This window comes from Lonchura striata, chromosome 10 (assembly GCF_046129695.1).
Source record: "Lonchura striata isolate bLonStr1 chromosome 10, bLonStr1.mat, whole genome shotgun sequence".
NCBI classification, from domain to species: Eukaryota; Metazoa; Chordata; class Aves; order Passeriformes; family Estrildidae; genus Lonchura; species Lonchura striata.
In genome coordinates, this window is record NC_134612.1 from 27,044,551 (window position 1) to 27,184,120 (window position 139,570).

Below are 139,570 nucleotides of genomic sequence, written 5' to 3' on the forward strand. Positions count from 1 at the left end.
TCTGGGCTGAACAAATATTTTTTCAACATTGTATATGTTACTTCCCTTCTTTAGAGATTAACCTTTTGCAAAGTCGCCAGTTGATTCATCATTCCTCAAAAGGTGACACTGTTCTGTGTCATTTGTATCATCAATCTGCAGTCTATTCATTGAAGACAATCAAAAAAGAGAACTAACTGTATATACTTCTGCTGTGCAGGGACTTAACCAACTTTGCCTTGCTGAAGTGCATGGGCTCCAAATCATATGCTCATACTGCACATGTTGTAATCTGAGTTGTTAGATAACCAATATGTATCCTTTTATGATAGCTCTCAGCTAAAACAGTGTCATGCAATGTTGAAGTTGCCATGCTCTCAGCACCCTGCTCAGCCAGCGGACAATTTTAATGGGTGAATAATGAAGCTTCAGCCAGCATGGGTATTCCTGAGATTTTACAAAGAACACTAATGTTCTTTCTTTTGGCTACTATTATTTCTACTTCTGTATTATTGTATGTTCATATTTGTACACAGTATAGCACGGTGTGGTCTTTAAGTTGGTCAGGGTTCCTGAGATCTGTTAACACTTTCAGTTATCTCTTTGTGGCTTCTTTCTTACCATCGTCATTCTGTCACTTCCTAGCACTGCTCTCTTTATCTGTGCCTTCTTTTCAAGAATTAACACTGGCTTTTTACATCATTCTCTATTATGAGGTTCTAGGATTAATCCCTCTCCTTCATTTTATTGTATGCTTTGCTGAGTAAAAACACAGAACAATCTCCAGTTACTACAGAATTGATACTACAGATGTGTGATTCACTTGAAATTAAGTGCTAGGCGAGAGCCTCAGGTGTTAGCTTTAACTGAATAGATTTTGTAACATCATTGTTGGCACTCCAAAGTGTGAGTTCAGCTGGGCAGCTGGTTCTGGCTCATTTACCCTTTTTCAATACACCTGAAGGCCAAGGTGTGAATGCACAATGGATCACAAGACGAAATGTGCATGCCTTGTGTCAGTATCAGTTATATATTAGCTGATATATTATAATATAACTATATAACTAATAATTATAATATATTTAACTAATATTATAGATTAGTTATATATATTATATTAGCCATCAGTTAGCTGGGTGTCTCTTAGAAGCAGTAGCTCATTGAATGTGGTTTTAGGTGTCATAGCTTGCTGCCTGTTTTTTCTTATCGCATCTGCCACAAAGATTTATGTACTCTGTTTTTTGATATATCAAAGCTGTATGCTATGCAGCTACCCATCGCTTTATTGAGCACTGATGAGAAACATTCCTTGTTCCCAAAGGTTTCATAAAAATCAAACAGGGCAAATGTGAGATGAGGTGCAGGACAGCTGCTCACCATAGATGAAAGAATAGATGGGAGATGATTGCACAGTGTGTGTTGAAACAAAGGGTGCTCTCAAGTTCCTGGGCAATGCAGCAGAACAGGTGGGACAGACAGCTGCTTCTGAAGAGGGTTTCTTCTTGCAATTTATCAATTTGTACAACATAATTCTCAGTGCCTATATCAAACTGTTTAACATTTCTGCATATTGCTCAAGAGCTTCCAGTGCTTTCAAGTACTTCTAGATTCTTCAGATATCTCCTAGTGTAAATACACAGTACATTAAATACATTTTCTGAAAGCACAGGCCATGGAATCATTATTTCAGGAGGAAAATTTTAGGGAACAGATATAGCTAACATTGAGAAGTGTTGAGACATCCAGCCTGGCAAACTGGTTTGTGAAAATTTGATTCAGAATTTTTTTTAAAGAAGCATATTAGTTTATTTGAATCCCTCAAATGTCTCCAATCCCTCCTATATTCTCCTTGATTCCTTTAGGAAGTAGCTTTTTCTTTTAAAGTTTAAAAAGTTCTTTCTAAAAGGTATTTTTGCCTTTGAGCTAGCTCTCTGTTGTTGTTCATCTTTCTTTCATAGCACTGTGCCAAATACAGCTAAATTGAACTTCTACAAAAAAATCAATAAACAGCATTTGTGCTCATATATAGATAGGAAGCTTTGAGGATTTACAAGCTACCTAACTGACCTGAATAAAAATTGTAACCTAAATTTGTATTTTGCCTGAGAATACCCTCTTTCTAAATGGAAGCTGTTTTACAAAAATAAATATGAATGTGGGAGTTGTATTTCACTTATTTTATTCCATGATGAGGGATTTAAAGAAGGCTGGAAAGGGAGTCAGGGCTTCATAACACTTGTGGGAGGAGGAGCCCTCCATTCTCATCTTCTTAGCTGGATCCAGTGCATCTGAGGGCTGCTTTGTGGAGCAGCTGCAGAAGGGATTCTCCCAGGATGAGGAGAGTTGTCTGCAATATTCCTGTTTGTTAGACAGTTCCATCTCCCTGAAAGAATAAAAACATGGAGGTAATTTCCTGGCTGCTATTGCTGTGCTTTTCAAAGACTTGTATTATTTCCTAATGGCAATGGTGTATGGTTTTGGCAGTATGTTAGAAAGCATGATCATGAAGCTGGAGGAAGGCCAGTTTAGTTTTTCTGACTGCCAGCTAGAGGTGTGTACGTAAGCCATCAGTACACAAAATGACAAAGGAGAGCCGTCAGCTGCTCACCCCACAACAGCCGCAGCATCTGCAGTCCCCGCAGATGGTTCCAAAGAGGCCGTTCACCGCCTGAATGCCGCAGAGCACTGCCTGGATCCCACTCATGACCAGCAGCAAGGAGAAGAGCGTCAGGTGCCACGGGACAATATTATCAGGTGATGTACACCTTTCCCACAATGTGTGGTCAGCAAGGTAATCCCTACATGAGAATAAAATAGTTAGGAAGAAGACTGTATCAACTCACAAAGGAGCCTCTCACCGCTGAGAGGCTGTCACTGCTGTGACATGGAGGAGGTTCTGTTCACTTCGGTGAATTTCCATTGTCACACTGGTGCTACTTATCTAGAAATGGACTTCAATTTAGTTTCTAGATAAGCTGAAGGAAGCGATTTGGAAAAAACAAGACATCAGAAGGGAGCAATTGGAGACAAGTATGTGTTTGATACAATTGAACCATTTTTAGTGTTTTGGGAAGAAAACATCTTAGCCAAGCATGTGCCAAGTGGGTTTTTTCTGTTCCAGTGTTTCGTCAGGGCATTTTTGCTGCTTTTATTTGATTGCAGCATTTTTTGTATGGGGGGGTAAGTGGGGGACTATGATCAGGACATGTAATCCAGTATCTCAAAGTACAGTTGAGAACAAGGGAGTACATTGTAATCAAAACAACTGAATTATCAAAACGAATAATGAAATTGTGCAAGTCACCTCTTACCTACTGAGCTGAAAATAACAGTTTTTGCTCTTCTAGATCCCTCATCTAAAGTAAAGGTAATAACTTCCATAATTTTTACCTTCGTATCTTAATTGTAAACTGCTTGACCACTGGCTATATTTCATCTGCATATTCTTAGTGCTGACTTGTTTGTGTTCTTGTCAAGTGATTTCTGGACTGAAACCAAAACTATGTTTGCAACAGAGCATATTTCCAAAGACTCAGAATGAGACCAAGGGAGTTGGTTTCTGGCCCTCACTGGCCCATGAACAAATAATCCTCTGCCTGTACACATCTTGTTTTCTTTCTTTTTTTTTTTTTTTCTTTTCAACCTGAAGTAATTTTTTTTGTATATTATGTAAGAAATGCCACCAGGTCACTCCTGACTGAGGCAGACTACATTAAAAGTTCTGAGGTAATGAGGAGTTTACTGCAGCCCTTGTTATTCTGCTCTGATCACACCTGCTCTCAGTAGCTCATTGTGCCCTGTTGTTTGTTGAACTTGTCTTGACTTCAGTCTGAGCAGTGGGATAGCTGGGGTTAAGTGATAAATATACATGACAGTGAATATGTTTGAGTTGCAGAGCATAAGGAGCAAGCAGTTTCCAAATGCCACAGCAAAAATAAATATATATATAGATTATATTTATTAATATTATATATATTACATTATAAGTAGGAATTATTTGAATACCATTAAATCTCAATGTAATCATAGAATGGTTTGGGTTGGAAGGGGCCTAAAAGATCATCTCATTCCAGTCCCCCTGCCATGGTCAGGGACCCCTTCCATCGTCCTAGGTTGTTCCACGTTCTGTCCAACCTGGCCTCAAACGCTTCCAGGGATGGGTCATCCACAACTTCTCTGGGCAGCCTGTGCCACTGCCTCACCACCCTCATAGGGAAGAATTTTTTCCTAATAATTTATCTAAACCTACTCTTAGTTTAAAGCCATTATCTTGTCCTGTCATTCCATGCTCTTATAAAAAATCCCTCTTCATCTTTCTTGTAGGCTCCCATCAGGTACTAGAAAACCACAATCAGGTCACCCTGAAGCTTCTCTTCTCTAGGCTGAAGAATCCCAATTCTCACAGCCTTTCCTCATAGAAGAGGTGTTCCATCCCTCTGGTCATCTTGGTTGCCTCCTCCATCTGTGTCATTAACGAAAATATGAAATAACACAGCAGGAATTCCCCAGCAGGGATTCCTAGGGATGCCTCTTGTCACTGATGTCCAAAGATCCTGAGCCACTGACCACCACCCTCTGGATGCAACCATCCAAACACTTTCTTCTCCATCTAAGAGTTCACCCATCAAATCCATCTCTCTCCAATATAGAGAGCAGGATATTGTGGGGGATTGTGTCCATTTAAATGGCTTCTGCAGTCCTTCCATTACCACTGATGGATTTGCCCCATCATAGGAGGCCCCTGGGCTGGTCAGGCAGGGCTTGCCCTTGGTAAAGCATTTTGGTTGACCCAAATCACTTCCCTGTCCTCCATGTGCATCATCAGACCTTCCAGGAGGAAATGCTCTGTGATCTTCCCAGGCACAGAGGTGAGACTGACAGGTCAATGGTTTTTAAAGATGTATGTATTGTTTCCTATTTTCCAGATGCCTAGGGCTCCACCTGACTGCCAGGACTTTTCAAATATGGAGAGTGGCTTAGCAATTACATCAGCCAATTCCTTCAGGAGTCTGAGAGGTGTCCTGAGCTGAATGTGTCATTGCTATTCATTGAAGTGGAATTTATCCCTGTATGTTGCTTATTATCCCAGGAAGAGGCTGTGCATTTCTCTTTATTGGCCCCTTTGAAAGTCAGTAGTTTTTGTTGTACTCACTATTCCTTACATCCGTGCTCTTGAACCTTATGAAGTCTTGCTGTGTGCTGCAAGCACTTCTAAGACCTTGTATAATTTAGACCAACAGTATCATTCCCATTTTTATACAATGGGTTTGGAATTTGAATCATCTCACAAACTTAAAACATGTATATCTTTTTTTTCTGATTGCCTTGTCTTACCCAGCCTTGAAAGGGTAGCTCCAGTTTTCTCCAGTTTTACATTTAGGGCCTTTGTTTAGAGCTACTGCTGACAAAATAAAGCAGTATCCAGCTCCCAGTACTCCAATGGCAGCAAATATTATAGAAGAAAACATCTGATGAAGAGAAAAATAATGTTATTTTGGTTCCCTAAATTCAGCTGTTCCCTGAAACTTTCCCTACATTCAGCTGTTAATAGTCAAATAGTCAACACCTGAACAGCTGAAGTCTATTAGTCTTCATTGCATAGTAAATGTGTAATGCATACTTGTATTGGGATTTTAAAGCTTTAGCAGTATTGGCCCTGTCTGCCTGAAGAGGAGAAGGCAGTGGTTGGCAGCAGATGGCACTGCTCCCCTTTGGGGCCTCCTGCTCCCCTAAGGCCAGACATCCTTCTCAGGAGACTTCAAGCAAGACCAGTCTTGGATCACTTAAGGTATTAAAAAAATCTTCAGTATCCTTTACAAGTTAGCTTTGGTATCTTGGTTACATTTGGACCAAATAATTATAGTCTTCCTTCCCAAGTCTCCCTTTAGATTTCATATTCGTATATTTTATCTCCTCACAGGTAAGCTCCCCTCACTTATCAGTGTTAAGCTCTAGTAGTACAATTGAAATGGATGGGAAAGTATGTCTTTATTTTTCTGGTTTTCTATTACAGAGTTTTCCATATATACTAATATGTAAGTACATAATGCAAGAACTAACGCCTGCTTGAAATCTGAAATGCTTGTAGCCACAACAGTTTGTAGGTTAAGGTTGTGCCCTTTATTTTAATAAAGTGATAAGGTGAAGAAAAAAACACAATACTTTCATGCCACAGAATCATTTGGATGGGAAATTACTTCTAATATCGTCAAGTACAATGTGATTTTTTGTTCAGACCTCATCACAAGACTCTTGTCTTGCGTCCTAGCATGCATTTTTATGTTGACATATCTGTCAGGGCTAACTTAAAAATTATGCTTTCGTAGTAGACATTTTAAGAATGGATTTCAGCTAAAATACCGAACTTGGTTCTCAGACATGCTGATGGGTGATAAGGCCCATAGGACTTGTAGTACAGTGTACTTGGTACTCTTGGCTGTGTTGCTATTCCCAGCCAGCTGCACTCTGACATGCTGACAGCAGAGAAGGCAGGCTGGTTTGCAGGCAGCACCCCACGCCTGCAGGCTGGTTCCCACACAGCAGCACTGCAGGGCTTGGTGCTCATGGAGTGGTATGTGCTCTGCAAAACTCAACTAGCTTCTCTTCACTGCTTGCAGAAAATGGATCACGCAGTATTGTAGGGACAAATAGATGGCTCCGTTTCCTCCTTCTCAAAGTTCAACCTGTTTTGTTGGTATTGCATGAAGACAGCATCAGAGAGAATTTAGGGAAAGCTCTTTGTCAGCCTCATAGGTATGAATCTTTTCTTATTTGTATTTCTCTCTCTTTTTTTTTCCCAGTAGAAAATCTGTTCCTTTATTTTAAAACTGTAATGATCTACTTGATCCAGAGACTTAATTTCAAAAAAGATAGAAATAATTTTTCTGATTTAATTTTTAAATTAAAATGCTTGAGATATTTACTACTGTCTGAAACTATTCTTTGGAAACTTTTCTGGTATGAAAGTGAGGTATAAGTTCAGTGGAGCCTCACTCACACTGCTTAAAGTAGGAGGTTGGATTAGGTGATCTCCCAAGGTCTATTTCTTTCTGAAATTTCCTCTGTATCTAATGAGATACAGTTCATTTTGTGGGCCCACAGTGAGTTGGGAACGTAGTGTCTTAACTGCCCAGTGTGATTTTAAAAGCTGCCAAAAAAAATGGCTAACAAGAGGACTGTTGTACTCTGCAAAACAAAGAGTAGATGTTTCAGCAATAAATTTTAATTGTGATAGTAACTATGAGTATCTTGTGACAGCAAAAACCAATAAGGCTATACTGTTGTGGTACCTGTGGTAAAACATCAGAGACATAATACAATTTTTACAGCCTGCTATTGCTACTTCCCAGCACTCAAACAAATGGCAGGGCTATTTGTCCTACACTCAAGACAGCCTCTATCTAGACTTACAATGACTGTGAGAGGAAAATACATATATTGGTAACAATTTAGTTTTTACTTTTTTTGCCATGTTTCCTTTCACTTACCGCAAACCTCTTTCCACAGCTCCGATTACCACAGCATCCACAGCAATCATTATTCTGAAGGCCCAAAAATACCAAAGCAGGGAAGATCATCTATGAATGATCGAAATATAGTTTGAATTGGGATTAATTCAAGTTACATCTTCTTTTAAATATAAAAATTCTATGGGTTTTTTTTTCCCTTATCGTTAAGTTACTTATTGCCAAACCTTTGGATGGCTCATAACTTATTTGTTTATCAAAGAGGAATTTGCAGTCCTGAGAAAATTCAACAATGCAAGTCATGTGGGTGGGGGGAAGGTAGAAATGTTTGAATTTAGACACTTACCAATACACCTGATCCCAAGATCCCTCCAAAGCACCAAACTTCATCTGTAATGTATGTTCTGTCTTCCACCACTTTTCCTCCAGGGAAAAACAACAAAATGTTAGCAAGGGTGCAGAGCACAGCCAGGGGGATGAGAGTACTTCCCAGGCACTTGGCACAGCCTCCTGTGCACATGCTTCTTTAAAGGTATTGCAAACGCAATTGAAGATAAAATAAAATCTCTCAGATGTTCTCAGAACTGATTTATAAAAAAGAAGCTTCTCCGTGTACTTTGCAAAATCCAGTTTCTGTTGTGCTGTTATAGGAATTGAGCCTGTAGAATGCTCCTCTCAGTGTTCCTGCAGTCAGTCAAAAATGCACTATGCTGGTTTTTTATATGTCCTTATAGCTGTGATGTCAATTTTCTGAACATCTGTAAGTGAAGTTACGTTCAGGACAGCCTCTCATTTAACTATGACAACCCACCAAATCTGTTAATATTTTACTACAGTGCTGATACACTCCATAATCTGGGCTCAGGTCATGGATACATACCTGACTTAGTTCTGGATCATCATTTTTAAAACACATGTTCTTTCTTCATACTAGAAAACACTTATTTTGCAAGGGCCTACATAAAAAGGCATAATGAGTCAGGTGATATGAATAACATATTCATAGTCCAAGTTTTTACATGTCATGAGACAGTTCTGTAATTGAAACAGTAGAGAAACAAGCTAATACAAAGATGAGCCATTTTAGACCAATAAAGATACATATCCACAAACCTAAGAAAGTTCTTGGGTTGCAGGAAGATGAGAAATACTTATTTATTGATGTTAGGTAGTTGAACTGTGCCTCAGAGCATGTGTTTTTTCTCTGGTTTTGGGATTAAAAGGTTGATTTTATACTTATTTTGTGAATTCATGCTCTACATGATGGAAGACTGCAGGAAAGTCTGAATAAGAAATGCTCTAATATTTAATAGCCTTCTTCACGACATATTAAGTTATATGATGAAGATGAATCAAAACCTGACAGTATTTTCCATAGATTGTATTTTGAAATTATGGCATGTGCCATGTTTTACAATAACTCTCACATTTTTCTACTTTCATAGGAAATTTTTTCATATCGTATATACTTAAGCTTATTCAATAAAGGATGGCAAGAAATTATTGTCACTACTACCAATCATGTGCATTCTTTAATATATTAGGAAGACCAGAGGATGATTTTTTTGTGAGGACCAGTCCTAGGAATTCCAGTAACTGTAGTGCTGAGCAGACTGATTTCTGAGGAAATGACACTAGTTTACTTTGTAAAAGGTTTTATTCAGGTATTTATTAAGACAAATTTTTGAGTGGCTTCTCAAGTTGGCATATAATGCAACACGAAGTCAATAGGTTCTTGGTATGAAGCACAGATCTAGCAGAACAACCTGGACAATGACAGTGGTTGTTCCTGGTGGACAGGAAGATCCCCATGAATCACAGTGTGTTCCATGCTGTTGGCACAGGAGCCTGCAGCTGATGATTTACCAGACAGTTTCTGAAAGTTGTGCTATTTTTGTTTTTCATGTGCCATCATGATTCCCCTTAGTGTTTTTGCTAGAGCAATAGATGCTGTTTGATACCGTTTGGAAAGCATGGACCTTTGCAGCCCCCACTGCTCAGCCAGAGCAGCTGTCTTTGCCAGGCACTGGGAGCTGGCAGTGCCGTGTCTGGGCGTTGACATGTCTGACCCTGCTGTTCCTCTGCACAGAGTAGACAATGTCCAAGGTGTTGCCACTGGTTTGTTGGTTGGTCCCTGAAGGAGAGAGGAGCCTCTGGTCCTGTCTCTGTAACGGCAACATACGTATGGCCCCCAAGGATAGCATTTTGAAAGGCACATGATCATAAATTTAACTTTTCATCTCAAGAAGGAAGCTATTATGCAATTGAAGAGCAGGCAGAGAAAAAAAGTCCTGAGAGCACAGCCTATGTGTGGTATTCAATAGGATGTCAGTTGGGCCACTGTAAGCAGTTTTCATGGCTTCCAACAGACAGTTATTGATTCTGTGGCAAAGATTCAGAACCTGAAAACTCTCCATATGTCATCTGATACATTAAATAGGCTTTCACGACATTCCCATTTGGTAGAGAACATCTGCAATTTTGCTCCCACTTACAGTGGCTTGGTAAGAGGCACAGGGAAAATGTTTGCTGTAGTGGGAATATAAATCTTAGTTGTATCTCTTCCCCTTCTCTATCTGGCTAGAATATGGCTTTTTTTGCAGTTGTGAATCCTGGCTTGCAGTAAAGAGGAAAAATTTTAAGTTGCATTGCATCCAGCACCCTGCCATCCTGATTCACAGCAAGTGGTTCAAAGGCTGCTGCTTCCATCAGGTTATTGCCAGGTGTTCACAACACTCCTGCATTTTCCCTTCCTCTGCTCACTAACATTGCCAGTGCCACTGAAGTCTAGCCAGACCTCTCTGTTCAACTATACTCATTTATACATGGAGTTTTAAAACTATTGCCAGCTTTTATGTGAGGGATTAAGCTACACATTATTTTCAGCAGGCAAGTGGCATCCAAGCTGAGCTGGAAAGCAGCACTTAGATTGAGTCAAGTATTTTCCCCAGGAAAAAACTGAGTGGCTTACACACTCAGCTGCTCTGAAAGAGGCTCTTCCATTCCCACCCATATTTTCCAGTTCTGGCCGTCTATCTGGGAGGAGTGACCCATTGTCAAACATTAGCCACAATTCTAGTCCTGGAATAAATGCTTCATCTTGGAGGCTCTGGTAACTGGGGTGGAACCAGTCTTTGAATATTGTATCAGCCTGTCCTCTAGAGCAGGATGTTTCTAGGAACTGTGGTATCACAATGGAAGGCACTCCCTTCTGTGTACTTTGGGAAGGTGTTTTCTTCACTACTCATCTCCTGAGTCATGCAAAGTCCAGGCTGTGCAGAAAGGTGAAATGACATATTTTCCTGTGGAAAATGATAGGAATATCAGGCAACTCAGTTTTGGTTGTTTCAGGAGGATGTAAAGTGCTGATACCTTTCAAATTTTGTATTTTGATGTATCTAGGTTTGTCTTGATCAGTTTTTTGTATCAATTACTGAACTAATTAGACAGTTATGACCTGAGATCATGAGTTCTTGCTCTTGTGATTTGTGTGGTTGCTTACATATTCTAAATGTAGTTTGGATACCTGGAGCTTGAAAAGCTTGTGACAAGTACTGACCCTTCCTTAAATTGAGCCAGGAGGGAGAGGGATGGTACAAATTTATGGTAGGATGGGATTTACACTAGTCTAGTAGAAAACAGGTCTGCTCAAGCCTCTGCTGTTGCTACTAAACTTGTGTTTATGCATTTACATATATACATATATAATAATTTATAAAATATATATGATGACACATTGATGTCAAGCAAGAAGTACTGAAGGCTGTTCTGCATCAAAGTGTTCTTAACACACGCAACACAATGTGGTTGTTGCTTGGTGCTGTGCAGTTCCATTGAGGGCTGGAGGGAGGCTGATAAATTGTGCACCAAGTTTCTTTCTTTCAAGAGAGTGCAAAGGAGAATGAGCTGAAAAATATCTCCCTTCATGTGACCCAAATCCTCCTTGCAGTGAAGGATCACATTAGCACAAGGTGTTCTTTGGAGAACTCCAAAAAGCCCTCCAGCTCTGACAGCTGTGTAGTAAAGGGATACATCCAGTGGGATGTACTGAGGGGGCGGACCCTGCTCCTCTTGCCAGAGATTCAGCTGCTCCTTCCTTGTGAAATGCATGGATATGCAATGCATGTCAGTGAGAAGGTGAAAGTGGGGCTATGTATGTACAAAAGTAAAAGCCATCATTGCACCCATACACACAGCTTTGGCATGGGATACATTCATTCCCTTTCCTATTCCCAGGCTCTTCTGTCAGACCTGGGGGCTGGCTGTATGTGAGGCACCTGAGAGCAGAGAGGGGAAGATGCTGAAGGAAAAGCTAGGTCTTATGGGTTTCCTCACACAGGTTTTCCTGTCCCAGCCCCAGCTGCTGGACTCTCCCAGGCTCTGAGGACAGACTGTTGATGTACAAATATTTCCCTCATATCTTTTTGACCTTTGTCAAAGTTCAGATAAGATCTTATGGCAAATGTAGCTTGGACTGGGTGGTGTCCTCAGTGACACATGGACATCACATCACCATGAATACAGAAAAGCCAAGTATGCTGATGACGCATGTCTAGGAGAAGTGGGCTGGAAGGCACATTAGAACTACTGTATCCATCTGTACTGTAACTCAGCTTTATACTTCTTTGCAGTTCTGTAGTCGTGTTCTGTTTTACATGTCTCCATTTTACGTGCCCCCACTGCCCATTCGCCAGCCTTCCCACAAATGCCCTTTTCAACACGGAACATGTTCTGTAAGGGTTTTAATGAAATTCCATTCCTTCATTCTCCTCAAGGTGTACTCTGCAGACAAGTCCAAAAGTAGCTGTCAACCAGTAGCAAATGGGCATGTGGGCTCTAAGCAATCTCTGATGCTTCTCTAATTTATATTACTTTAAAGTAAGCAAAAATTACATAACTATATGTAGGTAATACCTTTCTTTTTCTAATGTTACATTTCTTGCATCTTGTGATATGTATTTTTGTTTATTTGTATGAAAGGTGTGTTGTTATGTATTAATGAAGTAGCCTTTTTTGTAATCCACAATGTCTGTAGGAGAAAACAAAGGAACTTCAGAATTGTGGTGGACCATCTAAGCACCCCTGAAGTACTTTTAAAAATGAGGACAAAAATTCCACCCAAGGTATTTTCAGAAATGAGAGATCAAAGGAATTGTTTCCTTTAGGGTTACCTGTTATTTATTTCTCTGTGGGCCTTTGTGCTCTTTGTCTTGTTATAAGTTTTTGCCAAGTCACCCAGATTATTATTTGTAGTGGCTATACAGCATTTGCCAATCATATATTCTTCTTGTCACTATGCATGCTGAAGTGCACATCTGTCCGTTGACCATCATCTTCTTGCTGTAATTTTGTTTTTCTTCTTCCTCTTGACTTTACAAAAGAAAGCAAACAAGCAGGAGATGCCTGGGAAACTATGCCGGTTGCTTCAAATTTTAGAAACAGATTCATCTGCTTCCTCTTTTTACCAGATGCATTTATTCTTCCCCTGCTTTGCAGGGAAGTGTCACAGGATGCTATCACTGGGCTTGGTTTTCTGTAACTTCTGTCTCAAAGTGACCTTCTGTCACTGATTTATGTCTTCAGAGCCCAGTGTTCATCCTGATTCAGTGTGTTTCTGAAGAGTGCAGCAATATACAGTGTGTCTCCATGTGTATTATCCTCACAAAAACCCAGTGCTTTTCATGCTTTGGTCTGCTTCTGGTTTTATTTTCTAGCAGTTAGCATACCTGAGGTTTCACAAGAAAATTTCAGTTGTAATATTTGTACAAGGACTCTAAGTCTTTGAAAGTATGAGAAATTGAAATTACTGTTGCTTGAGTGAAATCTTGGCTACAACTTGAAATACGTAACTCCCATCATATTCAGTGAGGACAGATTTCAATTCTTGTATTGTTGATTTTGACAGGCTTGTTATATCTGGATTTTGAAATTATCCTATCTCTGGGTCTTTTGCCACAACAAACATCTTTAAGTTTTTGCATCATATGCCTGGACCTGGAATTTCTGTCTTTGCTTTTATAAGCAGTCAGATTCTTATAGTGTGTGACAGGGCCATTTGGCTGGCTTTTTTCTCTCCCATGCTCCTACAGACAGCCTAGGGTTTTACTAGCCTTTCTAGTGCAAATACCTGATAGAAGGCCAGGAGGGCTGCTGTGGCTACTGTGGCTGTGTTTCCAAGCCCTCAGTGCTGGCGCAGGTGGAGATTGCTTCTGTCTTTACTGGGATGCGGACATCAAGTGTACACATAGCCCTAAGGGAAGGTAGGTGCCAGAGATAAAGCCTGTGCATTCTTACCCCTTGCTAGATACCAGAGTAATTGAGATGCAAATCCTTTCACAGATTCATTAACTCACTATAGCTAGGAACCTTATGTGGCCCCAAATGCAAAACAGGAATAATGCTGCAAACTTACATGGAGTTGCTTTGCTTTCGCTCTGGAAGAGAATAATTACCTCTCATCTTTCTTTCTAGTCTTGGAGGAGATGGGAGTAGAAACAAGACAGCTCGTTCTTTCTATAGCTTGTTTGTGTCGCTGATGAACAGCTTTCCCCATATGCTGGCTCCTGTGGAAATGAGATGCGTGTTGTACATCCATCAAACCCAGTCTCTCTGTCCAGTTTCATCCCTGCTGCTTTGCTTTATATTCTCCACTTGTCTTGTCCAGCTGAATTGTTCATGTGCTCCATGAAAACGATATGACGGTGGCTAATTGGCTCTTTTGTTTCTCTTGCTTCTCCAGAATTCTGTAAGGGATATGTCTGCCTTAAGGCTTTTGTGAAGGCAGAATGAAGAATGAAAGGAAGGAAGGCTACCTTTTATGTGGAAGAACTGTTTTCATTTTGGGCTAAATCTGAAAGACTGTTACAGTTTTGAGTGTGTTTAAAGTTAAGGGTTGCTGTGGGTCATTCCAAGCTGCATGTCTCATGTACTTAGATGCAATTCTGTACAGCTTTTGATTGACAGTATGGGTGTTATATACACCATTCTCTTTAATCCATCTGGTGAGAGACTGGGATGCATAATGCCTCATATTTATCTTACTCATAACCACAAACACACCTCCAGCTGGCTAGTCCACCTCCTGTGCTGATTTCACCCAGACATTTGTTAAGAGTGGGGTCATAGTCCAGGTTTACAATTTATTTCCTCTTCAGTTGTTTCCTTTATTATCCTCATGCTGTAATTCTATTACAGAAAGAGATTTTCAAGACTGAATAATATGTTTTTCTATGCCTCTCTCTTCTGATAGCAAGAATCAAGAAATTCTAAAGGAAGAAGCTGGTTGGGCTTTTAGCTGTGCAGTGCCTAGAACTCACAGCTGTGACTTTTTATTCATTTTTCAAAAAAAAAAAAATCTAGTTTTTAGTTAATGTATTAAGAATGTAGTTGCATACCTTGGATGTATCCATGGCTCCCACAAACTTCTGTGGGAAGCCTTGCTGTAGAAGAAATGAGGAATTGTCTTACCCAAATCCTTCTTCACCCACAATTTAAATGCTATTATTTTACATAATATGCTGAAGTTGCTGGTGGCTTGACCTTGGAGTTCCTGTATTCCTATTATCAGCAATAAACTCCACAGGCTCATGAAGAGCAATGGTAGACTACATGTTTGTGGCCTTGCCTGCAGTGGATTTATTAACTAGTCACTGCAGTAGTAGAGATCTGAGGCTGAGCATTTGCTTTTGCACTGTTGTAGTAATTCATTGATTTCTCAGTTAATAAGTAAATTTAAAAACTGAGATCATGCAACGTTAAGTCTAATTTCCAACAAATTTTGTGAAAGCTTGTGTTCTTTTTATGAACTGGTTGCAAATGTTTAAAAACTTGGGGGTTTTGTGAATTATATGTTGTCTACTGACAGCCCCAAAGACAGCTCTCCAAAGAAAAGCCCACAGAGCAAAGAAATGCCATGCTATTCCTGTTATCAGACAATTAGTGCTTTTTCTTAGCTTGGATTTCTAAGTTAGAGTTTCAGAGGGAAGATGCGACAACCTCCACACCTTCTCCCCTTCAGTTCTTTCTGTGCTGTTGCAGCTTTGAGAAGCTTGCCCTGCCCCTGTGTCTGGAGAATTCACAGGAGTGGGGGTGCATGTTCCATGCTGCTCCCTCACCCTCCACTACATCCCTTTGCAATCGTGAAATCTACAGTAGGTACAGCAGCAAAGTGGTTGCTCTGTAAATAGACATCCAGATGGTCTAAGGCAACTGGTTTGTGTTAGGCACTGCTTGTGCCTGGTGATTATGGATAAGCTACTATTACATTTGCTAGGCTAGGAGTAGAATTATACAGCTGGTTACAGTATCCACGTTAAGCTTCAAATGAACCTTAGCAATGGAAATCTTGCCTCTGGGCATGCCCTGTCCTTTCTTACATCATAATTCTTGTCATTGTCACTATGTAGTATCTTTTTTGGGTTCTGTTGTTAAGTTGTTACTAAACAAAAGGACATTCTAGCTCTCCCTTCATTTGATCACACCTTCCTTTTTTTTTTTTTTTTTTTTTTTTTTTGGCAGACCAAGTTTGTCCCAGCTTGAAACCAAATTAGCTGTAACTCCCTCATTGAAAGCCCATATGGTTTTTAGGTGTAGTATGTTGTACACTGAGTTAGAATGTGTTAACTACTTCACAGATGTGTCTTTTATTATACTCTATAGTTTAAAATTTATTTTCTGAGACTTACATGAATCATTTCATTTTGTCAACATAGTGAATACAGGCATGATATGCGTTTCTAAAATAATTTGACAGTCTTGATTTTCAAACTTTAAACCTGTATTTTAAATCAGATCTTTTTGTTTCAAAACAAGTAAAAACCCTTTATTGTCAGGAAAAGTTTGTACTCAGTTTTATAGCTGGACCTTCACTTGGGTTCTCAAAGTTGACACAAATAATGAATTCCTTTTCACCACTTTAGTTTAAACTCTACCATGAGCTGTAAAAAAGTCATGCAAGGCTATTTACTGATACCTTTCTCCCTAAAGCAGGAAATCTACAGAAGGGAACAACAGGTTTGTTTTTCTTGTTGCATCACTGAAATAATACCAGTTACCCTTATTGAGAGGAAAAATTACCGTAATAGATTAATTAACAGGGTCTTTCAGCCATGGCAGCTCTTTCTGCCTTACGAACAACTTTGTGTCAGTAAGGCTGAACAGAGTGGAAGATACAACTGCACAGAAAGGCCTAAGTGGGCAACTACAATAAATTTCCATATCACAAACAGATTGTTGTGTATGAAATGTAATGTTACAGATTGCTGAGAACCAAATGTCAGCAAAAAATAAACAGGTAATTGAGAGTGAGCCTGTTGATAGTGCAGGTTCATCCAGGCTAAAAGCTCATACAGGATCTCAGCTGCAGGAAACATAATGCAATTCTCTTTCTCTCTTTCTCTCTTGATTTTTTATTGTGTTTAGAAGTGTGATAGAGACAGGTAACTATTAGTCTATTCTGAAAAATAACCTCTTGCTTCTATTTCAGCTTGATGCTTCTGCATCAAATTCGATGTTGATTACCATGCAGTTGGAAAACCCAGAGAGACATTTACCAGGATGCAGTTTATTTTTGAAATTTATCATGTATGGGTTAGTGGTTTGTTTTCTAAAGCCAGGGAAATAATCCAATTTGAATGTAAAACACTGGGTTTTGTGAAATTGTTAGAACTGCAAGCTCAGGGTTGATTACAAATTTTTTTCTTTTCATTTTTTTTCAAGCAGCAAAATAAAATTTGAATCTTTTTCACATATATGTTTTCTCACAAAACTAAAATGTAGCATGTTTTATAGCCATTTATGTGCTTAGTCTTGATTTATTAAACTTTTTTTTTATTTTGGTAAATGGTTAAAACTGTGGTCAGAGTTGATTCACCTTGAGTAGATTAGTTATCACTTGTGTTAATATTTAATGGCATGGTACCAGGCTGTACCCTGTTCCTTTCAGAACACTCCCATATTGTTTTGACAGATAATGCATCTCCTGCATTTATACCAGGGAACTGGGATGAAGTGTACTGTGTGATTGCAAAGGTGCAGTGCTTCTGCTCTGTTTATCTTTATGTAAGGGCTGCCATGGATCCTAACAGTGCAAACATTCAGATTCCAAGAGCCTAATTCTGGTCTTACAGTGATTAGCAAGAAATTAGAAATAAATTCAATTTAAAAAAATAGATAATTATAGTTAGTTATCTGTATTTAATTGTGAAAAATTATGCCGAGTGTTTGAAGCTAGCCTGAGGTCAAGGGACTGTGGCAGACCTTAGGGTTCATGATTTCTGTTTTTCCTGTCTGTCACTTTAACTGCCTTTTCTACCATCTCCTCCTGTCACCAAGGCCAGAGATCAATTGCACCCTTGAGATGTGCTGCCTTCTGCTACCACTTCCCCATGGCCATGGCTCTGCCTCCTTAACTATCTCCTGGTCATCCCCCGTGTCCCCATGCACAGCACCATCACCTCTGCAAGTGAGACGCTGATGCAAGGAATGCTGCAGCAGGTGCCTCTGTTCTACAGAAACAGGGATCTGAAAAAGACTGAATACAGATTCATCCTCTCTGGCACTTTGTTAATACTCTCCAGTTTCTTCCCCTGCTCCCTTTGTTGTGCTTTTGGTACTTCACCAAGAGGACAGAAAGCACATTTTTGGTAGTGAGTAGTGCCTGGGCTGCTCCAGACTGCAGGGCTCCTGTCCATAGCCCTGGCAGCAGAGCTGGCCTCCTTGTGGCTGTGGGCACAGCAGTGTCCAGCTGAGCTTCCACCAGCACCCAGGGGAGCAGGCATGGTGCTGGCTCCTTGGAAGCTGTGCCACTGCCCTTTGCAGACAGGCTGATCTGGCTGAACACAAGTGGATTGTAAACTTGTAACTTGTAATTTCCACCACTGGGCAAGTTTTCACCCTCATTAGTTCTCTGATCCAGCCCAAGCAGGACCACAGGAATGCTATGGCCAATATCAGGAAATGAGTGTAAACAGGATCTCAGAAGAATACAGGGAGTTTACTGTTGGGGGCTGTACTGGTGGGCCGAGTTTCATCCAGCTGTTATTGTCAAGAGAAGTCCCTGGTTAGATTAAGTGCAAATAGTTTGATTAAACTCTTTTTGAAGTGTCTCTCTGTTTCACTTTCCCTCTTGTACTTCTACTGGTCTGGAGTGATTTTAGCACTCCAGACTGAAATTACATATGTGGTACCAAGGGTCTGTTTTAATAGTGTTTCAAGTTCAGTGTGTAGGATATTGCTATAAGTTTGTCAACTTCTTGGTAACCAATTCTCACACCATTTAGAGGCACTGGGAATAACACTACCTTTCTAAAATGTGGACTAAAATTATTTTTTAGCTGATGAATATGTTTCAAAACCTTAATATGCCTTTACAACCTGGTTGTAGCAAAGTAGGTTCTTTTAGATCAGCGCCAGTACGTGTCATAGTACCGCTCCAGGTTGCACTTAAGTGGCCTGTCAGGATTCTCCTTGGCTTCTCTGATGGTTGTTGCTATATGATCTTGTGCAAGGGCTTCAGCTCTTGTCACACCCTAGCCTTTTTTGAGTAAAGTTATTGTATACTCTTGAAATATACATATCAATACTAGCTCAAAACTACCTGACTTGCTACAGGAATTGTCATCTGAACACGAGGTCTTTATTCCCAGCTTTATATTTGTATTTTGCTGTTTTTACTGACTTATTAGTCTCTTTAATTACAATGTAGGGCTCATCCTGTGAATTTGATAACAGCTTTGAAAGTGCTAAGCCCTTTTATATGTTCTTTTGTATGGGATAAAATTGCCATTTCTCTAGCATCGAACAGCAAAAGAAGCTCTAGCTTAATAGCTGCTTCAGAGCCATGTTTATGCTGACATTTAGAACCAATTTCTCCAAGACACAGCAGATATGCACTTTGATTTTGTCAAAATTCCTAGCTTTTTTAGTTTTTGTCTGTCTTTAAATGAAAGTCACTGAGGGACATGGGTTTTTCTATTTCTTATTTCTATTTAGGCAACAGAGTAAGTGACCTGAATTTCAAGATGCTGAAAATCACAATACACTAGTTGAAATCCCCTTGGGGTTTGATGTGTAGACAGCAACCAGTTTGCAGCACGAACAACAATTCAGCAAGAAGGTACAAGTTGTATGTCTTTCCAGAAAACACATAGCCCTCATGCAGAGATCTTCTGCGATTAGTGGTACTTGGTGCTTTAGCCTGGCTCTGTGTTCCTTCACTGTTTCTGTGCAGTACCTGTGCTGTGCTGCTCACACAGGAGCTTTCGGTTTCCTCCCTGAAAACAGTGTCCTTTTTGCCTGATGCTCTTTGGGACAAGCCCAGGTGGTGACTTTCTGTCTGAAGCTATGACTTGACAGATGGCAGATGTATTTGCTCTGCCTTCTCCTTTGTGGAGATCACCGAGGAATTCCCATGCCTGTTCAGCTGTGTTATGCTGGAAGCAATCACTAAGAATGCACTGTGCTTTTTAGATTTAAATGGTGAGAAATCTGCTACTGAACTTGATGGTGCATACTGAGTGGGTATTTTCCCCCTGTTCCACTTGAAAACAGGAAGTCTTCTGAACAGTGCTGGTAGACCGTAGAAATGATACTTCCTTAGTGGTGGTGCATTTAGGTCATACCTGTAATGATGTGGAAGCAGGTGTTTTCAGAACTTCTGTTAGACTTTTAAAAAGTAACAAATATGTGAATTTTAAGACAAAGGCTTTTTAAAAAGTGATCTGTTTTCTTGACTGTTCCAATCATTATCCCTGATAACAGGCATTTCTGCTAAATGCATAGCAGTTGTTACAATGTAGTAAGAATATTAGGAAAAAACCCACCAAAAAAAAAAAGACCAATATGCTTAGTTCTACATAATATTCTAGTGCATTTGATACACACAGAGTTTGTTCCCAAGTTATTTTTCAGTTGGAATGCTTCTACCCAAAAGGTGTAGATATGATTGAATGTCTAGGTATGCCTCATAAGTATTATACTTAGAAAAGCAGAGTTGCATTTTAAATTTTTTTATTAGATATTTATTTATTATTAGATATTTCAGTCTTGCCTACTTATACTTCCTAATATTCCTCATACTTCTGAAAACTTGTGCATTTCTGTTTTATAGTGAGGCTATATAATGATAGTTGGGTTGCAAAATGAGTAGGAAAAGGGAAGGCTTCTATTAGAAGTTATGAGCTGCATTTTCACAGCAGGCAGGTCAGCATACTCTGCACACCTGCCTCTTAGACACAGTACCCTGTAACACCAAACACCAGCATTCCATCTAATCCAGGGCTTGCAGGAAAAAGCTCTTAGTCATTCGTTCAGTGGCACATACATTGCCTATTAAGAGGTATTTTTAGAAAGAAACAGAAGTCCACAGCATGGCTCACAGAGACTATTTTGAAATACCTGGCTACATCCACACCCATGCTTGTAGCCTTTACTTGGGGAAACTTTTTAATTACATCCATGACAGTTGTGTCCAGGTTGAGCAACACAGGACAGACTCTTAAACATAATGGGCTACCTGTTGGACAAGTGAATTGACTGTCTTTAATGAGGGAACATTTGTGTGTTCAGCAGTACTAAAACCAAAACATCCAGGTACATAGCATCTTTGAAAGCAGACATAAAACTTCACAAGGTTTTCATAGACTTAGCAAGATAATTTGGGTTAGCTTGAGATCAGGATGATGTATGCTGGAAGAGGAATGGAAGTGCTTGATCTATCATGACATGGTTTGTAGTGACACTTGCAAAGGCGCCTCAGAACTGACACTAATTTCCAGCAGGTGTGGGGATAATTGTGTCAGAGCCTTGTGGCAGGGAGAGGGAATTCCTTCCATTGGGATGGATTTAGCTGGCTGCTTGGGTTTGTTGTTGGAGTGGGTGGCCAGGAGGAGTGGGTCATGCTTTGGTCCTGTCAAAGAAAAGAAGTAGATTTTAGAGGCTGGGGCAAATCATTGTGTTCAGAAGCACATTTTAAAAGTGGAGCAAACAACACTGCTTTTAGAGTACAGATGTAGGAAAAGTTGGGATGCCAGTGTGTGTAGAGCAGAGAGTGGAAGAAGGACCCTAAAGTGAAGCTCTCCAAGCACCCACCATGCCATTCTGCTTCCCAACGAGCTAGTTGTCAGCAGTGATCTTTCTATTTCAGGGTTTTGTTTCATTAGTGTATTTGAGAGCAGAAATTAAATATTGGAGCTTGATGGGGTTTGCATTCAGATCAAATTCAATAAAGTCCATGCTTAGTAAGATCTTGTAGCTAAAAATCATCTTAATGCTTTGCATAATGACAGCTTTATAAAAGGAACAGAAGAAAATCCATGAGCACAGTGATTACTTATGCAGAGGTAGAAATTACCATGTGTGTAAGTAACAGGCTGTGTTAGTCTGGGTTTGTATACTTTAGATAGATGTGTTTACTTTAACTTATTGTCAGGATTGTATTTGAACCTAACCAATTATTAGTTATAAAGTTGAAATGTCTTATGGATATAGGCATTATATAGTTATTAGAGGACTTTGACTCCATACAGCTATTAGAGGACCTTGGCTCCATGTAGTATTTTTTCTTTCATATGGTAACACCTGTCATTTCCAAGTGTCTATCTAAACCTTGGTGTGTCTTGATTGTTTCAGATTATCATAGAAGTACGGAATCAGTTTATTAAAGCCCTCTGGGACTGTTGAGTCCAATGATTCCCCCAGCACTGCCACCCTAACCATTGTACCCAAGTGCCACATCTACACAGCTTTTTAATCCCTCTGGGGCTGGGGACTCCACCATAGGGCTGGGCAAATCTTTTAGCAAATAAATTGTTCAAATATCTCATCTAAACATGCCTTGGCACAACATGGGGCTGCCTCCTTATGGTTTATACTACCAATCTGGAATTGCTCTCCTTAAAGTTCTCCAGTGCTGTACTAATGTGAGGCATCTAGCCAAATACAGTCCTTTGCTTCAAGAAGGTGAGTATGGATTAGGATCCTATTTTTGTCATTTGCCTGTATGAATATATCCTTTGGTTCCAGTAGGACAGTTCACAATACAGGGGGAAATTTTGTCTTATAGGTATATAGTAGTTAATTTTTAACTAAGACAGAACTTTCATGCATGCTAAGCTTTATTTTCTGTGTTTCAAGCAGCAGGAAATCTAGCTCTGAAACTGTATTGCCATTAGAATTGAGATTAATTACTGTGATGGATCCTTGAGCTAATGCCTTGAGGCCTGCTCTCTATTCAAATGCAACTGCACAGGCTTTGGAACAGGACTGGTTCCAGATAGCTAGGAACTTAGACCACAAGTGAGAAAGTACTTACCAACAAAACATGTTCTGGTGTCTGTGAAGACTGTGTGAGAACATGATCAGAAGACTATGCTACTCTTACATGACAGAATAGTTAATTTTCAACATTTTAAAAATATGTATTTTCTATTTATGTTAAGCTCTGCCTGACTAAAGGAACTTGGTTTTGTTTCACACAAAGCCTTCTTAATGCAAAAGGAGAACAAGAACAGAGTTCCAGCCTCTTTCTGTTTTCTCATTCTGCAGAGCAGATGTGAAATTCCAGGAGAGGACAGACTGTCAAATGTCTGTTGGCCAAGTCCAGGAGGTGATGGTGTTGTTGCGCACCTTCACTACCCTCAGCAGGTCAGCTTTTTGTCCATAGATCACAGTCTAAGTTCAGCCTTGTGCCATAGTTCCATTCAGACCTATGCAAATGCAATGTTGGTGAAGTTACTCTTGAAGTGCTGTGGCCATAGCTGAGCCTCTTTTCTTTAAGGCAAGGTATCTCTCATGACTTCTAAGGTACTGGGACCCTTTATCATTAAGATAAAGTGACTCCATTAGCAGTGCAAAGTTATATACCCCTGACAACTGTCTACCCTCTAACCAAGGGTGATTACTTTTATTTTTCCTCTTTATAAGAATAATTTACAATGTTAAGGATGATCTTTGAGATCTTTGCAAGATGAGCTTGTAAATTCTGGGTCTTCATTTTATTTTGACAGAAAAGTAGAAATGTCTTATGTTTTTCAGGTTACTGTTTTGTAATCTTAAATAATTAAAAACAAAATCCAGATACTGTCTTGGCAACATTAATTCATTCATGATCCTAGTGTTATCAGGCTTGAGTTACTAGCAATAAAATTTAATAGAATCTTGTTGTTAGCATTACTTAGGAATGTACTGTTCAGACACTTTGTCATGGTTTAACCCAGCCAGCACAGAACTGCTTGCTGACTCTGCCCTTGATGGGATGGGGAGACAGTTAGAGGGTTAATAGTGAGAAAACTGATGGATTGAGATAAAACTTTAATAATTAAAATAATAATAATAATAAATTGTAATGAAAATTGACTGTAAACTAATTTCTGTTGGGATAATATTTTTATTCATTGCACATTAATCATAGGCTGGATTAATTTGCAACCTACTTGAAAGGTCTGCATAAGAAGAATGCTGTAATGGCTTTGTAATTGTAATGATTTCACAGGACGCATCTTAATTTTCCTTGAGCCCTTTGTACATCTCTAAGTAGTGCTCCTTTAGTAACTCTGTCTTCATCTTAGAGCAGTGTGTAGTATATCAAGATCCTGGGAGTCAATGGAGTATAACACATAAAAGCATAGGGTGTTTTGGCTGACAGGCAAGTACTGTTGTTGACATGGTTGCAGTTTCCTCTGCCTGATGGTGCCTGCCTTTTTGGAGGGAAATTCTATCTGATTCAGTGCAGATGCTGGGGAAAGACTGTGGTATTTTGATTTTTGAGGGATTTTTTCCTCCTCACCTTTAGAAGAAACTTCCGGTTTGTTTTGTTTCCTTTGTCTTTGTGCTTATGGAGAGCAGAAAGCAGGACTACTTTTCTGTAAAAGAAGAAAGTTGGTTTATTTTCTTTTTTAACTTAACATTTATAAGTGTTCTTGGAAGAACTCTCTTTTGGAACTAACACCTAAACCAAATCTCACTTGTCCTGTCAAAGCCTCAAGGTTTGACTTGGTGGGCATGATGCCTTAGTTCAGTTCCTCTTCTGTAAAGAGTGCCTTGTGCCTGGCTCCCGTGCCACCAGGAGCTGTTACTGAGCGTTGTGGTCTTCCACTGACGGCAGATGCCTCTCGTCTGAAGGCAGTATTTCAGGCCCTATTGAAGGGGACTTGAGAGCTAGAGGGCACACAAATGGGCCCGGCAGAACCTGTTTGGTCACAGTCTGGTTATCACTAGAGGGAGCTGGTGTAGTTCTTGGGGCATTCCATCTTCTGGGCACAGAAAGTCCCATGGGCAGCATCTGACCCCTGGGAGTCAGAGCAGATGGCTGCGAGACAGAATGCTGCTCTGGAATGAACACAACTGTATTTCTGCAGCACTAAATTCCGTGTTTTGGTATACAAATGACACAGCTACTTTTAGCTGTAATTATGGTACAAAGGGATAGTGTTGTGGCGCGGCATGCGCTCCTCTCGCCGCGGCACTCCGAGCCGTGCCAGGCTGGGCGGTGAGGGAAGAGAACGGGCGGCCGCTTCCCCCTGCAAGCTCTGCAGTTCAGTTCGTGGCGCGCGGGGACAGACGAAGGCGGCACGGGACTTGGGGGGTGAACGGGATGGTTTTATTCAGTGAGCCCCAAGACCCCCTCGGGGGCGGGAGCAGAGGTTTTATACAGAACTCAGGAGGACGGGTGTAGGAACAGTAACCACTAAGGGAATAGCAGGGGAGGAGTTTAGGGCAGAACTAACATATCACAAACCTATCAGGGGAAACAGGGGGGTGGAATAGTACAAATGGATCAATAGAGTGTTGAGCCTCACTAAATAGACAGGGAAAGGTCTGGAAGTTGAGGAGGGGGCTAGGGGAGAGCTAGGGAAGACTGACACTGGGGAGAGGAGGAGATTGGGGGGTTGGGGGGGGGGAACAGATATTAAACAAATATTAAATGAAAGAAAAACACACCACCGCAGGATAGAAAAGTCCTAATTCAGGAAATTAGTATTCCCCCATCCTCCAAGCCAATTGCAATTCATTAGAATGGCACCATATCTGTGAGTTTGAAAACCCTTGTGAATGGAGCAGCTGCAGTAGAGTGCTGTATATAGTACCACATGGTAGACACGTTTTGTAAATTTACAGAGCATAAAGTCTCAGTTGTGTTGTTCCAGTATGTTACCTTAAAAAAAGACTAAGAATTAATTAAATCACTATCAGCATTAAATGTTATTTTCTTCTGTTTTCTCCCTTAAATGTTGCTTAGATGAAAAAGGATCCTCTGTAGACTGTTTTTTAATGATGGTTTTAAATTGGTTCTTTTTAATTGTTTTTTAATGTATTTTTAAAATAATGTTTTGGGGGTTTTCATAAAAATTCCATTGTACTTAAAATGTGTGCTACCTTTGTATAACATTTTTGAGACCCCTTGGAGGAACCCGACCATGAAATAGTTGGCTTTATCATTGACAGCCATTTTAAAGAACATCTTGTAGCAAAGATTCTGTGTGCTGAGTGAATATTGTTAAATAGATTTCAGAATTCCAGTTTGAATAAAGATAGCAAAGATTGTGGAAGGGTGTGATTGCAGTTTAGGAAATCATGTTTTAAGAATCTTGTGATCATGTCTGATTTGCTTTTCTGATTGTGATGTCTGATTCAACTGCTACTGATGCTGAAAGATATGCAAGTAAAGACAACATGCTGGAATATCAATCATGCTAGTGTGAAAGACATGTTAAATTTTAGCATTCATTTCCCATCTTGTTGCTATGGAATCAATATGTAGACTGTTCCCAGACAAAGCAACAGTTGTGGGATTGCTCAACAAGTATAATTAGAACATTTAATTGGCATGAGCTTACTAATGGCTAATTCCAGATGCAAGACTGCATGAGCAATGTATGAAGCATATGCTAAGGAAAAAAAATGTAGGAAGGAAAATAATTTCATGATTTTCAAATTTTTTCCTTTTTTTGAGCTTACAGATCTAAAATACATGGTATGATAGAGGTAGTCTTTTTGGTTTTTTTCTTCTGTATTAGACATTCATTACCAACAGGATCACTTTATGAAAAACATAAAGGTAATTAATGACTGACTTTTGAACCACAAGACCCAAAGCCATAACGCTGGTAATTTTTGTTCCATGTTTTCAACATCTGTTTTTTTGTGATTACTGCAGGGGAGGAGAGATGTCAGTGACACTGTGAGCCGTAAATCTGTTCCTTGTGCTGTGCTATGTAGACTTTGTATGCTAAGCTGATGCCAGTTTTCTGATCCATACAGCCCTTACAAACACACAGTGTAGAAAAGAGGATGCTTATAGAACAGTGATGCTAATGCCTTATGCTTGTTTAACTTTTGCAAAAATATCACACTTTTAGGGATAGACTAGAAATCTAAAATGCAAACCTGTGTGTAAATAGTGCAGTCCAAGGGAAATAAACTTTTGCTGGCCATTTTGCAAGACCAAGGTTTCATCTACAGGCTGTTTCAGAAATAGAAAAAGGATTTGTTTGTCCTATGTCCTACTTTTATCATAATAACATTGTTGGAAGAATTAATGAATGCAGGCTACAGCTTGGTTTTTGTATGTCACCAGAAAACAGTGTTTGAAGTGGTTTATTTGATTGTGGTATTGCAAGTACAGGGTCAGTAACAGCTGTTCTTAAGTAAGGTTTATGGGTTCTTCTTTAAAGAGAGGGATTTCTGTACACTCATTTAGTGGTAGCTCTGCCCTGATTGTAAGCTTTTCAGTCTCCAAACTGGTAGGTTAAATGGAAAAACTAATTTTGTTGCATAGTTGCTGACTCCTTCTTAGGTCAGCATTATTACTAATAAATTAAATGTTCTCTGTATGTGTCAGTGTGTGTTGTTACATAGAAGTGTGAGCATTCACTCCAAGCTGACTTCTATGGTTCAGATCAGTTTTCTGTCTCTAAGTGGTGACAGAGATATCAGGCAAGCACACTCATGTGTGTTACAGCTGTGTTGGGTGCAATTGGTCTCATAACAATAGGTAGGTGCATGTGTTCATAAGTAGCTCATAAGTTCATCTGAGGAGTTGTGATCTAATTAATAAAAATAATCTGGAGACTTTCTTCTGTCTGTGGCCAGGAGACCATAGGCATCAAGGACTTCATGATGAGCAGTTTCCTCTTGTGACTGTCCAGGTTGAGTTTGTTAACCAATGTATGCTTGAGAGGTGGTGAGGACAGTTAGAGCTGCATCACAGTGTTTTTGTGGATGATTACTGGAAAACGTGGGTAATGCATCATTTGGACATTGAGAAATGGATGGCAGCATGGATGGGTCAAAGAGAGTTGGAGTTGTCCTAAGGTCACCAGGAGCTCTGTCTGCACAGCTGGCCAAGAGCCTGCCCTTAGTTTAGCCAACAGGTGACCACACATTCCCACTATGTTGCCAGCAATCGTCTGAGCTAGCATTGGCCTCCATGAGCGGCAACCTATTACAAGAGAATACAAGTGGGAACTAATAACCTGTGTAAATACATATGTTGTGTTGCCCAGTCTTTCCAAATGAGTCTGTGAAGCCTGTGCCATTTTTTCCTATGCTGTGTCTCACCTGCAGATACCATACACTTACCTCATCCTGCCAGTACTTCCATGAGAGTCACTTTCCCCCATTAACCTTTTTCTGATGGTGGGTGGGACCATCAGAAATTCTGCAAAGAAAAGTCATATTCTGATTAGTCTTTCTGGTAGAAGCTGTACCCATAGGGTGTCCAAATGACACAGTGGCATTAGTGAAGCCCCCTTGACTCACATCTGACCAGATCTTTTAATATAAAAAAATTGTATTTGCATCCAATACAGTGCTTGTTTTGTTTCTTTCTTTCTTTCTTCACACTGTTTTCAAGGTCATTGGAAGACATTTTAAATGTAGAATTGATTTTAAATACAGGGAGTTCTTGGTGATGTAATTTTTTTTCAATGAAGTATTTAGAAAACCATTATTTAAGTTGTAAATAGAACAAATTTGCAAGTTTTCAAATATATGGTTAGGGCTAGGGTTTTATATCTATGTCCCACAGGCAATATGTTGGTGTGGTTGTTGAGGTGGGGGGAAGGGTATTGGGTGGTGAGTTTTGGGAAAGGAGTGGTTGGAGCTTTTTAGCCCAAAAAAAAATCAAGGAAGTTTTCAGTTGAGCATCTGTCTTCTGCAGAGGAAACTTGCAGAATAATGTTTAGGGTTGTTTTGGTCATTAGATGTGAAGCACACAATAATGGCCAGACTATGTTTGTACAATTGGAGGATATTTCTCATAATGAAGGAAGTCTCCAAGGTCAGGATCTACAATACCCGGAGAAGTTACATCACTAAGCCATAGCTGCACCAGCCTGCTCTCTTCCCCTGCTTCACCCCCCACCTTTTATTTTTGCACACTCTTTCTCAGCATAAGTGTTGCACACATCTCTTGCAAGAATACCATGGTTTTGACTTGGGCTTGTGTCTACTGTGTTATTTAGTTATTAAATACACCCCACCTTCAAAAACGAAACCTGAATGTTTTTTTTAAAGTTTCATTATAGACTTCTAATATCCTGTACATTCCCAAACTCCATTTGTCTAGCTTCTGGTTTTGCAATGAGAATTACATTGTACTGTGATGATGGCAGCAGCAGCAGCACCACCTGGATGTAGTCTGGCCCTATGCATTTTAGTTACCTCCTACCTGCCGTGTGAAGGCAGTAGGCATGACAGGCTCACACCTTTGTGTTGAGCTGTGTCTGAAGAAAAAGGTTCTGGGCTATTGTAGAAAAATTTGCAAGAGGGAAAAGAGAAAAGGCTAGATCTTAATTTTTATAGTGCACTTTGTATCTCCGTTTACTATGGAAATTAATATTACTGGTACATGAAACACCATCTGGAAACCTTGGATACAATCTCTTTCTTGGCATTTTTCTTTTTGTGTGTGTTTCTATACATGATATTTCAGTGCAAGGACTCTTTTATAATCCTGCTTTTTTTTTAAAGCAGTATTTTTCATGAGTGTTCACTTGGTTTAGTTGTTACCAAACCATTTACTAACTAACTGTTAATATAAATTCAGCTTGTCTTATAATGGAAAGAACAAGGACACTCCTAAGAAGCTTACCTGTTCCTTTTATTTGTTTTCCAACCTCCTGGTGTAGTTTTCTGTTGTTCCATCAACAGGATAGCAAAATGAGAGGTTGCTCTACATACTTCTCATTGCTGTAGACCTTCTTCTGTTTGTACCCAAAACTCTGACTCAGTGCTGTTAAGTCAGCCAAGTCTTTCCCTGGCTTCAGGTTGTTCTGAATCAGCCTATAAACCTAAAATTCAAAGCTGCTTCTAACAAAGAAAACAAAACATTTTTCCTTCAGTTTCTAACAGTACTTGTGTTGTGGTTTAAGCCTGTTGTTCACACCTAATCATGTTCACCAGTGATTATTCCAGGCATCATATGTTTGTGTGAAATCACCTAGTATTCAATATTTCCTTCATTGCATTTGGTTCATCTTCAATTAATGCATTTTTAAAGGGCGGTGGTGTTCTGCCATCCCTGCTCTCTCACTCTGCAATTGGGAATGGTGGTTAGGAAGGGTTGTAAACGTCATCTAGGTAGTTAGGTAATCCCTGGTATTTAAGGAGGTGAGAATAAACACTGATCTTCTTTTAGGTGTGGACAGGTGTGAGATAGGTTGAATCGGAGAAGTTGAAGGAAGATTTTTAAAGTTGAAAATATGTCTTTTGGAAAGTGTGCTAGATGTGTTGGTTATAAGTTGCTCATCCTTGCCCTCCTCTGCATTGTGGCCAACATTTTACTTTATTTTCCCAATGGTGAAACAAGGTTTGCTTCAGAGCATCACCTCAGCAAGTATGTGGAGTGCCTTCATGGCATTCTAGGTGGAGGCTTTCTGGTAAGTAATAACCTAGTGTCTTCTTTCATGTTTATTTTGGAGGTATGTGATACTGCTCTTTCTCTACTGATTACCTGAATTTGTTCATTAAATATTGTGTCAACAGGTGTCTCTGGAGTTGTATAAAAAAAAGAGCTATATAATCCCACAGCTATTACTAATTACTATTGATTATCTTATCTACAACATTCTGTCACTTTAAAGCTGAAAAAATCATAGAGTCAAGGCACAGAATCGAAATGCAAAAGTGAAACCAAGCCTTTCAGCAGGTCACGGTTTGCATAAAGGGTTAAATTAAATCTTACATTTTTGTTATATTATTGAACCACTTTCCTTTTAAATGTCCCTAAATAATGAGCATTTAGACACAATTCCTTAATTTCTGTTATCTGACATGCTGGCAGGTATTTCTCTGCCAGCATCTATTTCTGTATTATTCAGAGGAATTAAGTGGTAGTTGTCAAAGCTTTGCATTTGAGTAACACAATGCAAGGACTGAGTGTGTTTGTTATAGGATGTCATTAATCTGAAGCTCTTATTTTCTAACTTGTCAGTTTTGTGGCCCACACTGCAGCATATTTAAGACCCCTAACTCCAGGCTTCCTTTTTCATCTTCTTTTAGAAGTCCTCTTAGAAATAAGTAAGTTATAGGTCCCTTGCTATTCTTAACACTCTATAATTTTATGTCTCAAGGTGTCTGCAAATCGAGGTTGAAAACAATCGCATGCTAAGATATTTTGTGTTGTCAGAGGTGCTTACAGCTGTATTACAGTCCCATTGGGACCTAGAGTGGGATTTGCAAAGACTGGGCTTTACACACAGAATAATACAAGTGGCACCAATGGAACTTCTCCTGCAGTGCACTTGTACAACCCCTTCTGGACTTGAAGCATTGGGGCTCAGCAACAGGTTTGAGCAAGGGCTGACAAGTATGTGTCTGTTCAACAGAATAGTTCTTATTCTAGTTTAATATTAAGTAAGTCTGTAGCATTTGCAAATAACTCTCTACTCTTTTTTTATTTTTTTTTCCCCAGAGTACTCTTGGGCATAGAGTCTTTATAAGTGGACACTATTAAGTGCTGTTATTGCTAGTGGGAGGATCCTCCTTTTAATCAGCTCCTTCTTGTTCATTCAGTCCATTCTGCTCCTTCAGTTCCTTATTGATTTTGTGCTAAAAACCGGAGTATGGATGGTTTATGTTTCTCATGGATAGCTTCTGCTTTGTTACTTTGCATTTCTGTCACTGGGAACTGGTTGTGAAATCTTGGAAAAAAGGAGATGTCTGTAATGATATGTTTGTCTGAATTGAGCAAAATTTTACTAGTTTTTCACTCTAGTCAGACTGGTTTGTCACACAGGTAAAGATGATTGCTCTTAAGTAACAAGTATATTGGCAGTAGCTGTTTTTCAAAAATCTTTATTTTGTAGTCCTCATTGGAATAAAGTTAATGCATTTTTTTTTTTGCAAAGCATTTTATTTGCAAATACAGCCTTTAATGAAAAGATAATTTTTAAAAGCTGAAATACTTTAAATGTAGCAATACCCCAACAGTCTTTTCTGTGCTTAAGTGCAATATTGCCACAGTGGCAATAGAAATATACCTGTCCTGGAGTTGGTGATGTCAGTAGTGAGATGCCTACTGTGTTAAACAGGAGTAAAGCTGAATCTCCTGTACAGGCTGACTGCCGAGAAGCAACATAAATGAAAGGAATTTGAAGACTGTATTAATTCTGCCCTCCCTGTGCAACCAAAAGGAATAGTGTGGGTTTTTTGCTCCATACCCAGGTACTCGTTCCAGCTGCAGTGTTAATTGGGCTCCACAATGAAGACTGCTGTGGGTGCTTTGGCCATGAGGGCTGTGGAAAGAGCTGTGCGGTAAGTGAGCTGTCCGTTCCATCCCAGATAATCCCAAAGACAAGGCGATGGCTGTGCTGAAAATTCCTGTTTATGTCTGCTGTGTAGATGCTGTCCTCGGTTCTGGCAGCCTTTGTTGGGATCCTTGGCTCTGGATACTGTATAATCATTTCAGCACTGGGCTTGTCTCAAGGACCATATTGTCTTACCCACCTAGAAAGAAACTGGATCTATCCTTTCACTGATTCCTCTGGAGGGTAAGTTTTCTGCTCATGAGGATGTCATCTCTTCCCAATATACACACGGGCTTTATTTCAGTACCTTTCAGCAATGTTCAGTAACCATATACCAAAATCTAGTCATAACTTTATCCTTCCCACTTAAAACTTAACAAATGGCATCAGTTACTCTCACTGCTAGAGTATAAAAACCAAAGCATTAAAAAATATATCGGTGATTAAATCTACACATCCTATATTGTTCATGTCCACGAACATCTCTAACAAAATACAAATTTTTAGGACTTTGAAGGATTTGCAAACTAGGAATTGTGGTTGTTAAGATATTTGTCTTATCATGTAAGAGTCTGTTTTAACAGCCTTGCTTCTGAAGCTGCTTTGCACCAGCATAAGGTGGCACAATGCCCACATTAGTGATAATGACACAATCTCATAAATGAAACTTGAGATGATTTATAAGAATCTTTGTACACTGCAGGGCAGAGGGGGCAAGAACTCCTAATTATCCCTAATTAAGGTTCTCCTGCAAAAAAAGTCTTCGTGCTATTCTCTATTAATACACATAAATCCTGATGTGGTTCATATCATGGCATGTATTTAAAGTGTCTGTATGGTTGGCAACCTCAAGGGTGTATCTAGCAACAGCTTATGGCTCATGCCAGACTAGGCAGTTGGAGTACTAAGAAGCCACATAAAGCTCTTTGCAGCAGAATTTGAATTTTATATTTCACTTGTATATCTTGTATTTCACTTGTATCATTCCTCCTTCTCCATCCTGCTGACCTCCATCCTATGACTGAGTGTAGAAGAACTAGGTTAAGTCCTTGCTGAAGGCAAGTGCTGATGTTCTCAAGATGTGAGTGAGCAGTAACAGCTGAAATACTGCAGTACCACACCAAATTTACTCTGTGTTTGGCTCATCCAAGTAAACATGTGAGGATGCAAAGACAGCAACACAGGAGAGAAAGTGACCCATTTGCATCAGATCAGTGACTGCTATCTTTAGAAAAAAGTCCCAGTCCTGAAAAGCTCTATTATTGTTTTGAGAAAAACCTTTGCTCTTTCAGCTTTTTTGAGTTTGTTCCTCACTTTAATCAGCAATAGGAAATTCTGCCTTTATAGCTTAGATTATTTTTTAAAAAGGAAATTAAGACTTAGCAAAAATGTGTGGTTGGTATTTCAACATCTTCCTAAACCAAACAAACTTGCATGGAGTAAACCATTTCTTTTTCTATTCCCTTAGGAATCTATTTCTAAGGGAACCTAGCCTATTAGGACTCCATAAAGTGAATATCCTCGATGCAGTTATAGGCATAATTTGGTTATAGTATATGGTAAGTATCCTACTCTGACCCAATATTAATATGCTTTTAATTGCTGTGTACAGGTACTTGTTTGAGTATAACAAGTGGTCTGAATGCCAGGAGCCTCAAAACATCGTGCAGTGGAACATCACTCTCTTTTCCATCCTCCTTGTTTTGGGAGGAATAGAATTCATTCTGTGCTTCATACAGATAATCAATGGCATTCTTGGAGGACTGTATGGATTGTGCTGCAGTCATGAGGAGGTAAGGAGTTTGCAGATATACCCGTGCTTCTCAGATGAACATGTAGCTTGTTACTTTAGCTTGTTACTTAAACTACTGAGGAGTTTTACTCAGCGGTTACTTTATAGGTATTCTTAAGCAACAATTCCCTACACAGGTGTTTCTATAGCCCGGTCGTGGTTAGAATTTTCATGTACTTTGATCACATGCTTTCAGCTGATTCCTCAATGGCCACAGTGATGTTAATCTGCCTGAGAGCTAGGAGCTAGAGGGCTTTTGTCTGTCTGATGACACATGTGATCATCATTGCACTGCATAGGTGATATGGCTGAGATATGGATCTCCTGGTGATTGAGATCTTTGCCTAAACCATTGTTGCATAGCGTGGTGCTTGTTCTACCTATATTGTGTTAGCCTTGGCTTTTGTCCATAGCAGCTCATAAGCTACTGACAATATGCTGCATATAATGAAAACTGCAGCATCCTGGCCTTGCAAAGTGGAAGTAAGATGAGAGAAAGCTATATGCAATTTAATTCTAACAAAATCTGCAGACAGATCTGGAAGGTTTTTGAAGGCGGAATTTTTTTTGAGTGAGGAAAGGAAATTTTCTAAAAATTTCTTTAAAGCCATGTAAAACAGTTTGGACATATTCCAAAATCAGTATCAGAGGGCTAGTGTTGGAAAAACTATGGCTTAAAGTATGAACCAGATATAATTTGTATCACACACTATAGGTAAGCATGCATTTCACATTTTTAATTGACAGAGTTGAGTGCTCTTTCAAAGCTATTGCTGTTTTCTTCCTCCTGTCTTCCTTGCTCTAACTCCAGTATAGAAGAGCTATGCTATGATTTTCTAAATGTGCTCAGGTTAACTTTTGTATTGTTAGTTGGATACAATATTAACATTCTTTCCATTAATATGTTTCTTTCTTTTTGTTTCTCTCTGCAGACATATGTTTGCTAGAAACCTGACAATGTGTTGACATCAGTGCATGTGTGTGCTGTAATGAATATGCTGTGGGTTTTTTTTGAACATTCCAGGCAAACTTAAATACATGTTGTTGTCAAACTGTGCTGTTGCCATGAATTTAACTGACTTGGGGCCTTTGTTTTTGGAGTCATATGCAGGTTTTCCACTAACCTGCCTGAACTGAAAGGCAAAATGTATCCTTCATATCTTTGGTTCATTTCATCTTGGTACAGGCAACTGCCTTAATACACGTCACTAAAGTGGTTTTATTTATTTTTCTCTTTCTACTGACACAACAGCTCTGTACTTTGTCCTGTTTTCCCAGTAAAGTTGCTCTTTCATTGAGATCTTGGAATGAACACAAACCAAGTCCAGACTGGCCTGGATAAAAGGTTTTGGTCACCTGGACCAAAACCAAAGCAGCTGTAAAATGTGGATGATTGAGGGCTTTTCAGGATTTTTCTGATCTTCCCCTGTATTTCACAAATAAAGATTTGTATTAAAAATACCCAGGAGGTGTCAGTGGTTCCTTCCCTGCCCATGCTGAAACACTGCTTGCCTGGTCTTGGAGTAAAGGACAGTGGTGGCATGAGAATATGGATTTAATGCAGTCAGGTTGTAAGCTGTTTTTCTTCTCCAGCAGGCTCTGCCAGAGTGGGAACTGCTTCCTTGCTTGGTTTGGTTCATTTAACTGAAACAGGTGTTTGTTCATCAATAAGGGTTCAACGACAGCTCTGGGTCAGGTACAAGAGCACACATGGAGACTTTAGTCCTGGGTCAGGGCTGGCAGTTCCCAGCCAGGGAGCTGAGGAGGTCCCTGCACATCTGAGCCCAGCTTACCTCCTCCTGCCCTCTTAAGGGAGGGATCAACTCCTGATTGATCCACTACAGGCCTGAGATAAAACAAGATGTGGGCATGAGTCTTGTTTTTTGCCTCAGCAACCCTCAGGCCTCACAGCATTCAAGGAATACAGTCCAAATTCAGGTCCATAAAGACAGATTAAACTGAAATACCTGACTTTACCAGTTATCAGCCTGAAGATGTTACTGTAAGGTCCTGGGTAAGAACCTCTGAAGTGTAGCTTGTTGCACACTAGAGTGAATGTTTCATCACAGGTACATCTGAATAATGTGCTATCAACAGCATTGCTGCTGGCAATGGCATTTTTCAAGTGAAAACCAAAATGTGACATGCTCTTTATCTCAAAGGAATGAGACTCAGTTTTGGATTTTAGCTGTTCATATTTGTCTTTGAAAACAAGCAAGTTAGTTTCTCTTCATGGGAGAAAAAGAAGTTCCAATGGGTGTCAGTGCATCCTTAGGCTATTTGTAACTAAGAGGGTTGTCCTTAAATATAGCCAGAAACTTCAGGTGTATCTCAGGCTGTCTGCACATTTAAGTCTGCCCTGTACAAATACATACCTGAAAAAAAGAAGTGAACTGTGAAAACAAAATTGTCTATGTATAGCTACACCAGCAAAAGAATTCTCAGATGAAAAGAGTTTGTACCTAGAATCTCAGGATTCCTGAATTTTGCAAGAATATTTATTCATGCCTAAATACATAGAAGTAATTGAGAGACTTTAATGCAATTTAATGCCATTTAATGACATTTCTTTGTAGTATCTATCCCTGTCCTGCCTTGGTATGGGGGGGCGGTGGGGGGGGAAAGAAGGAGAATGTGTGCATGCACATATGTGTACACACTAAATTCCTTGCAGCTGTGTGATGCAGTGTCTTTGTGTGTGAAGATACAGTTTTGGAAAAAATATCTGCAAGTTTAAATGGGTGTGGAATGAGAGAAAGTGGAAGAGAAAGTCCTCAATGGAATAATGTACAGTTACCATGCGACTTAAGGGTTTTTGCCTTTATTCTTGCATAATGGTTATTTGTTTTTCTGGTACACACAATTACTTAAAGAACTGAAACAACTTTACTATATATAGAATTCCAATGTATAGAATGAGTAGGCTAGGGTTTAGACTTGAAACTTCAGCACAAATGCATGCAGCAGCAATAGAGTCCTGTAGCCCTAATGCACAGTATTACTGCTCACTATTTATATTGTCATGTAAAAAACGGCCAGCTGGATTATTTTGTTGTCTGGTGCATGAGACAGTGTTTTGAGAGATTTATCAGTTACATTATGAAGAAGTGATCGGTTTAGGTTGTATTCATATCAGCTGGCAGAGAAGTCAGAGTAAACATGACTTTTCGGTAACAGGCTTGGAATCAGTTCATGAATAATGATACCAATGGAAAAGCAATGCTTGCAACACTGCTTGATGCTTGAGAAACTGGCTTACAGGTTTGTTTAATTCTTAGTATAAAGTAGTTGTTTCCTGTTCTAGTGGCATTGTGTGCCAAAAAATAACCACACTGTAAATTGGTATTTGCAGAGCTCAGTTTAAAAACAGAGTCATGAAGCAGACTGCTGTACTGCAGAGCAAATGCTGCTTCAGTCATAATTTCTCAAGTTAGTTTCTTCTAATCAGAACAAGTTAGAATGGAAATTACATCAAATTTGATTATAAAATAAGATGCTTGCTACTAATTTTGGCCTTTGCTTTTAAGAAAATATTTCAGCCAATTATATGATCTTTGAGTTTTGTACCAAAAAAAAAAATCAGTCATGGGGATTGGATGCGTGTGATTTTAATGCAGCTGTTTTCTCTGTTCTCTGTGACAGTGTTGATGACATGAGTTCTGTCTCTGCCTATGAGTCTGGAAAGGCATATTTGCTGCTAATTCTGATTAGTGGGAGACCTGAAAAAAAGTATCCATAGTAGTGAGAGAGTAAAACAGGAAATATGGGAAGATCAAGAATGAGGACTTCAAAATGAAGCCTCCTAGGTAAAGAGGAGAGTCACAGCAGAGAATAGGTAGAAAAATGGTGTAATTATTTCCTTGTGTGATCTTGTATTAAGCAATAGTATGGAATTAGTTACAACATGCAATCCAAACAGCTTTTATGAGAGGATGAAAGAAGCCTGCTCTATGAAGAGCCCGAAACAGCTCACAAGGAAACACAAGGAAAATACGTTGGGATGTCATTGCTTCTAAAATCAGCCTTCCTGATTTTGATAAAGCCCTCAATTTTTGTTTGTTTTATGGGTGGGTGTTTTTTTGTTTGTTTGTTTGTTTGTTCGTTCTCTGGCTGCAACTTTGCTATTGAGTAAAGCATAAGGTCATTCTTGAGTTACTTTTCTGGTGACTCACAGGGGCATAAGATTGAAGGCTTGGGTTGTGCTGCAAGTGTTCAAAATGCCCTGGCTCTGTGTTACTGGGATAGTGTTTAGATGCTCAGGGGTTGAGGAATGATGACATTGACTATGGGAAAGATGTCTGACTTTGGCTTTGCACAGTACAAACAGTAGGCATTTCAAAACAACAGACAGACCTTTTGTCCTGCACAAGAAGTCATGTGTACATAGGTCAGGTTTGTAGCTGTGCAAGCTCAGCTGTAAGCACAGAATGAAACAATTGGAGAAATAGCAGGATTTAATTTGCAAGGTACTGGAGCCACATAATGCTGTGGAAAAGAGCAGTTGATTAAAAGTGTGAAAATAAGTCTGCCTTGCAGTTTTTAACCAGTATTATTTGGGCTTCTATAGTCTCTGCAAGATGGCCCGGACTCAGCCTGCTGCTGCAAGTCAGTAACACATTGGTTCCCACCCAGGGTCCTCTTAATAAATCTCTGTAGTGTAAGGCAAAGTGTGACCTTCTGTACAGAGACTGGGCATATTTATCTTCTTACAGCTCTCTTCCCCATGCTGCAGTAAGGTTGAAAAACCTTGCTTCTGTCACAAACTATGTTGCGGTATGTGTTGTGGGGAGGAGGACATTTTTGAGAGTCACTAGGAAATGAGAGCTTTGAAGTTCCTTCCTGAGGCTGACTCCTAGACATATTTCATTTGGAAGATCACAAAGGAGGATTTTTAGAAGGGAAATTACTACATAAAGACGTGCTTAACACAGGACAGTGAGTTTAGACAGTGATATTCATATGTTGTTTTGCTAACTGTTAAGCACTTCTGTCCCTGGAATCACACCCAAGTCACTGGTTCCTGTGAATATGAAATTACTGAATCAAGCTGGGGAGGTCAAAACGTTTCTTATAGTGAAAGTCTTGTAAACTTTTGTTAGCTTAGAAGAACAAAACTTCCAGAGTTCTTGAGAGATGGCTTTGGAGACATGTGGAAGCTGTTTGAGTTGTCTGCTGGTGCCTCTTGCACTTTGGAGTATTGTTGTGAACATCCTCCTATACTTTCCAAATGGGAAAGCTCTGCATGCTGCCAGTTACCAATCCCCCAACCATGAGTGGTATTTTGAAGGCATCTGTTTCTCAGGTGTGATGGTAAGTGCTCAGTCTATGGATTTTTAATGAATTGCATTCTACTGCAAATAATATTGACTTACTCTTCAGTAATGTAATTGCTTTGAAAAAAAAAAAAGCATATGGATTACTTCAACAAAAACCATTGCAGGCAGAAAAAATCAAACTGAAAGAAAAGTTAGCATACTGAATGACATGTTATGTATGTTATTAAGTGCAAATGATTTTGCAGGGTGTGTTGGTGGTTTTTTTTCTGCTGTCCTTTTGTTTATATGTAATTTATGCTTGTATTATGGAGGCAAGCAGTTTGTTGATTTAATCACCTGTGGATGTTGAATTAGAGCTCTTTTACCCAAATGGAAATAAAAGAGCTTCTCATAATGGTTAAGATGTTTTTCAAAGCTGTATGCAGTCCACTATTTAGAAGACTGAACAGAATTCACAACGCATCAGGTACTACTGTTGTCAGACTAAATACAGAGAATTGTCTTACTGTGATTAGCATGGTAGGATTTTCCCTGTTACATTTGTAATATGCTCATCTGCAGTAATAAACTGCCGTGGAGTTGCCTGCTATTCATGCTCTTTTCCACGTTCATGAAGAGCTGTAACCTCAGGAACAGAAAGCAGTTATGTGAACAAAGTGCATTGCACACAGTGCTTCAAAGGGTTTATCTGCATAAATTAGGAGTTTTTATGCAGGTGCTGAACTGTTATTAAAACATTAGACATTCATTTGAAATTGTATATTCTCTTAAAAGCAGAAGAAAAACCTTCAGTTCTAGCAGAAGAAAAAAACTACCAGACAGAGGATTCAAACAGAAAAACAGTTGCAAATATATAAAAAAAGTTAACTGTGACAGTGGCACTAATATTTTGAAGCATCTTTAGCCTTAAGATTATTACCAATCTGTTTAAAATGCATCTATCATTCTGTTACAAACCAGTCAGCAGCATATGAGAGGATAGCGTTGTGATTCAGGAGTACTCTTCTCATACTTCCCTTTTCAAACCTGTGCCTCTCTGAATGGCTGTTTGTGGTTCTGGAGCCCAGATCCTATTTATCAAAATTATTATAGGATCAAGCTTAAATAATCTAAAAGTCTGAAGAAATCAATATGGATACTTGACAAATGAAAGTCCAGGTGAATTTAATCAAAAGTTTGCATTACTGACTTCTTCTAGAGTGAATGTGTTGGTAAGGAAGGCACTACTCTGATTTGTGTGCCTGTGTCAGCAAGAAGGTGTTGAACGGATGTGTTTGTATCAATAAAATATCCTTCTTTTCATTGGTATTAATTCTTTTGCTTGTGACCTTGGTTTTATAGTTTCAGCTTCACTGGTGTAGCTGTGCCCAAGGTCGTAGCACTTTACTGTGATGGAAGAGGGTGTATTTTTGTCTTTCAAGTACAAGTATAGCAGCAGCCAACTAAATCACTCCAGTTCCATGTATCCCTTGAGTAATTGTGCTGTCCTATGGATCAGCTTTAAAATATCAAGACAGCAGAAGAGATGCAGTCCCTGCCTTCCAAAGGTGAAGGAGATTTTGGCTTAGTATCTGCAGTTACCTCACTGACCATTATGTCCTCTTATAGATCCTTCTTTTGGCAGTAATTATGATAACACTGGAGTGTAGTGTGTTCTATCGGTGCTGCCAGAGTGAGAGCTGTAACAAAACCTACAGGGTGAGTCTGTGTGTTATTTCTGTGCATCACCTGAGCATTTGTTTCTAATGCCTTCCTGCTTCTACTCCAGCACATCCTGCTCCTCTCTCCGCTACTCTGTTTTCACTTCCTTTCACAGAGGATTCTAAATTGGGTTGCAAGGTCACAAAAAGTGTAGCTTCTTTCATCTGAAGCATAAGCAGGATGAAAGAAAATTAGACACACCCTTCCCCTAAATCCTTGTAAAATAAAATAACATATAATGAAGCACACCAGCTAAATTACTTCATCTCTTTGCCTGTATTATTTGGAAGTGGGTTTTTGGTTTGTTTTTTTTTTTTCAGAAATTACTCAATACACGCTATCTGGGATGCAGACATATTTATGTGTTCCTCTGGTATTTTGGGAAACAACTTTACAAAAACTCAAGTTTAAAAAGCCCACCCAAATAATATATAACTTACAGTTGTAGAACCGTCTTAAGATCTGTCTTAATTTTTATTTTGTATGTGTATTCTTACTATTCTTTACCTGCTATTTTTCTTTCTGAATTTTGAAGACTGGGAAAATCAAATGTGAAATTCAGCCCAAGGAAGTAGCTAGACTGAATGATCATATTTGCTGTTGACACTGTCCTCACAAGGTAATACTTCTCTCTCTCTTTACTTCAGAGTTTTGTTTCTATCGTGCTAGCCCTGCTTGGAATTGCTTTCTCGGGATACAGCTGCATCATTTTTACCCTGCATTTGATTCAAGGACCTTTCTGCCATTCATCAAGTGGATGGAATTATATTTTCAAAGACACTGCTGGGGGGTAAGAAACATTGGTGTAACTCTTCTGGAAGAAATTGTTTATCAAATCAGTACTAAGAAACATTCTTCTTACTTCAGTCTGGTGTTTCTCTAATAGGTACCTCACAGATTACCCTGCCTGGTCTAAGTGCACAGGACCTGCTAACATAGTGGAGTGGAATATTATTTTACTCTCGATTTTGATAGCTCTCAGTGGGTTACAGTTGATCATCTGCATTCTCAAAATAGCCGCTGAGTTGAAACGAACACTCTGTGGGACCTATTCTGTTTTTGTGCAGGTAACAAAACATCTGAGGTTTATTCCTTCAGCATCTCCTTGTCACTGTAGCTTCAGCAATTTCTCTCACTTGGGGATTTACCCTTTTGATTTATGCGTTCTCTATGCAACGGCATATTTTTTCAAGAAAATATGTACTGATAATACATTTGTTTATTTTGATTCATCCACTAATTTCTTGTGGTATACAGAGGTTGGTGGCTGCTCACTCTGACCTTTAAGATTGGACTGAGAAGAAAAAAAAGTGGTTAGGAAATTAACATGGATGCCAAATCCATTACTGTTATGTCAGCAGAGGTTGCTGAACACCTTTGTTCTGACATTCATTTTACAGACATTCTTACTAATGTGTGGCTCTCACAGCAATGATGAGAAAGATTAGCACTTTTTTTTTTTTTTTTTACTTGCAGGCTGGGATTCTCTGAAAATGTCAAGGAAATTGCTTCTCTCCTGTCTCCAGAAAAACAGAGAAATGGGCTTTCCATAATCATAGCGGTAGATTTGTGTGCTACAAAGAAAAATGAAACCCTTGTCTTAAATCTCTGTTCATCAAACCTCTCTGTTTTGGATGAAGTATATTTAAATGTCTGATATTTACATTTTCCTTCACCTGTCCTGTTGCGCCTGGCAGGGACACTCCACTTTTTACCCTCCAACTTGTGACAGTAGGGATATTTGAATATAACAGAACTGCTTTTGCATTGAAAGCACCTTATTATTTTTTCTTAATAAACTGCTGTAGAATTGCTTTTGTACTCCCCTGTCATTGCTTAGACCACGTGACTCTTTGTTGTTTTGCAAGGGCCTGGTTCAAAGCCAAGTATATCAAGAGGGGTTGATGTACCATGAAGCCATGATTTCTAAATGAATGAATTTTAGTTACAGACAGACCATGATGGCAATCATGGAAGGACACAGGCGGAGCCTACCCTCCTCCCTCCATCTTAGAAGTTCATAACAGCAAAAAGCAATTACTGAAAAAGTCTGTTGAGTCTTTCTGCGGTAAAAAAGGCACCTGAGCCTGATTGACATATTAGACACACAGGTCTGAACACAGCTGTGATAATAGGCACATGTTAATGGCTGTACAGGGTTTCTTTCCACTTAGATGCAACCTTTTTCTTTTAGTCAAGTACGATGTGACTTGAGGCAACATATGAGGGAACCTTGTGAGTACCCAGTGCTAGCTTATTAAAATTCTTCCAAGTATCCTGACCATGCTACAAGGAAAGGCTAAAATTCTTGACAATAATGATCAGATGAAAAAGAATAATCTGTTTAAAATTAGCAGCTAAAAGGTATTTTGACTTTCTCAGAGAATTATTTTTTCATTCCCAGTGAAAATTCAGGGATTCACAATGAAGTGGACACCTGGCTCATTTGCAGTTGCATGGGGAGTATTTGGCTGTATTTAGCACTCCTGTTTGTTTGTTTTATTTTTTTCCTCTGAAAAACTTCAGACTTTGCAGTAATGCATGTATGTCTATTACATCAGAACTAGTGCAACATTGTCATCAAATACTAAACACTGTTAGAAATGCAAACCATATAATAAGTGTCAGCTTTGAATAAATTATTTAGAAGAAAATAGAATATATCAGTAATTTAGTTCTGTTTCAAGACAATATTGAGTTTTTGTCTTCAAATTCCTTTGTCAGATGCTTTTGAATAGTTGATTTCTTTCTGTAGGATTTCAAGAATGCATCTAAAATTTTAATTGCTTAGTTTCTTTTAAGTTGCAAGTATAAAATAATAATATTTAAATGGGGCTAGTCTTTTGGGAGATGGTTCAAGGTGGCATGGATTGTTAGAGGTGCATGATACAAAGGCATGATGATAAAATGAGATCTGTGTCATTGCACATTGATTTTCTCTAGACTTAAATATGTGACATATCACTTATCTTAAATGATAATCCTACATTTTTATGGATTTGTGGGTGTTGTTTTGGGACAGAAGAAAAAGAAAGAAAACTTAAAAATCAGCCTATATTCCTACCAAACATCTCAGAGAATCTTGCTGATTTCTTGCCTACAAACTCTGGATCTGTCTTCATAATTTTTTGTGTGACTGTGCCTGGTGAATTTACATTTCCATTCTATATCAGACATCTCTTAATTTTGGGGCTTAAATTAAATATAGAGACATGTAATGTAGTTCTTGTTTGGCTTCCTGATCCTGCAACCCTTTTTACCCATAATCCAGAATCTGGCATCTCCATTACCATAGTCAGCTTCAACTGCAACTTGGTCATTCCACTTTAAAAGGGGCAGTTTATTCACTTGAAATTGTTAAGAATACGAACATAGGGCTGTATTTCCAAATTTAACAGCAAATTTCACACAGGGCTTTTGGATGTAAGGCAAAGTTAACCTTGATATAATTAGTTTAAGTCCTGACTCATCCTAAGTATTTTGTCCTTAAAAAGTGGCGCTATGAACTGTGTCTTGTAGCAGAACCAAGATTCCTGCAAAGAATTTTAATTAATTGGCTTGAAATCTAGACATAACCAATGATCCTGATGGTGTCTGAGGTAATGTGACCGTCCAGCTGCAGAAGATAGACCTCACTCAACAGGGAGAAGTGGCCCTTGGGGCCAGGACAAGGCTTCTGCAGGGTTGGAATGTGGAGAAACCCTTCTTTGCGCAAGAGCTCCTGGACATGGAATGCACATCCTGCCTGCTGAAATCCCCACATGAAACACCCCAGGCACAGGAGGAAGAAAGCAGCGGATATGAGTTTATAAACTCCTGGCAGAGAGGAATTAGTGCTGAATCTGGAGTAAGAGTCCAAGCATTATTTATCCCCCATAGCCAGTGCATTTTGCAAGAGTATCAGGATTCTGTGTCTGGGACAGTAATGCAGTTCATTTAAAAGACTGTAGCTGGAAATCACAGTAGACATTCAGTTTTGTAGTAAAATATTGTGGAGCCCCATCCACACTTTTGCATGTGTAGGGTATACTAATATTTTTTAATATTTGTAGAGTATATTAATATTTGTTTAGGTAAAAGTGCCTTTTGCTAAACTACAATTTCCTGATTGTTCCCATTATGGATAGAGGGGTTTTCCACGTAGAATGGCAGAGAACAAACGGGGCTCCTCCAGCTCTTTAAAGGGTGTTTAACTGCAGAGGTTTACAAGCAGCCAGAGCAGAGGCACGGGCAACAGACACACATCGTTCAAATGCGGGAATTGTGAAGTGGTGGGGGTTCAATTCAGTCTCGCTGTGTGGTCTTATGAATTATACATATGAGATATATGATATGCATATCTTATGAATATTAATATATATGTGACCTTTTGTCAGAATATTCCATTTGGGGGTTTGTTTATTCTTTTCTTTCAAGGAAAATTTCTGAAATAAAATGTTGGCTTTATCTTTCCAATGGAATTTTGGGGGTTTCAAAAACAGAGTATTTCAGCATCTTTAATATGAGAATTGAGGTATTATGGTTTAAAACAATTAAGGGGTATTAATGACAGCAAACTGCAGACTCATTATTTAACCAATTGAATAGGGTCTTTTTATTTAGGTCCTGAGAAGAGTTCCTGCTTTTCAGACACCCTCTGAAGATAATACAGACTTGAGAAGCTGAGGAACTTTGGTCAGGTTTTTGAGTTTCTTAAGAAAAAAATAAGAGAAGTGTGTTCAAGCATATTCCTCTTTTGGGGGAGGTGCGATTAAAAGCAGGAGTGGAAAATATTGCCTGTCAGAAGTTTTTGTTATATTTTTGCATACGAAAAGCATTCAGTTCTTTTGCAAATCAATTAAGAGTGATTTAGAGTGCTCAGGGGTGTAAGGCAAAGTAAAGCATATATTTTTACCCTAAAATAAATGTGGAGATTTCAAGGGTTTTTTTCTCTTCCTCAATCAATTGGAAATCTAAACAAAAATATATAAAAAACCTAACAGGAGGTAAAAGCTTTCTTGTTTTTACCTCACCTAATTTACAAATGGGGCATATGCAACCCCGATAAGCTGATCTTTCCACTGCACTACTTATCTTCATCTGTGGCAAAGGAAAAAAATACCTACAGAAATAATTTTGAATATGTGACATCAACCTGTGAAACTCCAGAATTTCATCATAGATTTGGGCAGGTTTCAAAATGTCAGCTTTGGCTTTGTCATTTAGAGAGAAGCAGAATCTTTCATTTAATCCAGATGTGTAGAAATATGAAGAAATTAAATATTCTGACAGTGACTGATAGGAACAGTGACTAAAATTTGTGAACTATCTTATACCATAGTCCTGGTGAACAAGACAGATTTTTATGTCATGAAAGGAAAACTGCTATATTTTAATTATATTCTGAATCTTAGTCTTCTATCCAAAATAATAATAATTTTTCTAATATTCAGTATTAGAATAGCTGCAAGGGATATCCTGCTTATTACAGATAATTTTAAGTTGCCATACAATGCAAAATTGTAATTTTAATTTAGAATGAATGTAATTGTGTCAGTGCTCAGAGCTCAGATGACATTTTTTAAGAATTCCCAAGTGACTGAAAACACATATTTTTTAATAGAAGGTCAAAGGTGGCTTTTTATGCCTAAAGCTTCAGACACAACCACCTTGTGGTAGATATATACTCAAAAAAAGTGCCACTGCAAACTTTAGTTAGGTGGTTTTTAACTGTTCCATGATTAAGATCCAATTTTGTTCTTATTTTTCAGTGAGACCAAAATGTTTACAGAACTTAAATAAAGAAAAAGAAGCCTTTGGCACTGGGTAGCATATTTAGATCATGGTAACAGTTAAGATTATCTGGATCTTATGTTTTAATCATTGAAGAATGGGGTTTATCCTGTCTGGCAACAGACTAGGAGGAAGATAACATAGCGGGGTCATTTTGTGGAATTTCTGAGCCTCATTTCCTCAATACTAAAGCTGCTTGGAAGGGGATGCAAACCTCCCTACCTCAATCCATGAACAGCTAATCCTTTCCCCTCTAGCAATAAGTGCCACACTCTGTGCTAAAATTACATTTCTAAGGGAACTGTGGTGGCTAGCAGAGCTAACCCAAGCATGCACTGGTGGCTATACTGGTCCCAGTGACCTCAGTCCTCCCTTTCCTGCTTGTGCCACACCAGTTTGGTGGAATGAACAGACAGGAGCAGGCACAATTTGGGCTCCTTGTGTCAACACAGAGCAGATACATAAAGGAAAAGTGTTACTTAGAATTTTTCACAGTGTCTTTGAGAAGTTGTCTTCTTTTGCCATGTATCATAGGAATATTTTCTCAGTAGTATACAAGCTGTAGAGAGAGTGATGAAGATAGTGAAGAATATAATGAAGCTTAAGTCTGTAAATCCATTTAAATCTGCTTTCAGTTCAGTGACAAGATTTGCACTCTAAGACAATCTGAATGCTATTTTGTGTGATTATAGGTTGGCAGAAATAGAAAAAAATTATTTGCTTTTCTGAACTGATGAAGTTACCAGAATATTTTGTTTGCTCTTGACACACAGAGACATTGTGCAATTGCTTTTATTGTTTCCACAAAAGCAAACAGGAGCAGGGAGGGGGAGGTAAGGATGTGGGGAGTTGGAGAGATAGGAACATATAAAAGGAAATTGCATGTGCCTGTCCTGTGTTTTTATTTCATGTTTTCCACAAGGTCCATGAATGCAAAATGAAGCTATTGCTCCTAATCGGCTTGCTGATTTCTTGCTGTTGCCATGCTGGGGCAGTGAACCGGGAGTACTATATTGGCATTACAGAGACTGTCTGGAACTATGCACCTGGCAATGCCAGTGCCATCTCTGGGCAGCTTTTTGCAGAAGAAGAGTAAGTAAAGCAGTGTCACTGGTTGAGTTCTATTTTACAGCTTCATCTGGTTTAGACATCAGGACTGTACTGAAAACCTGGTGAAGGCAATGAAATGAGTCTTGGTGTCAGTGGGTTTTCTGTCACATATATAAGGGAATTTTGGTTTTTTTTTCCTGGCTTGCTTGAGAACTGCATTCCAATGTTCTGCTAATTCAAAGCACTGGAATATGCAGTAGAGTGTGAATTTGTTGTACTGTACATTTAATAATTAAATAAAATAATAAATAAATACATTTAATAAGTAAATAAAATATTTAATTTAATAAGTAGAGTCTAGAATAAGACCCTGAATGTCTAATGGTGTTTGATTTTGAATGTCTAAGGTGCTAGTGCTGAAGAGATGATTTTTGTTTTTAAATGCAGTATTGTCAAATTTAAAAACAAATTAGAAGTGCAAAACTTTCCTACCGAGCACAGGTTTCCTTTTTAGTTATTCATTGTCGACAGGGATTATTTTCTCTGGTGCAGAAGCACAGCTGGGTACTTCCACCCACAGTGGAGGAGCTGGGTTGCTCGTTACAAGGCAAAGGGGGCCCAGTGCAGAGTGAGAAATCACAAAAATGCAGTTATCATTTAGTCTTGTGGATGAGGGATTACAAGATTTTCTGTGGCTTGTTTTCTTTAGTGAGAGCCTCAGCCATAACCTGCCACTCAATCAGGTGTGAGATGAAGCACTTAGCTTTTCAATTTTCCATTCACAAACTTTGTGAGGGATAAGACACTGCCAGAGATTCAGCAGGCTAGTAATTCTGACTGGGGGTGGAAACAGGGCATCCTGTCTGAGAATTGCAGAGCTGTGTTGTAATACAACAAAGCACTGCTGTTCACTGCACTTTCCCTGCACTTTCCCCTGTCACCCCATGTGGTGACAGGCAGCATGCTACATTAATGTCAGGTTTTCAGAGGTTGTATGCCTGCAATGGAGCCAGTCCCTTGTATTGTACTTTTCAGTGACAGCTTCTCTGATTCCCCTTCTCCTCCTGGACACTTTTTGAGGGTGTGCTTGTGTAGAAATTGATGTTTATAGGGGCAGGGGGAAACAGAGTGTAGAAGGAATACTCTACAACTAAATGGTAGCTGTTTAAATGGTCCAAGAAGAGCCATACCATATATGTTTGATTTAGGTTGCAGCTCAAGAGCCTCATGCACTAAGAATTACAGTAACAGCCTTTTCTCTCCAAGGGGAGCTCTGGACTGGCATTTTAATTACACTTCAGACCTGCACTTGCCAAGGCACCTACAATTCCTTCCCCATATGTGCAAACAATACTCCACCTTGTAGAAAATGCTTTGTATTTTTGGGCAGTATTTACTTATTTCACCCCAAGGCTTGCATGTAGTTGTGCACAGCGCTGCAGAGACCTGGTCTTTATTTGAGACTATTAATTAAAAAACACATGACACATGCATTTGTGTATTTTCTTTACAGCCAGGCTGAAGTCTTTCTCAAAAGAGGACCACAGAGGATAGGAAACACTTACAAGAAGGCTATCTACGTTCAATATACCAATCATTTATATGATGAGATAATTGACAAGCCTTCCTGGCTGGGTTTTTTGGGTCCTGTAATTAAGGGAGAAGTTGGAGATTCCATTACTATTCACTTGAAAAACTTTGCTTCCAGAAACTACACGCTACATCCACATGGTGTAACATACACAAAAGAAAATGAAGGTAAGCTTGATGCCATTCTGGATCAAAATTTTTGAAAAGTTTATCGTCCGTCTCAGTGTAAGTGGTATTCTTCCATCAGAGAGAAGACCGGTCAAGTAAAAAGATATTTAAATTAGGACACAATCAATTTAAAATAGGAGCTAAGTTTGATAATTTTTCAAGAGTAAGATACAAAGCCAAAAGTGGAATTTGTGAAGAAGGCAATTTTAGATCAACATTTTACCTGAAATAAGAATATTTGTATTTCAACCAAAATAAGGGTATAAAGGTAGATAAGAAATTCAGGTATGGAGGATATATAAAAATTTGATGCTGTGAGGAAGACATTGTTAATAGTAATAATGTAATGTTCCAAATTCTCAATGCTAAATTTACGTATATGGTATATAAGATACACAGGAATTTCTTAAAATGGATAAACAGATACTGCTCAGTAATTTGTTTCCATTACAACTAGTATGTGCCTTGATAGAGACACACTCTGTCGGACCAAAACAGTGTATTATGTAGCAGTACGTACACTTTTCAGAATTTTTTTCTGTTGCTATCATTCCAGCAACACCTATATTCCTTCAGGTCATATGCAATTTTTTAGAACAGTTTCCAAGATTAATATTTAACAAATTTTGTACAAATATTTGAATTGTTATCTTTTTACAAGAAGCACATAGTCCCCTCCAAATGATTTAAGACTAATTTTAATGGGCCATTAATTGAAGTACTCCTATGGACTTCAAAAGCAAAGGAAAAGATTCCTCAAGAGAAAGAAAACATCTACTAATCTGATTTAAAAGTTGTGGGTTTTTAACCTGTATTCAGATGTTCAGTCCATTTTGATGCAGCATGTAGTCACCTTTCAGCATGGCAGGTGCTATCCTAATGCCCTATTGTGAATGTGCTGTGGTAATGGTGACTGCGTGGAATTCTTCAGGTGCTTTTTATCCTGACACCACCAAAGATTTGCAAAAGCGAGATGATGCTGTGGAGCCTGGAGGCCAGTACACCTACACATGGGATGTGACAGAAGATCAAGGTCCTGCTGAAGCAGATGCAGACTGCATAACCAGGGCTTACCACTCCCACATAGATGCTCCAAGAGATGTTGCCTCAGGGCTTGTTGGGCCTCTAATAATTTGCAGGAAAGGTAAACAATAAATAAATTAGTAAATAAATACATATGCAAGGTGATTGATAATTATCATTGATAAATATAAGTGAAATAGCTTCCTGGAAGAGGAGAAGATTACAATTTATTTTGAAATAACTGCTTTTGACCTTCTCAATCAGCTGCCTTCAATAGTATAGGAAGTAGTTTGATTTTGTGTATGAGAGTGACTATAATTTGCAGAATACTTTGTTCACAAATCCATATGAATGAGATATGCTATATTGGCAATGTACAAGGAATTGTAAATACTAATATAATAAAGAGATTAACGTGCAGTATTTATCCTCAGTAATTTTATAGATTGTATCAAAAGGGATTTTTTCTTTCTTAAGTGTGTCTGTAAGTTTATGTATACAGTCATGCTCAAGTGTCAAAACATGAAATAAACAGGGTCCACCCCTACTGAGACTAGAGTTAAAACTGACAAAAAAATTAATGTCTGTTACCAGAGATTTTTAATATACTGCTTTATTTTTCAGATACAATGAATAGGGATACTGATCAACACTTTGATGCTGAATTTATCCTTATGTTTTCTGTGGTGGATGAAAATCTCAGTTGGTATCTAGAGGACAATATCAGAACATACTGTTTTGAGCCTTCCAAAGTGGACAAAGATGATGAGGACTTCCAGGAAAGCAATAAAATGCACTGTGAGAGAACATTATATCAATGTTGCTTGACACTGATATCGTGAAGTAATATTTTTCTATCTTGTCTCTTTTAAAGATGAATTGTAGAATTTTTTTAAAAAATCAGGGATTTTTCTTAGAGAATTAAGACAGACTCTTTAAAAAAAAATTAAAGTTAAAAAGTGATGGTAAGTATTGTACAATCAAATCTTTGGAGTTATGATATAAAATTCTTAGGGGCCAAGAAGCTCTTTGCCAGTGTAATTTTCCCAGGTATACTAAACAGATTTGTGTTACTTTGTTCTGTTTCTTAGTCCTCAGCTCTGTACTATAATTTCATAGATTAGAAAAACAATTCTTACTGTTAGTGTAAACAAATAATATAGCTCTGGCTCTGGCATGTATTCCAGAATCATAGCTATGTAGAGGAAGCATGTGTCGGATACTGGCAGTGATTTTCAAATGTGTGGAGCTTTCTTTTGGAGCTCTTTCTATTTTGAATAATAGAGCAACAGTTGTATGATACCTGATTTGAAGAAAATATCCTAAGGTCTGTGAAGTTAACTGTAATAAATAACATTTATTTTAGCAATCAATGGGTACATGTATGGATACCTCCCAAACCTCACAATGTGTGTGGAAGATAAGATAAAATGGTATCTTTTTGGCATGGGTAATGAAGCTGATATCCATTCAGCCTACTTTCATGGACAGACCTTAATAGAAAGGCATCATCGAGTTGACACCATCAGCCTCTTCCCAGCCACATTCGTTGATGCTGTCATGGTACCAAGGAGCCCTGGGGAATGGCTGCTCAGCTGCCAAGTGAATGACCACATTGAAGGTACAGTACAGGTTTCAGTGATCAGACATTTTTTAGCTTGAGCTAAGAGTTTACTGAGTCATTTTGCAGGGCTCTTGACCTGGTGATATGCCAGACAATATTCTCCTCGAGGTAAAAAACCCTCAGAGTAATTTAAATGCCTACAAGTGCATTAGATTGGTTTGAGCCTGTAGCCATGGTAATCAAGGGATTCTTTTCTCTAATGATCAGCAGCAGCAGCTGGCAGCAAATATCACAGCTGCATTTTTGCATGCCTCACCATTGGGCAAAAAGCCAGCATGATGTTTGCCTCCTGCTGGAGATAACTAACTGCAATTTTCTGTTTCCAACAAAAAAGTTGGGGCTCATTCCATCTTTGACAAGGGGCACAGGACAGGCAGGCTAACTTGCCTGCTGACAAATACATGTTCTGGAAAATATATTCATGAATAAACAGAGATGTTCTTTTCTCTTCCCTGTATTATCCTGTATTTTCAGTTTTAATAGCCTTATTTAATACTTAGAAGCTAATTCCAGGCTTTTTAATTATCTATATTCTTGTAAGTGAGAGAAGTAATTTGTCACAGAAATGGGAAAGAACACAGAATCAAAAATCATTCTCCAAGATTTGAAAACTCCAAAAAGGAATGTATTACCTACAGATTCAATTACACAGAGGTTTCAAGCTTTGTCAGATCAAGCAGTATCCTGATATAGCTGAGGCATTCTGGCCAAGATTTAAACCCTACAAATTGGCCTGATTTATAGCTGTAAAAAAGCTCTCTTCACTATATTATTTGTGTCCCCAGCAAGCAGATTTGCTAGCTGCTTCCCTTAGGATGCAGATTTGGGAGTTCCACAAGTAAGTTGTTGATTATATTGAGATAGAGGATGGTCAGTCTGGTAAAACCTCACCTTGGCTGAATGGTTCATGGACAGCACTTTGTCCACTTGACCCTAATCTTCTCCACCATGCCAGTGGCAGCTTTACAAGCAGAATTCCCTTTACCACACTTGTCAGCCTGCTGTGGATACCACAGCTGTGTTCCTATATCCTAGCTCAGGTGGCACACCTTCTTTTATAGCATTTATCTTCCACTTTGTGATTTGCATATCCATCAATGGTGTGGGAATTGTCCAGGGAACAGAGGAGCTCTTGGAGGCAGGGAAAGAAAAAACAAAATGCAGTTCCTTCTCCCTAGGTTTCTCTACCTCTTTTTTTCCCAGGTGGTATGCAAGCCCTTTTTAAAGTAGAAGATTGTAAAAAACACACAACAAGTCACAGTGAGAGTACAAAGATAAGACAGTACTTCCTTGCTGCTGAAGAGATTATCTGGAATTATGGCCCATCTGCAGTGAACAATTTTACAGGACAAGAATTAATTGTCGACAGGTAAATGTCTCTAATTAAAGAAGTTTTATTTTCCAAGAAGAATTTATTTAAGCATGCTAAATAAGGTAAGCCATATGGTAGAACTGGCTTTTAAGCATAATTGCTCATTGTCCTCATCCATGCTTAAATATTAATCCTAGAATAAATATCAAACCAAATTAGGTCATTTCTTTTCCTTGTAATCTTACCTTAAATTTTGGTGCTGTGGTAGTCATTTCACTGAGATTAAGATTAATTATTATGTCATATATAGGCTGTGACTCCTGGTTATTCAAGCAGGTTGATTATTCTGAGTTAGGGAACAAAGCAGGAGATCATGAACATTGTGTTAGATGATGAAACTCATGCTAATGGTATCTCATCTAGAAAACAGATTGCATGAGATAGCTTTGCCCTTTACACTGTGTTTACATATTTAAAAACTGGATACATTGATTCCTCAAATTTTTTTTTCTGTGAGTTATAGCGTACGTACCTCTTCCACAAGCAATGAGGCACAGTTCAGTGTCTGAATAGTGCTTGGAAAACACTGAAAGGTCCTTTCTTAACGAGTAGAAGCGTCACGGAATCTTCTCACTATGTATATAGATGTTACATATTCTTGGTGTTTGTATATGCTCCTGTTGATTTTTTGTAACTTCTAATTAAAAGAAGAAACAATTCAAGGTTATGAAATATTGACTAGAAACCATTGTTTATGAGTCTCTAGGCATACTGGCTTTGTAAGGGCAGCTCAGCACAGTGGCTTTTCCTTAATGAGAAGTTAGTGAAGGATAATGGATTCCTGCACATCTTCTACATCACTGCATATAAGCGTGTGACCATACCACTGAAAAGAAACCCAAAAGACAAACTCAGCATGCCATAGCTTTGAAAACAGGATTAAGGTCCAACTGCCTTTTTACAACTGAGCATTTTGACTTGAAGTGTTTGCATCTCTTGCAATTTCTTTTACACAGTGAATCTCAGATATTTTTTGAACAAAGTGAGACAAGAATTGGTGGCTCCTACAAAAAAGCAATTTACAAGGAATACACAGATGGTTCTTTCACTGAACATAAAAAAAGACTTGCAGAGGAAGCACATCTTGGACTCCTAGGTAAGAGAGTCTAAAATTTTTTCATGTCAAAGATTTATGAGAGTAAACAGTCACTTCCACTGGTTAGTGAGCAGTGCCCCCACCTCCAAGGAGAAGCCCTTAGCTCTCCCTGCCTCCAGCAGTCGCTAGCGCCTGTGTTTTCCCCCAAGGTGTAAAGAAGCTCTTGAGTGCAACACTGTCACTCTATCCAGCTTCCCTGTAGGAGCATGCCATGGAATCCAAAGGTCAGGCTCTTAATTACAAGGCTAAGCTAGGCAGATCTAGTTGTATTGATAACCTTGCTGCTCTTGGCATGGGTTGGTGCTAATGTCTGTAAATCGCTTTCCAAAGGGAGGAAACTGTCCTGAGAGTCACTGGGCCTCCACGTGAGCTGGGATTGGTTGCTGCTGGGCTGTTGTGTGATTCAGACCATGTGCCAGGGACCTGGTCTGTGGCCATAGAGGCCCAGGGGCATTTCTCGTGCAAGGGAAAAAGCAGCCAGCCACTGAATGCCATAAATTCATGGTGACCTGCACACCATTTGATATAAATATCCCATAATTAGACCGTGTACACTTTTCTAGGACCTGTGATCAGGGCTGAAGTGGGTGAGCGCATCAGGGTGACCTTCCGGAACAGCGCCAGCCGCCCGTTCAGCATCCAGCCCCACGGCGTGAGCTCCCGCAGGAGCGGGGCCGGGGCGCGCTTCGGCGCCGCCGCCGCCGGTGAGCCCGGACGGGTGCTGCGGCATCCGAGCCTCGCTGTCTTACCTGCCCATGTGTTACAGGTGGGAAAGGAATGAATGTGCACTTGGCATAATTCCCAATGCTGATTTCTGTAATAGGTACCGAATCTCCAGCCTCTCACGTGAGTCCCGGCACCACATTTACATATGAATGGGACGTGCCAGAAGATGTGGGTCCCACAGAGCAAGACCCAGACTGTTTAACCTGGCTTTATTACTCAGCTGTGGATGCAGTCAGAGACACCAGTTCTGGTCTTGTGGGTCCTCTCCTAGTGTGCAGGAAAGGAGCTCTGCTTTCTTCTGGGAAACAGGTCAGTCAAAGAAGAAAAATGGAAACATTTGCATAGTCACAGCTGAATCAGCTTTCTCTTCCCAGACTGCACCACCTCTTCTCCACATTACAGTTTCACCCATGTCCTAAAGGGAATAAACAACATGAAGAAAGTGGGAGTGGTTTTCAGTCTGGCTCCAGATGGACAGACACTGCTATGTGAAAACACCATTGTCATGAGCTGGCATTCAAGTCTCAGCTATGATGAGAATCTCTAGGAAAATGTAGAGATTTTAAAGGTCAAATAGAAACTCACTTCCAGAGGTGGCCCCTGCTGATAGAAAGAACATTAGCAGTAGATACTTAGTTACTAGATCCAGCAATTACAGAGCTTTGAGATTATCAGAATGAAGTATCAATGTATGAATTTAGTCTGTTTTGGAATTTGTACTCATAAATTATTACAACATAGGAGTTTTCCCCCTGACATTTTCTGTTCATTCATTTCTATTTTCCCTTCTACTATTTCTTTTCAACAGAAAAATGTGAACATGGAGTTTTTTCTACTTGCCACGGTATTTGATGAGAATCTGAGCTGGTATTTGGATGATAATATTTTGATGTTTACCCTAAATCCTGGTAAAATTGACAAAGATGATGAAGACTTCCAAGAGTCTAACAAAATGCACTGTAAGAAAATTATTAGTTAGTGAAATATTAATTTCTGCAGTAAGGTTTTTACTTTAATGGATTCATGTTTGAGGCAGGAAAGCTATATAGTGCAGAGACATTTAATTCCTTTACAGTGGGAAAAAACCCAAAACATTTCAGTGCAATTCAGTTTCAACCAAATCTGGTAGTTCAAAATATAATGCCAGTTGTTCAATGTGTTGCATGGCAGTTGAGGATTTAGCATGATTATACCACTTTGAGCAGATAGAAGGAGGAATTAGGTCTTCAGACTGCATGCAACCAGTACGAGTGCAACCAAGGCAGCAAGAAAAAAACTGACCTCTGCTTTGCAGATGGTGTAGCTGAAAGAATGTTTTTCACAGATTTACAGAGAAGTTGAGGTTGGACGGGACCTCTGGAGACCACCTGGTCCAACACTCTGCTCAAGTAGGGCCACCCAGAGCCATTTGCCCAAGACCATGTCCTGATGACTTTTGAATACCTTCAAGATTGGAGACTCCACCATCTCCCTGGCCAGCCTCTTCCAGCGCTTGGTCAGCCTCACAGTGTTTCCCATGTGTCAGCTGGTGTCTGTTAGTGTCAGTAGGGCTTCTGTCCCTACCACTGGGTACCACTGGGAAGAGCCTGGCTCCAACCTCTTGGTATTCTACCTGAAGGGGTTTGCACAGGTGGGTGAGATGCCCCAAGCTGCCCCTTCTTCAGGCTGAAAGGTCATCACAGCTCCCTCAGCCTTTCCCTGTAGGAAGAGATGTTTTCTCGTCCCTTCATCATCCTTGTGGCCCTTTGTTGCCCTCTCTCCAGTGTGTTGATGTCTTCTATACTGGGGAGCCCAGAACTCAGCATAGTCCTGCAGGTGTGGCCTCAGCAGTGCTGAGTAGAGGGCGGGGATCCCCTCCCTCGATCTGCCAGCTGGACTTCACCTCAGAATGGCTCTCTGCTTCTTTAATAGAGTGCAGAACTGATTGTGTTTTAGTACTGCAGAAATGTTTTTCAAGTTTCACATGAAAAATACATTTTTACCCTCAGGCCCTAACCCTGCCAGTAAGTCCTAATCTTTAAGCATATTTGTTTTATGCATTTTGAAAAGATTTCACCTCAGGGCCATTCCTGTTTAGAGACTCTTGGTGCTGAGCATTCAGTGGTACCTGAAGCCCAGGATTTGAAAATTTTGCAAAGGACTATCTAGAAAGGGTTAGTAACTCAAACAAAAAAACCCTTCTGTTTGCCTCCACTGTACAGCTGGAGGGTGCTGCAGGGTATAAATCTGGATCCTTTATGCATCCTGTATACATGACGAGTAGAAAGCAGGGAAACTTCCAGTTGGCCAAGGTAGCAATATGCGTTGTAGACATTGAAAAAGGAAACAGTTAGAAATTATTTTTAAACACTGGGGTTTAAAAGTTGCTTTGCTTGAATTGATTCTTTAGTTTTGTTGATGTGACAAAGTATTTTATAATTGATATTTCTGACAGTCTAAGGCATGACATTATATCTGAAGTGTTTATTAATTAATCTCTATTGCAGAATTAAGTAATATATTAATCAAGGTGGTTTTTGTTTCCTCAAATCTTCTATAGCCATTAATGGTTATATGTATGGAAATCAGCCTGGTCTTGAGATGTGTAAAGGAAGTGTTGTTTCCTGGCATTTGATGGGCTTGGGTTCAGAAGTTGATGTCCATGGGATATACTTCTCAGAAAACACATTTGTAACTAAAGGAACAAGAAGGGATACAGCAAATCTGTTTCCACATGCAGTTCTTACAGCTATTATGAAGCCTGATTCTGAAGGTAACTGTCTTCTTTAAAAATCCTGTTACTAATGCAGAAATTGTTACCTATGCATGCTCTGTGCATAGAGACAATCTTTAAGTAGCTGGTATATTGATTCTGGTGCTAAAACTGTGTACAGCTGTGTTTGAAGGGTACCAAACTGTAAGGACATAGGTTAATGCTAAATTCTTGATTTTTCTAGCTCCCTCTGTATGCTGAATTTTATTACTACAAGTAGCCATACTGCACAAAGATTTTGGCCCTAATAATAATATGTGTCCCAGTCTCCTCAAGTCTTTGTTTCTTATATGACCCCTAGGAATTTTTGAAGTGTCCTGCCTGACAGCAGACCACTACACTGGGGGCATGAAACAGAACTACAAAGTGAAAAAATGCCACAGGGGGAAAGAAGATGTATCTACGTATTTGCATGAAAAGATTTACTACATTGCTGCAGTGGAAGTTGAATGGGACTATTCTCCTAACAGGACATGGGAATTTGAGCGGCATCAATACCATGAGGAAAGGTACTTTGGTACACAGGGAGAAAAAATGCAAAAAAAAAAGCAAAAAAAGCAAAGGAGCAACTCACTTCTCCTCTGAACCTTTTCCTCTTTCAGACATTTCTAGTCACACTTTCTTTTCACAAATATATTTTGGACTTGCTTGAATTTCTCCTTTCCCTGCAGTGCTGGCATGTAACTGAGCCAGACAGCACAATGTTTGAGAAATAGCACAGATCTTCTGTGGGACAGATGGAGATTTTAATGGATCCTGGATAATGCATGTGCATTTGTTATTTACTGATGTTGGTAGTCCTTGATGTGGAAAGCTTAAAATATTCATTGTAATCTTAACTATGATGACTATGTCCTGATAAACAAGATCTTTGTCTCATGTTTATTTGTAGTCTGAGTAAGGTTCTTTTGATCCCTCTCAATTTCATGACCTTACACAAGATAAGTCCATGATTGAATCCACTTACCATGAAGCTCATTGTCTTGGTGTTTTATTTCCAGTATTTTAATCTCAATGAGAAAAAACCTGACTGGATAAACTAATTCACACCAATTAGCAGAAAAGGTTAAACAAGAATGATTAATTTCTGTGTTCCACCTGAATTACTTGAGTAACAGATTATAACTGTATTTTGTTATTTACTTAATTGTATTTTCTTCTTTTTTCCTTAGTTTGATAGTACATTTCTCTGCCCTGTATACCAGTGTACTCTGACATAATTCTAAGCACAAGTAATATGGACTATGCTGTTACCAGATTTCCCCCCCATTTTGCGTCCAGCCCTCATGATCTCTGCAGAGAATCCTTCCCATTTAATGTCAGCAAGGCACTTCAGCTTTACAAGTTTTAGCCTTTATTTCAGACATACACTGAAGTTGACAAAGGCTCTGTTTTTCAGTGTGCAAGTTGCTGTATGCCTTTGTGCAATTTGAAACATTTGCCAGGGCAAGCATACAGCATTTTTTGCAAGTACCATACACTTGATCTATTTATAGTGGGGTTTTTAACCTTCTAAAGGGGAACATCTCAGCTTAACAAGAATGTTTTCATGTTGAAGATACTAGCAGTTTATAAGATTACTCTTTCAGTTTATGAGATTACTACTTCTCTTGAGCCAAATTCTTGCTTGAGAGTTAATTGACATACCTGCAAAAGATGTTCTAAAATACATTAAAGAATGCATTTCTTTATTCTTTTGGCAGCCCTGGCAATCCATTTTTAAATAAAGATGACAAATTCATTGGCTCAAAATACAAAAAGGTAGTATATCGTGAGTACACCAATCAGACATTCAGTATCCTCAAAAACAGAGCAAAGGAGCAGCAGCACCTGGAAATTCAAGGTAAAGCCATCATGTTCAGTTTTGAAAATGCAAAAAATGCAGTCACACAAATCAAAATGTACTATTTGAATAATATTGAGTACAGTTCTATCCATAAAAAAATTGCCTCAATCTAAATGGAAAACCTACTTGGAACTGCTACTTTTACTGTAGTGCTTTCCCTGCAAGATAGCATTGCTTGCTCTACAAGGAAAAAAACCCTTTTGGTTTGCTGCCTAGTCAGAGATCCTAAGCCAGCATAAAACTGGGCAGCAACATCCAAACTGACTTCAGATACACAGCAGGTGCTCAGAACTTGAGATATAGAGGCCTAACTTTAACATCTCAAGCTGACATGTCATAGTGAATATTATACAGTTTTCATCTGAATTATAAGTCAATGTTGTGAATTTGAACACAACAAGCTGGCTCTCTGTCTGTTCTGATGTTTTGTAAAACCAAATTAATCTTTCTTTTCAATCCAACAGGACCACTGCTTGTGTCAAATACTGGAGATAAAATTACAATAGTTTTTAAGAACTTAGCATCAAGACCTTATTCTATCCATGCCCATGGAGTGAAAACAGACAGTTCTGTTGTTGCTGTAACTAACCCAGGTATCAAATCACCCCTTTTTATTTCCAGCAGGTAACATCAAGACTTCTGGTAAGATTTAGCAAGCTTACAGACAGCAGGAAAGACATAATTTTTGTTTGTCTTGCCTCAAGTTCTTAAATTTTTGATGCCAATTATGACAAATATTTCTACAGTTCAAATGACTGCTAATTATTGCTGTGTATCCTAGTCCTTGACTGATCAGTAATTCTTTGACAGTGTGGCTGCACCTTTCATGAACGCAAACAGATTTGGCTCCATAAGGAAAGCATAGCTTATGCTATTACTTCTCAGTTTCCTCTTACAAAGATTGTATCTTTACAAAATATACAATCAACTGTTAAGTATGGTGAATTGGACAGTGCAGACACACTCACACACACACAATACCATTGTCAGGAAGAATCAGGGATCTGCAGAAGGGGCCATCAGCTAGCCAGTGCAGTAAATGGGAAGGGGAACTTCAAGAAAAATATAAGCTGTAAATGGAAATAACATCTGCTACATGATGACCACCTGTAGGTCAGCACACTGAAAACTTCAAAAATTAATTGATACTTATTTAATTCAGGTGATACAAAAATATATGTCTGGAAAGTCCCAGAGAGATCTAGTCCTGGAAGAGGAGATTCACATTGTATTGCATGGGCATACCATTCAACAGTGGACATTGTTAAGGTATATTATTAATATCAGTTTTGTTTGTGTCCCCAACATAGTCAAAGGAGATGAGTTTGAAACTTTTTCTGTTTTCTCTGACAAGCTATTTCCCCTATTACTATACCTTTGAATTTATGTTTCTTGAAGGCAAACTGCAAGAACATCAGGGCAGAAATTCAATGCTACAGACATTCATGGTTTTGCTTCCTTGTTGTTCTGCTGTTGGTATAGACCATCTCACATTCCCTTCTTAAAGCTAGCACTTTATAGCTTGCTCAATATCTAATCAGTCATTTGTGGGAAAACTAAAATGCAACTATGAAACACAACTCTGCCATTTTTTACCAAGTATGAATTAGCTTAATATAGCATTTTTAATGGAAATTAATGTATTCTTGCCATTGTCTCAACAAATACAAATAGTGTCAGGAAGTATATTTTCAATGGAAATCAAGCTCAAAATTATAAAAATAGTTTGAAAAAGGAGCAGTAAATTAATATGGAAGAAATATTTATAGCAAGAGATGAAAATGAGGTAGTCTTCATTGAACTTGATTCCTGGGTAGTATCTAACAGTGGAGAAATAACTTAGTTGGACACTGGCTGCCCTTATTCCCAGATACTGACAGCTGTGAAGATAGTAAAAGGATTCCTGTATGTCATTAGAAGTACTTCTGTTTAGTTACATCTTGCAATTATGTGGGTTTTCATTTGTCATTTCAGGACACTTACAGTGGATTAATAGGCACACTCGTTGTGTGTCATAGACATTACCTGCCATCATTTCATACTAAAAAGAAAGTTCAGTTTGCTCTTCTCTTTATGGTTTTTGATGAAAATGAGTCATGGTACTTGGATGAAAACATTAAAACATATTCTACCAACCCACACCTTGTTCACAAAGAAGATGAGGGATTCCTTGAAAGTAATAAAATGCATGGTATGTTTCCCAGTTTAGTTCATGTAGCTCTTCAAATTTTACAAAATTATGTATTTGAAAGTAATACATGCAAATTCAACTTTCTCAACCCCTTGAATTTCCAGTTCCAGGATAGAAGGCCTGAAAAACCTTGCTCACACTGTTTGAAAACACTGCTAATGCCAGTGAATGACATTTTTTTCACAAGTTAAAAAAACCCTTAGCAACAACAAAGCCCTCTAGTATATTCTCTTGTTGAAGTTTTAGTAAAGAAAGAATTAAAATGAAATTTGAAGTTCTGATTTGATATCAGTAAACAACTAATCTGGCTATGTTGGAAAGGCTATGTGCATCCTGAAAGCATGTCTTTGTAAAGCTTACTCTTTTACAAAGATTGATTAAAAAAAAAAATCTGCAATTCCCACAGCCCTTTAAAAACTGCAATATGAGCAATGATGTACAGCAAAGAAATTTATCGTTTTCTTTCTAGTTTATCATGTGCCCTCCAAAACCATTACTTTTGTTTGGCATTGGCTTTCAAATCTTTCAATCTGTATTGTATTAGAGATAACAATACACAATACACAAAATCTTATCTGCTTTTTCTGTCTTACTTTCCTTCTTTTTAGCCATTAATGGAAAGGTGTTTGGAAATCTGCATGGCCTGACTATGCACGTTGGAGAAAATGTCAGCTGGTATCTGATGGGAATGGGCAATGAGGTAGACATTCACACAGTACACTTCCATGGCCACAGCTTTGACTACAAGGTATCAGATCTTTTTCACTTATTTCTTGCTGTGCTAAGAATGACAGGTACGTCAAAAATCAAGGACTGCTACCTATGGTGAAAACACATATTACAATATTAAGCAGGGCTTTTACTTTAACCATAAGGGTTTTATGCCTCAATCCAGTATTTGATCAACCATATCTGAGAGAATTCTGGCAGAGAATATCTGCCAGTAGCATTTGCTCACTGGTAACCTCAGAAGTTACTTCAACATGATAGCTGTGAATTTTTCATGGCTATGGTAAGACAAAAGCTATAGTTTTCTTTCATTTCCACTTAGTTGCTAGTTTATTAAACTTTGGAGCAGGAAGTGGATGTACAAAGTGATGCTTCAGTAGAAATGATACACAGAAAGCGTGTTTAACAGAGTTTAACTGTTGCTTCTTTTTGTCTTGAAGCAAACAGGGGTTTACCGGGCAGATGTCTTTGATCTGTTCCCTGGGACATCTCAAACTGTGGAAATGACCCCAGAGAACCCTGGAACCTGGCTGTTACACTGTCACGTTACTGACCACATCCACGCAGGCATGGAAGCGACCTACACTGTGCTCCCAAAGGAAGGTAAGAGCACCTAGCTCAGTAATGCTCATTATGTTTTAAGATGCACAATGGGGCTCACAGACACCACAGCATACTTATAACCAGTTCAGGCACCCAGCAATATTCCATGTCTAGAAGCCAAGATGTTGCAGGCGACCTGGTCATACTTCCCTCTGCAATGCTCAGGAAAATGAAGTAGTTAAAGGACTGGATGACAACTGACTATTACTTCAACTTACCATCCACGAAATGTGGCAGATTTTTTAATTTAAAAAGAATTCTTCATGAGAAAGAGTACTTCTGTATCCAAGTGTCAGTAGTGACAGATTTCATGTAAATCTTTGTTCAAAACAAGGACAGCTGCTAAATACATCTGAAGTACTGAAAAACTAAAGTAGTGTTTACTTTCTCAAGGGCATGTTGTAGCTTTAAGGACACTATTACCTTGGTCTAGCAATATCACCAGTGAAAAATCTTGAATTTTGAAGAAAAGTTCTTATTTCTAAAAAGTTAATACAATTTTTAAACCATCATTTTTCAGTACTAAAAAGACAGTGCATAACAGGTATTCAGAGAAAGAGAACAGTAGAAAGAGTTCAAAATATGTGATGTATATATATATATATATATATAGCCATATGATTTACATTTATAGCTATACTAAAAAAATACAGAATGCATTGTTAAATAGAAAATCTAATTATATTTGATGAACCACTGGAATATGAAACAGAACCTAATTCTATTTTATAAACATTAAAACTGATTTACAGAGTATGTTATGTCAGATGTCCAGACAATAACAGGCTAATTTAAGAGTACACAGAAAACATGTAAAAACAGACTTTCAACTTGGACCAGCAGTATACTGGATTTTTTATTATTAGCTATCTAGACTGCATTAAAATGTAGTCATTGTAATTGCACTAAACTTCATTTTAATTGCATTAAACTTCATTGCACCTTAAAGTTGTTTTTAAATCTAACTTACAATGTCCAGAAGGTACTTGGATCCTCTGTGCTCATTTTGGACTCTGCTGGCCACAAGCACAGAGTATTCTTTTGATGAAATGTAACATAAAGCTATTTTTCTCCTTCTAGACTAACTGTCTCTGTTCCCAAGATTGTTCAATCAGTTCAAGTGTAAAGGCATGCCAGGCACTCAAGAATGATGAAAGCATTTTAACACAGTGATCCTCCAAGATCTACCTTAATTTCTTGGAAAATACTCTTCTGGATCACTCATCTCTACACTGTTTGGAAGATTTCGCATAGTGGCCATGGCTAAGAAAAGAACCACAGACTAAGACAGCTGAATGGATATAACAGCTTATAAATATATGTTTCTGTAAATGAAAATAGTATCTTACAAGCGACACATATTCTAGGTGATGGCTAATGCATGTTATTTAGCAGCTGAGGAACATGGAAGAGCTAATGAAATGTACATTTTTTTAAAGTTTGCAAATAACCTTGAGTAACAGCAAAATTTGGGCTATCAGTCATCATCCTGTCACATTTTACTAGTATGTCTGTAGTAAATGCTTAGAAAACAGGAATTTGGTTATCACTTTGTATCTTTTCAGTGTGAACCTATGGATATATTATTGTATAATTGAGCAGTTAACAAAATAGTTATCTCTGTTGAATTACTTTGCAATTTTATTCAGTAGTACCTCTCAAGAATGTGCATTTAAAAGATTTGGTTTTCTGTTATGAAAATAATTGTAAGGCAAAATTAGGTTGAAATCAGCCTGACGAAATGCAGATAGTGAAGGCCAAAATTTGGTGACTATGTGAAAAGCTTTGCTCTGATGACTCCTGCAGTGGAATAATTTTGCTGTTGCAGCTCTTGGCAAGGAAAAAGAGTTTCCTGACAGGTGGAAACAACAGTGTTAGAGCATGGCTGATGCTACTCAAAAATTAAACCAGTAAGAGTGATATGGTTGCGTTCCAATAACCCAACCCCTTATGTTAGATCCATGCTAAATGAGAAGGAAAAAATGTATGGGACAGGCAGGGAAAGCAAGATATCTGGGCTTTATGCCTGCAAGAATGAAATTGCTTCTCTTTAACAAGCCTAAATCGCTTTGGTCTTTTTAAACATTATACTGAAACCAGCATAATACCTATCAGTAAATTAGATAATTTTATCTGTAGCAGGAATGCTATGTGAATAAGTTAAACTACTTTTATCTCTTTTTTTTTTGTTAATATATTTTAGCTGAAATATAGATGGTCTCTTCTGACTGACTTCTGCAGGTTTAAATAACATTGCAACTCCTGTGAAAACACTTTATAATAGAGTCACTGTCAGCTAATTAGGCCTTTAGATGGTTATGGGATCATGGGAGTTGTTGTATTTTTGGTAATTGTCAAAAACCCCAAACTACATTCATAAGGACATTGTGAACATTGTGACAGTTTATTATGACTGAATTCCCAGCTCTGAAGGAGCAGAAAGCATCTTTCTGCTCACAAGACAGACAAACATCAGTACACACATGCACAAGCACCTGAGATGCTTACCAAGAACCTTGGAAGAAATAAGGTTTTTTTTCTGGATTCATGGCCTAGTGATCCTTCAAATACTATCTACTGACTGAGCATAACAGAAGAAAGAAAATGTAGCAAGCCAACTGCAGTACATATCTTCCACTTCTCTTGGATTAATGGCCTTTTCTTGCTAAGTGCTAAATTAAAACATTTTCTGTATAACACTTGCCTGGGTATGTAACTAAGATGAGAGAGCAGCAGCCTGATTCTGCCAGCTAGAATTCAAGGAAATGTCTGTGTTGCAATATCAAGTCAGTTGGACCCAATTCCACTTGGAAGAGTAAGGCACTCCCTTTTACGCATAAAGTTAGACACATGCCTGAGCCTGAATTCCTCCCTAGGTCAGTGATCCAACTAACAAAGATTGAAGACTGACTTTCTGCTTTACTTTCACTGAACACTGTATGTTCAGTTGTACTGTAGAGTCTGTATTTCCTAGCTGCTTTGGCAGAATTAGCTTCAAAACAGATTCTTTGCCTCAGGAAACAGCTGTCCTTCAGTAGTTGATGCAAGATGTATGTGAAGGAAGGCACACAGTATCTTATAAGCAATTATACTGCTTGTTTCATTTACTTTTTTATTACAGCACATTGTAGTTGAGTGGACAGCAGGTCCACAGATCATTATTTTAGGTCACCAGCTTCCTCTGGCTGCAGTGAAGAAGATGTGGTATAAAAAATGCTGCAGTTCCATCTTCTGGCAGAAGACTGAGGAAATCCCTTAGCTCCAGTTCCATTGCAACAATTGATAGAGTTTCTGCTCAGAGCAGGGGAGAAAATATTGTTCAGGTATTTTGAGTTTAGAACAAAGAAAAAAAACCCAAAGCATTAACAATGTAATTATTAATTAAAGTCATCAAATTATTTAAGTATTACAACTGGAATGACATTTGAGACATGGCCATTTGTGTACAAACACAACTATGGGAAATCTACAAAGTAAACTGAAATTATGACTTTGATCAAAAATACGCCTCTATCTTGACACATCAGCTCTACACATGGCACTCTTATGAAGCCTGATCTAGTGTTTCATATGTTTTGTATGAAATGCAAAGTAAGCCCTAGAAATCTTATTAGTACGCTAACTCAACACAATCTGTAAAACTGGATGCTTTGCAAGAAGTTTCTCAGACCAAGCCATGTAATGTTATGCTCTCATCCAATTACAACACAGTTACTGCGTGAAAATAAATCCAAAGAAAAACTGCTGGCACCAGAAACTATAAATTTACAAGAACTGTGCTGCACAATCCAACCCCACAATGCTGTTTTTCTCAGGCATTCCGATGTATTGTATCCACTCCAAGTATTGTCCAATACTTTGAACAATATATATGCTTTATTTAATATTCCTAATTTGTCAAAACAATCACACTGGCCCCTCAGCTATACACAATATTATTAATTATTAATTTCTTACAAACATGTAATGATAGGACTACAGAACTACTAGGGTGGATTTCTCTACTTCTAATATTAACATACTTGTTTTTTTAGTCTGTGACCTAATCATCAATACACACTTAAGCCTCCCCGTGTTATCAATAACAGCCTATTACCTAAGAACAATATAGTCACTTAGCCTAGAAAAAAACAATTAGAATTAGTTCAGTTTAGTAGGTTTTTTAGTGGTGTCTATTCCTTACCTATACAGAAAGAGTATGATTACAACAACATACCTGTTTTCAATACAAAATGAGTGCAAGATTTTTATGAGGCTACACTGCCTACATTGCAGAATTCTGTGCTAATGACCAAAAAGGTTGCTAAATTGCATTAGCTTTAACTGAAGGAAAAGATCCTCCTTTTTTCCTCCAAAGTATCATCTCAGTAGTCCTTAGTCTGAACAGTTATTAAGAATGTTAACTGTTATACAAAGCCTTCTGGAGTTGAGCTACAACCAATTGATTTACCTTTGAGTGATGAAATAAGAACAGGGCAGTCATTTCCAGTACGTCTAGTTCTCTTGCAAAGTTCAGGAAGCAGCTTGTTCCACCACAGAGCCTAATACAGAAAACCCAACAGCAAATGTGTAAATAAACAAGGACTGGAATTAAGACTATGAAAGACCTGCTACAAATAACCTGAACTAAGCTCAGATATGTACAAATAGAGGTCAGTTATTACGAACTCAATAATTCGTTTATATAATGCTTTGAAATGCTGTGGTTTTGCATATGTTGTGTTTTTCAATCTTCAGTGTAACTTTTTTCTGCTCAAAAATCTTTACACATTGTCCCTCATACCTCTATAGAAAAAAGTCACCTAATTTGCAATACTAATGCAGTCAGAGAATTGTTTTTTTTTTTTCTCAAAACAGCTAAATGTAAAGTGGTAAATAGCATTGCTCTGTCTCCTGACTTGATCTGTCTCATTCCAACAGCTGTAGCAGTATATTAGGTTTTGTGCACAATTTTGCAGACCATAGTGAAGAGAAGGAAAGGGATTTCTTTCCTCCTTTAAAATATGGTAACTATTTTAACTTGTGTTCAGATGCAGTACTGCAACCTCACATTCTAGTCTAATGTGGGAACAATCACAGAAACTGTTTTCAGATTTGAATAAAAAACTCAAATCTGGTTCTGAATAGAGTTCTAGTACATCTGTCTGGTAGAGATTACATTTCCTGACCCTAGTCAGCAGAGCTCCATACAATTATGTATGTACACACATATGACAGAGCTGCTGTGCTGGGAAACGGAAATAAACTCCTGTAGTCCTGGAACACTAGAATAAAATCAGTTCCAACACTAAAACTGTATAGAGGCCTAATGGGAAAATGGGACACAAAGACATAATCTTTCTGCTAGTGTACTGGTACCATTCTGATTGTTAGGTCAGAAGATGTCACTAGAACACAGGAATAACATATTTAGGTGGAATTTTATTCAAGGGACCATGTTTTCTTATCAGTTAGCTTATTATTAAGATTTCACATTATAAACAATTCAGAACATAGTCAGTGAGATATGAGATAGCTTTTAATTTACAGCAGAAAAAGAACATATCATTCTTTATTCTGAGGCACTCTGCCATCTAAAAGACTATGATTTAAGTTTACCACAATGAATAGAGTAAGTGGCAAAAAAAAACTGGAGGAAAAAATATTCCATTACAATTACTGGGGGCTGAGTGAAGGAATTAAAACTCCAAGGAAGAGGTGGAACTCAAGCTAAGCAATTTACCTGAGAGCTAGGCTATGTGATCCATCCAGAGTCCATCTGTACATACAGCATTTCAGTTAGGGAAAAACCCCAAATGATAGTGAATAACTGTATTGAAAGTAGCCCACCTGACTGTCACCTTTCAGCTCATGCTGAGCGTAGAACACAGCTGCATCAGGACACCTGCTGAGTAGCTGGTCAATGGCTTCCTCGTACTTGCCCAGACGGGTATTGCAGAGAACACGGACAGTGAGGCCAACACTGTCAGCCTCTGTCAGGGGCTCCAAAACAGGCAGAACTGAAGCTATATTAATTGACTGACTACATAAAAGAGACTGAAGACAAGAAGTATTGTTTAGATTTAAGACAAACGTTGTAAAAAATGCTAACCGTAACCTTATAAGAAAAGCCCGTACTTGCTGGAATAATCCTGAAATAATACTTCCTTTAATAAATAATGCTGAAAACTGGGAAAGCAAGTTTAGAGTAGATGCAAATGTAAATACTGTTAGCAACAGAACTTTTCAGTATTTTTTTCTTCCATCATTTCAGTTGACTTTTTATTTTGACTTGGATAACTTGGATAAAAGTCTCCAGACTGCTGGAGAAAGTTGTTCACAGAAACATGAACATTTGCAGAAGGATCTAAGATATATAAAGCAGATGTAATAAGATGTAATACATGTTTCATACCTGTAATCTTGAGATGTCTTCATGGTAATCTTTGTCATATAAGCATCCCACTGACATTACGGAAGTTACCCATGGGACAATCAACCCAAAATGACTACAGGAATTAATCTATACAAGAGAGAATTAAGTTGCAAAAGAAACATTTCTGTTAGCGACAGTTCCATACGAAACTCATTGCAAGTACAGAAAATTTTAATTTCAAATACAGTAATTTAGAAGAGCACCTATCTCTTCTTTCCTGGTTCATGCAATTTAATAAAAAAATAAACTGGAAACTTCTATTTAGTACTGTATTTCAGATTTCCTGTTCATAATTCTTTAGATTTCATCATTCACACGATTTCCTCATTTAGTTAGCTTTGTAAAATTGTAAATAATCCACCTGACAAATTCTCATTGCTTTTTTTTAACCCTTATTTCTATGCAGAGCTGACTCCTGTTGGAAGTATATTTGCAAATGCCCCCATGGAGCAAAACTGGCCAAAGACAGAAACACTAATTTCTAACTGCACATCACCTTATTTTATTTCAGTCTTGCTTCTTTTAAGAGATAAACTGTCTAGAATTAAAATATTAAGGATGGTACTTGGATAGATTGTGGAGGAACCCTGCAGTCCTAAAACTTCCTCTGCATGGTTTACAACTTACTAGATCCTCTGTTGTTTTCAATGGCTTAGTCTCAGGAAGTTGCTTCTTTGATATTCTCCAAACATACTGAGAAGCAACCCTCAACAGGAGCTCCTGAAGTACTTTTTCCTGAGAGGACACTACAAGAAGAGCTTCCCAGAAATCCACCAGGAGCTGGGGAATAGTGTTTTCACTGCTATTATACAACATCTAAGAACAAAAACGACAGAAGACAGCAAGTTAGACTATGGTGATTACTAATAGCAAAAGTTAGAAAAGACAAGAGGAACAGTTTTTCACTTTTACTAGAAGCAGAATTTTGATTTAATTTTTCATTTTTTTCCTGTGATTCTATGTAATACACTGCTATGCAAATTAAAAAGTCTATTACACGATTTTAAGGAAATCAATTCTGACCAACAGATTTGATTTGTTCTTCAAGATTTACTCCACTCCCAGAAATGTCAGTGCAACTGTCAGCAAGTATTTACAGACTGCTAATGAGGATTTTTACATATGCCAATAGACATGTAAGTGTCATGAAAAGAAATCTCTATAGTCCATGATAAGATCTGCTGTGTAGTTCACCTGGGTATCATGGTAGGGACCCACAAGGAAGATGTTTTAAGATCTGCTGTGCCAGCAAAAAGAATTTTTACTTGGTTTCCAAATGGTTTTAAGCAACAACACTTGTTCTAATTGGAACTCCGTGACTTGAATCTTTTTGATACAGGTCTTTCACAGTAACAGATATACTTAAGACTGCAACACACGTACATTGAAGAACACATGTTTTAACTCAAGTGTTGCTATCAATTGTACAGAAAAAAAAAATTGTCTAGTCCCAGTTGAAAGAAAGAAAACTTCAGGGACTCTAGAAAAACTATTAGTATTTCTTCTTATAAACTGCAGACACATACTTTTCTTTCACTGATTTATACAGCTCACCAGAACATATATATGTATTTAAGCCTAATTCCTTAGAAGTATGTTTTAATACTGAAGATTTCTTTAAAAGGAAATTATGGAATTAATTTATCTGAATTCTGTTACATTTCCCTGTCCTTAGGAAGCTTAATCACTAGGAAGCCACTGAAAGGGTTCTGAGATCAGGGTATTTTCCATTCAAATGACAGGTTAAAAGCAAAGAACTTAATGGGTTGTTTTCTTGCTTTCTTTTTTTGCTCTACTTAACCAGTATTTCATTCCAGAAGGTCCAGTTTCTGACTCTGTAACCATCTATCATGACTAGAGTATCTCCACCTCTCAGCTTGCTCTTTCTGAAGAAATGCTAAAATGTGAGTGAGGGAGCAACTGAGGCTGCTTTTCTTTCCCACAACAATGTCACTATGAAAAAAAAAAGAAGCAAAAACATGATCACAGGCCAACCTTGAAAAAGGTATCTGCTTCTTCTAGTTCAATTTTACTGTTCTCATGTAAAGCCACAGTGGCAGCCACCAGTAAACCAGGCTGCATCTCCTTCAGGTGAACAGCAAACTCAGTTGGCATAACAATTCCTTCCTTACGCTGCTGCAGGAGCCGTGGCTGCCCTATGAAGCCACAAGCCAGTGTTGTCTACAAACATAAAGAGATATAAATCAGGTAAATAATTCAATATATAGGTTATTTTATTCAGTAAACTCAGTATTTACTCAGCCAGTGAAATTTAGATGGAAGCAGTCAGGGAAGAAGGCAAATCCTTTCTGCAATTCATAGAACAGGTCTCCAGAGACAGAGATGCAAACCACATTCTAGAGTAGTGACTCCTGAAAAACAGGCCTTGTGCCTAAACACTGAAAGTAAATGCTGTTGAAAGATGGAGTTAGTGTGCATAAAATTGATTTCACTAAGTAATCCAAGGCACTTGATATACAGGGTAGTTTGAAAAATCACTGGCTGACTTTTCAAGAGGCTACTCTGCAGAAGTGTGATTTTTATTTTGAAAATACCCCTGAAACAATGATCAAAATGTGCTACACTCTGTGCAACAAGAAGCTATTTTGAGTTATGTGAGTGCATATGAAGATGAGTATAACGTATTATTCCCATTTTAAAGACAGTGGAAAAATAATGCCTAAGTAAATTAAATTAATTATACAAGACATATAAGGCAGACCTAAATATTAAGATTAGCTTTCTGAAAGTGTTTTTTTCCTACTTGGAAATAAAATGCTTTTTTAAAGATGAAGGTCAATAGAACATACTCAACAGATAAGATTAGAAAGAAAGAAAATCCAACCAAAAACACTCAAGCCTAAGCCACCTTATTCTCAAAATAACATTCATGCAGTGTATGTTTGCTCACAACATGGCAATTTCACTTGATCAGGGAAATTTAGCACCTGCTGCAAAAGCAGATGGTGCTGAATTTTTGAAACGGCTCCCCACAGTTCCAACTCTGCAACTCAAAAACCAGCTAACTTTAAAAACCCTGAAGGACTTTTTTTCACCAAAGCACGATATCTAATTTTGAAACAGTTATCCATTTATTTCAAAAGTGTTCAGACTCCCAATATTCCACTATAAGAAAAAGTCTCTGTTTCAAACTCTATCACCTTTTAATATTCCACAGTCTTGATCAAACTCAACTAGAAGTAATTTACAGACTGGTCTCACACAATGTGAACATCTGCAGCAGAGACAGGTCCACTAACATTTTTGCCCCAGTGATGAGAAATTCTTACTTTGATAGCTCTGAAGTAAGTTCTGATCTGGTTTTAATAAGAGTTAAGTGCTTTGATCCCACATAAGATGGGAAACTGTATAGAGAAACTTTAATCTGTAAGCACAATGGATAAATATTCTGTTCAAGAAAAGTTTTATAATGGCTGTTTGAATACATATGGTGTTTTGATGGGCATATCACACATTAATTTCAGGTGGAGAGGTGTAGAAAAGCTACTATACAATCCTCCCATGCAGCTGAAGAGCACTGGCAGAGTTGTTTACATCCCAGTGAAACAACATCTAATTGATCAAGAATAAAGAGCTTCAAAACTTGCTTATTTTGTAAGTCTTCACGAAGACAAGACTACTCTACCTGCAGGGCAAACTGTACAGTGTATGTCAGCCCTCCATTCTACTGTTACTGTAGACATTCAGTGGAGCCTACGCAACATATCAGGGGGAAGAGGAGCGACTGGAAGCCTCTTTTACTGTAAAATGCAACTCTAAGTGAAACTATTGTCTTGGACTTTGTAAAGCATGAACAGCTCATGCTCTTGGCATATTTTACCTCCTTATAGGACTGCATTTCATGTTCATACATTGTCAGGTTTCCCATTTTCAGAGCCAAGAAAGCCTTAGTAAGTGTCAGGACCACTGATGGCATCATCTTTTCTACCTCCTGAAGGTACTTCACAGCTGTCAAAGGACATATGTTTCTCATGCTGGGACTGCAAAGGATATCAGGCAGCTGCACAGGGTCCGCAAGATAGAATATCTGGAGAACTTTATTTCCTGATTCCTATTGAAATAAAAGCCATTTGACAGTTTAGATATTTTCAGATGTACATTCTTCTGTGGCATATAAAAGTAGTGCAGTTCTGTTGTTTTGTTTTTTGTGGCAGGTTTCGTTTGTATTTTTTGAAAACAGACAAGTTCATCTTAGCTATCAAATCACAGCACCTTTCCTGCCCCTCTCCTCCCTACTGGTAAAAGCAAAGGATTTCTAAATGGTAGTGATTCTGGCTTGCTAGGAGAACATCTACCACTAAAACGAATTGTATTTAGCAATCTGTACAATTTAGCAATGATCAAAGAAACAACTTGATTTGCTACAGAATTGAAGATGACAGAAATTTGAGGCAGGGCTTTCCTAAACAGAAGTGTCTCTGTGCAAGTGGGAACCAGATCATAGCAACATCCATAATAGCTAAACCTGTAAGATGTTGCTTGAGCACAGTCCAAAGCATCACAGGTGCTGCTGCTAGCCAACAAAAGTGGGAAAATAAAAATAATGTGAAAAATAATAACTGTAAAACTAAAAAAGCAGCTCAGCATTTTCAAAGGAAAAGTAATATTTGATACACAATTCTTAAAATCAGATCTAAATTAGCAGATTACAAATAAACCAACTTGTTTCTACCTTACTTAATTCTTCATTTGAGTCTTCATTAAGAGAATGAGTTAAGTAAAATATAAATCCTCTCTCATATGTCTGTATTTCATCACCTTCTGAAACTATCCTCTTTAAAACTTCAGTCATGGATAAACCTGACATTCTGTAGTATGGCAAAGCAAGGTGGTAATCCTTTGTGTCAAACCTGAAGGAAATAGAGAGGAAGGAAAAAATAACAAAACAACTAATGGCAATGCTTTTGCCATCACTCTTTGTAAGAACTAAAACCACATCAAATGAAATCACAGGCACATCAGTTATCTGCATATATTATTCATATTCAACGTAATTATGTTGAATTCAACATAATTCTGAATAATTTAATTCTGTTCAATGACAATAAAGAAAACCAGAAGAAAGGACTAGATTAAGCTGATTTTGTTAAACAGAAAGTTTTGTATTACATATGCAATACTAATGTAAAATAGCAAAGAATTATGGATTTCCAATTTAAGGTTACACTACTGGAAACACAGCTCACCTATGCTACTTTGACATCTAAAACATACCTGCTGTAGCAGTCTCCTAAGAAGGCGCAACTTTCTCTGAATGCTCTTACAAGATCTTCCTTCTCATCTGATTTAAGGAAATGAGGGTCCATTATAGCTGCTCTGACCAGTAAGTGAGCCTCACTTAGAAGATGGATGCAGCTCTCAGTTTTAACATTTTCGTAAGTTCTACTATATTCTACCTAGAACAGACACAGCATATGCTTAGGCTGCTGACAAAAATTAAGAATATACAGGAACAATTTTAATGAGGACAGCATCGGTCTGAAAAAGGATTATGGGCTATTCACAAGAAATATATTACACCATATTCAACAATGACATGAATCAGAGATTAACTAGCAGTACTTATTTTTAGTTAGCAAACAACAAAAGCAGGAGTTGGGCAATACCATTTCTCTGTAAAGCTGAATTGTTGAAACAGTGTTTATAATATATAAATTCCAACCAGGCTCTGACTCAGAATTTGTTCTGGATTTGATGCTGTCAGCCTTTCTGGAACTAGAGAAAAGAGTTGAGTTGTCAGTGTTGAAATAAACACTATGCAACCAAAAAACCCACATTCATTTTGTAATTCAAATGAATAAATAGATATGTTTGCAGACTAGTAAGTGCTGGAGATATAAGCTGTGAATTTAAGTCATACTGGCTAATAACAGAACAGGCAGGGATAGGCATGTTCACACATAAGAGTCATCATCAGAACTGCCCACTACATCTTCTGTGCTTAACACAAGGGAGTATCAGGAATCATAGAATCATCAAATGGTTTGTCTTGGACCTTAAAGATCATCTAGTTCTAACCCCCCATCATAGGCATGGGATGCCACCCACTGAACAGGTCAGACTGCCCAGGGCCTTATCCAACCAGACCTTGAACAGTTAAGTAATTTAAATTAACTGTTTAATCTCCAGTAAGGATTTAGTGCATGTTTGCCCCTGCAGCTCTATCGAAGTGTTTGCCAACACATGGCATGAAGAGGCATCAGAATACTTTTATTCTAAAACTTTGGCTTGGTCTATAAAGCCCTAAGGTTAAAAACACTGTAAGAAAGCAGACTCTTTTTGTTCTGTTTTTAGATTTTATTTTACCAGTACAGATGTAAAGATGTTTACATCTTTATTTTCAAATGATTGTGCTATGTAGTAAGCTTAGTATTTATCCATTACATTCTTTACAGAAGGCAAAAAGTGTATCTTCTTCAAATGCCATTCTGACAGAATATATGAATACTCAAAACAATGCAACTGGCAGAAAATGTGCTTTATACAAGAAAACTACAGTATTTTGAATGGTCATTTTTCCTGACAGGCTTCCCCTTACCTTCTTGTGAATAATGTCTGCTCTAGACTTTACGAAATACTGGGTCAACTAACTCCTCAATCAACTAAAGCTGTCCCACTCTTGTTAATTAACTTAAACTGACTTTAATAAATGTGGTTCCTGAATAACTGCTTAGAACAGCTGCTTAGCTGTTTAATGAAAAGCCTTCAAAAATGGAAAGGGAATAGCAAGTTCCCGGGAAACTTGTAAAAAGTCACAATTACCTCTGGCTACACACAGGCTACAACTATAACTTGGGGCAAAGTCTGATCAACTTTTGTCATGGATAACTACAGTGATGTTCACAACTTTCTTGGCAAGAACCTTTAGGCAAAGATAAGGCATTTAATTTTGTGCTGCAACGTATTTTGTAACCTGAAGCTTTGGCACTACATATTTTTGGTACTCTACATTTTTTCTCAAGATAAATATTTTTTTAATTCCCAGGATAAATTCTTAGCAATGTTGTTTTAACATTTTCTTGATTTCAGGCATTTGTGACTTTGTGCTAATTTCTTCTGTGTCAGTAAATACAATAGAGTTGGAAAAAAAGCGTGACTGCTCTTCTCAATCCCTTAGAAGGCAATTATTTCTTGAGAGATTTTTAACAGAGGAACCACTCTTAAATTTCAATATCCACAAATTCAGCACCATACACAGAGCTCTATGAACCAGCTCCCTAAAAGACACAAATCCTTACAGCATTCTTCTTGTAGGCTTTCTTCTTTCAGTAATATCTTCTGTGTCTGCCTTAGTCAAAAGAATTATATGGTTTTTGAAATGACAGATAGCTCTTGGTCCTATAAAAAGCTGCATTCTTAATGTACAGACATCCAGTGTGACAGATGGACAAGCCTATAAAGAAAAGTGACTGTTTTGTAATTTCACTGTACATACATTGAGTTTTTCAATAAATCAGAAAAAAACTAACCTTTGTACAATGATCTGACATTAAAAACATTCACTGGCTTTCCTAACTTTGAGTGATTCATTTAAGCAAGAAAAAAAATACTCATAAAGGCCTGACAAGAATCATTTAATAATGAGTGAAAAAAAATTATTTCACTCTTCAAAGCAACTGCATAGTTTCAGCTATGTTTCTCAAAATAACTGAACCTGAGGTAGATGCCTAACGCAGAAAACTTTATCCTGATTAGTCTGAATTTGGCCACTGGTTATAAAAGATTTGATTTCAGTTACTTATAAAAAGCAATTACAGATAGAAGTATTATATTTGCTTGCCTATTGTTACCTCACATAGCCAGTATTATTTTCCCAATTTGTTCCATATGCACTTTTTAAGTAAAACATAAGCTATCATCTAAACTAGACTAAAAATTGAAAAATGCAGCCTCATTTGCACAGAAATATTCTAAATTTACAGCTTTAAAAAGACAAAATACTACATTTACAAATTAATATACATAGTGAAACAAGACAACACAGCGTTACATGAGCAACCTGCTTTCTGAAGACACCTCAACATTTCTTTTAAGAGGTGGAGGCCTACAGTGGAGGTCTGGAGGCTCTAGACTGCCCTGGGCTAGTGAGATCCAGAATGAGGCAGCTCTAAACCTGATTTTAAAAAACAGCAGGAAAAATAGCAATGGCAAATAATAAAAATAACCACCGTAACACTTCCAACTCCACAGTGGAGTGTGTAAGAACTAAAACCACATCAAAGAAAGTTGCAGGCACTTCAGTTATCTGCATATATTGTTCATATTCAATGTAATTCTGTTGAATTCAACATAATTCTGAATAATTGAATAATTGAATCTCACACTGGGGCAGGGATACCCATGAGGGAACTGGCCCATGAAGGACTCACACCAGCACAGGGACACCCCTGAGGGACTGTAGCCCATGGAGGGATCCATGCCAGAGTGGGTGGGCACACTGTGGATGGCAAGCTGCAGCACAGAAATCTGTGTATCATCACAATTCTCCAAAACTCCTACAGGCACAGGAGGCAGCCTGTTGATTGACTGGAGGAACTGCAATGGGTTTAAATGTAACCCACAGTGAAAATGCAGAAAGCTGAGACTAGAGAATGGACAGGAAAGATTGTGTCATGTGCTGGTATTAGCAATCCAAAGCAGAGAATACATGTTTGGCTCTTGAAAATTTTACAAAACTTCTACTGTCCTATGGTTTCTTTGTATCTGTTGCCAACATGCTCAGAAGAAATTCTTAAATACTACCTTAAAATACACCTCCATCTATCTTTCCTACTACTTTTACTAATGTGTATCACAATCTTTACATTCAATAAGTTTTTACTGATAAGCAATTTAAGGAAGGGGTAAAGTTTAGACCTCCAAAGATCAAAAGTCCTCTTCCTAAAAAACATGCCCTAAGTATCTGGTGGCAGACTTGTTTGATTGCCTACATGCCTCTTAGAAAAACTGGTTTTTCAAGGACACCTAAGAGAGAGAAACATCACACAATAAAAGAAAACTCTGCACCTTTCGTTCAATTTTATACAGAAAAGTATGGAATTTAGCTTTAAAAAGAAGTGATTTTATGGTTTTTCATGTTTTTGAAAACATTCTATAATGGTCTAAAATTTTACATGGCAATAATAGATTGTTTCATTGAGACACCTGTAGACCACCAAAATACAACAAATACAACATTTTGGATGTTATTTTATTGGTTCAGCCACCAGAAATGAACAGGATTTCAAACCCTAAGTCAAATAAGTGCCATACCACTACCCCCACTCTATCAGTGAGGTAATGAGAGGTGTACCTTCATGGTCGTGTCAATATATGGATCCTCACCACGAGCTGCTGCTGCACTGCATCGCACTGTGAAGCACTGCAGGTTCTGACTAGAGGAAAAGAAGAAAACACAAAAATGAAGAAAAGAAATTATGATGTGCAAAAGTCAAGTAGCCAAGACTACAGTTAATCAGCTCTTTTTCCTTTGAAGAAATGGACTTAAAACCCCAAGCAGGAGGGTATGCTGAACTAGCACATTAGCCTGCCCAGAGACTTCAGGAGGCTATGAAGGATGTATCAGAGGAGGAAAAACATTGTAAAAGGACAGCAGCACAGAGAAACATAGTAATACTATCAGTAAAACCATAAGCATAGTACCTTGTAATGACGTGCAGGAACTGTGGAGTGAGGACTGCCTGCTCTGACTTCTCTGAATATTGGTAAGTAGAAATTAGTTCTACTAACTTCCCAAGAGAGTAGAGATATCCAACATGAGGTAAAGAGAAAAAGCAGAAGAGACTCAGAAGTTTTCTCTTGTTCTCAGTTTCCTCATAGGCTGTTGCAGAAATTCCTACATTAACAATGAGAAAGGCATTTTGTGTACTTAATAAATAAAAACCTGGCAATTCCATTCCAAGCTTGCTGCTTAAAAGACAGAATCAAACCTGCCCAAGATGCAGACTAGTTTTCTTAGTAGCTAGGAAAAAGAAGTTTTATATGAAACTCAGTGCACATGTCAAAAAATTGTATGTAATCTCATTTGGAAGCATTTTCACAAAAATATGGACCTAGCACCTAGTGAAGAAATTCTATAGATGTAACAGCATTAAAGAGTCCTAAATTCACCAGAACTAAGCATCCAGGGACTGAAAGTCTGATCTTAGACAATTACTTTTGAGTTTGAATGAATGCTCATCCAGAGCTGCAGCTCACAAAAAAGTAGGTATTACTTACAGGAAGGAAAGGCTGGAAATGACAGAATTTATTAGGACGTCACTTTACAGGCAACAGCTGTGATCATATTCTACAGACCCTCTTATCAAAGCCTGTAAATCACACAAGAGCTTAAGACAGCTGGAGTTAAATGGCAAGTAGCTCATTCTTTTCAGTCAGTTGCAAGTAAATGAGGCATCACTACTTAGCAGACAGCCAACCATCTCAAACTGAGTGAGGAGTCAATAAAAGTCAAGGGTCAAACATATCCTGGGAGGCATCAAGCACAGCATTGCTGGGGAGGCAGGGATGGGATTGTCCCACTCTGCTCTGCACTGGGGCAGCATGAGTCCTGGGGGCAGTTTGGGACACCATAATACAAGAAGGATATAAACCTATTTATTAATTAAGGGAGGGCTAAAAAGATGGTGAAGAGTCTGGAGGGGAGGCCATAGGAGGAGTGGCAGAGGACACTTGGTTTGTTCAGCCTGGAGGAGACTGAGGAGAGATCTAAGAGCATTCTACTTCCAGTTCCTAAGGGAATGAAGCTGTGTCAGGGGAGGTTTAGATTGGATATTAGGAAAAAGCTCTTCTCCCAGAGGGTTGTCGGGCACTGAAACAGGCTCCCCAGGGCAGTGGTCATGGCCCAAGACTGCCAGAGCTCAAGGAGTATTTGGAAAATGTTCTCAGGCACTTGGTGGGATTCTCAGGGTTCTCCTGCACAGGGCCAGGAGTTGGATTTGATGATCCTTGTGAGTCCCTTCCAATCCAGGACATTTTATGATTCTATGAAATCTGACTGCTAACATATAGCATTAAATTCTTCCATGGGTCTTTTGGGGCTTGAGCTAGTGAACCCCTAAAATCTGCATTCATCCCTTCCAGTTTTAATTAAGGCCCTTCAGAAAGCTAACCAGTATCTTAGTGATTATTAAGGTTTACTATTTGATTTCCTCAGCTGAGTGGCAGTCTAGTATCTTGTAACACGAAGAAGAATTTTATTAATTCAATGTAAAGAGTAACTGTTTCGCAACACAAAAGTTATCATTAAAGAACTGATAAAAGCTGTTTTAGTCACACTTATGGTGCACTGAATTAATATTTTAGGTCAAAGTTTATGTAGAACTTGGCAGAATTAAAAGATTTTTTTGTTAATAGAAGTTCAGTTTAAATCATTGAAAAAGGAGAAAATATCTCAATTTTAAAACAAATCATACAGAAATCACACAGTGTATGAAAGAGGATATGCAATGAAGCTCTTTCTCAAGCCTCCTGTGACACAGCCCATTGTGTATTAACACATATCCATTTACCTGTCTGGTATACAGGAAGCAGTTGAACAGAGTGCAACTTTGTCTCTTCACAAAAACCAAAAGGCGACTGGTCGGGTGCAAAACGTCTAGGAAAAAAGTTCAAAACATCATGGGACTGAAGTGAAAAATTATGATGATATACTTTGGCACTGGCTACAAGACACATAGCTCATCTTTTAACACTCAACAAAAATGCACACTCCTACTACCAATGCCATTAACAGCAATGACAAGAAGCACATAGCACACCTAGATAGAACTCTATTAATAAGAGTTCCTACAACCTAAATCCTCTCTCTCTGTTTGTCTGCAAGATGCACATCAAAGTTAAACATCACTGAAGAGAAATCCTGCAACTGATTTTGACCTCAATTTAACCTTTTTTTTAACTCTTTCTTTTTAGTCCACTGAGCTATATGGAACATCATGCCATGTCCAACACTATTTTTTTTCCTACTATGTGTTATCCTTTTCCTTGCTTTGCTTTGGAATTCACTGTTGGACCCTGGCATCAATTCTTCCTCAGCTTTTGATAGAAATTTTGGTGAAAAAGGAAGACTAAATTGGCTTCCTGAGGAGGGGACCTGGAGACACAGGTGCTGAACTTTTCTCCTTGGGATCCTGAGAAAGTCTCAAAGCTGTGCCAGGGGAGGTTTACACTTGACATGAGGAACCATTTTCTTACCAAGAATGGAGAAACACTGAACAAGCTTCCTAGAGAGATGGTTGATGCCCTAGACCTGCTGCTGTTTAAGAGACGTTTGGACTGTGCCTTTAACAATACCCTTTAACAGTGGCTCACCCCTGAAGTGGTCAGGCAATCACACTAGATGATTGCTGCAGATCCCCTCCAAGTGAAATATTCCAAGACACTGAAAAATGGACTTTCCTCAGTATCCCATATTTTCCTCTGTTCAAAAGAAACGCCAAACCTTATAAAAACCCCAGAAGTCAAAATATCAGGAGTTTCCTTTCAAAAAGACAAAACACACAACACAGTTTGGTTTTTTGTAGTAAATTAACCCACAAAAGGGAAAATATGTCTGTAATACCTGAAGAGCAGATACTGCACTTGGAAGTGCTTTGTGTCTTCTGTAGGTAACTCTGTGGATTCCAGTGTGACAGGTATCTCACATAGCTTACTTTCTTCCCCAAGCAATTCCACTGGCTTTTGACATATGATGAACTCATCTAATTCAAGCTGTAAAGGATGTGTTGAAGGATTTTCATCTTTCACACCTGAGCAATGAAAATGCCATCTTAATTGTTCAAACCATTCCATGCAGCAGTAAGAAAATAGTATGACAATATCAATTAAATACTCCAATTACAGCTACCCTGCTAGTATTGGCTTCCTCACACCACAAAATTTTGAAAACAGTTGTACTAAAAGATGGGAACCATTCCTATTTAAGCCTCAACAGTCTGAATACTTAAGAGTCAAGAATTCTGGAAAAAAAAACCTAACAGGTAAACTGTTCATTAGAAGGTGAGTGAAAGGCAACAAGTGCTGCAAATGGCTGGTCACCAAAAAACGTTGACTTTTGGCTGAAGAGGTTTTGAGAAGGCAAAGGCTGCTATCACAGGAAGTTGTGTTATCTTCACCTAACTTAAGTCTTGGAAAGCAAATCCTAGTAACACTCAGAAAGTAACTGGAAATTTTCTATGTATTTTTTAGTAATAAAAAACCTAGGGGCAGGACACCATCATCTGAGAAAAGACCCATCTTCATTCAGTGAAGAACACTGCATTTATATTGTCCCTCTCTGAAAAGTCTTATTTACTTGTAAATTTTTTCTAGGTACAGTTTCCATTTCTAAATGACCCTCCTTTTAAGTTTCTTCAATTATAAAGAAAGGACCTTCCTAAGGTTTGCTGGTGTTAATCTGATACACACATATATGTTTGGAAAAGTGGGAATTGATAACTGATTACATATGTATTGATATCTTGCAATACACAGGAATGAAACTACCTGAGTACATATATTTCTGGGATTTCTAGAATTCTAAGATAAGCCCCTCAATAAGATAAAGGACTGAAAAAGGAGAATTTGCTTGATTATGGCAGGTTTCTAAGCCTAACTGTTAAAAAAGTACAGAGACATCACAACAGAAACATTCTTAATTGTGTAAGCCAGTTACTTAGGCAGTGACACTGATAGAATAATTTCCCTAAACACAGCACACTGAACTACTACTACTTTAACTTGGCCTGTTGTGGCACCCTAAAACAGGGACCTAATTCTGTGTCTGCAGAGGATAGTACAGCCTCTAAAGGTAGAGCATGATGGCATATTTGTTTGAAATGTTACCTCCAACTGCAGGTTGGTACAACTTTTCATGTTCTAGAATATTTAGCTGATAGTCAGCAATAGGACAATCTGGAAATATTTTATGAAGGGCAAAGACCTTGTTGAAATGCCTTCAGTAGTTCAAGACGAGTAGTTCAAGAAAGTAGTTCAAGACTACTTTCAGAACAACGGGAATCAATTATCAGATTCTTGGAGATTAAAAAAATTAAAAATTTTATTTCAGCACCTACCTCCATCCACAACCTTTTCTGGTGCACTTACTCCCTGAGCACATCGGTCTGTCCTGTCTGCACTTCGCTGGACCAGTTCCAGTTTCAGGATTAGAACATCCAGCTCCGTTGCTATGGCTATATGTCTGGCACAAAACGCAACTTCGGCAGGAATGAGGTTATCAATGTGCAAAATTAAGGAGCGTTCAAAATCTAACAGAGTCAAATTCTGGTTTATGACACGGTACTTCAAACAGAACATGACTAGTTTATTCTTGCAGCCCACAAGAAGATCTCCATTCACAGGACAACATGAAATGCACAGTGGAGGATCTGAAAGTGGCATTTCAACAACTGACATCTGTTCTTTTAAGGTTTCACTGTATGACTCTTCCATCTTGTGACCAACCATCCGGACACACACACGAGAGCTCCCTGCAGACATGCATCTCCAGTTCGTATATGCTCTTAGGAAAGTTGCTTTGCTTTTTTCTTCAATTGTCACCAGGTAGTCTCCTTAAAAGAAAGCAGTCATACTGATAGTCATTAAAAAAATAGATGACGGTTTCTGAGCTCTTTATCTGCTGTAGTACGCTAGAAAGAACATCTTCAAGTCACAGCTCTTACAAAAAATTCCAGAAATAGTTTTCACCAATTTTCCTCTAATTGAATACAAAGTACAACTTTCTTTTCTGGGTGGTACACAATTCACACACCACCAAAAGCAAAGACTTACAGATGTAGGTCCAGAGTAACTCCTGTATGAATCCTCTCTGTTAATTGTGACTGCATACAAAGTTCCCTCCACCTCCCCGCCGTCTCATACCCATTAATGAGGAAATATTTTGGTTTCTACAGACAATGGAAAACAATGGACCAAGCGATTCATGAAGAGCTGCGGAATGGGCTGGAACGACCACCCCACTCCGCATTCTAAAAACAAAATACAAAAACAAGAAAAAAAATGAAACAAAAACAAGAAAAAAAAAAAAAAAAGAAAAAAAAAAAAAAAAAAAAAAAAAAAAGCAGGGGCAGGAGCACAGACCGCAACCGAGGCGGAGGCAGACGACGAAGGGAGATGTGGCTCCCAACCTCCCTGGACGCCCGAGCGCTGCCGGCGCTGGGAGCGGCCCCCGCTTCCCTGCCCGGCCCGCAGGACATCCCGCTCCGCCAGGCGCGCCCCACCTCAGGCTCGGTAACAGCCTGAGAAAGAGCCCGAGGGAGACGCGGGTGGGAGGGCCAGGCCTTCCTCCCGCAGCAGCGCCCGAGCGACTTCGCTCGCCGCCCGCCTCCGCAGGCCCCCGCCCCCGACCCGGCTGGCCTGCCATCCCCACCCAGCGGAGCCCCAGGCCCGCTCCACGCACTCAGACCTGACGCGTCCCGCTGTCCCCGGCTCAGCCCTCACGGACGCAGCGATGGCCGGGACTCACCTGCCGAGCTGTGCGCCATGCGCAGCACCGGACCCAGCGTGGCGAAGGAGCCCAGGGCTTCGCAGCGGCCCTGTTCGCGCACGGCGAACACCTCCACCCTGCAGCTGGCCGCTGCGCTGGCCACGAACAGCACGTCTTGGCCGCAGCAGAAGTGCGCCGGTTCTTGCTTGCAGGGCACTACTCGCTGCGACCCGAATGGGTGCAGGTTGTAAAGCTGCACCATGGCTTCGAAAAGCTCCGCCGCGGCAGAGGAGAGCACTCGCAGCCTGCCGGGCGGCGCCCAGCACTTCCGCGCTGCGCAGAGCCACCTCCCCGCGGCGCCGTGCGGGAGGGCTCAGCCGGCAGTGTGGCTCCTCCAGCACAGCTATCCTCCTGCGAGGTTCCGTGTGCCCTTGGCGTGACTCAGTTGCTGCGTGAGCACCCCCAGGAATCCTCCGTTATGGCAGAGCAGTACACTGGTGGAGCTCTCGAGTGGGAAGAGAATCTGGAAGTGATCCATGAGAGTGGGAGACGGAGGATGGGGGACGGTGGCTTATAAATGGAAGACCTTGCTGACGGGTATTCGGTCCGTGGTTTGTGTGCGGAGCAGCTTTCACTTGGGCACGGCTTGGAGCTGCCACTGCCGGCAGGAGCGTGCCTAATGCATTAGGCTACTGAAACTTGGGTTTTTCCAGTCTCCCAGCGTCAAAACAACTTTTTTCGCACTTAAATACAGCAATTTTCTTAAAAACCAACAAGAAAAATTCACACCCAAACCAGCACACCCCCCAGACAAAAGCCTAGTTATTTCACAGAATATTCCCAGCTAAAAGGGACCCACAAGGATGACTCTTAGCTAAATGGCCTATTTAGGGATTGAAACCACAACCTTCGTGTTGTTAGCACCATGCTCTAACTGGCTGGGTCAGCACTTTTTGCACAAGCCAAATGTCCTATGATAGAGCTGCTTCCATGTGTCTCTAAATCTCTATTCAGTGACCATACTAGTAAATACTAATTTTTTTTTTTACTATGCTAATGTAGGAAGGTAAAAATTACTATGTACTTTTAAAGCAGGTAACAGATCTGCTAGAAAACCTACAATCTCAAATTGTCCTTCTTTCATGAATACACACATTAATAGTGAAGAAGGAAAAAAAAGCAGCAGTATAATCTTTGGAACTTTATTTGGAAGCACATTTGAAAACAAACAAACAGAGTTTTGCAATTTTTTTGGTAAATAGGCTTTTCCAGGCTTTAGTTTTCTCAATATTCATCTCCTTCTTCAGCCTCTGCTTCTACTGAGTCTAGGCCAACTTCTTCATAATCTTTCTCCAGGGCAGCCAGGTCTTCCCGGGCTTCAGAAAATTCTCCTTCCTCCATCCCCTCCCCAACATACCAATGCACAAAGGCACGCTTAGTATACATGAGATCAAATTTGTGGTCAAGCCGAGCCCATGCTTCTGCAATAGCAGTTGTGTTACTCAGCATACACACAGCCCGCTGCACCTTGGCAAGATCAGCACCTGGCACCACAGTTGGAGGCTGGTAGTTAATGCCCACCTTCAAGAAAACAAATAAGAACTTTGCTTAGGAATGCCAAGGCTTAAAAGACTCATTTCTGTTAACAAAAATCACCATGATTACAAATAAATAAAAAAGCTTAGTTAATTTTGTACTTCACCAAAATATTTAACGGGGACATTACAACATTGTAGCATGACTGTTACCTCTGAAGACAACACAATTCCTATCACTTAGGTATTGAGCACTTAAAAGGCTACATACCTTGAATCCAGTTGGGCACCAATCCACAAACTGAATGGTACGTTTAGTCTTGATAGTGGCAATGGCTGCATTGACATCTTTGGGCACAACATCGCCTCTGTATAACATGCAGCAGGCCATGTACTTGCCATGGCGAGGGTCACATTTGACCATCTGGTTGGCTGGTTCAAAGCAAGCGTGGGTAATTTCAGCCACAGATAACTGCTCATGATATGCTTTTTCAGCTGAGATGATAGGGGCATATGTTACCAAGGGGAAATGGATTCGTGGGTATGGAACCAGGTTAGTTTGAAATTCTGTCAGATCTACATTGAGGGCTCCATCAAAACGCAGTGAAGCTGTGATGGATGAAACAATCTGCCCAATTAATCGGTTTAAATTGGTGTAAGTAGGACGGCCAATGTCCAGGTTACGACGACATATATCATAAATGGCTTCATTATCTACCATAAAGGCACAGTCTGAATGCTCTAATGTGGTGTGGGTTGTTAGAATTGAGTTGTAGGGTTCCACTACAGCAGTGGAAACTTGTGGTGCTGGATAAATTGCAAACTCCAGTTTAGATTTCTTGCCATAGTCAACAGATAGCCTTTCCATGAGCAGTGATGCAAACCCTGAACCAGTGCCTCCTCCAAAACTATGAAAGATGAGGAAGCCTTGCAGCCCTGTGCACAGGTCAGCCTATAACGAGGTGGAAAAAAATGGGAGAAAAAAAGTTATCAATGGTTTTGGAGAAATCAGTATTAAAATAATAATTCAAAAGCATTTCTGTCATAAGTTTGCTAGTTTTACATTGTTATTATTTAAAAATCAGTGTTCTTGAAAGGTCCTAGTTTAACTGATTGAGTTTTTATTTAAAGGGGGAACAGGGCACACCAGAAAACAAAAGGCTTATTTTGTTTTGAACAATTAACTATATACAAAATTGTTAACCAATAAACAGCAAACCATCAATATAGCTAGCTATAGAGCTGTATCAATTACTTTAAATACTAACTTGCAGCACAAATCCTTACCAGCTTGCGAATGCGGTCTAGCACCAGATCAACAATCTCTTTTCCAATGGTATAATGGCCTCTAGCATAATTATTGGCGGCATCTTCTTTCCCAGTAATAAGCTGCTCAGGATGGAATAACTGCCTATACGTGCCTGTACGTACTTCATCTACAAAAAAACCCAAAATACCACACCATAAATTTGATCTGTTCAGTTCTGCATGTGCTGCCTATTGACTGCACACAAAGCACAGGTGTCAAAAGAGTGTAGACAGCATCTCTGACTACACACAGCTTGTCTGACTAGTCTAAGAAATTGGCATAACTTCTGCCCCTTTGTTTCAGGGTAAACATCAGGCACACACAAAGCAGTATTTGTACTCAAGGAACACAGAGATCACTAAGAAAACTACATTACAGGTACAGACAATACTGGACAGCACTCAAACAAAACTCTGCATGCAGTGCAGCAGTCTGGAAAAATGATCCAGATCATAAAAACATTCTCTCGTTTTCCAGATATTGTTACCTGTAGACCATTATTTAATTTATTTCAAATAACAATAACCACAAATTTCAAAACAGCATCCAGACACATGTTTTAAAATCTATAGTGTTCTAAACAAACATAAAAAGACAGTAGGGAATCCACAAAGGATCCTCACTTTTTCACTTATGATCTTTAATGCTGGATACATACCAACTACAGTTGGTTCTAGGTCTACAAACACTGCTCTTGGAACATGTTTACCAGCTCCTGTCTCACTGAAGAAAGTGTTAAATGAATCATCTCCACGTCCCATAGTATTATCACTAGGCACTTGACCATCAGGCTGGATCCCATGTTCAAGACAATACAATTCCCAACATGCATTGCCAATCTGAACACCAGCCTGGCCAACATGGATGGATATGCATTCACGCTGCAAAGTAAAAAGAGAATGATAATGAGACATGGAGCTATCTGCCCGTGGGTTGTATCTTCCATGATCTTTCTCTGCTGCAATAATCCCTGGTTATCCTTAAGTGACAATTTAAGAGAACAAGTTGTTGGCTGCTGGCAAGACACTACTCACCTTTGCTGACATGCACTGGCTTTGTGAATACTGGAAGATACTAAAGACAACATAGTCCCTAAGAACACATGGGTGAATGAATACAAATTCATTATCCCTTACAGTGCTGCACATATATTCCCTCTTTAATATTCAGCCTAGTGTCTTTTTACTCTTCTTTTAGTTTTTGAATGACCTCTTTATATAACATCCTGCTAATTATCTTGATTTGTTACCACACCATATACTGGGTAACTTGCAAGAATCTTTCCTGCACCAGTATCTAAGCCCTACCAATTAGTACATCTTTTTTTTCACACATACTCCTGCGTGAAATCGTCTTAAGAGTTCCAATTAAATGTAATCTGCCCCCTTTAAGCTAGCTCTTTTGATTCTAAGCAATAGTGCCATGTATGTTTAATCTCCCAATTGCCTTATGCTTGAGATGGAAATAAGCCACTTTTCTAGTTTACTGTTAAGAGTGTATCTAGAAAAAAGCAGAGGTGGAAAAGAAAAAGCAAGATGTCTGGGCTGCTCTTTCCCGTTCCCTTAGTAGCTCCGTCAAATTCCAATCTGCGCTCCACCCCCGCAGATCCACTGCGAGACTCGCGGCGCCCACCGGGCCCCTCACGCCGCCGGCCACACCCCCTGCTCTGATTGGCTGTGCCCAGGGAGCGGCTCAGGGCGCGCGCCGTCCGGCCCCCCCTCACCGCCGCCGGCCACACCCCCTTCTCTGATTGGCTGTGCCCAGGCAGAGGCTCACGGCGCGCACCGCCCGGCCCGCCCATCACCGCCGCCGGCCCTCGAGCACGCGCCGTGCCTTGTACGGCTTCACGCGCCAGGGCGGCCCAAACCCGGCACATCGATCCGGCCGGCGGCCACCGTGCCCTAATCCTGCTACCTCCGCGCCGGCTTCATAGAGGTTTCGGCCTCGTCCTCGCGGGAGATGCCTGCTCCGAACAGACTTCCTTTGCACATATCTCGTCTTGCTAGCTATCGGCCGGTTTCTATGCCTCACCTCCCCTAAAGTTAATAAGCTTTCATATTAATGTCTCTCCTTCCCATTCTTTCTGCCTTAGAGCTACCACGGGGATTTCAGGGAATGTCTGCGAGTCCTGCCGCAGCATGTGCAGTCATGAACTCCCATGAGGTGCCGCAACAGAAGCAGTCCAAAACGCCCTTTCTCCCCCTGCAGGCACAAGGATCCCGTCTCCCAAACGCCCTTTCTCCCCCCGCAGGCACAAGGATCCCGTCTCCCAAACGCCCTTTCTCCTCCCCACCGCAGCCGCAAGGATCCCGTCTCACACCATGGTGCCTCGTTAAGGTGACGAACTCCAACTGCGCCACAATCCGTCCGCCGCCGCTTCCGACCAGCACCAACTGCCGACCGTTAACCGCCTCGAACGCCTCGCCTCAGGGGTTAGCTCCCCATTGGCCATTACCCACGCGGACCGGGCGCGAGGGAAGGCCTCTGATTGGCCGCGGGCGTTCTTCTCGCGACGAGCGGGAAGACTGCCATGAGGCAGGGGCGTGCTCGGGGGCGAGGCCTGAGCGGCCCGGGGCGGGGCGGCCCGGGGCGGGGCGGCCCGGGGCGGGGCGGCCCGGGGCGGGGCGGCCCGGGGCGGGGCGGCCCGGGGCGGGGCGGCCCGGGGCGGGGCGGCCCGGGGCGGGGCGGCCCGGGGCGGGGCGGCCCGGGGCGGGGCGGCCCGGGGCGGGGCGGCCCGGGGCGGGGCGGCCCGGGGCGGGGCGGCCCGGGGCGGCCCGGGGCGGGGCGGGGCGGGGCGGGGCGGGGCGGGGCGGGGCGGGGCGGGGCGCGCGCGGCCTGGCCTCGGGCGGCGGGAAGCGTGCGGAGCGCCGGGGTCTGCTGTGAGGAGGGAGCGGGAGCGCCAGCGCCGTGCTGAGCTGAGCTGAGCTGGCTTCGTGTGCCAAGGCGACCTGTACTGGTGTGGTGATATACATGTACTGCTTCCTGTAGTTTCTCCTGACAGTAAAAGGATACAGGTCTGCTTTCCCAAGGGAGAGTTATTTGATAGAAATACAAAACGGGAGTGGTATTGTAATTACTGTGCCCACTCTATGAGTAGCGAGCACTTTCCATTCTCTGATTTTGACTAGGCAGATTCAATTTGGCACTTCTGGAAACTGTGTCATTAACTCCTCAAATCAGCTGAGGAAGAGGGAGGACACAGGTGCCTTTTTGCTTACATGCTCAGAATGAAATATTAGTAAGAATGCCAAATAAAGTGCCAAACAAAGCCATTTAATGCTCTTGAAATAAAATAATACCAGGGTATTCCAAAGAAATAGGTCAAAATATAATATCCTCACCCCTTTGAACATTAGTGTTATTTACAGTTTTTGTAAGACAAGAAGAAGGATGCCCTTGTTGATTTTCAGGATTCAGAAGACCAATGAGATATGGTCAGAACCTTTTTTAGAAGGTTGTTTATTTTCCTGAAGAATACAGGATGGAAAAAATGATTGAAAATTGTTCAATAGTTATTTACAGCTTAATTATTAACTAAGTATACTTTACTTAAAATATAAAGCAATCTTAACTATAAATAGTGTCACATCCATAGTATTGTTGCTACTTGAACAGCTGCCAGAGGAAAATTGCTTATTCCTGTTAGGCATTGCATTGCACACATATTTATCACTGAGCATACTTTAAGTTCTAAGTACTGATTTTCTAAGTGGGATTACTCTTAATATATTTTGAAATGTTAGGCCAGAATTTTCTGTAGTATGGGGCAGCTTGTATGTTTTTGAATTGTAGGCTATATACTCACTGTGTATCAAATGATCAAGTGTTCTGATTGCATTTTGATCAATGGAACTGTTTTGAAACATGAGAGATCAGAACGTTTCCTGTATAGAAATCTCTGGGTTTAAATATGTTTCTGTATTGCAAATTATAAAACTCCTGAAGAATTGCATGAGACATTAGTGAGTAAAATTAAGTTGGTTCTGAGCTCTGGTTCAGATGAAGAATGCACAGTTTGCTTGAAATCACTGACTCTTCCTGTGATAACACACTGTGCACATGTGTTTTGTAAAGCATGCATTTTGAAGTCCTCAGAACTGAAGAGGTTGGTTGTTCTACAGTTAAAAGTAATTGTAATAGCAATTCAAAAGCAAGGAACTCCTATCACCAGGAGCTGTTGTTCGTTTAAATTGTGAAGCATGTAAACCTAGTTATCATCTGGCTTGTAAAAACTACTGGCCTGAAGTCAATCTATGGAGAAAGTAGCTGTCAAACTGAACAGTGCTAAGGTCTATCAGTATTTTCAAAAGCTCGATTTGTAGTTCTTACCTTACTTTTTCCCTGGGATAAGTGTGCAGCATTGTATGCCTCCATATGGCTGGCTGCCTCTTTACTGTTTGTATGTGATGTGATGCACATCATATATACTATTGATCTTAAAAGAGACCACAGCTGTGTATTGGAAGTTGACTGTTGAATTAAAATCATGTCTACACTCCTTTTTCCAAGCTGATAAACTTGGGCAGTGAAATAGCTGTCTTGGTAAAGGGCCATCTTTATGTCCCTTCTCTGGGCTCCATGCAGAAAAAGCTTGTGGATGAGTATACTTGGATTGCTCTTTTGAAAACCATAATATTTCTTTTTCTTGTGTGCTTCTGAGATATATTTTTCCTTTTTGTTTCCCTTTCTAGGGCAACATAATGGCATGGTAGTCTCACCATCTGTATCCAGTGCTGCTGCATTTACTCTTGGGAGTTGTTCTGACTCCGCTTCAGAATAGAGCTGCAAATGTTAGCAAAAACCTGGCTGGTGCTCTTTATTAGGAACAAGCAGGGAGGGACAAGTTAGTCCCTGCTTGTGCACAGTCAGTCAACCTAAGAAGACAGAGATGGAAAGGGTGCTCTTTCTGGCTTCTGGACTGACATTGTTCCATTGCCAGATACACAAAATTCTGATGCAGCTATCCTACTGTCTAGAGTTTCTGATAAATTTGAGGGAAACTAGTGAAGGAAAGAGCACTTGCAGAGATCTTTTTCCAGTGCAGAGGTTCTTGATGTGTTTGTAGAAGTCAGTGTCCTTACTGAACTTTCTGGTGCTTTTAACATGGAGAGAAATAAATTGGGTTATGATGGGATGGAATTATCATCATTATATACCCGTTGACTGTAAAGTTAAGTTACTATGTTTTGCCAAGAACAAAAGTGGGTTCTACTCTTTTGAACTATCATAAGTTTCTAAAACAGTGAGTAAATAAGCTTTCTTACCTTCAAAATGATTCCTGATTGCCAAGGAAGTTTTTGCAGCTTTTAGCCAAAACTCTGACATCTGAACATGCATCTAAATTCCAAAGTTGATTCTGACATGCATCTAAATTCCAAATTTGGGGAATTAACTGTGATAGGTAATTCTGAGGGAGGAACATGCTCCAGCACGGTGTGGGTGAAGGGAGGCAGAGATCTCTGAAGGTTGCTCTTGGGGAAAGAGGTTTATTGGGGGTGCAGGAAGGTCCGAGCCTCGTGCTCTCAGGCGCAGCACGTGGCCGGGCTTAAGAGGGTGGGGGAGGGGAGAGACAAAAGGAGGGTTTAGGAGAGGGGAAGCCCCAGGAGGGGAGGAGGTTCCAAGGGAGGGGGAGAAGTTCCCAGTGGGGGAAGAGGTTCCAAGAGACCGCATGGCCGCTCAGAGCCCCCTTATCAGGGGCTCCTAGGTGGGCTGGGATAAGGCATGGGCCAATGGGGTTACAGACACTGATGTTTTAGGGGCAGGTACAGAGGTGTGGGATGAGCTATACATCTTTTGGGGGGTGGGATGGAACAGTCCATTTCACTCCAGGACTCATCCAAGGGCAGAAGTGACATCCGGCTAGCTGGGAGAACTGTTCTCATCCTAGCTGTATTATTTATGAGCAATCATATTTATCTATCATCTGCAACAGTAATTCCACATGATAGGTATTTGTACTATTACTGCGTTTGATCTGGGTAGTTTCTGTGCCTGAATGGTTACAATGCAATTCTCTCATAGTAAATAACATGGGAAAGTACTTTAGGTATCACCTTGAAAACAAAGGAGACCAACAAACTGCATACCCTCTCCCCAAAGCAACTTGGGTTCAAGCAAGATTCTTCCACGCAAGATGATTGTTTCTATTATTAATACAAATGAGATGTGAACTGCAAGCACAAAACTGCTGAGTGAAAAATTTGGCATGTCATGGTGTTACAAACTTGGAAATCGTTATGTCTTTCTAATGTTAACCTAAAAGCATTTACCAAAATTGGAAAAACTTCTTGCTAGTTAACAACTTGAGAGTTAATACTACCTTCATTTCAGTCTTCTGTTGAGACTAAATTTAGAGTTGTGCAAGCAAGTAAAAATCCTATGCAGAAGACACAATAAAGCTATAAGATCTCTGTAGTAATCTAATGTCTTTGTGTATCAACTGCATTCTTATAAAAGCTTGTCAGATATGCATTCATACTTTTTATTTTCTTCTTCTAGCTGTTCATTGTGAGACTTTTTTGTCATTTTTGTCATTTTCATATGCTTTTAGCATAAGTCTTTACTATCTGTTGGCAATGTTCAGATGTGTTTTGTTTATAATTATAGTACTGAAGTGGAGAAGGAATGCAGAAAAATGTGAGCTTTTTATTTAAAAAAAAAAAAAAAAAAGTCAATGAGCACTGTTTGGAGGTTGTGGTTTTTTCCCAGAAAACATTTTTCAGATTTAATCAAATTAATTTATTTTGTCTTGTCACTGAAGGATTTTGGATTTACTTCCAAATCAGGAGTGGCTCATTCATTCACTATGTTTGGAAAACTTATCAAATTTGTTTGTGTTAAAGAATCTCTCTCTTGAAAGGATATCTTTATTGCTGCAATAAATTAATGTATCAGACTATGACTGCCAGGCTCTCTGATTGGCTACCAATTCATTCCAGATTAGCAGCCTCCAGTATTCATATGTTTTATGAGGTCTGCTTTGTAGCCTCTCTAAAGATGCCTTGGTTCTGTGGCCAGATTTCTATATAAACAGTTACCCGATTTTAAAGGGTTGCTCTGTTAGGCAGAAGTTTTTCAAGTCTTGTCATTTTTGCCTCACAAAGTTGTCCATTTGTACAGCGCACACAGTCTATTATTAAATTTTCTGAGTAGTCCTATGAAAGTGCTATTGTATAAATTTCGCTTTATCTAGAATGCACTTGAGAGAAAACAGCTTTTGGTGTTATGTCCCATTTAATGTGTCTGTTGGGGAAAAAGAGAAGATACCCCGTGTCTGGTCCTGACAAAGCATATTTCATCAGACTGCTATTATTTCTGTGCAGGCTTTGAGGCTTTGAAGAAAAAGGGTAAAAGGTCATTCTTTTGTTTGTAACTAAGAAAGATACTGTCTTTGAAAGATGGTTTATTTTTCTCATATTTTAGATAATCTTACTATCATAGCCCAAGTATATCCTTGCTTTAAAATTTTGAGCTACTTATTTCTGTTTAAATATGCTCAGAAAGAAGACCAATTCACTTTTAAGGAAGGCTGAGTATTTATAAAATGTGCAGTGTTTAGGTCATGTTAATGTTCTTGCAAATAAAATATTTTGACTGTCATGTCAGAAATGAGAAAGTGTGTTGTAAGAATGAATCATTGAGGATGTTTTTACATCAATATAACAAATGTATAAAAGGTGCTTTGTAAAGGTGGTATTTATCATTCCTTATAAATAACTGGGTTTAATACATTTCTTTTAATGTTGTTTGGGCTTTTGCACAGCCAAATGCCCTTTCTGTAGAAATGAGCTTCAAGTAGACAGCTTGGTGGAATGGTCCCCTAGAAGAGGAAATTCACTGTAGTAATGGAAAGAAGCCTGATCAGAAGCCTAGCTCAAAGGTGCATTCTGTTTTATTTAGCTTTCATTATGGTTTTGTAGAGCATACTCTATAATTGTGTAAATACACTGAACATACTATACATATGGATAACATACTTCAAGTTATTATTTAGAAGTCTATCCAGCATGTCTAGCCAGCACAGAAGAAAATGCACACCACAAACAAACTGCAACTCCCTTGCAGCAGGGAAACAAGACAAAAGGAACACTAGCTGTAATTTGACCCTGATCATTGTTTCTTAAATAAATGTGTGTTAATTAAATAGAACTTCAGGTAAAGTGCTTTGCCTTTTGTTTCAGTTTATGAAGATAGTTTCAGTGGTTACAAAACTACTCTTATTCAAATCTTAATTTACTTTTGGAAACAAAATCTAAATAAATCCTTTCTTAAATCATATTTAAGCAATACATATTCTGCTCTAGAGGGGAAAACTAAATGGGCATATGTTCAATACAACACTTGTCAGAAGAAACATTGTAGTATTGTTATTTTACTTTATAGACTTGTTTCTCAAGGTCTGCCACATCATTTTTCTTTGTCTCATTTTCATTTGCTGACAGAATTTGTATCTTTCTGCTTGTACTTTGTTCTTTTCATTTTGAGATTGCTTTTCTGAAACATTAAGTTTTTAATTTTTCATGAAGAAATTTTTCTTTCAAAAGCTGGTTACAAATTTGTTCCCTAAAAATCTTTTTGTGGAGACATAAGAGCTAATTTCAGACATTATGTTCTAGAATAAACCATGATTTTTATTCTTTTTAGCTGGTGCAGTTACTTTCATTCTCTAGTTAGTGGTTCTTTGCGTCACCATAGCTAAACCTTACTGAGAAAACTGCTAGCAGAGTTCTTCTGCCTCAAATCCAATTCCTTGTTCCTTTTGTTCTCATGTCTGTTCCAAGAGAGCTTCTGGTGCCTCCTTACTTCCTGTTACACCTAACCAAGGGTTCTTGCATACCTTATTTGCCTCAGTATGTCTGGGGGAAGCCTTTCTCACTTCTTGAGAATTGCTATGGTAGATCATTCGCCTTGGGGCTGTCCATTGCTTAAGCCTTATTCTCTGAAGTTCTAGTACTTTGTTCCTATTTTCCATATACCCTGGAGATAGGGGATTTGCAGACTTTTAGCAACATGAAGTATGTCTGGAAAATTGGTTGTGAATTCTCCTTCCCAAAGCACTCTCAATCACCCTGTAGTTTGTGACTATTAAAAATGCTGAGCTTTTAGTTTCCTATGGAAATTAGAAGAAAGCCTACTCACAGAATTCAAGATTAGTTCATTTAAAAGGTATTACTGAGCAGTCATTTCTCTCAATTAATGTGAACTTTATCAAAGCCATCTGTAGGAATGGACTCTAGCCAAGTCAAAATAACTTCCTTTCATTTCAGATAAATACTTACTTTGATTTCAGATAAACGCTCTTATGCATGCTTTAATAGAACTACGGAGCAATAAGTCCAGCTGCTAAATGTCTGTTTGATTCTCAGTTCATTTTCTTGCCATTGATAGAAAACCATTTGAACTAAGTACAACTGATGTTATTTTTAATAAACATGTCCTTTTCTGGTGTTTTAGAAAGATCTCTCAAAGAAAATGGAATTTTAAATATGCAGAGGTCAGGGTTTTAATGCATTTATTTCCCTTAATGTATTTATTGTAATATTTTAATGTATTTATTTATTGTCACCCAAAATTGATTGTTAAATTCAACATCTTTATTCCTTTGGATGGGTCAATGGCACAGAAGAAAAGAATGAAAGCAATTTGTTGTTTCCAAAGCAACCAAGCAGGGTCCTGAACTATAATGCTTTTGTCTCTGAAAGTGGGTGGAGTTGGATTAAATGTGACAGCAGCTTTCCTAATGTTCTTAATGGATCCTGTGAGTAAAGGGTTGTTCATAATGATATGACTTAATCTAGATTAAGCTTCTCTGGTGTTTTTCTAATAGGCAGAGGGAAAACCTGTATCTGTTTGAAAGACAAATAGGACTTTTCTTCATCTGCGTCCCTAGCATCTTCTTGTTTTAACACTATATTTTTGTGCTGTCCTTTTATTTACTGTAAGTGGAAAGAATGCTAGTAGTACTACTAACAGAGTGGTCTGACACCTTACAGTGTAGCATATGCTATCTGTTCATTCTTCCTATCTTTCTTTCTGATACTTTTGAATGAGGTTTCCTATTTGTTGCTCATGAACTTCAAAAGCCTTAAACTGGAATTTGAGGAAGAGTATATATTTAATGTAGTACTTGTCTGCTCTAGTCTTTTCTGCTATTACTGAGAATTTAATTATAAATTAAAACGTTACTCTGTGGTTACCTTTTGAGATCATGGGAGACTGGTAATACTTACATTTAGGAAGTTTTCTTCTTTTCATTAAAGCACTCAGAAATGCAAAATTATTTGTAAAGAATAAAAATGTAAATTACCTTTATTGATAGCAGAATAGTTTCCTTAGCAAAACTGGTTCATGTGTTGTGTCACTGTACCAGATTAAGGGTTTTCTATTCACTTCCTGCCTTCCCCTGTTCACTCCTCTGCTGTAATTCCCAAATTTTTTAGCAGCTGGAAACTGTAACAAAACCTGCACTTATAAGAAACAGAGTAAATTAAAACAATAGTTTAGCTTTGGACTTGGGCATCTGTCACTGCCAATCATAAAGAAAAAGTACAAGTTTGGGCATCAGGTAATTGATAGTAACAGTATGAAGACAAAAGCTATTTATTTAATAAATTAAAGAAATTAAGTATGAGTAAGACTATGGAGAAGTTGCCATGAAAGAATTTTTTCATTAATCACAATGCGTCTCCACGTGTATTTTCTGTGTATGGACTGCATTGATCCGTTCATTTGGAAAGGACCTACACTACCATAATGCCATGGAGTCTGCTTTTTTTTTTTCAACAATCCTCTGAATACCTGTAAAAACTGCAAAATCATTTTAATCTTCTGTGAAGATAATGAAGAGGTATAATGAATTCATTATATTGTGGCAAGCAGTTGTAAGAAAATAAGCTAAGCATTGCTAACACCGAGTGATCTACAGTCAACAGGTATATCTAACAACCCAGGGTCCATATAATTGTTGCCTTTACAGACCACTGAACAGCAACTTCTCATACTGCTGGTAGCCCACTTGTGATGGTAGCCATCCCAAGTGTCAGTGGGTGACTGCTCGTGTTTGATGGAGGAGCAGTGCGCCCACGTGATCCTTATGATCTCACTTTTGAATAATCAGTACTGAATGAGATTCATTCATGCACTAGCATTCCTTGAAGTGCACTAGCAGCAATAATAGGATTTAAGAAGCAAAAATATCAGTGGAGTAATGATTTTTTTCAATTTCTGTGGGTTTATGTATAACTGTAGCTTGGAAATCTGCATTCCTTCTCTGAGAGGTGTAATACCACAGTGCAAAGGAGAAATATTTATCCAACTAGATTACTTTTTCCCTCCCTCCTCTTTTAAAATTGTTTGTTTGTTTAAATACAATCATAGATGCAGAAATCTCACCTTTAGGAAGAAACACGAACCTTTAATGTGAAAGTATCACAAGTATACAGATGTTTCTCTAAGGCTCAGGTTTTTAAATATTTTCCAAAGTAAAATACAGTATCCTTTGTATGAGATACTGCAGGAAGGCACAGAAGTACTGTAATTCACTTTTTCTGTGCTGGACTGATGAGAGAAGAGTGAAAGTATTACACTTCAGTCTCTTTTGACTACAGCAAAAATAGAATGGAACATACTTCTGCATGTTTATCTTTTCTCCAGACATAATTTCTCATACAGTGAGATTAATAATAGGACAGTTTGCCATATATAGCCTGCCAGGAATGTTCATCTTGCAGTGACAAATACGTAATTTGTTGCTCTTTTGCTACTACAGATTGGAGAAACAAGACCTGTTTGGCTTTTATCTTGCAGCTTGATGTCTCTGAGTGTGCATAGGCATCAGAGGTTCTTAGAATCTAAACCAAGTCTTTAAGAATTCTTAGACGACCTGCAGTATGTGGGTGGCATGAAAAGCAAGCCCACTGCACGAGACTTGCTTATAAGAGACAGAACATGATTATAGTTGATGTAGATTTAAGTATCAGTTTTCTGAGAACTTAGTAGTACTGTACCTTTAGATGGTTAAAACATGCTGGGGAAATGCAGAGCACAGACTTGGCATTTCACAGATTCTCACATTTAATGTTACATCCAAAGTAGTAACAGCTACACTGTTTCGTGTTCAGCAAAATGTCTTGTTTACCTAACATGGTGATTATTGTATATATTAATGAGAGCATATGTGGGCTTTCTTAACAGTCCAGTTAACTGTTAAGTAACTGCCTGTGTCCAGCTGATTTAAAGTTGGTCATCAGGTACTGAGGCACTTAGTATATGTAGTGTTTGTTTCAGAATTAAAATAACATAGGATTGTTTTGATATCTCCTAGATTTCTGACAAACTCTGTTTTTAAAGCATTTACCGGAAGTTTCTGCTTGTTATGAACATGTAACCAGAAGTTATAAGAGCTGTCTTTATAGCGAGATACTTAAAGAGTAAGACATTAGGCACAGAGTAACTAATCTGCAGGCAGTATTTGTTAAAGATTACGTTGATGGTACATTATCTGCTTTGTGATGCCATGTGCATACTATTATGTTTTGAAGGGAGGTTATTTAACTTGTTCATTGCTGCTACTAATAGCATGGAATCCCACTGCAGACAAGCAGTGTTTTGACAGATGTCACATGCTGGGTCAGGAGCATAATGCTGTTATTACTAAGGTGAGTTAAAAGATGATCCCAACAGTTTTCCAGTTATGAATAAATACTTATTTTCCAAGAAGCTTTACGGTATTTTAAAAATAATTGTGCCATCACAGTCTCACCAGTAAAACTAAATTATGGAATGACTGTTGAAATGTGCTTTGTATTTTAAGATTTTAGTATTAGAAATTAAATGTCTCTGTTGAGCTATTTAGAATGACTCAGATGGAGTAGTATAACTGTTGGTTAGCCTGGCTATTACAGTTCATTATCTTGAAGGTATGTAGAATGCTTTTGTCATTGTCATAGCAGCTTATTTAGCTGTGGAAGAGCAGCTAGCCTGCCTCGTTAGTATTCCATCACAAAAATACTACTTCAAAAATTGAAGGCAGGTTCTCTTTTAATAAAAGTAGAAAAGAAGAGATAGATATCCTTCCAATAAATGTTTAAAACAAAAAAAGCACAGAAAAATCAAAATACCTAATCTTTCCATCCAACTGCTTTACAACACTTTTCTCTGTGTTTATTACAAAGCAATAACTAAATAATGTAACTGTGAAATAATGTACTTAGGATACTCAGCTCCCTTGCATTTTTTCCCAGAATACCTAAACTTCTCATCCTAATTTTTTTTTTTTTTTATTTTTTTTTTTTTTTTTTTTTTTGTATTTTGGTTTCATTGTGAAGGATTCAGTAGAAGAAAATATCCTGAAAATTCAGAACAAGAAGATGGAACTTGCAGCAGGAGCCTTTGCTACCAAAAAGCCTTCAGCAAGTGAAATAAAACAAAAAATATTTAACAAAATTAAGCATAAATAACATATGTAATATTTTGGATAATACTTCTCTTCAGGTTATGTGTCCCATTCTAATTTTCACTTTTGCTGTCTTTGTGCTCAAAATAGAAATGCTTCAAATAAATTATAAAAACTAACCCCTGAAATTTTTTCCAGTGTTCATTTCTTCAGAAGGTTGCTTGTTAGTACAACGCTTAAGAGCTCAAAAAAACCCCTCAAAACCAAAATGTGTATTCATGAATTCTAACTGATGCCTTACCAAGGCTGACCTAGAAGAGAGGCTAGATAGAGCTAAAGAATAAAGCAGGAATTTATTAAAAGGCCTCAATGGATACACCTTGGGCAGAACAAGAGCCCAGCCAGTGCTACACCCAAGATGAGCCAAAATGGTCACAAAATGTATGACCACTCACTGGGGCTCTCACTTTTATAAGTTCTGCTCCATTTGCTTTCATTGTCCAGTTATAGCTTTAGGTTACGAAGTGCCATTTTTCTTGTTTTTCTCTCTTCAGTCCACTTTGTTTATGCTCTTGGGTCTGAAAGTTGGGTGGTTGTCCTGGGTTCCAAGCTAGGAAAGAAGCTGTCTGGCTACTCTGTGAAGACAGCTTACCATCCCCTAATATGAAGCTCTGAACTACACACTAAAGCAGTACAGAATCTGAAAAATATAAAAGCTAAAACCTAAGGCATCATTACCTGCAAGTGTTTCATCTAATTTTAGATAATAAAAGATAAATAATATATCTTCTCCTTCAGACAAAACCATCTATAAATGAATTTATGTTCCTTAGTATTGTCTGATAAAGAAACAGATCAACTGGACTGATTGTTTCAGAAAAGGTGGTCCGCAGCACTTGGTAAGAATTCTTACTTTTGCAGAATATGTCCAAAGATGGTATTTAATTCAAAATTTTAAAGTACTTTTTACTATTTCTGAATAATACACAGGTGCAGGAGAGTTCCTCTGATGATTACTTCCCAGGAATTTGTAAAAAGGAAGTACCTTAATTTGTGAAACAATTACTTTTAATATTTTACATAACAGAACTCCAAGGATTTTTGTAAAAATAAAGTTTTTTTGGATAAAATGCATGTATTGACAGCATGCTATCTAGTAATTTCAATAGACACTTTGAACAATAAGATCATGCTATATGCAAAATAGAATCTCATCCACTTGTGCCAGTGAATGAGGAATTCCTTGCGAAATAAATTAAAACAAATTATTTTATAGCTGCCAGCTTTCTAGCAGTTCTCCTATACTGCTTTTCCTCTTGTACTGGGAAAATGAGATGTGTTTCACTTCCATACATATGTCTAAATGGTATGCTGATCTGCATGCCACTGGACTTGTGGAGGAAGAATTTGATAAACTACACCTGTTCATGTACCACAGAGTAAAAAACAGCACTGAAGAAGCTCATTTGAGTATTAGTTGAATATTTATGTCTGTTCCTTTCTTTCCATTTGATTCTTGTGTTCTGATATATGTTTACCTAACATTTTGCTCCCTTCACTGTGAAGCTCAGACTTCAAATTGGAGGCATAGATTGCTATATCTAGGTCCTGTTTAGATTGGGAAGTGTACTCGGCCGCAGAGAAACAGAGTCCATAAAGCTTGTAAAGCCTTTCACCTATTACATCTGAGAATATCAACCTTCTGATTATAAGATGAATTGCAGACATAGGAAGTGAAAGAGGACTGAGAAATAAAGGGAAGATAGCTATTTGGAGCAAGTGAGCTAATTAAAGGAGTGAGAAAGGAATTAAAACCAAGCAAACTAACAAACTGATGCAGTTTTCGGAAAAAGCCTGCACCTTAGCTATGGAGAAAGGCATACTTTAAGTCTGTTAGAGAAAGAATTATAAGGACACAAACGATGAAGACAGCATGAACCCTAGTATCTGATTGCCACTGGAAAGCTGAAAAAGAGCAAGGAAACAGCTAAACCTGATTGAAGTTGGGTTTTGAGTGGGGTTTTTTGGTGTTTTGTTGGTTTTTTTTGGTTTTTTGCATAATTTATATAAAGTTAAAACTTTCTTTGGGTTTTGCTGGTACAGATTTTGATATTTAGAGATAAGCTAGAAAAATAATTTGTGGTTATGAAGGGGGCATTTGGACTTTTTTTTGTTATATCCATTTTCCATGTAAAAATTTCACACGCAAGAGAACCATTCCTATGGCTAGTCAAACTACATCATTATTTATGTGAACATATGCTGACATTTTGCAAAATGGCTTAGTATATGATTATGAAAGCAACTAAAAACAATTACTAGGATTTTTTTTTGTCTATTAGATTATTATTTCCATGTTACGAAGCCACATAAAACTTACTGGAGATACTACTAAGCTTAATGGTCTCTCCCAAGAAAGCCATTAATGTATCTGAGAGAAAAGAGGTAAAAGCTGAGCGTAGAGAAGTCCTGTCTGATTTGATGGAGCTGTTCAGTAAGCACATGGTTGAACACATTGGTGTTCTGGCTGTTTGGGTTTTTTTTTCTGCTTTCATGATCTGTAAGTAGTCTTTGGCTTTTGGCAATCTCTTTCGTGAAGTATGAACAGTATGTTCTAGAAGTAAGCTTTTGGAATTATTTTTAATTCCAAAGATTGGGTTGGTAGTCTATCATTCTGAATTTGGTTGCTTGTTTGGGGGTTTTTGGGTTTTTGTTCCTTTTTCTTCTTAACCTATACATAAAGATGTATATTGAAAAAATGCTTCTTAAGCTTTTAATAGCTGCTCTGAGTTGTCACCATTTAAGGAACACCTTAGATTATAGGCTTCATAATGGCAAATCAAGTTCCAATATTTGAGTTGCAACGTAAGCAGCACTGTGATTCTTTTGAATAATGATGTTTAGAGTATAGTGCTGTTTTGAGTACATCCAGATTAGAGCAGAAAACTGCTTGATGTATCAAGCGATGCATTGCAAGGAATAAAAAAGGATCTCTGCTTTTCTGCAAAAGCTGCCTACACTGTAATTGTAAAGGAAATAGTGGCAAATAATGACATAAAGGTCATTTTATTGAAAATAAGCTGCATAGAATTTAGTATAGATGTCATACTTTTCCTGAGGCTGTGGTAAACACTTGATCATAGTATGAGTTACAGAGGCTAAAACAGAATTATTTTCAAAGGTTATCTTTTTTCACTAGCTGTATTTGCTAACCCAAAACATGCTGGTTTTTATCTTATTCAGCATCTCTCCTTATCTTATTGCATTAACATAACAAAACATACATGATAAACCAAATTTTCAGGCAGGCAGTAAGTATCATACTTTTCTACTTTCTTGGTTCTCTCCAACTAAGCTTAAAAAGAAGTAATGTGACTATTCTCCAGTATGAATACAGACAAAGGGAGGAAAATTTAGACTGTTTGGCTTAAAAGGAGTATTTACTATTTTCCATAGAGTAGTCTTTGAGTATGCACAACTCTCCAATATTTGTTCGATAAAGTATACTTTTGTCATAACAGACTGTAACTAGTAATCCCTTCTGCTTTCACACAACTTCAAATTTATCTGTTAAAAAAAAAAAACAAACAAAAAACCCAAACAAAAAACACAGCAAAAGAAAAACCCATACAGGAAAGGGCTAGTTACAATATGGAGTTCAGACACTATGTTCTTTCAAGTAGCTACAAGCTACTTTAGTTTGGACCTCACCTATTAGCATTTTTTCTACATGGTGAACAACTAAGTCACAGAGCAATTAAGTAGTGAAAACAAGATAGACCAACCCATATACTCATGTCTTCTGCTTTACGAGCAAATTGTGAGAGCTTGTTGATGGTTTATTTTATCTCTAGACTCAAGGTTTAGCACCATCACTAGATTCCAGCCAAAATCCTCCTTTACTAGGAAATAAGTAAGTAATATTTACTCAGTGTTTCTGCATTCATACAAGGTACAGCTGTCAAAAAACACTAGTTTTTTTCTGTTTAGACTTTTGATTAAAGGATAGAAAACCTTAGTACAGATGACAGCCAATCTGTCTGTCATCAGCATGCTTTATTTTTACTGCTTTTCCATGTCTCTTGGAGTACATGTAGCCCGAGTGTGGCAAAAAAACCACTTTCTTTTACTGTCTTTATACATGGAAAGAGTAGTTTTCCTTACCAGGGTAGGTACAGTTACTTAAGGAACTATGTAATCTTTCTTTGCCAAAGTAGTATCACAGTTGTTTTTATGACTAAGTTCAGTGTACAAGGCTTACATTAGGGATGGTGTTTCTTTAGTCATTTGAAAGAAGGATGCCTTCTTCCCAAACTTCAAGTTACTAATGTAAACAGCTTCAGCAGGTACTTCCTCATGTCCCTGTCCTATATGCATGGCAAGTTAATACAGAGATTGGCCCTAAACAGCTCCCTGGCAAATGACTAAGTACTTCTAAATAATTACAAACTACAAAAATGGACATTTGTTAATGAGAGCTTGAGTAGCATCAGCAAAGCTTAAGGGATATTTATACCCATTTAATGTTTTAATTAGACTGCTTTGGAGCTCCTTTTTTAATTGCTCAAGAGTTTAAGGGAAGACAGAAATGCATGATAACTTTTTATTTTTGTATCAAGTGCAACATTGCAAGGAACATAAAACTCAGTTTACTAGTCCCATAGTATACAGAACCGAAAAACGCATTCTGCCATGCTGCAGGCACTGTGCGTAAGAACCTGGTCAAAATTTCAGTGCAATTGTGACTGGAAGAGCAAAGCAGTGCTGTTACTGTTACAACTGTATGTATCCCAGTGTCATTAATACATTTATGGTAAAGCAGAATGGCTACCACTCCAGTGTATGAGCAATCCCATGAATTAGATTTTACATCTAAAACAGCAAGCAAAGGAATCAAAGCTAATCACCTAATGAGGTGAGGTAACAAACCCAGTTTAAAGATTATGTTGAGCCAATTGATCAAAACAGAAGAAATTTTAAGCTGAAAATACCTGGTTTTATCTAGTAGGGAGAATTGGAAATGGGGCAGTAATAGGTGGCCCAAGGATTCTGCTTCCTAGCTTTTGCTCAGTCTTCATCTGTAGCACTGCAGAGGTCTTCAGCCAAGAAGTTTTTCCTCAAGCTACTAGCAAGTGTAACTGACCACCATCTATACCTTTCTAGCTGTTAGTTCTGGAACAAGTCCTTGCATCACCACTGTTTGAGACAGGCACTTCTACTGAAGGTAAGTATCAAGTTTCTTCTTGATGTTGTCAAAGGAATCCACTCCCATATAGTCAGCTTGGCCCTGTTCCCACCTTTCCTTGCGTTCTTCTGAAGATTCAGTTGGTAATAGTGGTGATACTGATACATGGGACACTGCCTCTGTAACTTCTGCCTAAAAAGAAAAGTAGAGTAAAAACATAGAAATACTTCGTACAGCTAAAGCGAGTAACAGGCCATAGAATGGGACAACAAAGTTGATATTATCATGCACAGTAACAAGCACAGCCATGGGTAGTGATTGTGCAGCTTTCCTAGCAAAATAACAAAGCTGAGTTACAGAAGTTAGCAAGGGAAAAAACAAGAAAAAAAGTAAAATTTAAGTTCTTCATACCTCTCTACAGAAGCCACAAGAGAAAGCCAGAGTATTGACCAAGCCCGATAGCTGCAAATAGTTTGTTAGAAAGATGCAAGATTACCAAGATAAGCACATCTGAAGAGGAGAGTAACTTTGGTCTTAGAAAGGCTGAGAACTTAAACTGATCCATGTACTAAGCTAAGACTAAGAAGTCTGCAGTCAGATGCAGGCTGCTAAACTCTGTTAATGAGAACTAGAGTTAGAAGCATTACTTTGGTTATCCTAGGCTTGCCTAAATGTGATTCACCATGCAAGATCTATATATACATATTTGCATGCTGAACTGGTGTTCTTCCACTTGAGAACCTTATTGGCTGCAACACATTAAGACTTAGACCTTTCTCTGTATAAATTAAAGAAGTTACTACAGTATAAGACCTGGTACTACATTAACTATGTACATAGTTTGTTTTAGGCAAGCATACAGCCATGTCCAAGACCTGTCTAGCATGCTTCTCTTTTGTAGTATTATTTATTCCAAGCATAAAAGGACAAAACTAAAATACCCCACATCCCACAAACTAAACCACACTCATGCTTTGAGATGGACAAAGAGAAGGGAAATTGATGCAATGGTAAGTAACCTGTCATCCATACTTAGGTATGGATGTACAAGATTATTAGAGCACGTACCATATTTACCCCTGTAGTAATTTCTTTAACAATTCCATGCTGTTCTAGTAATGGTAAAATATCAGATATGTAGGTATCCCACCACATGTTGAGGAATTCTGGGTGAACTATTTTAGGGTCATCCATGTTGCCCTTTATGCTTTTTGTTCTGGAGTCATATGTATAGTTCCATGGCTTTGTGCTTCCCAGGAAATGCACCACCTTAGTATTTGCACCAAACCTGTTGGGCAGGAAAATTTTACTGGTCAGTTTGTACATGTGTCTAGAAAACAAGTTTTGATGGGTAGACATAACATTTTTTAACCTGTTATTACTGTATTTTTCCAGAAACATGAATATATTTAGGAGGCTAAATGCTAAATGATCAAACTGCCAATGCCTATTGGGACTGAAAGCATTGTGATACAATGGAAAAAATGCAGACTGAATTCTACATTGCACTAGTCAGATACACCCAAAACCTAATGGTCTGGGCTGCTTAAATACTTACAGACAACTCAAGTCTTTAGGGTGATGTCCATAGCTCGGGGGATAACAGTCTCAAGTAGCCGTTGCAATCGAACTGGTTTTAAAAGTGGAAAAGATCCTACTCCAAAGGCAGCAAGCCAGAGAGTTAAGCATGACAACTATTATATAGAGAATGGTCAGTGTTAAGAGTTACCCTTTCAGTTTATAGCCCTATAGAAATGGATCATTGGATGGCCCTGCTGTAAGGAGACCACGTCCCTGCAAAACAATAACTTTGTATAACCAAGGCATTTCAGAAGACTCCCAGTCTCCGTGCAGCAGGGTCTTGCTAGACAACCCTTACTTCCTAAATAACCTTAGGGCAGCCATATGTGGGTTTGCAAACGGGTTGTTTTCATTTCTTTTTGAAACCATTTAAACTCCATTTTTAATATGGACTTCTAGCTTTGTCCCAGCTATTATCAGTATGTTCTTCTGTATTAAAAGTAAAGATGAGATGTGCCTTTTCTCAAGTACAGAACTTAACACTGAAAGAGGCAACATTTATGTCATTCTCCTACAGTTCCAGAGCTGGGTTTTAGCTTGATTCAGTTTTGTGAAAAAGCAATAGTAGTCTATCTCACCTAGTTCAGTTTGTATCACAGTAGGCTTTCTTGTCAACACAGTATGACTGAAATGGAGAGTAACATCAAGTAGCATGCCTAATGTTTTATTAAGCAGCTGCTGATCATTTTAACCAGGACTCGGGTGTTAAAGAGTTTTGTATATGGAGATAATACGAGTGTGTTTCAAAAGCCATAGAATATTCAAACCAAGTATGCATTTGGATGGGGTTGTAGGTTTCATACTATTTTAAGGTCCTCGACTATATTTCAAAGTTCATGGTCAATGTTTTCAATACAATTGATCTTATTGCAGAATGAAGACTTATGTGCACGTGAAAGTCCTAGTATTTGCTTTAACTGCATGAAAAAAAAAGTGTCTTCAAGAAGTCTGTTACTGGGCTGTAACTTAAACCCCAAAAGTCAAGATTTAGCATAAGGGGTGTACCTTAGTTTTATTAGCTGTCAATATTAAATACCCTGAGTTTTCTTCATCTTAGGCCACTGCTCTTCTGAGAAAACTTATTGTTCAAAAATCAAGGGAAGTTAAGCTAGAGAACAGAATGCATAAGAAGTATCGTATGACATTTATTGCAAGTGGAGAAGTGTACCCTTGGTATCCTATCTACTCACAGTCAGAACAACAGATGCCAAGCTTCTACAATGTTTTCAGCATCTGCTTTCTAGATACTTTCTGGACCTGCAATACTTTATTTTGGCATTTAAGCTCAACTGTTAGGAAGCTTTATGTCCACACTGGCCTCAGCAACTAATCTGTCTTTCCACATCTCCCAGAAAAGTCCTTCATCAATGTTTTGAAGTTAGAGAGCATTTGTCATGAATTGGCATTTTCCTTTGGAAAAAGGATTACTGAGACTGCTGTGAAATCTAGTCTCGCTGTACAAAGCTGCAAAAAACTTAGCTATTGCTGTCAGTAGGCTTGAATTTTACTATATTCTAACTGTTGATTATCAGGAGTGTAGCTGCTGATCTAACCAAGGTTGTTCCACCTATTGAGCAGGGGATGTTACTTACAAGGGCCACACTTCCAGCATTCTATTTTTGAAGGTCTGATGAATTCAGTTAAGCAACCGATTCAATCAGTTAAAGATAATTTTTGTCAGGAGCACTCAGATCCTTTGTTCTGTGACAACAAAGTAATTTGTAAAATTAAGGTCACATGACTAATATCCAGCCATGGAAAAAGGGCATACTTCACAATAGATATTAGTTTATCGAATGCTATCCAGCTACTTAGTCATTCTGAGGCTTGCATATATTTCTTTAAATAAGTGTTCTACTTTTAGCATGACAAGATTCCAAATAGTATTCTGATCACAAGACATAGTTTGATCTTGAGCCAGCAAGCCCTGCTTATGCCAGCTGCTGCTTTAGACACTAGTAACCTGATGTCATTCAGAGATCAGATTGTTTTTATGCACTTGGCACTTTCCCGCTTCCTTGCCTCTGACTTCTGTAGCTCATAATAGATAAAGAGTTTCTGTGTAACACTTCAGTTTCCCTTCTTCCCCCACCCCCACTCCCTTTCTCCTGCATTGTTATAACACTGAGCAACCCTGCCTCTCACATACAGTTTACTCACATGCCCCATTAATGCTGGCAGCTAGGCAGGATACAGGCTTTGTCACAAAGAAAACATGCAATGATATGTGGTTGGCTGTATTCTTTATTCATCTTGCTGTTACTTTAGGAACTGACAGAGGTTCTAGAAAGACTGTTATGAGAGAATTCTAGCTTGATACAGATCTTTGTTCACCACACTTATTTAAATGGTATAGGTTGATTAGATGAAACTCTAAGTACTGGTTGTTAAATACCCTAAGTTACTGGAGTGAAGAAAGGGCAAGTTATCTAAGTGGGAAGGATACCACCAGTGACATGCTGAAGGTCAGCTCAAGTTGATTAAAGAGCCAACTGCCATTTGTTAGAACTGTACTAGACTGTATCCTATACTGGAGGAGTGGTTTTTCCTTTTGCAAGTGACCTGTCAAAGTGCTTACTCAACTTCAGCGTTATCACCAGGGATGAGTGGTTTAAGCTGCAGATACAGCATATTTGAGTTTAATAAATTTAATTTTTTTTTTAAGAGAAGAAATTATGATATTTTGAGTGGCAGGAACAGTCTACTTCTAGAAAACCTGTGTAAGCTCATGCCTGTTCATTCTGTACAAAAAATTAGTTTATGTAAGTTCTTGAAGTTTTCAACTTACGCTTTAAATGCTGGAAGGTAGGAATATACAGAAGTGCTGCTCAAATTATAAATAAACGGCAGATGTTTGCTCATGTCTGTTGTTGCCCAACTGCTGAAGAACGTGTTTAATAACCCCTGATCTGCACCTAAAAGAGAAAGCATTAATAGGCTACGAGCATCAGACCGCTGTTTGAGGATCTTTTTCAGTCACTTTACTAAGAGTTGGTAATGCAGTTATCATGTTCTGTAGAAGTCTAGCACACAGCACTACAGTTCTATTTGTGAACAGCCCTGTAAACCTTGCAGCCTTTGAATATTCCAAAATTGCAGAGAATTAAACAGTATATATGGGGTTACTTTTGTTAAAAGATAGGAAGCTACTCACAAACTCTGCCATTCAGTTTCTTTTATAGCTTACATTCAATCTGTATAAGGCAGCAAAAATACGCCAACAATAAAACAGCACAACTGAGCACTGCTTAGCTGTAGCTCAGAAGATCAAATGGCAACAATTAGTTTTATTACTTATGCTTACAGATGCATGACCAACATCATCTCGCTGACAGAGTTAGGGTATTAGTGGCCTATTAGACCTGCAGTCCCAGATGCATCTACCTCCACACTGATCTGATCAGAAAAGCACATGTAGTCTTGGTGACTATTCTGGTAAAACTCCATCAAATTCCTTACCAGACAACAGGTGTTCCTAATTCTGTACTAAAAAGCTCCTGACTAACCACTAAATGAAGATAACAATCTGTGTTCAGAGGGGTCGTGTCTTAGTTTGCAAGAGGCTGTTACAAGGTTAAGTGAATCTGAAGTTGTTTGGTATCTCAGTAGTAGATTAGCTAAAAAAAAAAATAAATATAGCCTTCAGGCCAGAGCAAACTAGTTTATAAGCAGCAACTGAGAAGCAAAAACCTATTTATCTGTATCCATTCATTCTTTATCACAGTGAGTATGATTAGTCTTTAAATGGTAATAATCCCTCTTATCAAGGAGATTGAAGGGAGTCCTCTGACTTTCACTTGCTGTATTCTTTCACCTATCACTGCATTCACAAGTAGCATTACTAGGGGGTAGGTAAATGGATAGCTTAGTTAACAAACAATGTTTCATTTTAATCTTTCCTTTTCTTACGCATTCAGTTTCTGCTGACTCAGAAGGAGGTTTTTAGTGGCCTATTATTTGATTTAGGGCAGTATTAAGGTTTATACCATGAGTGCTGTTTGAGCAGAATTTGCTTTTTGCAGCTGAAGTATCTAGACACTGGGCATAAACTTAGATGTACAGACAGTACACTGACAAATATAAATTCTAGGTATCCTGTTACAGCTGTCAGCATACATGCAGATTGCAGAGCGAGAAACAGCCCAGAAACTCAGTCCAGCAATTTCAAACTTCTGACTTGTCTCTCAATTCATAAAGGAAGGAAAACACTTTTCAAAAAATTGTAACCATCATAAGAGAACTGAAGGGGAAGCAATAGTGTATTTAACTTACTCTACAGGACTTTCTCTCGCTCAGATTGTTTTACACGCTTGGCTTTTTTTCAGATTGAATGCATTTGTGCCAAAGCAGACAATGAAAGCAGCATCTAGCTGCCCAATTCAGATTTCAACAGGATTATTGTTATATAAACAGGACCTCGGACATAAGGTGAAAAATCAGGCAGTACTTATATTAACTACATATTTACAGATACATATCAAGGTTCAATACAGCAAGACTGTAAAAGGAACTATTTTGGATCCCAGGCTAAAGAGCCAGAGGATTGTCTAAGCAATAGCAACATTCCTAAGGTAGTGGTACTACCAGATTACTACTTCTAAAACCAAATTTTTCCACTACATTCAGATGGTATCTAGAGTAGCTGCATGATATCTTCTTTATTATTTAGAAAGGTGAAGTTTAGACAAACAGAGCAGATGTCTACATAAGTAGCCATCATTCTGCCATTTCTAGACTACATAGGAGGCAGTTGTCTGCTGTTACATGCAAGAAATATTCTGGAAGATCTTCTATTCCCTAGTTACTCCTACTATGGACAAGGTACTTGCAGCTTGACTTCAACTACGCATAGTTTGGTAGGTTGTTCAGTTTGCACCCCCGTGTCCCACTGAAAGCAGTGACCTTCACAGGTTTCTAATACTAAGTTTCTTAGGCCCTTTTATTACTCTCTAGGTCAATTTAATTTTCAATTCCCTTTCTCCCTACCAAAGTTCCTGAGCTCAGCAGTAGCTTATGCAATTAGTCTAGGTCTCTATGGTGCCATTAGTCAGATCAGTGCTACCATTTAATACAAACTAAGTAGATTTTGAAACTGAAGTATGAAATACAGTTCTAAAAATTTGATAACTAAACAATTAGCCCACTATTTTTGCTGTTAAGTGCTGCAACAATTGCTTTGCGTTTAGGACAGAGGAAGTTTCATCATTGCATGGCTTTAGCATTCAAATCAGAAAGCATATTGTAAAAACAGTCCTATTCAATTGGGGGTTTTTTGATTGGTTGTTTTTGGAGGGGGTGGGGTTTTTTTGTGGGGAGTAGAGGGGAGTGTTTGGTTGGTTTTCAGGGGGTTTGTTTGTTTGAATGCAACAATTCAGAATTGTGCTATAGATTTTGCCATAGCTGGTGGTCAATTTGTACCTTTGACCTTTATTACATGGTGGTATTCATTTTCACTGGGTAGCAATTACCATGCAACTGTGACCAATGATCTTTAGAAGGCCACACAACAAGAGCCCCTACAGCAACAAGGATTATTCTGCAGACTAGGAGTGACATCTGAATATTTTACTTTTCACAAAGTACTGAGAGGTAAGTCAACAGGCTAGCTCATTATCTTTTATCTGAGAGTTTCATTTTATGGTCTTATTTACATCATTTTTTGTAATTTTTTTCAAGTTAGAACTTTGTACCACAGTAGTTAGATAATGAAATTAAGTGACAGGAGACAGTGGTACTCAGAAGCCTTTAACTCTAGCTGTCTCCAAAGGACATAGGCTTTTACTGCAACAGTAATAGATTTAGTAGACTTACAGGACAGCACAACTTGGCTTCTCAAGCTCAAACCTGGTACAGTGGCGGATCTCAGGTAACCTACAGCAGGAAGCAGCCAAGGCTACTACATGCACTTGATACTGAGAAAGAGACAGTCACCAACCACCCTTATAATGACAGGAAGCCATCCCATAGCATATGAAGAGATAGCTGTACCTTCAAACGTTTGATTCTCTGAAGCTGTGTTCAAGTTGGCAGTACTATTTTTCCCTATAGCAGCTTGAGCTAGTATAGAACACCCAAGCCTTGAGTGTTAGGAATGTCTGAAGCCTAATACTGGGGTTTCATTTCTTGTTATATGATTCTACACCTGTTACTCAGTTTTTATTTCATTAAGTCTCAAAAAAGTGGCTTTACTACATATTGTAATGACAGCTTCTATTTCTGAGGATATAATTTTTGCATAGTTACATTGAGAATTCTATCATATGGAGTCCCCAAGAGATGTATGTAGTTACTGACCCATCCCAAGTACTGTCACCATTTTGGTCCAACTTACACTGAAATACAAATTAATACATACCATCAAAGCTGCCTTTCTCTGTGGCAAACTGTAACAGCTGACTGTATGTTTCAATGGAAGGTCGGTAAACAAAAACTCCCGAATTAAAACAGTCGGGCCAGCCTGGATCTGGTGCTGCAGATAGCTCTTCTCTCTCAAAAAGCTCATCTATATTTGACAAAACCTAATTGTAAAGGAGTTCAAAAAATGCTTTTAGGTTAGGAATTGTGGTATCATGTTTTCATGGATTTTGGCATCAACACTAAGACATGAAAGGAAGTTCTTGTATCACTGTTCATCTTACAGAAGACAATACTTTACAGAAATAGTCCCCACAGACTTCATAACAGTTATATAGTTTAAAAGGCACACACATTCTTACTGTACTAGTCCATCTAGTAAAAGGCTTAAAAGGCTTCTATTACCCCTACTCCTAAAAAAAGACCCACAGAAAGAAATCAAACAATTTCAACCCTGATAGTCTTTGAGAGGTACCATGAGACCCAGCCACTTACCATTGTGTCTGCATCCATGAAAACACACTTCGAAAACTGTGTCAGCTCCCAGCAGTGAAGCTTTGTTAGTGTGACGCCCAACTCAGGTCTTTTCATTAACGCCAAGTGTGCTGAATCCCCACTATCCAAGACATTTACCAATATAACTTCATCAAAGACTCTTTCCAGCACTTTCCTGGGGAAGAGTCAATGGGCAAGATTTAGTTCTAGCATTACTCCAACAGCAGACCACATGACAGGTTCCATAAAGAGAAGTGGAGTAACAGGGAACCTGGCAACATTTCTTGTTGAAAAGAAGTAAGAGTTGACTGTATATTTTGGAACACACAAATACACCTGTCTACCATGAAGTCTGTAACGTGCACATTTTGGGGAACAAAGAAGTCTCTTGGGTTTTTCTTTTTTCTTACACAGAGTATTAGTTGGCATTGCTATCAAGCTTTTTTTTTTCATCCAGACTGATTTCTGGCAACTTAATGGCCTACTCTGAGCAGACAAGAAATGGGAAGATGTTAGACTAGCTTGAGCAGGACAGTAGCTGAATCTGAAACAGCTGAGACAATTTCATGCAATACTTACACTGTTCTGGATTTGTGACATCTGAGACATCTGACTAAACCTAGTTGCTAACTTTCTTTATCCCATAAAGTCTCTCCAAGACTGACTTAGTCATGGCTGTGGGTACCAAAAGTTTTGAACCAGTATCATATTTGCAAAAGAGTGACAAACTTTCAAGCAGTGTAGTGAAATTTTGTGGCAGATATCCAACCTTTGCTTTACAATCAACAGAGCATTACCATTAGTTCAAGAGATGAAGGTGTTCATGCTGCTTAAAAATGGAAGCATCGGTAAAGTCTTACTGGTTTACAGGATATCTTGAATGCTCAGCAATTGCCAGGGCTTGTAAATGAGTTTTGGAACTCTGCCTTGCAAGGCAGTCTGTATACTGACAGTTGGTCCATTGGTGGGTCAGCACTTCTGAACTTCGGGCATACTTTCTTAGTGGAGACAGGGTGAGAAATGCAAGTTCCAATTACACCATTAGGTACATAGGTATCACTGGTCTAAGGGCATAGTACTAGGTGGCTATTACTAGCACATAGGTACATTTAGGGTTCATCTTGGAAGAGCACACTCACCTAGTAAGCTGAAATGGATGTTGCTATATGCAACATTTTAATAGTGATACAACCATTTAGCTGCCAGGAGAATCCAGGGAAAGTCACTGCATTTTTTAAAATTGAGTCACCTCTCTATTTTGTCTATATATTGATAACGCTTTTCAGAATTACTTCCCCATGCAGAGAATCTTGACCTATCATCTGTAGTTCCTGGAGTTATCAACTGTTTCATTGTCTTTTTTTTTTTTTACCCTCTTACATGTGGAAAGAATCCAGTCCACTCCATAGTGAGACTATTCTAAGGAGGCTGTAGGAAGCAGTTGCCTCTTAATTTCATTTGATGTACTGTGGTGACCTTGTTAGATGCCTCTGTTCAGCTGCTGATTTGACATACTTGGTGCTACTTCAGTTCTGCTTGCTTTTCCCATGATAAAATTCGAAGTGTCTGCTAGATTTCAATAGAGCTTGTGTTACGTCAATTGGGAATACCTCTGCAAAACAAATACCAACTCCCTGCTCCCACACCTCCACATGCATATACATAGCACTAACAAATGCACAGGCAATTTCACATTGTTGGACGATTCTAAGTAGGACTACAAAAGAGCAAAGATCCAGCAGAAGTATCAGTATCAAGTCATGGTTTAGAGCTCTAACTGCAGACTATTTGTTTAACTCGTCATAGGGAAGAAGAAAAACCACACTAAAACATAAACAGTTTCATGTTTGAAGAACTTACAGAACTCCAGATAGTACAGATAAATTGAGTTCTGCTGAAATTTAGCTGTTTAGCTACCAGAGTTTTGAAAGGTTACTATCAAAGACGTTAACTTCCATTTTTCAACCTGCACATCAGCAGGAACTGCTGCAGTCTGAAGCATGTAAGTGACCTTACCTCATAAGATCTGAGACCTGAGGAGTTATGAGTGCAGTCAGCTTCCTTGTTGTTCTATACTGTTGTAAGGATGAACCAAGTACCAGTGCTCCTTTCACATAGGAGTCATTTGTGGCTAGAGTCACAAAGGACTGGTCTGGAAGAAATCAACGTGGTCAAGTTAGCACGATCCACTACTTTAGTCTGAGACAGATACATTAGAAACCTCATATTGTTAGGTAATCTTGCTGTGAGACCTCTAAGATGTGCCCTTGAATTCTGTGTAGAGGGCCTTCCTACGTGACTCAAAGAAGCAGATTGCTTGCATAGCTATATCTGCTATTGGTAACTTGACACATAGCAAAATGCAGTAAAATGACCCACAAAATCAAGACTGCTGAAAGAGAACATTAGTTCAAATTTGCCCACAGGTTAAAAACGTCATGACAGACATAGAGACAATACAAAATTCTAAAGAGCTCTACTTAGGCCACTAATACGCTATTATGCAAAATGTAGTTGGAGTCTGTGGGCTTGCTTTGGGCCTGAAGTTAGTAGGGTTTTGTAGTGTTTCTCTAGGTTCAGCTCCCAACCCTGAAGATAAAGCAGTGTAAAACTTGCAATTCATTTTCACATTAAAGTAAGCATTGAATTGTATCTTAGACAACAGTTTTAAGTTTTGCTAGCTCAGGATTTTGCAGATGAGCTCTTCTGCAACCCATGACTGCAGCTCAGCCACAAGAACACAAGATTTAAATGGGAAGTAACTAGTACACAAAAAGCAATTTAGCACTTGCAGGAATAATTTTTACTCTTTGAGCAAAAAGAGGTACTATAAACTTCTGCTCCAGCTGTATGTTAAATATAGCTTAAGACAGATTGGTTTGCCCTATAGTACTTATTGAAGCCATATTATACAAGCTTTGCATTCTTTCATGTTGTTTTAAACTGCCAGAGGGGACTCACAAAAGCAAACAAGAAACTTATAAAAGTTATTCAGTTCACTGTTAACTATTTTAATGTAGATCTCCTTTCAAAGTTATATCACTTTACAAAGCATGCTTTTTTCTACTGATCCATTTTTCACTCTATCAACATAACAGTTTCTTCCTAGGAATTTCAAGAGTCAAATTTATTTTAGCAACTTTGATTTCATTTCTTTACAGAAAGTGTTAACTAGGTTAGATCAGAGTGAGAATTTTGGGCACTTAAAGCCTTACTATCAAACCTAGCAGTAAGATTAAAATACTGACTCCTTTCAGAAAAAAATTTATTTAGCACAACTCCTAAGCTCACAAGTCATCATCAATATATTTTTAACTTAATAACCCCCTAACAGTTGACAACAGACAATCATGTACCATTGCCTATAAGTGCTGCAAACCTGGACTACAAGATCTATAGACCAGCTACAAAACCTTCTATTTTGCTTAGCAGCAAAACCAACTAGTCCCAAGGGATTTAGATTATAGCGGTCAATCACAAAGATCAAAAAAGCTTCTATAATACCAGGAATAAAGCTATTTTGTTTCAATTCACTTTTAGCTGCCTGTTTGTACTACTTCATATTCAGCAAATCTGCAGAACAACTTTACCTTTCTTTGAAAGGGCAAGTGTGTAACATTTTAAGTCGTACTAACATCCTCCTAATAGGACAGGGTTTTTCACTACGTAATTTGCATGTTACTCCTCAATGCATGGAAGTCTGACACTATGCTCTCAGACAGCTCACTAAAAATCCAGTGTAGTCAAAGTGGGATTGTGCCCAGTATTCATCTGAATGTTGGGGTTTTTTTAACCCTAGCAGTGTACCACTAATTCTTAAAGTGACCTTGCCACTGAAAGCAGATCTTTTCTTCATCGACCCATTAGCAGATATACTTCTACTCTGTCTCATCTTGAAACTGAATATTCACACACACAAAGGTCTTTAGGGAAATAAAGTCAATTTAATTATGGAATAAAGGCTAAGAACCCCCCTACTGCATCCCAACTCTAGGAGGAAACTTTACAACTGTTTGACAGGAGGTTACTATTGCCAATCTGGAGACCAAGTCAGCATAACTTTCCAAAGTTTTCAATAAACTATGTTTTAGTCTATATCTAAAGTTTCTATTACATTTATTCTATACCATCCTGTTTGTGTTCTGCATCATCTAGATATTATAGCTAAGTGTTCTAGTCTATGTAATTCATAAGTACACAAGTGCCTGCTACAATTTGGGCAAGACCAGTTGGTGCTTACTATGGAAGTTGTATCTGCAAAAGAATAGTCCATTCTACCTAAACATCAAGTATTTCAGCTGTGTCCTTCTCTGTAAACATTTTCTTCACAGAATCTTGTGTTTATGCAGCAGCCATTGTTAGGCCTGAAACATAATAAACTCTTAGTGAAAGTATGTCCTCAAAACGACACAGAATGAGAGGCAGTTACACAGCTTCCTAATTGATTTATCCAGACAAAACCAGGCTACTTCAGAAAACTCTTTGGCTGTCCAGTTCATAGGCTATAATATCTCTTTGCAAGAGTTTTTGTGATAGCCCTTACACACCCACAAGCACTCTGGAAGTCTGATCTTATATTTGATGGCATGCAGGAGGTTACTGTAGTGCTTTCCCCAGATCATTTAAAAAATTCCCCTGGAAGATTTTTCATAGGCCTAACCAGAGTTCACAGGTGCTTTCCTTTTCTTCTAGTCTCTGAGTTAGGTGCTAGTATATCTGATTTTTTTTTTTTTTCTGAGTACAGGATTCCTAGAGAGACAGAAGCATCTTATCAAGACATGCATCGCAGGGCAGATTTCCTGCAGGCTTCCAGACCTGAAAATGAAACCCACTCTGCTGACAACTTCAGGTGAAAATGAGGGGGGGGGGGGGGGGGGGGAACACACACACAAAAACAACCAACAAAAAAAAAAAAAAAAACCAAACAAACAAAACCACACACAAAAGAATTAAAAAAAAAAAAACCAAAAAAAAAAAAACCCCACGGAATAAAGAAGTGACACGTACGTGGAGAGCCGAAAGGACCTACTCACTGCAAAGTACCAAAGTTACAGAAATCACAAGCTCTCTCCGGCGTTCCAGGACAAAGCTGAGTTTTCCCCTGTGAGCCGCTGTAGCTCTACAGTGGCCTCTCTGGCCCATCCTGCTCCCCGCCACGCCGGCGACATCCCTCCCGTTAGGGAACGGAGCCTGGGACAGAGCAGCGGGCTAGGCACGGAAAGAGCCGACACCGCACGCGTCTTCTCGACCCGCACAGTGGTGGCCGGCGGGACGGCTCCGAACCCCCCACGAGCAGCCCCCGCCCGCAGCAGCCGGAGCCAGCTCGCCGTCGGGACGGCTGCCCAAGAACAGGCGCGATCGCGGCGATCCCGCGGCCGGGCCCCGTGGCACTGGCACAGGGCGGCGCGGGCCGGCGGGCGCACACTGACCTGCCATGGTGCCGAACGCAGCTCGGTGCGGGAGACGCGACGGCCGCGGTCGGGGCCGCGCTGAGGCCGCCCCTTATATCGGGCGGGGCCAGCAGCGGCTCGCGCGCGGCGGCGGGGGAGGCCCCGCCCCGAGGAATCCCCGCGGCGCCGCGGGCGGAGCCCCCGCCATGGCCTCCCGCGGCGGCCGCACGTCACCCCCCCTCCTTCTGGGGCCTACATCGTGCTCTTCCCCGCCGGGAGGCCTGAAAGCCCCGCCCGCTCGTTCCTCTGCCTCTCGGGTAAAGCGGAGCTTGAAAATGCCTCAAAGTGCTCCGCTGCGCGAATACAGGGCAGGACCGTGTCAGGGTGGCTTAGGCAGTGGTACACAGGAGGAGCGTTGCACCTGTGGCCGCTAAGCCCTGCGGGAAGAAAGACTAAAACCACTGGGAAGAGCCTGGCTGCGTCCTCCTGGGACTCTCTCCCTGCAGGTGTTAGTACAGGTGGATGACTCTTCTCCAAGGCTAAACGGTCCCAGCTCCCTCAGCCTTTCCTTGTAGGAGAGATGCTTTCTTGTCCCTTCATCATCCTTGTGGCCCTTTGTTGCCCTCTCTCCAGTGTGTTGATGTCTTCTCTACTGGGGAGCTCAGAACTCAGCATAGCCCTGGAGGTGTGGCCTCAGCAGTGCTGAGCAGAGGGCAAGGATCCCCTCCTTCAACCCGTCTTGTGCAACCTAGGATACCACTCACCTTTTCAGCAAGGGCACATTTTTGGCTCGTGTTTAATTTTTTGTCCCCCAAGATGTCCAGATCCTTTCCTGTGATCCGTTACCTTCCTCAAGACAATGAAATATAAATGCTTTTTGATCACAATAAACTGAGGGAAGTCTGTTAGGAAGGGGATTTCTTTCTGACTTAAAATGGCAAATGAGCCATGAACGGATTTAAAAAATTTTAAAAAACTCAAATGCAAATTCATGAACAAAGAACACTCCAACTCCTCATTTCCCCAGTATGGGAGATCATATTTGAGCTGAGACAATTTTTGTAGACCTGTTTTGAAATCAAATAACTTGCTTCTAAAAATACCAAAATCAAGGAAGTGTTCTTCAACCAACCACAAAATAACAACCCCAAACGAAAATATGCATTTAGAGCATACCATTAATTTGTAATTCATGCATCATATGCATTAAAGCACGTGAACCAGAATTGTAGGCAGTGCTGGTAATGTTGTACTTGCATAAAGATGACTAACTTTTTTTTGTGTGTGTGCAACCCTTTTTTCAGGTGTCCGTGGCTTCCCCTATGATGGTATTAGGCATGATTTGTGTCTGTCTCAGATGAAAGTTTTGAGAAGTTTTTAGCCAGCACATTTCAGCTGTGTCTAGCTTGTTGCTTTGCCAAGTTTTTGAGAGAAAACAATAGAAGGGCCATTGTTGGTTACTGCCCTCCCCCCTTCCCTTGCTTCCTTTGTGTTATGTTAGAGTGGAGCAAAAGAGCATAATTTCTTCTGGTTTCCACAATAAACAATCAGGAAAAAAATCCCTAGGATTGCCAGTGTTCAGCTTGACAGTATGACATAGAAGTGCAGCATCCACCCCTATACTAACACTTGTTTGCACATCCACTTTTGCAATTTTTCTAATGTTCATGGTTGAACAGGCTGTAAATGTTACAGTTTCCTTGTGTGACTCGATTGCATGTACATCTGTGCCTTTGTGCTGACTGCTTATACTTCTTTCTCCATAACCTGAAGGGAAAAGTCACAGGAAGAACTCGAGAGAAGCAGGTATCCCATTGGCTTCCAGTACAAATGGAAGAAAAGATCACATGACATGAGGATAGAAGGAACAAAGCTCTGTGAGAAAAGAGAAGAATGCTCAGGAAAAGCTCTCATGAGATGAGGGCTAGGATAGGAAAGCATCTACGCCTAGGATGGGCTGAGCAAAGAAACCAGCTAGGCTTCGGTTTCCAGGAAGGAAGTAAGTAAAGTACTTAAGAGCAAGTAAAAGATAAGTGAGATATGAGGAAGGGAACTAACCGGGGAAACTGTTACTTGTCAGCACACAATAAGACTTGATAAAAAAACCTAGTGAGGAGGGAGAAGGAATAGATTTTGCTGGATTAAGAGACAGCATTCAGAAAGAATGGACAAAGTGCTGAATAGCGGCTCATTAAGTGAATACTGGCACACTGAACAAGGTGCAAGTCCTGTGGAAAATGATCCTGTCATCATGCAATTAAAAAACTCGATTGCCGCGCATGTCATAGAAGTCCAATTACCCTTATACGTTATAAAATGTCCTATTTTTAATGAGGAATGGTGTTATTTTAATAGGAACTTGTTTATAATGTAATTAAAAAGGCATTTCAAAACACCAAGTACTAAGGAGTAGCTTTGAGACTTAAATAGCAGTAACAGAATCTGCTATCCCTGTAACAGGACTGTTTAGTGTAAACTTCTAAAGTACAGGATTAGCTACTTAAATTGATTACAATTATAATTTTGCAAATGTGCACAGTGAGTCCAACCATTAAGTTAATGAAACATTGTAGAGAAGGTTTCAGAATTAAACATTATTTTTGCCTCTGCAAAATCCAGGAGGAAAAATTTTTAAAAAGCAACCCAGAAGAGTGAATTCAACATATCCAGTCCAAGTTTAAAGTACTAGAATTCAGTTTTTACAACGTCAAAATGGTCAGTTAGGAAAGAGGCCTTAATATTGTGAAGTGCATAGATAGGTGAAAAGAATGTAGCCCAATTCAAGACTGTATTGAGACATTGATTTCACTTTTGTCCAGCTGTCTCTGTCTTGCCCTGAAGTTGTCACAAACTTCCCTGATGACCAAAACTGTTCTGGGTCACTCTCTCTTCTTTTTGAAGCCCTTCTCACTTTGACCTTACTGTGAGGTTAGACTGAACAGCTATTGAGTACTTAGCATAGTCTGCATAGAATTTTAAAATGTGGCATAAATTTTTCCCAGTGCTAGGATTTCAATGTAATGTAACTTACTTCAATAGGACTGAAAAGGCTTTCATGTTTCTATTTGAACAACCAAAATATTATGTTGTCACTATAACTTATTTCAGCTTTTCACATTCTGCTTTCCTAATGGATATTCTTTTTGCCCATCCCAGAGCCAATTATAGTTCTGGTCTTGTTTTCTTAAGAAAAAAACCCCACCTGTTAGATAAATGTGATAGTCTTCTAAAAAGCTAGGCTCTGTAGTTTGCTTGGTTCATATTATTTATGCCTTTCAGTGAACAGATGTTTAGTGGATTGTGGAATTCTTATAATTTCTTTAGCTAGCACAATAAAATAAACAATCCTATAAACAGGGAAGTGAATAGATCTCAGTTTCTCTTGTATTGTCTTTTGGGTTGATTCTCAGTGATCTGCAATGCAAGCAAGCTACAGTAGAAGCTGTTCTCCTGGTTGCATGATTAACTTGGCGTCTATTAAGAAGAAAATTGGTGCATTGGGGAAATAGTTACCTCTCTCACCAGTCTTTACAAGACTGTTAAAAAGTTCTAATGCTGAGACCTCCCACTGCTTTCCCATACTTAATGAAAAGGTTTAAGTATCACTGAGGGACACAGAACCACGTACAACTGATTTATAAGCCTCCTTTCCTTTGACAAATAGGCTACACAAGGCAGGTGTATGTGTGTTTTTTTCTTCTAACTTGCCCTCTGCTTCATCTTTGCCTGCTCTCCTTTTTTAGTGATTCTTTTGGGATGGGAGGCCACAAGACTTACTGATCAGCACATGCAGCTGAGAGCAGAAAGCATGGGTTTATTACCAGCTCCACTCATCATTTGCCATGATGATAAATACAGGCAGGACAGCTATGTATGTCTATTTTTTTTTTATCTCTTTACTTGACTTGAAACAATAAAGCACTTGACTTGAAACAAGAAAACACTCTCTTGCTCTATATTTGTACAGGGGAGTCGCAATCATGTATCTGAAGTCTAGCTAGAGTAGTTCATTTGGAAAGGATCAACACTGATCATCTAGTTCAATTCCCTTACCACGTCAGGGCTGAAACATTGTTAAAGTATATTATTAAGGGCACAATCCAAGTGCCTCTTAACACCAACATACCTGAGGAATCTTTTAGGAAGCTGGTTCTAGTGTTTCACCACTCTCTTGGTAAAGAAATGCTTCCTAATAACGTCTAGTCTGAATCTCCACTAGAAAAGCTTTGAGCCATTCTCAAGCATTCTGTCCCCAGCTCCCAGGGAGAAGAGCCCAGCACCTTCCCTTCTACACCCTTTCCTCAGGAACCTGCAGGGAGCAATAAGGTTGCTCCTCCGTCTCGTCTTTGAACGACACAAAGCCATCATAGCACAATGGTCTGTATGATGAAATCCCATCTCTCTGCTAAATCTGATGTCAAAAGTGCTGAAGGACAGAGGTTTTGTCACAGTACTAAAAATACTTATGCTGGAAAAAAATCTTGTTGAACTGTTAAAGGAGTGCTGAGTCAGTTTTATGAGTGCCTCAATCACACTGATTGTGTGCTGTAGTGCTATGAATTTCACTTAAGATATAAAGAATTGTTTTTCTGTTGAAATCCTGGAGAAAAAAACTTCTTGCTCTGTTATGTTGGCTGTGCTGGGTATGTTTGCTATCTCAGGTGTATCATTCCAAGAAAATGTCCACATGTTAAAAGGTTAATCCTTAATTTTATACTCTCTCATAGTTACAATAGCTGTCAAATATAGCTGCCTTGCAGTATATGCTGTATGAAATGGGTTTCTTAAAAATATTTTGGGACTATATTAGGAAACTGGACATAAGTAGTTTGATAATGCCTTCTCTTATTAATTGATCCATGTGTATCAGGTGTGGCTCAGTGATGATTTTCCAGCAGCATAGTTCATACAGGCCACAGCATTATTTATCCTGTGCAAACATTGAAACAACACTCATGCTTTTCTCACTGTACAGTCCAGTTATTTTTTCATTGTCTTTAACAGGATTTTCATCAATGTTTCCCCACAGCTCCCAGATTGTTCACAAATGCAGATGCAGCAGTTCTGTTCACTGGGCCGGGCAATAGCAATCACATTACCCATGCCCTGCATTCTTTACATTAGTTGCTCATAGGAAGATACATTTAATAGTACTAACTGGGGATGTCCTTCCATCCATCCAATCATCCAAGAACGTCCTTGGTTGGTTGTTCTGTGTCTGACTGACACAGTAAGAAGGCTTAAGCTCTGTTTGCTTTTTTCTGACACTTTTGCTTGTGACTGTTTATATTTTGATACAGCTATTTCCTATGAAGATCAGTTTGGTATAGCAGAATTATGATATAATTTGTTTGAGTGACACTTAAGATATGAAGCAGGTGGATTGAGTGCATTTTGAACCTTAGAGTTTTTCAGTACTATTTTTGTGGCTTAATTTGTATTTTCCATTATTATTTAAATTTTTTAGAAGCCCTGCAATGCTTTTGGCTATAACATCCTAGATATGAAGTGAACTTCAGTGATTAACTTTAACATTTTGTTAGCACTAAATCAGGGCTATAGAGCTTTCTCATTCTGTATTCCCCAGTATCTTCTGGAGAAGCCCTGCTTAAAGTGAAATTTTTTGTGTTTCAGGAAAAATGTAAGGCATATTTTTTATTATTTAAGGGATCCCATATATTCTTCTAATAACCATTATTAAGGGATATTCTGAATATTTTAGATCCCATAGGGATGACTGCTACGAAGTATCTGGATTTTATTCATGTATTCTCTAATCTATAAAGACTAAAAAGTTTGTAGTAGAAATTGTCAGCCAGTATTTTTCTTTTAAATTGGTTTTTTTTTAGCTTTTAATAAAGCTATAGTATGGAATTATTTGTGGCATGATTCTTGCTTTTTAAAAGAATACTACAAACAACCCACTTTGTATATAAGTTGAAAATTGCTTTATTTAAAGGTTTAATGGGTATAATTGTCCAGCTGAGACACCATCGCATTTAGCTTGTAGTTATTAAGCACTTAACATCAATAAAGGTTATGTTCAAGAAGCCCATTTGTATAAAGCAAAGAATCATTTATGTCAATATATGTTGAGAATATGTGTTTCATTGAAAAAAAGGTACAGCATAACACAGTAGAAAATGTTTTGGTTCCATTATCTTCTTCATCCCTGGCACATTTGATGTCCATAAGTTCACTTAAAATAATGCATTTCTTCTTTCTAGCATCTTAGGTATATGTGGAGCCACTGGTAGTCTTCAAATATTATATGGAAACTTGTAATGACACCCTTCTGTGATTACTTGTATTAGAGATGACAGAGTTTTGCTCTGAACTAAAGAAATGAAGAAATGAAGGGAAATGAAGGTTTTCTGTTTTGTATTGCTTCTTAACTGCACTTGGAGAATTAAGACAGATCAAAGCTAGTGTTTGATATGTTTTGTTAGTCCAGATGAGAAGTGAAAGAACAACAAAAGAGCAAGAAATGAGGCAGCAGCAGGAGTAGCAATTTGGGACATCTGTGATAGTTGAAAGGGTTGGGAGATGTCAGATAATCAGTAAGAGTGCTCTTATGCACTGCAGAGTCATGATGAAGAATGTGGCCATTAAACTATGAAGATGATAAACAGAGATGGACAGGACTATAAACTATATATTGAAGTAGGGGTCTTCCAATTTTTAATCTAGCTTTTTATGAGCTGCTTAAATTGAACAACTCGCATAGGGAGAGCTCTAGAATTCTTGTTTTTTTGCTCATCACATCCTCCAAAGACCTGTGTCCAAGTGTGTCTTGACAGCTAATCATGGCTGGTACAAAGAGAGTTTTAGTGCCGGTTGCAGCATATGGAGGAGCGAGCTGTGGAATTCCCCTCAATGTCTGTGACACTGAAATGTGACTGTGGACAATACAGTAGGACATAAGAAACAGAAATCACAGGTAGAGGTCTTTACTAGATCAGCTGATTTAGGAGAAGAAAGTAGACAAGCTTTTGGACACAAGACATTATTTAGTCTCAAATAAAACCATGGACTCAGTAGTAGCCTTACTCATTTTATGGCCTATCACAATAAGCCTCCTCCTTAACTTTCTGTTAATAAGGCAAATTACCTGTTTCTGTTCCCTAACACTGCTCCAGTGTCATCCCCTTTAACTCCTTCTTCACTGCAAAGCTGTCCACTCTCTTTTCTTTCAGAGATTATCTGGGTCAGCTAATTTTATTTAGGTCTGACACATAATTTTTGAACCCAGTGAAGACCTCTGAATATTTTTAAAAGGTTGTTGGGTTTTTTTTTTTTGTTTTTTTTTTTTTGCTACTGGTTTTATGCAGCATAATACCTCTTGTTCCAGTCCTGTAAGTGTTCCAGGCCAGGTTAGATGGGGCCCTAAGCAGCCTGTTCTAGTGACTGACATCCCTGCCGATGGTGGAAGCAAGGCAGGGGGTGGAACCAGATGATCTTTCAGATCCCTTCTACCCAAGCCATTCTATGATTCTCTGCCAACCTAACAATTAATTTTTGAGGGATGGGAACATGAATGAAGAAAAACTTGAATGCATACTGGATCCACCATACTGCAAATAGCAATGACATGAGTTTTACTGATTTAAGAGCTGTTATATTTTATGTTTGTCTTCAAAGCCTTACAATTCCTTACCATATAAGGAAGCAGGCCAGAAATGCTGATCTTAATAGTCCCTAATAGAGGAATGTCTTACTCTGCACATTGTGAAGGCAGAAACATTTACACAGACATGTAGCTTTTTCAACAGATCTTGGTATCACTTTCTGGTCTAAGTGCATTTCTCACCTTTTGTCTCCTTATGTATATTCATTGATCCTTAGACCTTTGGCTGTATGCTGGTGAGCTCAGTGGGACTGAAGCTTGTATTTTTTGCCTTCAATCATGCAGTCTTCTGAAGTGTTCTGGGATATAAAGAGGAGTAATTAGTGCAATTTCTACAGCTTTGTTTCTGTCCTTTGCAGCTATAAGGTTATTGACCATCCCAGGTTTTCTAAAGCTAACTACTGTTTATTTAGTCACACTGTTTATAGGAGTAAACCTCCTGTAAAACAACCAACCTTTATCCCATTTGACCAGGCAGGCTCTCAGTATTTTTACAGATCATTTGTCAGCTAGGTGATTCTAGTTTGGTTCTCAAGTACATTATGAATAAACCTGGACAAGTAAACACACACTCTCATGTGAGGGCCCCCACAGCCCTTCTTTGTTGCCAGACCTTTTGTATCAGATCAAACCAGTAAAGTGGGCATAAGGCATAAGTCATATAGATTTCCAATGTTGTTTTTCTTCTATATGCTATTCTCAATTTTCTGTTGGGACTCCACCAACAAAGGACTTTGAAAATTCATTTCACTCAACTGAGTCTGCTAAGAATACATTCAGTGACTCTTATGATAAATGTGTCCTTTATATTATCAAACCAGAAGTGTTTCCTTACTTTGAGGCCTCTCAGATTCTGTTATATTGCTGTATTGCAGTCTTTGAATGACTCAGGATGTTAGGACATTGCACCAGGAAAATTTTTATTATTTGTTTAAAAGTGGCCCCATTTTTAATCACAGGGAGACATACATCTCACTCTACGTTTTGGCCTTACAGTTCCAGCTGAAACTCTCTATTTAGATTTCTCAATGTTCCTTTTCAGAAAAGGCAGAGAACAAAACTAGCAGATAATAGTTGCTGTAGGCTGTCACCTAGCTTCCCGACTTCTTTTATTATGGAATGGAAGAGAGTAGCCAGACCAAGTAACGATGGAGCTCAGCTGAACTACATGGGCAGAGACTCAGTTGCTGGTGGTGTAAAAACCATTGCTTGCGGTGGGGTAAAAACCATTCTCTCTGCATCTGTATAGTGAGGGAGAATGCAGGAAAAGCCGTAAAGGAAATCTTGAAAGAAAAAAGGAAAAGGGCATAGCATAAATAAGTGAAACTGAAAGGCACAAAAGGCTGAAAAGAATTTCAGCTCTGAAGAGTTTTTAGAATTGGAAGAAACCTACAAAAATAAAGGCAATGTTTCTTCTGGCAAGGAGATGACAATGATCTAGTGGAGTGGAGAGAGAAAATCAGGGACTTTGGCTGAAAATCAGGGACAGTAAGTGAGATGAAATTTTAAAAGGCTTCAATGCTGAGAATAAGAGAGTAAGAAAGGTACAAATTATTTGGGAGAGAAGTCTGAACACATGTTAGAGTAGTGCTTTCTTAAGAATGGATATTTGGCAGTATTTCTTGAAACCTGCCCGTAGACTTGTGGAAAATAAGAGCATTAGCCGTCCCTCCTTATAGCAAGACTTTGCTAGGAACCCATTGGACTGCCATATGTAAGAGGGAATTATGGTCAGCAGTTTCACTTGTACTGGCGTACAGCCACTAATGCTGCATGATACTTTACATTCCCACTTTGCTTCAGTTAGATTTTTCTGCTCCATCTTTCCTTAAGAGAGTTACTTCTCATTTTCCAGTAAAGGAATGGAATTAGCTGAAACAATTCTTGGTGGGTCTATATGAAACACATCTTACATTGCACTTGCTTTTACGATGATGCTAAAAACCCTCAGTACTTAGATAACATCACCCTTCTTGTGCTAATGGCTGAAATAAAAATATACAAGTATGCCTCTTGTCTGTCTCTAAATAAATTTTTAAACATCTGAAAATTCTTCTTAGATTTTCCTAAGTGTTCATTTGCTCAGCCAAGATATGGGTCTGAACTGACAGGCACAGATATAGTCACTTTTAAAATCGTACTTTTACTGAGGACTGAATTTTTCCTTTTTCATTTTGGTAAAGAGGCTATCCAGTATTAGTAACAGTGCTGCCTCTAGAACTGTAAGAATTCAGGAAAAAAGTGCTTTCAAGCCACCCTGTAGTTACAAACATGGTATAAAATGTATCCCATGCAGAGGGATAACTTCTGTCCATCTGTGTGGAGGCAAAGGAGGCGATCCAATTCTAGACAGCACATTTGACCACTCCAGAAATTCCTCAGCCATTGCTCCTTGTAAGAATTGAAATGTGTGCTTTGGTAAATTTAGAACTTGACTCTTATCTTCAACTTTATTCCTCATGTATTGGATTTGTTGTGCAATGTTGATAGATTCCATTAACTGGGTTCAGATGACATCGATTGTCAAAGCTTCATTCTTGTGTTGAAGCCCATGAAAGATTTTGATGCTGGACTAAAAAGCAGACTGCAGAACATGAAGATGATGTCACAAACTGCTACCAGAATCTATCCTCATAAATCTCATTTCAATGACCAAAGATTCAAGTGCAACTATGTTTAAGAGTGGATGGAGAAAGCACTGTTAATGAAGATGAATTATCTTTGTAACCCTTCTTGTTATGGTGCTGTGTGATGTTTGTGTAGAAAAAAATTCTCCTTTTGCCTTGAAAAGCATTCAGCTGTTCTTGATTGTCTTTTAAGTACTGACCACTGTCATGTGCTTATTGTGCAAGATTAAGCTAAATTATTTGATACAATTTACGGATGTCAGATTTGGTTAAAATGTTGCACAGAAGAGTAGCTGTGCTTAAACTATATGCTGTTCTGTATTTTCAGTTCTTGGCTTTCTGTGCATACTATTAAGATTTGAGGGGAAAAAATGTAACTTAATTCACAGTAGTGCATTTCTCAAACTTCTCTTCATGGTTTATGCAATTAAGTTCCATATGCTGTATTCAGACGGACACGTAGAAGGCAGAAGAGGCTGCCTTAATTCTGAAGAAATCTTGTATGATACAGGGAAAAAAAAAAAAAAAAAAAGAGGAGTCAGGTCTCAATTTACCTCACCATGCCCAGGAACTTGCTCTCCTCCTTGATTTGTGGCTGTAGAGGACCAGACCTAAGCATGTTTTGTCTCAAACATTCTGAGTATTGCTACAGGAAAGGTGCCAATTTTGGTGTGTTTAAATTCAAAACTATATGCTGATATGTTTACATCTCTGGTAAATATACCCCAGGTCTATTTCTGGGCATGATGAATAGGCAGTAGAAGGATAGCTGATCTACTCTTTTTTTTCCTAGTGTGCATGTGAGTGTCTGTCAACTCTATATGGATTTTCAGTATACGAGAAACATTTGGAGTATTATAGGGAATGGGAGTGTGTGTGTGTGTGTGTGTGTGTGTGTGTGTGTGACAGAGGGAGTTCTGGTTCAAGATCATAATTCCTGCATTCAGAGCAGTCAGAGGTGGACTTGAGTTCTGAATTAATTCCTAAGTTATATGCATCCTTACCAGAGGAAAAATTAATGAATGTCTTTTTACACCTTAATTCCATCTATATTTGATTCAGCCTTTAACTTGCAGGTGAAAAATTCTGAGTTCTTATTGGTGATATAGTTTTCTTATTGATGCACTTCAGTTACATTTCTCTTCTAAGAACTGAAGAAGCAAGGAGTCAGATTTTCTTCTTTCTGTGTTCATGGATGGAATAAGTTACTCTAGTATAAATACTTCGTCGCCTGCAAACCTCACTTAAGAGGACATAATAAATTCCTGTTACAGACAAGCTAACGTTTTACAAACCTAACGTAGATATGCATACTGACTTTTCTACCAAGGTTTTTCTTTTTCAGTAGCATTCAGGATCTGTTGTATGGTTTGAAGTTTAGTAAGTTGGTTGGACTTCTTTTTCTAGTGGTTTTGGTGTTTATTTTGTGGGTTTCTATAGGGTTCTTTTTTATTTTTGTTTCATTTTTGTTATGTGTCTCACTAACAACTGTTAGTGAAAAGAGTGTAGTATGAGGGTTTTTTTGCTGGTAGTTGGTTCTAAGGTGGAGTATTTTTAGTTTGTGTTATTTGTTTTGTTTGTTTGTATTTTTGTTTTTTTGTTAAAGATTAAAGTTGTTATTTTGGGGTTAATTTGTAATTATTTTTAAGGTTTTAGGGTGATTTAGATTTTTTATATTGATGCACTGTATGAGAGAGTTAATTTATTTGCTTTATGTGGAATTGATGGCAGGGTAGAAGACACTTTTGTATAGAATATGTATTTTAATAATAGTATTAAAATAATACCATGATAAGAGGGGTTGTATTTTATTGTTTGTTTTTGAGGGAGTTTGGAGTTCTCTTATAGGTTGGTTTTTTTTTTTTTTTTTCTTGGCTTGTGGAGACATTCTGACTTTTTTGATGATACTGGTGGGAATTTTATGCTGTTTCTTTTGTTATTTTATTTTGAAGAATTGGATCTTTTCAGTAGGCTTTTTGATTTTGCTTGCTTTTTTTTTTTTTTTTTTGATGGTGAAATAGTTAGGGTTAGGGTTAGGGTTAGGGATTAGGAGAATTTGGATGATTTTTAAAATTATTTTTGTTATAGTTTTCATCTAAAGCTGTTGGATTATTATAGATGTTCTGGATTTGTATTTTTTTAAGTTTAATTTGGATGAATTTATGCTAGATGGTAGGACTGTGTTTTTATTTTCGGAGTAGTTGGTTGTAGGTGTATTTTATGTTTTTCATGTGAAGGTAAATCAAGGTTTGTATTCGGTTGTTAGAGGAATGGAGAAAAATGTATTGGTAATGTTAACAGTGGTGTGTTATTTTGTGGTTTTTGATTTTAGTTTGTATTGCAGTTTTTATAAGTTTGGTACAGTAGTATTTAATGGTGGATTTATTTAAGGTATGATAGTTTTTAGTTAATTCTTATTTGTTTTAGATTTGTGTGTAGGTTAGAGGGGGTTGTTGAAGGGTGAGTGGGTTTTGTAGATGAATTTTAGTGTTTCAGTTTATGGAGCATTTTTTGGATGGGAGTTACAATATTTTGAGTTATTTGGTGTCGCTGGTGATGTATTGTTGAGGTGGTAAGGAGTATTTGTAGGGTTTTTTTTTTAAGAAGTTTTATTGGATTATTCTAGATAGTTGTGGTGGGGTGTTTAATTGTTTTATGTTTTTTGGTTTTTTAGTAGTTATTTAAAATATGTTTGAGTTTTTTGGATTTATTAAAATACTTGATTTTGAGGAAGTTCATGTTTAGAATGTATGATTTTTTCGCTTAAAATAGAAATTTTAAATTTTATTTTTAGCGAGGTTTTTTTTTTTGCTTTTCTACTGCTACATTTTGTGATATTTGTGTTAGGTTAGTAATAGGAATAGCTTTTGTTTTATAGGTTGAAATGAGGATAGTGTGTACTGCATACTGGTGTTCATTAAGGTTTTATGTTTTTCTGGTTCTGATGTGTTAGGGTAATGAATTTATAGAGGTTACAAGACATGGGTTTTTTTGTTTTTATTTGCTTACAGACAGGGTTTTCTTAGTTTTAAGGATTGTTTGGCATAGAATTTAGAGGTCTTATTGAGGGGATAGGAGAGGGTGTCTCCATTACTCTATTTGGCAGTTTGGATATTGGATAAATAAAATTAAAATTTTGGCAGAGTTTTTGGGTTTTGTACTTCATTTATTTATGCATTTGTGTGGCTATAGCAGTAGTGTCTCTGCTGCAACTCTATGTATCCATTCATGTTTGTGTGCATTAGGCAGTCCACTCATATTACACCGAGACCCCCTCAGCAACCGGCCCACAGACCCACTCCTTCCATCTTGTGGGAATTTGGGAAGTGGTACATGATGTTTGGAGGCAGCTGTGGCCCCTTAAGCCACATAAAGGAAAAGTTACACAGTGCTGAAGTGCTCAGGGCTGAGCAGTGCCAGTGCGTGGCGTGTCACTTGTCTGTTGTGTCTTTTGTGTGCCTTCTGTGTCTTTTGCCTTAGTCCTTTGAGGGCCTTATCAGAAGCCCAGGTGTCCATCTTTGCAGCTGTGATCTCTGTGTTCCTCAATCACAAATGTCATCCATTTTGCCTGTGAAACAAATCTCACCACACTAGGTAGCTGATGTCTGTTTGCGGGATGTGCTTGGGTCTGTAAGAGCACCACAAGTTTCAGGTGGTGGTAGCTTCCGTCTGACACACATCCTCCGCTCTTTCCATAGTTTGGAAGCTGCCACCCACTCCAGGCCACAGGTTCCTGATCACGAGTGCCAGACCTTTTTGCCTGTGAATCAAAGGTCACACTCCAGGTTCCTGATTGTCACTTAGCAGGATGCACTTGGCACCGTCAGAGCACCATGAGTTCGAGGTGGTGGCAGCTTGGGTCTGGAACACATCCTGCGCCTTTTGGATTTTCAGGAGGAGGCCACCCATTCAGGGCCTCTGGTCTTTGTAAACGAACAATAGCTCTTTTCCCTGTGAATCAAAGCTCACCACTCTAGGTTTCTGATGTCAGTTTGCAAGCTGCACTTGGGACTATTAGTGAAGAACAAGTTTGAGGTGCTGGCAGGTTTTGTCCAGGACACATCCTTTGCCGTTCAGATTTTTAGCAGGCGGCCACCCACAAAGGGGTACAGGCCCCTGAACATAAATGGCAGCCCTTTTCATTGTGAATCAAAGCACACAGTCCTAGTCCTGATTTCAGCTTGCAGTTTCACTTGGGACAGTCAGGGCAGCAGAAGTTTGAGGTGGAGGCAGGTTGGGTCTGGCACACATCCTGCACCGTTTTGATAGTTTGGAAGCTGCCGCATACTCAGAGCCACACATCCCTGACCATGAATGCCAGGCCTTCTCCCTGCTAATCAAAGGACACCACTCCAGGCTCCTGATGTTACTTAGCAGGATGCACTTGGGACTGTCAGAGCATCATAACTTCAAGGTGGTGGCAGCTAGGGTCTATGACACATCCTGCAATGTTTGGATTTTCTAGGGGTGGCTGACCTTTCAGTGCCTCATTCAGTGCCATCTGGATTTTGTGGAGGCAACTGTTCGATCAGTACCGGAACATGAATGCTGGCCCTTTTTCCCGTGAAACAAAACTCACCACATCCGATTCCTCATGTCACTTAGCAGGATGCAGTTAGAACTGTCAGGGCAGCACAAGTTTGAGGTGGGGGCAGCTTGGGTCTGAGACACATCCTTCACCATTTGGATTTTATGCAGTCAGCTGCCTGCTCAGGACCACAGAGCCTGGAGCACAAACACCAGCCCTTTTCCCTGGGAAAGAAAACTCGCCAGTCCAGGTTCCTGATGTCATTTTGTGAGTTGTGCTTGGGATTTTCAAGGCAACCCATGGTCAAAGTGGGGGAAGCTTGGGTCTGGGACACATCCTTCACCATTCAGAATTTCAGGGGACAGCCCTTCTTTCATGGCCCCTTGCTCATGGACTCTATTGCTGGTCCTTTTCTCTGTGAAACATAGCTCACCCTCCCCGGTTCCTGATGTCAGTTTGTAGGGTGCCTGTTATTTCCAGGGCAGGCAGAATTCTTGCTGGCCGCAATTTTGCTCCAGGATAAATCCTGTGCTGTTCAGAACAAGAAGATGTAGAAAGTTACTTGGGGCCACAGGCCTCATGACCCGACCTCTGCCCTTTTTCCCTGTAAAACCCACCTCACCCTCCCTGTGTGTCAATGTCTGTTCACTGGAGGCGTGCTGCTCTCCAAGGGCAGTGAGAATTCCTGGTGTTGGCAGCTGTGGTTTGTGAGAAATCGTTCACTGTTTGCAGTTTTGGAAGCACAATTCCTGTTTGGCCAGGGGCACACATAGATGAAAAGCTGTTAATTATCTTGGAAATGAAAGTCTGGCACCCCATTGTTTAAGGGTTAGACAAAGGGCTGTGTAGGGGAGGGAACACCCCACAGGACCTTTCTTCACCTCATCCCCCACTCCTATGTGTAGCAGCTCCCCATGTGAGCAGCTGCTTTCAGTGCAGCTACCTGGGCACACCTGCACAGGGAGCTGCTAATCCAGAGGGGCTAACAGGGGTATCCCAAGTGTCCCTCCAGGAGCTATGGCTGGAACATCCAGGAGGGACTGGGGAGCAGCCGGACCTACCGGGGCACGAGCATCCCTTTGAGAAAATGCCGAGGGAAGAGCCCTCTTGCCAAGGGGCAGCACCTGAGCAGGCCGGGCAGCATGTGGGGTTCCACAGGAGAGCTTTCAACTTTCCCCTTTTATTGTGTCAATCCCTCCCTAGAACCCCCAGACCTTCTACAGCACTCCCAGAAAAGAGAGGGGTCATGAAGGGAGAAGGGGTTTAAATTATGGGAAAAAGCTTCCTTTTCCATTATTTCATGTGTTCAAATTATGAGGGAATGCATTTCCCCTGCAATTGTAATGGTCTCAGCTGAAAGAATCCCTGCCTTTTCTATGCTGTTAGGGGTGTTAATTGACAGGGAATCCCCATTTCCATTATTTTCCAGTTTAAATAGAAGGGGTAAACCTTGAAAACGTTTTTTATGGGTTTGAAATAAGGGTAACCCTTTTTGTTGTCAGGAGCAAGTGCCCAAGTCACTAGGAGCACTTTTTGATCTCGTTCAGTTCTTTTCAGCGTGAGGCTCTGTGGGCTGCTGGCCCAAAGTAAGGAAGGTTGCCCCAGTGTCCGTGCTCATGTCAATAGTTTAATTTATTTGGCTTTTCTAGGAGCAGATGTCGTGGAGGACCTTGGTGCTGTTTTCACTGACCTCCTGCACTCTCCAAGAGAACCCCTTGCTCCCTGCGTGACGTTCCATCTCTGTGACAAAGATCCTGAGTCCCTGAAAGCTGCTAAGTATCCTCAGCTCTACCAGTTTAACCGATACTATAGACTCTGGATGCCCAAGCAGTCCCAGGAACCTGTGGTATGGAATCCCTGAAGTCACTGAATTCTTGAGCCAGTATTCCTATAAAATCCTCGCAGTCGACAGAGGTTACATTTCCATCAGAAACAGCGTTTTTATTGAGGAGGTAATTCTGCATCTCTTGTTGATCGTGCTGGGGACACACGTTTGCTCCAGGGCTTTTCTCTGATGACACAAGAGGTCTCTGTGGTGTTTGGGAGGCGATACCAGGGCTCAGAGCTCATACAGAGACTCCTCACCGGGCACAGCAGAGCCTGGTGTGCGCTGTGGCCTCTGTTTACAGCGCCCAGAGTTCCCCCAGGTGGGTGGAGGATCACAGGGCCCATGGCTGGGTTTGGTGAGTTTTTCTCAGCTCAGCAGTGTGAACACTCCAGATGCCCCTGGGCACACTGCTGGGCAGCTCTGTTCTAGCAGGACTGCACGCTTGTGCTCCCAGAGCCTCAGTTCAGAGCTCATCTCAAAACAAAGGTGGCTGAGGAGATTTTTGTTTCATACTCATCACTGTTTTTCTCTTCTGCTTTTTGTTTCGCTTTAAACAGTTTGAAAACCACAAGGAGGTAGGCCAAGAGCCTCCTGTGGCACCGGATTCTGTATTTGCCACTTTGCTGAAGGGAGCCTGGGAGAGAAGAAGCAGTACCTTCCTGGAAGATGGTGTTCAGACAAAGTGGAGAGACTTGGCTTCCCGGCTCCCCCCACCTGAGCAGCTTTTGTTCGGAGTAAAGCACGTGCTGCTGTACCCGAAATCCACAGCGGAGAACTTCAGCAGATAATACTGTAGTTATGCTTGGTTTACTTTATGACACAAGTTACAAATTACTTGACTGCTAAAACTTAGGTTCCAGTGCTGTAGCTCTTTTTCCTCGACTCGGCTACGAGGGTACGCAGCACCCTACAAAACTGCACCTAATTTGTAAACAAATGTCAGTTGTACTGATTATTGAAGCTGGGCTTTATTCAGTTGAATCCCGAGTGTGTGCTTCACCCAGGTCCTTTGTACAAATAGGGTACTGAGGGTGGGGGAACCAGAACTGCACATTCCTTGTGATATGGATGGGATTTTGGGGGAGGGGGTTAAATAAAAAGGAGATGCAAAATGAGGGAATTGCTTTTAGATGTAACTATTCTTGTCCTAAAGGAGCCATCAGCTCTGTCCCGATAGTTGAATTACAAGTGTGTGTGTTGAAAGAGCCGCAAGCCTTTAGGGGCTGCAGTTTGTGTGCCGTGGAATGAGGTGCCCTGAGGAAATGTGTGAGCCGGAGGGAGCCGAGCTGTGGGAGTGGGCGAATGGAGGCGGGTGCGGGCGGGAATAGCCGAGCGTGGGCGAAAGCAGCCGAAAGGGCCCGAGGAGGCGAGCGGAGCCGAGCTTTGCCGAGTTCAGCCGGGGCGAGCCGAGCTTTGCCGAAGAGGCGAATCGAGGCGAATGCGGCCGGAAATAGCCGAGCGTGGCCGAAAGTAGCCGAAGCTGGCCGAGGAGCCGAGTCCAGCCGAACGGAGCCGAGCTCTGCCGAGCGCAGCAGCCCGGGCAGGGCGGGGCGCCGGGGCGGAGCCGGGGCGCTGGGAGGGATCCCCCTCCTGTCCCTCTCCCTCCTTCTCCGTGCTCCTGCCCGTATTCCCCTCAGTTATCTCTCTTTCCCCGTTTCCGTGTCCCCCCCAAACCCGGCTCCTTCCTGTCCTGTCCCCGCCCCGCTGCTCCGTTCCATTCCCCCTCTCTCCCTCCTCTGTGCCCCGTCCCTCTTCCCTCCCCTGCCGGCCTTTAAATCTGGATTATAAATCCGAATGTGAATATAAATATGAAAAATATAAAAATAAAACACATTGAAATGCAGTTTAAAATAAAAGGTTTTTTCTTTTGGTTCTTATGGGGTTAGAGGTAGGGCTTTTTGTTGGCGTTCTTTTCCGCGCGGGATGTTTCGGGAAATTTGCTGCCGAGGACGTTCCAGAGGGGACGGGGCCCGTTCTTTTTTGCCGCCGGCCCCGCCCCGCGGCCCCGAGGCGAGCGGCGGCCCCCGACGGTGGCGGGCGGCAGTGCTGCCGCCTTGTGGACACAGGGCGGTACTGCAGCCCCCCAGCCAGCGCCCGGCAAAACCACCGAGACGGGGCGGGAGGGGCCAGAGCGGCCCCAAAACCACCGAGACGGGGCGGGAGGGGCGAGGGGCGGCAGCGAGCGGCGAGCGGGGCGGTGTCTGTGAGTGAGGGGAGAGCTGAAGGCGGCTCCGCGGCGGCGCCGGCGAAGGATGGCGGCGCCGACGGCGGCTTTCTGTCCCGCGCCGGCCGTCGTCCATGCCACGACGCGTTGCGAATTTCTGTCCCGCGCCGGCCGCCGTCCGTACCACAATGG

At 39.3% G+C, this 139,570-nt stretch overlaps 7 protein-coding genes and 1 long non-coding RNA gene across 14 annotated transcripts; 4 read left to right on the plus strand and 4 right to left on the minus strand.

Moving 5' to 3' along the window:
• Positions 1-2,141: 2,141 nt before the first annotated feature.
• TM4SF4 (transmembrane 4 L six family member 4) lies at positions 2,142-8,220 on the minus strand. Its single transcript, XM_021544934.2, has 5 exons — positions 7,792-8,220; positions 7,467-7,556; positions 5,314-5,447; positions 2,588-2,777; positions 2,142-2,362 (listed from the first exon to the last, which is right to left on the minus strand). The coding sequence occupies exons 1-5, from the start codon at positions 7,963-7,965 to the stop codon at positions 2,345-2,347; spliced, it is 606 nt and encodes a 201-aa protein (XP_021400609.1). The 5' UTR covers positions 7,966-8,220; the 3' UTR covers positions 2,142-2,344.
• On the plus strand, positions 5,380-37,897 carry LOC110478362 (transmembrane 4 L6 family member 1). 2 transcript variants are annotated; one of them, XM_021544931.3, is made up of 5 exons: positions 5,380-5,767; positions 32,109-32,198; positions 32,286-32,434; positions 33,804-33,984; positions 34,916-37,897. In XM_021544931.3, exons 1-5 carry the CDS (start codon positions 5,675-5,677, stop codon positions 34,928-34,930), a joined length of 528 nt encoding a protein of 175 aa, XP_021400606.1. In that variant the 5' UTR covers positions 5,380-5,674; the 3' UTR covers positions 34,931-37,897. The 2 variants fall into 2 exon arrangements, with proteins under 2 accessions (XP_021400606.1, XP_021400608.2); XM_021544933.3 differs by lacking the exon at positions 5,380-5,767 and adding an exon at positions 28,346-30,322 and having other exon boundaries at positions 33,804-37,897.
• An 823-nt stretch (positions 37,898-38,720) lies between these two features.
• Positions 38,721-42,774, plus strand: TM4SF18 (transmembrane 4 L six family member 18). Its single transcript, XM_021544907.3, has 5 exons — positions 38,721-39,293; positions 40,868-40,957; positions 41,608-41,750; positions 41,847-42,027; positions 42,437-42,774. Exons 1-5 carry the CDS (start codon positions 39,117-39,119, stop codon positions 42,449-42,451), a joined length of 606 nt encoding a protein of 201 aa, XP_021400582.1. The 5' UTR covers positions 38,721-39,116; the 3' UTR covers positions 42,452-42,774.
• Positions 42,775-47,534: 4,760 nt separating this feature from the next.
• Positions 47,535-77,453, plus strand: CP (ceruloplasmin). 2 transcript variants are annotated; one of them, XM_021544922.3, is made up of 19 exons: positions 47,535-47,824; positions 49,296-49,540; positions 50,472-50,684; positions 51,188-51,361; positions 51,930-52,184; positions 53,391-53,556; positions 54,516-54,655; positions 55,219-55,359; positions 55,479-55,690; positions 56,190-56,340; positions 57,921-58,133; positions 58,435-58,642; positions 59,837-59,976; positions 60,444-60,572; positions 61,142-61,248; positions 61,954-62,170; positions 62,779-62,918; positions 63,340-63,502; positions 73,403-77,453. In XM_021544922.3, exons 1-19 carry the CDS (start codon positions 47,670-47,672, stop codon positions 73,414-73,416), a joined length of 3,183 nt encoding a protein of 1,060 aa, XP_021400597.1. In that variant the 5' UTR covers positions 47,535-47,669; the 3' UTR covers positions 73,417-77,453. The 2 variants fall into 2 exon arrangements, with proteins under 2 accessions (XP_021400597.1, XP_021400598.1); XM_021544923.3 differs by lacking the exon at positions 73,403-77,453 and adding an exon at positions 64,583-70,189 and having other exon boundaries at positions 47,537-47,824.
• On the minus strand, positions 59,465-85,712 carry HPS3 (HPS3 biogenesis of lysosomal organelles complex 2 subunit 1). Of its 2 annotated transcripts, XM_021544924.3 has the most exons (17): positions 85,402-85,712; positions 83,993-84,487; positions 82,501-82,687; positions 81,449-81,534; positions 79,581-79,773; positions 79,231-79,312; positions 77,177-77,331; positions 75,545-75,653; positions 75,153-75,334; positions 74,611-74,788; positions 73,759-73,989; positions 71,913-72,098; positions 70,545-70,733; positions 69,897-70,004; positions 69,332-69,538; positions 67,953-68,043; positions 59,465-66,793 (listed from the first exon to the last, which is right to left on the minus strand). In XM_021544924.3, exons 1-17 carry the CDS (start codon positions 85,622-85,624, stop codon positions 66,666-66,668), a joined length of 3,030 nt encoding a protein of 1,009 aa, XP_021400599.2. In that variant the 5' UTR covers positions 85,625-85,712; the 3' UTR covers positions 59,465-66,665. The 2 variants fall into 2 exon arrangements, with proteins under 2 accessions (XP_021400599.2, XP_021400600.2); XM_021544925.3 differs by lacking the exons at positions 75,545-75,653; positions 77,177-77,331 and having other exon boundaries at positions 85,402-85,711.
• An 836-nt stretch (positions 85,713-86,548) lies between these two features.
• LOC110478356 (tubulin alpha-3 chain) lies at positions 86,549-89,315 on the minus strand. Its single transcript, XM_021544916.1, has 5 exons — positions 89,241-89,315; positions 88,865-89,087; positions 88,185-88,333; positions 87,169-87,849; positions 86,549-86,943 (listed from the first exon to the last, which is right to left on the minus strand). Exons 1-5 carry the CDS (start codon positions 89,250-89,252, stop codon positions 86,647-86,649), a joined length of 1,362 nt encoding a protein of 453 aa, XP_021400591.1. The 5' UTR covers positions 89,253-89,315; the 3' UTR covers positions 86,549-86,646.
• A 701-nt stretch (positions 89,316-90,016) lies between these two features.
• Positions 90,017-93,336, plus strand: LOC144246815 (uncharacterized). Of its 2 annotated transcripts, XR_013340540.1 has the most exons (3): positions 90,017-90,247; positions 90,458-90,638; positions 92,898-93,336. It is a non-coding gene; the product is annotated as an uncharacterized LOC144246815 (long non-coding RNA). The 2 variants fall into 2 exon arrangements; XR_013340539.1 differs by having other exon boundaries at positions 90,017-90,638.
• Positions 93,337-106,188: 12,852 nt separating this feature from the next.
• On the minus strand, positions 106,189-120,776 carry GYG1 (glycogenin 1). 3 transcript variants are annotated; one of them, XM_021544921.3, is made up of 9 exons: positions 120,644-120,754; positions 119,493-119,578; positions 117,231-117,366; positions 115,215-115,389; positions 114,721-114,883; positions 111,154-111,280; positions 107,853-108,072; positions 107,196-107,246; positions 106,189-106,976 (listed from the first exon to the last, which is right to left on the minus strand). In XM_021544921.3, exons 3-9 carry the CDS (start codon positions 117,233-117,235, stop codon positions 106,815-106,817), a joined length of 903 nt encoding a protein of 300 aa, XP_021400596.1. In that variant the 5' UTR covers positions 117,236-117,366; positions 119,493-119,578; positions 120,644-120,754; the 3' UTR covers positions 106,189-106,814. The 3 variants fall into 3 exon arrangements, with proteins under 3 accessions (XP_021400596.1, XP_021400593.1, XP_021400594.1); XM_021544918.3 differs by lacking the exon at positions 119,493-119,578 and having other exon boundaries at positions 120,644-120,776; XM_021544919.3 differs by lacking the exons at positions 107,196-107,246; positions 119,493-119,578 and having other exon boundaries at positions 120,644-120,776.
• Between the last annotated feature and the right edge of the window lie 18,794 nt (positions 120,777-139,570).

Coding starts and splice junctions, on each gene's coding strand:
- TM4SF4 (XM_021544934.2), bottom strand. CDS start 7,965: ATGTGCACAGGAGGCTGTGCCAAGTGCCTGGGAAGTACTCTCATCCCC. Junction 5,448..7,466: donor GCTGTGGAAAGAGGTTTGCG/GTAAGTGAAAGG, acceptor TCTCTTCATCAG/ATGTTTTCTTCTATAATATT. Junction 2,778..5,313: donor AGCTACCCTTTCAAGGCTGG/GTAAGACAAGGC, acceptor ATTCTCATGTAG/GGATTACCTTGCTGACCACA.
- LOC110478362 (XM_021544933.3), top strand. CDS start 30,146: ATGTCTTTTGGAAAGTGTGCTAGATGTGTTGGTTATAAGTTGCTCATC. Junction 30,323..32,108: donor TTCTAGGTGGAGGCTTTCTG/GTAAGTAATAAC, acceptor CTCCATACCCAG/GTACTCGTTCCAGCTGCAGT. Junction 32,435..33,803: donor TTCACTGATTCCTCTGGAGG/GTAAGTTTTCTG, acceptor TGCTGTGTACAG/GTACTTGTTTGAGTATAACA.
- TM4SF18 (XM_021544907.3), top strand. CDS start 39,117: ATGGCTTTGGAGACATGTGGAAGCTGTTTGAGTTGTCTGCTGGTGCCT. Junction 39,294..40,867: donor TCTGTTTCTCAGGTGTGATG/GTAAGTGCTCAG, acceptor GTCCTCTTATAG/ATCCTTCTTTTGGCAGTAAT. Junction 40,958..41,607: donor GCTGTAACAAAACCTACAGG/GTGAGTCTGTGT, acceptor TCTTTACTTCAG/AGTTTTGTTTCTATCGTGCT.
- CP (XM_021544922.3), top strand. CDS start 47,670: ATGAAGCTATTGCTCCTAATCGGCTTGCTGATTTCTTGCTGTTGCCAT. Junction 56,341..57,920: donor AGAGTCTAACAAAATGCACT/GTAAGAAAATTA, acceptor AATCTTCTATAG/CCATTAATGGTTATATGTAT. Junction 61,249..61,953: donor CAACAGTGGACATTGTTAAG/GTATATTATTAA, acceptor TTGTCATTTCAG/GACACTTACAGTGGATTAAT.
- HPS3 (XM_021544924.3), bottom strand. CDS start 85,624: ATGGTGCAGCTTTACAACCTGCACCCATTCGGGTCGCAGCGAGTAGTG. Junction 81,535..82,500: donor GTGCAGTATCTGCTCTTCAG/GTATTACAGACA, acceptor CTTTTTTCCTAG/ACGTTTTGCACCCGACCAGT. Junction 70,734..71,912: donor AAGCAGATACCTTTTTCAAG/GTTGGCCTGTGA, acceptor TTTTGTTCTTAG/ATGTTGTATAATAGCAGTGA.
- LOC110478356 (XM_021544916.1), bottom strand. Junction 88,334..88,864: donor CCTAGAACCAACTGTAGTTG/GTATGTATCCAG, acceptor GTTTTTTTGTAG/ATGAAGTACGTACAGGCACG. Junction 86,944..87,168: donor GGTGCCCAACTGGATTCAAG/GTATGTAGCCTT, acceptor GTTTTCTTGAAG/GTGGGCATTAACTACCAGCC.
- GYG1 (XM_021544918.3), bottom strand. Junction 115,390..117,230: donor CAGGTCTCAGATCTTATGAG/GTAAGGTCACTT, acceptor ACTCTTCCCCAG/GAAAGTGCTGGAAAGAGTCT. Junction 108,073..111,153: donor TACCTTCCAGCATTTAAAGC/GTAAGTTGAAAA, acceptor CCTGCCCAACAG/GTTTGGTGCAAATACTAAGG.